Source organism: Adiantum capillus-veneris, chromosome 15 (assembly GCF_014529385.1).
Source record: "Adiantum capillus-veneris isolate H3 chromosome 15, ASM1452938v2, whole genome shotgun sequence".
Lineage (NCBI taxonomy): Eukaryota > Viridiplantae > Streptophyta > Polypodiopsida > Polypodiales > Pteridaceae > Adiantum > Adiantum capillus-veneris.
This window is the reverse complement of record NC_140945.1, coordinates 6921333-7065511: the sequence shown is the minus strand read 5'-3', so window position 1 is coordinate 7065511 and position 144179 is coordinate 6921333. Positions and strand designations below refer to the sequence as shown.

Below are 144179 nucleotides of genomic sequence, written 5' to 3'. Positions count from 1 at the left end.
TCCTTAAGACATAGTCTTTAAATTTCTACTCTTTAGTCACTAAGGTCCAAACAGTGAAGGGGGCAACTTGCTTAAGCTAGGGCTGTGCTTAAGCAGGGGGCCTGCCTGCTTACCAAGTTCAAAGTACTTGCTACTAATGAGGGGGCGAGCCCTACAAAGGAGGGAGGAGGATAGTATGTGAGCACCTCACCAATGACCCATAATCTCATGGGAGGAAAGGGGCCACATGTCAAGTGTAGAGACACACTGCTCAAGCAAGTAGGGGCTGTGCTTAAGCAAGGGGGGTGCTATCTTAGACTCACAAGGGGAAAGAAGGACACTTGTCAAGAGGCTACACATCTTGCCCCAAAGGGAGCAAAGCTCTCATTGGCTAGAGGGCTACATGGCCCAATGAGCTTCAAAGGAAGCCCTCTCTCTCTCTCTCTCTCTCTCTCTCTCTCTCTCTCTCTCTCTCTCTCTCATTTGAGCATCCCGCGAGCTCTCTCTCCTCATTCTTCCCTTCACACACTCTTGTGAAGCAAGGATTCCATCTCCTTCTCCAAGATTGAGAAGTTGAGTACCTACTACCACAAGCTCTTGGCTATGAATGCAAATCCACATAAGAGAATGCTTATGCTTGCTTATCAATCTCTCTAATCTCCATTAACACTATGCTAAGATATGCTACAAGAGTTATGAGTGATTATGTGCAAGGGGTTATGAGTGATTATGTACAAGAGTTATGAGTGATTATGTGCAAGGGGTTATTTCTTTCTTGTAGAGCTACCTCTACTTCTCTTTTCTTCCTCCCTCCCTGCCAGCTCTCCTCACCTTTCATGGTGTTTGAGGTCTTGGGATTGAGGCTGGGAATTTTCCAAGTTCATGCTAATCATTTTTATTGTTGTTATACTTGGTCAGTGAAACTTACCATCTTCATCTCATCAAGAAGGTTTCAAGGAACACAAATAGTTGTATTGTAAACAAGTCTTCCGTCATAATACAAATGCCGATCGGAGGGGTGACCAGCTCCAACTAATCCGGTCCTCTATTGGTGTCAATTTCTCTAAACTCTCACTCTCTTTTACAAGTATTGATCATGCAATGTTAATGAAGTAATGTGTTAGTGTTGCTCTCTCCATCCAAGCACTTTCTTTCTCATTATAAATCTATGCACAAAAGAATGCTCAAGGAAATGCTCAATATGTTATTCTCTTTCCGCTCCAACTCAAGTTAAAAGGCTAATTCCATTACATTGGTATCAGAGCATTTGGTTTCTCTTTTCTTGCTTAAGAAGAGAGGTCCTTAAGTAGCCTATAAATGGTTGATGTTGTTAATTATATTAGGGTAAGTGGAACCGGGATCTATTATTGGTTGTTGTTAATTATATTAGGGTAAGTGGAACCAGGATCTATTATTGGTTTTGTTGAGTCCACTATGTGGGGTATGGTGCACACCTCGGGAGATTTGGACTTAATAATGGAGTCTTTTTAGACTTGCCTATGGTTTTACCATTATTGAGCCATAAGAAGTCCAAAAGGAGCTAGCCCTTGGCAACTTTGCTATATTAGACCTGCTCCTCTACTCTCTATAATTAACCACTTTGAGCCGTGGTTGTAGATAATTAAGAGCCGATTTTCAAAGGCTAAGAGCACTGGCAACTAAGGTTTTGAATTGCCAAAGCATACACTAATTACATACATAAATTTTGTTAACATGGCTGACAATAATCAAAAGAGTAGAATGAACATTGATAGCTTTGATTTTGCACATGAAGGTGCTAATGATGATGCTCCCATGTTTGTGAATTATCTAGTCACTAGGTTGGAGCAAGCTATGGGCAACCCTTCTTTGCAAAACAAAGTTACTCAACAACTTCGTGCTTATGGAATTTCCCTTCCTCTCCAAGAGGAGAGAGAGCTTAGGAGGCCTCTTGAAGAGACCCCCAAAAGAAGACTCTCTCCCATACGAGAGGAGGAATCCAAAGAGCAAGAAAGCAATGAAAATTTAAGTTCCTCTAAAGATGTGACTCCGTGAAGACAGCAGTCTCGACCATCGCCTACTCCTCTCGGTAAGCACAATCAAGTGGCTGATGCATTTTCACGACAACCAAAAGTTAATGCAGTGTCTATTGCTACTCACAATGATCTATCTTCTATGATAGATGAGTATGCTACTGACCCTAATTTTAGAGACATAATATTAGCCCTTGCTTTGGGAACGAAAGAGGAACCATTCACCTTGCAGGATGGTTATCTTCTCCATGACAATAGGCTATGTGTTACACATTCCGTTCATGACAAAGTTATGTATGAAGCCCATGCTCCTCCATATGCGGGGCATAGAGGTAATCAACCTACTCTCCAAGGAGTAGAGACATACTTCTATTAACCTACCATGAAAGTGGACATACAAGAGTATGTTTCAAAATGTGTAGTATGCCAAAAGACCAAATATGATAGAGGGAAGCAACATGGATTACTCCAGCCATTGCCTATCCCAAATTCACCATGGGAGAGTATATCCATGGATTTCATTTTTGGATTACCCAAATCTATCCATGGGAATACGGGAATATGGACAATAGTCGATAGATTTAGCAAACAAGCACACTTTATTCCTGTCAAAAAGACTATTAAGGCACATCAAATGGCAACTCTCTTCATATCTCAGATTTTCAAGCACGATGGATTACCCACATCCATTGTGTCGGATAGAGATCCTAGAATGACCAGTAATTTCTGGAAAGGTCTCTTTGAAAATCTAGGAACAAGATTGAACTTCTCTTCGGCCTATCACCCACAAACGGATGGCCAAAGTGAGATAGCCAATCTTACAATACTTGACCTACTAAAGACTTATGTTACAGAAGTAGATCGATGCTCACAATGGGAAAAGTACTTACCACTTGCAGAGTATGCTTACAATAATATTGTACATACTTCTACGAGAAAGGCACCTTTTGAGATCATTGAGGGAAGACCAAAAAGTCCCTTGCTACTTAAAGTAGTACATGGGAAGATCTTCACCGTCGATGAGTATAGCCGTGACCTACAAGAATATTTTCAAAAGATTAAGGAGGCTATATCCATCTCTCAACAAAGTCAAAAAGCTGTTGCTAACAAGCACAGAAGGGCCTTAACATTCCAAGAAAATGATTGGGTCTTACTTAAGTTTACTAAGGCTTGATTAAGGCAAACGGCTGGCAAAAATCCTACGGGCCATCAAAAGTATTATGCTAAGCTAGCAAAAAGATACTATGGTCCTTTCAAAATCTTGAAGCCTATCAATGAGACGGCTTACCAACTCAAATTGCCCAACCATTGGCTCATACACAATGATTTTCATGTGAGCCTACTTAAGCCCTACAAAGGAGAGCCACCAAGTGAACCAATTATTGAAGATCCACCCGAAGTTGAAGGCCAAGAAGAGGTGCTACAATCCGAAGCTATCCTTCGGCATGAAGACAAGGTACTAAGACACGGTAAGATTAACCGAAGGTATCTTAGTCAATTCAAAAATTATTCTTTTGAAGATGCTAGATGGATGCAAGGAATACAGCTTAAGGATAGTATGAACCTTGTCAATGCTTACAATGTTACATTAGAGTAAGCAAATGTACAAATTTTCTTTAAATGACTCATGTTTCGTTTTATAAGACTAAAGCTCTTTTTATTGTGCACAAATTTAAATAGTATGCATGCTTAGAATCATGTTTGTGAGGGCGACGTCTCTCAAACACCAAGTAGAATTTGTCACTCTACTTTGGGAGAATGAAATGGACTAAAGAGCAGACATGCTTGCGGCAGCTATGTCTCCCAAGTACCAAATGGATTAGTCATCCATCTTGGAAAGATGTCATAGGGTAAAAAGGGATCCTCTACCCGCTAGGTAAAATTGACTAATGACTACAACTTTATCTCTTCTACCTCATAGTCGAGGACGACTATGATTTCAAGAGAGAGGTAATGTCATAAAATCTAATATCTGACCAACCCAAATGATTTTCTCATATTAAACTAACCACTTAATGTGGGAGAATAAATGAAAACAAGGGTTAAGACATAGATGTGCTTATAGACATAGATGTGCTTATAGATATATTTCAGCACGGGACCAATGGTAAAGGGACCCAAATGAGAAAAGGTCTATCAAAGAGCAAGGTTAACAAATGGAGCAAAAGACCTTAGGGTTGTCTTCATTAAAGCCTGCAAAAGTAAGTGTTAAAAGCCTTAATACATAGTCTTTAAATTTTTACTCTTTAGTCACTAAGGTCCAAGCGGGCAAGGGGATAGCTTGCTTAAGCTAGGGCTGTGCTTAAGTAGGGGGCCTGCCTGCTTACCAAGTTCAAAGTACTTGCTACTAATGAGGGGGTGAGCCCTACAAAGGTGGGAGGAGGATAGTATGTGAGCACCTCACCAATGACCCATAATCTCATGGGAGGAAAGGGACCACATGTCAAGTGTAGAGACACACTGATCAAGCAAGTAGGGCATGTGCTTAAGCAGGGGTTGTGCTTAAGCAAGGGGGGTGCTAGCTTAGCCTCACAAGGGGAAAGAAGGACACTTGTCGAGAGGCTACACATCTTGCCCCAAAGGGAGCCAAGCTCTCATTGGCTAGAGGGCTATATGGCCCAATGAGCTTCAAAGGAATCCTAGGAAAGGGGGTTGACGTAGCTCTCTCTCTGTCTCTCTATCTCTCTCTCTCTCTCTCTCTCTCTCTCTCTCTCTCTCTCTCTCTCTCTCTCTCTCTCTCTCTTTTGAGCATCCCACGAGCTCTCTCTCCCCATTCTTCCCTTCACACACTCTTGTGAAGCAAGGATTCCATCTCCTTCTCCAAGCTTGAGAAGTTGAGTGCCTACTACCACAAGCTCTTGGCTATGGATGCAAATCCACACAAGAGAATGCTTATGCTTGCTTATCAATCTCTCTAATCTCCATTAACACTATTCTAAGCTATGCTACAAGAGCTATGAGTGATTATGTGCAAGGGGTTATTGCTTTCTCGTAGAGCTACTTCTACTTCTCTCTTCTTCCTCACTCCCTGCCAGCTCTCCTCACCTTTCATGGTGTTTGAGGCCTTGGGATTGAGGCTGGGCATTTTCCAAGTTCATGCAATCATGTTTATTGTTGTTATACTTGGTGAGTGAATCTTACCATCTTTATCTCATCAAGAAGTTCTCAAGGAACACAAACAGTTGTATTGTAAACAAGTCTTCCGTCATGGAAGAGTCTATAATATAAATGCCTATTGGAGGGGGGACCAGCTCCAACTAATCCGGTCCTCTATTGGTGTCAATTTCTCTAACTTCTCACTCTCTTTTACAAGTATTGATCATGCCATGTTAATGAAGTAACGTGTTAGTGTTGCTCTCTCCATCCAAGCACTTTCTTTCTCATTATAAATCTATGCACAAAAGAATGCTCAAGGAAATGCTCAATATGTTATTCTCTTTCCGCTCCAACTCAAGTTAAAAGGCTAATTCCATTACATGGAGTTACCTCCAAAATGAGGGGATGATGACCATAGAATTTGAGCTTCTATTTGTTTAAATGAACAATGTTTTTGTCTTATAAGACTAGATCTCTCTTTTTATTGTGCACAAGTTTGAGCATAGAATCATGTTTGTGATGACCACGTCTCCCAAACACCCAGTAGCATTTGTCACTCTACTTTACAAAGTATGATGTGGACTAAAGAGCAGACATGCTTGCAAAAGCTAAGTCTCCCATGCACCAAATGGATTATTCATCCATTCTGGAATGATGTCGTAGGATAAAAAGAGACCTCTACCCGCTAGGAAACATCGACTAATGACTAAGGCTTTATCTTATCTACCTCATAGTGATGACGACTATGATTTCAAGAGAGAGGTAATGTCATAAAATCTAATATCTAACTAGCCCAAACAATTTTCTCATATCAAAATGATCATTTAATGTGGAAAAATAAACAGGAACTAAAGTTAGAATAAGACATTTGCTTTTAGATCTATCTCAACATAGGACCAAAGGGAGAGAAGGCAACGGGTCCAAAAGGGAGATGGTCTATCAAAGAGAAATGACCAAATAATGGAGCTTAGAAGACCTTAGGGTTAGCTTCATTAAATACCTCCAAAGGTTAGTGCTAAAAGTCCTTAGACCTAGAACCTCAAGCAAGTTGGGGCTGACCTTGAGGTGCTTGTCGTGCTTGCTGACTAAGGTGCTTGAGATGACAAAAGTCAAAGAGGATCCCTACACAAGGGGGGGTGAGCCCTAGAATTAGGAGCAAGAGAAAGAATACTCGCACACACTCTCAAGGCAAGCCAAGACTTAAGAAGAAACAAGGACACATGTCAAACACCTACACATGTTGCCCTCATGTTGTGCCTAAAGCCTATTGGATGGCCTCTAAAGGGTTCCAATGAGAATTTACCTAATTTATTTATTTATCCTAGCCTTATTCAAGCCCTCTCCCTCAAACAAGAAAGGAGGGCACTTGTCCAAATGCTACCCTTGTTGCTTGATATGACTAAAGCATGTGATTGGCTAGGCTTGGTGATGTCCAATCAATGACAAGCTTGAGCTAGAAGAGGGGGTAAACCAAAGCAAGAAAGGGGTATGCTTGAGGGTATACTCTCTCTCCCACACACACTCTCACACATTCATTCTCATTGTGTGTTGAGCAAGAACTCCATCTCCTTCTCAAAGCTTGAGAATTTGAGAGCCTACACAAACAACCCTTGGCTATGGAATGCAAATCCAACCAAGAGCCATCCTTTAAAGAAAAAGCTTTCCATCTTCTTTATCTCCATTACTATGCTACTATGCTATGCTAAGCTACAAGAGTAATAACAAGTAAGGAAACTATTTCTTTCTTGTATGCTACTTCTTCTTCCTCTTCCCTACCCTCACTCCCTGTTACCTCTCTCCACCTTCAAAGGTGTTTGAGGTCTTGGGATTGAGGCCGGGGATAAGTTAATGCTTTGGTAAGATAGTTAAGGGCATAATATTGGTGCATGAAGCTTACCATCTTCATTGCACCAACAGGATCTCAAGGAACACAAATCTTGTATTATATCAAGTCTCTCTTGATGGGAGAAGCTATAATACAAAAGCCTTTTTGAGGAAGGACAAACTCCAAGTAAATCCAGTCCTCAACTGTTGTCAATTTCTCTAATTCTCTCTCTTTCTTTTACAAGTGTTGTTCATGCCAAGCTAATTAGGTGTAATGTTCATTTTTCTACCTCTAATCAAGTACTCTTCTTATGCTCTTTAAGAATTCCCATAAAGGAAATGCACACTATAAAAGGCAGCTAAGTTATGGAGTTGTTTTTGGAACTAGCCTTATTTTCCAAAGGAGGAATTATAATTTTTCCAAAATAAATGCTCTTGAAGGTGCATAAATTATATGTGTTAAAGTTTTACTAGCATACTAAGTCAATATCTAATTTCAAAAGGAAGTTGCATTTTGAAGGATAAGTTTATCGTAACCAAAGAAGCTTCTTCGAGAAAGAAGATTCCCATTCCAAATAAGATAATTCCCCTTCCATCTTGCCAATTGGAAAATCCCAAATCTTTAAGCCTCTCCTAGCTATGTGATGAATCCTCTCCATGGGTGCAAAAGGTAAGCCTAGACCCTATCTTGAAAAGAATTTGTTGATCATTTGTATTACATTGCATGAGCATTTTGCACGACACTAGTATGTCCACTCTTAGAAATTTCACAAATTACTCTTAGACTATCATTCATCCAAGGATCCTATCTTGTATAAAGCATCATTTAATCTTGCACAATCAATTAAAGGAAGTTTTAGATTATTTGTCTTAAAAATCATAAGTTGATGCATTCTAAATGTTAATGTTTACTACTCATGGTACACACTTAAGCAAAGGTTATTGTGTAGAGCATTTGCATTGTTCATTTCAAGTTTGTCTATTTTCAAGTTTATTTTACAATTACAAAGAAGGGGGGAGTAAGCGGATAGCGTTGCGGAAGTGATGACCGTGTTGCTTGAACATAAAACTCCCATCGCTTCCATGGAGATGTCCCATGGAAAATTTTATAAAGAAAACAAATGGGACTTGCCCAAGACAAGGTTAACTTGAAACTTACATTGAGACCAAATATTAAACTCTCAAGAGAGAGACTCATTGTATTTCTTAACGTCTTGTTTGAGTAGACATTAAAAGGAAATAGGAACCGAGGGATTATAACTCAAAGAACTCACTCTAAATGTCAACTAGGATTAAAGCTTTACTGAGAAGATTTGACGTGGATAGTAGCCCTAGCATAACATAGAAGATTTAAGTGTGAACTTGGTCTTACATGTTTGGAAAAGGCCGGCGCATGTGTTTACCTGTGGGATGCAACGAGGGATGGTCCTTTTCGGCTAGGACTAATAATCGTTGGTCTATGATTTGAGCTTGGGTTCATTCAATGCCCTAGAAATGGGATTGGATGGGAGTGAGTCCCAACAATCAGGTGGTGAGACATACGAATGCGTATGAAAATCGGCCTAGTCTAGGTAGGCCTGATGTCAACAAGAAAAGAAGGAAGGCAAATGCAACCTAAATGGGCTATCCCGCAATTTTCCTCATTAGCTGGACCTTTGCTCTACTTCTTGGATTATTGATTTAAAAAGAAGATAGAGTAGATTATCAAGAGAATCTCTTTTGCAAAATATTATAATTCCTCCTCGTGAAAAATAAGGTTAGTTCCAAAAATAGCTCCATTACCTAGTTGTCTTTGATTTGTAGTATTTACCTTTATAAAAGTAGTGTAGGTAATAGAATAAAAGTAACTTAAAAATCAATAAAAAGGTTTATACGAGAGATTAAGGGATAATTTAAGTTATTAGTCACCATTCTTCATGTATACTACTAAATAATTACGACCTCCAATCACCTATGGTTAAAGAGAGTGCTTTCTACTCTCTCTATGCCATATTAGTCTGGTAGTCTAAAGTAACCCAAAATAATAAAACTTGAAATACTTAGATAATTATGACCTCCACTCACCTATGGTTAAAGAGAGTGTTTTCTACTCTCTCTATTCCATATTAGTTTGGTACTCTAAGGAACTTGAAATAACAGAACTTGAAATAACATGGTAGTTAGTTTTGTTAGCAACATGGTGAGTTATGATTAGTAATGAACCATAAAAAATTAAGAAGTTATTTCTTCTTCCCAAGCAAAAGGCTTGCTTATGAAAAAGAGTTTAAACATGAATTTAAGTAAGCATGAAAGTAAATCACTTCCAAGAAAGTGAAATAGCATAAAGAGAACAAGAAAAACATTACCTTGTGTATATGGTAGAGTCTTCTCCTCAGGCGCGTATTGAAGAAGTATGTTGATGTAGGCGACTCTTTTCCTCTTCACTTTGCTTAGAGACCACCAATTATACCACTTGGAATGAGATAATGGCAAGAGACAAAAAGAATTCAAGCTATGGAAAGCTTGAGAATTAGGAGAGACGAGAGGGGGAGGTCAATATAAAGAAGAAGTTCAAGTTCTGACAAACTTGATTAGGGTTTTGGCCATGGATTCTCTTGGAGGGGTGTTGTGTGTGTGTGTGTGTGTGTGTGTGTGTGTGTGTGTGTGTGTGTGTGTGTGTGTGTAAGAGCGTTGGCTCTGTGTGTGTGTGTGTGTGTGTGTGTGTGTGTGTGTGTGTGTGTGTGTGTGTGTAAGAGCTTTGGCTATGGCTTTTCCAAGCTTACTCTTAAGCTTACACTTCTAAAAATGAGAAGGGATGTGTAAAATGAGAAGAGAAGCCCTCTTTTTATGCACATTTTTTATAAGTGCTTTCACTTATCTTGATAGCTTATCTTCATTACCTTGATAATTTATTTTTCTTTGATAACTTATCTTACTTATCAAAATTTTCTCAACAAGCTACTTACTCACCTCATCCTTTCTTTATTTTTCCTTTTCTTTTTCTTTTTTATCTTTGTATTTTTCTTTTTCCTTGTCTTGTCTTTTCCCTTTTCCTTATCTTTTTCTTTATGTTAACTTTCTTAAATGAAAATCTAATTTTCCATGTATTGGTTATGCCCCTATTTCCATGGGGTAAACCGGGGAAATGGCTTGTGAGTATACCTTGGTGCTTGAATTGAACGTGTATTTTACTCGAACATTTTTTTCTCTATTATTTTATTTTTCTTTTTCATCTTTTTAAGTCGATGGCTTAAATGTCTTGAGTAAAGGCTAGGAGAAGGCCCTTACAAACTCCCCAACAAAAAGAAATAGTTGTTTCTAGCTCAAAACAAGAAAGGAAGATGGTAAATCTTCAACCTCAAGTTACACTTTTAACTTCTAAGTAACGCTAATTTGTTCTTTGCTAGCTAGCTCATCTATATAAGGAGCAATCTCTCCTTCTTTCTTACAGTATTCTTACCTCCATCTTTCTCTTTTCTTCCCATCTCCTTGTCAAGAACTTCTTAGGATTGTCTCTTTTAACCCTTTCTGCTGTCTCTTTGCTCATTACCTTACTTTATGGATCAGTGGCAAGAGATAGTTTTATCTGTGGCCATTCCTCATTTGTAACAAACAAGTGAATCTATCAGGAGAGATTTTGTGAAACGGTACAAGCACCTACTCTCCCCTCACTTGGAAACTTCAGTAGCTCAAACCAAATGGGGACGTTCGGAGACATAACAAGGGTGACACTTTAGGGTCAGGATCACTTTTGCAACAATGTCCGCTTGGCTATGGTAATTGAAGCAATGGGTTTGGTCCTCAATACTACTGCGTGATGAGGGCGATGTATTGTGGGTTCTTCAAGTGAGTCTTTTTGCTTGCACAATTTCTTCCGCATCAAAAGTATATCTTTAACCTAAAATTCTTGCTTCCTATTTGTTGTAGTGCCTCTCTGAAAAAGGCTCTTATGCTTTGACTTGGCCCGGATTAGAGCATCTGCAAGTGAGGCAGGTTGAAGGGACTCTAATTTGGGAGTCAAATCTTCTCCAAGCCCAAGGATGAACCGACTTAGCTTTTGTTCCTTTGTCATGAGAGGAGCATATCGTGAAATTCGTACAAATAGACGTGTTCCCCAACTCGCAAGAAGGAACTCATTAATCTTAGTGGTGGAGTAGTCTAGGGAAAGATAACGTTCCTTGAGATGATGCTTAACTCATCCCAACTCTGAGTCACCTCTACTACTTGGCAAGATTGGCAATTGAACTTCCACCATGTTTTTGCTAGTCCTTCTAACCTAGCTCTCCCCATTATTTCTTGAGCAACTATATTGTAGCTGGCAAGAGAAAAATAGCCATCCATTTGTATTATCCATTCTTCTAGTTGAGTATGCACATCATCACCTATGTGCAAAAACGGATGTGGTTGCACAAATTTGAGAAGGGCCTTGAGATCCCTGTCACGCCCAAAGTCCTCTTTAAGGACTGTAGCAAGCGATATCTGATTTGGTACAGGGACAACTTGAGATGTTGATGATCCTCATGTATCAGGAAGCACCAAATTTGAAGTGCTACCTACAGGCGAGTCCCAAGAAGCTCTATCTCTTGGGAGTTTACGTGGCATATTTTATGGTTGTGGCAAACAAAACTACTTCCTCTTAGCGATAGGTTCATAAATATCACAAATACACAAGGGTCTCTTAAAAAGCCAGACATTTCAAAAGATGGATTCTTTTTATCACGTCCAAATCTACATTTGGGGAAATAATTCAAGATCAATAGAAACACTTCTTTAACAATTTGTAAATGCTAAATTCTCCCATTTCATGCTTTTGAGAGGATTGCCTTAAAAACCCTAGGGCTAACAATCATGAAAAATACAATATTATAGACTTGTATAAAATTTATCAGGAGTCGTTTTTTTTCATTTCTTTTTGGGAATATAGCTTGACATCCTTTTTGGATTCTAAGCTTGGTGATTCCTTCTTGGGTTTATTTAAGCTTATGAAATACTTGAATAGATGTTTCTTGAGTCTCTTGACCGATTGGATAACTTTAACTACTCTTCTGCCTTATACTTGTATCTTGTCCCCTTTAATTGTAGGCAACTGGTTCCATTTCCTTGATTGCAATAACTTGATTTTTGCTCAACCACATCATCCTTAGAATTTCTTAACATATAATATAATGTTTCCATATTGCATACACAAAATTGAATGAGAACTAGAATGATCTTTTAAGCTGTAATGAAGGTCTATGCCTTCCTTATCTGTGAAAATAGTGGACCTACTAGCTCAATGATGCTCTCAACTCCTTATCCATGGCCCGAGCCTCAAGTTGTAGTCTCTTAGTGATGAAATTGGATCTAAACTTATCTTGAACAATCTTTTTTTTTCTTTTTGTGTATCTTTGTTCCTTAAAAATTTTAATTTTCAAAACGGTCTAATTAACTCTGAATTTTCTTACAAAAATTTGTTATCAAAGCTCATTGGTCTGAGTACTTCCAAGGGAGATTCTCTTGCTTTACCTGGCACTAAACATTGTTCATCATTTGCATTTTGAAAAGAAACAGTCCATTTTGCAGGAAAGATGAGGTGGATAAAATATTCTAGCATGGTTTTTGTTCCTTTTCTAGAGAAGTTACTTCCATTTCCTCTTTTTACAATTCCAAGAACTTCTCCTTCTTGAGAGTTCTTGGCCATTTTCAATTTTTGTTTGCTCTTACACAATGTTTTTGAGAACTTCTCATTCTTGAGAGTTCCATGCCATTTTTTGTCCATACCTCACTCACTTCCTACAAAAAAGCTCTACTAAATTCTTTACCTGGCTAAGGATAGAAATTACGCTCTGATACCACTTGTGAGGCCATACCAGGGACCGTTGGTTGTACCATCTCCAAATGGATATACCACAATTCTTGACATCCCTACTGCTTGAGACCGACACTAAGACAGGACTCCTCCCGCTCTTCGATGCCAACTCAAGGAGGTGATAATACTCATTTTTTTCTTACCAAAACACTTAAACCCGAAATATATTTCCTTACTGCTTTGAAATTTCCCGTCAAAGTCATCAGACTAAATGTGAACTCAACCTAACAAGGTCAACTAGTGGGTGTTCTCTTGTTCACCCTTGGTTCAAGGACACTGACGGTTTTTTCTCGGTTATGACCGAGTACAGCCATCAGAGTGTCTCCCGAAGATGAGTCTATTTAATAGCTACACAAAGCCCTCGTTCCTAAGTTTGATTCCCACTCTATAGATCAAGATCCCTTTCTCCATTTTCGACAACTTAATGGACAACATAAAATTGGATTCAACTTTCCTGCCAACAAATTAACCCTCCAGAATCCACCACCCACCAAACCATTTGGTAAATGCACCTTCCCAAGGTAGAACTATGATACTGGAAAACAATATCCCAATCATGCCAAACCAAGAATACATTCAAGCATTTGAAAGCAACATGCAAACGACTGCATACCCTTGCAAGTGTATGCACCTTTTTTCCTTATAGAATATTTTACTTTCTTTTTCCATTAGTATTATTTGTATTATTTAGTTATCTTTCAAGCAATCACATATACTTCTCCAGGCATATCCCTATCCTCATCCTCATCCCAAGACTTGGGTATCATGTCTCCTCTGTCACGTGTGAAAGCGGCGCCTTGACACAATTTTCAATTCTTATTTTCCTTTATCTTGTGTGGGAAAGGCTTACAAAAATAATCTACTCTAGATTATTTTTAAATCCAAAATCCAAGAAGAAGAGAAAAGGTCCGGTTGATGAGGACAATTGCGGAATAGCCCATTTAGGTTCCTAGCCTTTCCAAGGTTCCTTTTCACCAAACAATTAGAAGAGTTTTTTAATTAAACCACATCCTCCTCCCTTATCCTCATCCCTTCATGGATCCGTTTTTCTTTCTCCTTTTCTTGTTGGCATTAGGTCTACCCGGACTAGGCCAATTTCCAAACACATTCAAAGGTCCCTATCACCCGGTCGGGACTCACTCTCATTCAATCCCATTTCTAGGGCAATGAATGAACCCGAGGTCAAAACATAGACCAAAGGCTATCAGTCCTAGCCAAAAAGGACCATCCCCCGTTGCATCCCATAGGTAAACACCTGCACCGACCTTTTCCAAATATGTAAGACAAAGTTTACACTTAAATCTTCTATGTTATGCTAGGGCTATCCACATCAAATCTTCTTGATAAATTTTAAATCTTAGTTTAAATTTAGATTAAGTTCCTTCAATTATAATCTTTTAGTTCCTAGTTCATTTTAATCTTTAATCCAACAAGACCTTAAAAAATACAACAAGTCTCTTGGGAGTTTAAGGTTTTGTCTCGTCGTAAGTTTCAAGTTAACCCCGTCTTGGGCAATTCCCATTTTTTTTCTTTGCACCATTTTCCATTCCCATGGGACATCTCCATGGAAGCGATGGGAGTTTTATGTTCAAGCAACATGGTCATGACATCTGTGAAGCTATCCCCTCACTCCTTCCCATATCGCAATTGCAAAACAAATTTGAAAGAATAGGAACTTGAAAAGAACAATGCATATGCTCTTTATGATGATCCTTGTTCTAATCTGGACCATGAATTGCAAGCATAGAACTTTAGAGTACACCAACTTACAGTTGTAACTTCTTTTGAGTGATTATGCAAGAGTCAATGCTTGATTGTCTAAGAGTAGAACCTGTCAATGAATGGTAGTGCAAGAGTGAGAATGCAATCTTGCTACCATGGAGAGGATTAATCACATAGCTAGAAGAGGCTTAAAGATTTGGGATTTTTCCAATTGGCAAGAGGGAAGGTTAGGGAATGACCTTATTTGGAATGTTAATTTTCTTTCTCAAAGAAAACTTCTTTGGTTATAATAAACTTATCCTTCAAAACTCAACTTCCTTTTGAAAATTAGATATTAACTTAGTACGTCACTAAACTTTTACATATATAATTTATGAAAAATCAAGAGCATCTCTTTTGTAAAAAAATTATAATTCCTCCTCTTGAAAAATAAGGTTAGTTCAAAAAATAACTCCATCACCTAGTTGTCTCTGATTTGTAGTATTTACCTTTATAAGAGTAGTGTAGGTAATAGAATAAAAGTAACTTAAAAATCAATAAAAAGGTTTATGTGAGAGATTAAAGGATAATTTAAGATATTAGTCACCATTCTTCATGCATACTATCTAAATAATTATGACCTCCAATCACCTATGGTTTAAGAGAGTGCTTTCTACTCTATGCCATATTAGTCTAGTAGTCTAAGTAACCCAAGATAAAGGAACTTGAAATAGTTAGATAATTATGATCTCCAGTCACCTATGGTTAAAGAGAGTGCTTTCTACTCTCTCTATGCCATATTAGTTGGTAGTCTAAGAAACTTGAAATAATGGAACTTGAAATAACATCGTAGTTAGTTGTTAGCAACATGGTTATTTATTATTAGTAATGAACCATAATTAGAAAAAAACAACAAAATGAAGAAGTTATTTCTTCTTCCCAAAAAAAAGGCTTGCTTATGAAAAATGTGAGAGCTTAAACATGAAGTTAAGTAAGCATGAAAGTAAATCACTTCCAAGAAAGTGGAATAGCATAAAGACAACAAGAAAAACATTACCTTGTGTATATGGTAGAGTTTTCTCCTTGATTTGGGGCGAGTATTAAAGAAGTATGTTGATGTAGGCGACTCTTTCTCTCTTCACTTTTCTTGGAGACCACCAATTAGACCACTTGGAATGAGAGAATGGCAATATGCAAAAGAAATCAAGCTATAGAAAGCTTGAGAATTAGGAGAGAGGAGAGGGGGGAGGTGAATGTGAAGAAGAAGATCAAGTTTTGACAAACTTGATTAGGGTTTTGGCCATGGATTCTCTTGGAGGGGTGTGTATGTGTGTGAAAGAGCTTTGGCTATGGCTTTCCCTAGCTTACTCTTAAGCTTGCACTTCTAAAAATGAGAAGGGAAGTGTAAAATGAGAAGAGAAGCCCTCTTTTTATGCACATTTTTTATAAGTGCTTCCACTTATTTTGATAGCTTATATTCCTTATCTTGATAACTTATCTTTCTTTGACAACTTATCTTGCTAACTTATCTAACTTATCAAAACTTTCACAACAAGCTACTTACTCACCTCATCCTTATCCTTATCTTCTCTTTCTTTTTCCTTTTCTTTTTCTTTCTTATCTTTTTCTTTATGTTAAATTTTTAAAATGAAAGCTAATTTTTCATGCATTGGTTATGCCTCTATTCCCATGGCGTAAGCCGGAAGTGGCTCGTAAGTATACATTGGTGCTTGAATTGGAATTTTACTCGAACATTTTTTTTCTCTATTATTTTCTTTTTCTTTTTCATCTTTTTAAGCCGGTGGCTTAGATGTGTTGGCCTTGCGTAAGGGTTAGGAGAAGACCCTTACATAAATGGAGATAACAACTGTAGAAAAAAAAGGATAAAAGAAAGAGGACATGATAAAGAACTTTTTCTACCTCATTTTTCCTACCATAGAAAGAATTAGGAAATCTACAAATATGGGAGACCTAGTACAATATAACTAGAATAATTCCATGGGGGCCAACACTATGATTGGGATAATCTCCGTCTAGAAAGGGTGATAAAAAAATTAGGAGTAAATTTCAATTACTATTGTTGGACCCTTGTAGAAAAAAATTGGCATTGTATTTGGGCTCACAAGTCATTTTTATCCAATTCTATAATATTATATTTTGCATTACTATGAGCCCTAGTGATTTAAGGGAAATCCTCTCAAAAGAATGAAATGGGAGAATTGTTAACTTTTACATGTGGTAGGGATGTGATTGAACACACTTAGAACCGTTGGGGTGTTTTTTCCCTCACTAGGAGGTTTTTTCCCGCGTGCATTGTGTATACGCCCATCACTCTAGGGCTAACTTAACTTTCCATTCACACTAAGTAATACACTCTTTTTTGTGTGCCTTGAGCTTCCTTCGTCTTCTCCAAGCCATGTGTGTTTTCTTGAAATCCAAATTCCAACAATGGGTATCATAGAAGGTTGCATCCTCCCGGGCTTAGTCGCCAGCAGCTCCAACACACGCCTGCTCACTTTGTTCAATTTTGGTGAGCTTTGGAGAGCGTTTGTAGGTCAAAAAATATTTTGGGAAAGCTAGTAGAGCTTGTCTGCTCCAAATTTTGATTTGGGCTCAATCTGGCCTTTGTTTCCACTACAGGCAGAACTGTGCATGCTATTTCATAATTTTGTGCAAAAATTTTGTCAGTGCCGTTTTCTACATAATAGGTCCTTACAGTCTTCTACAGTTTGTGCTATATTGCACGTGTTGTTCCCGCTTTGTTTCTCCTCTTCTCAAAGAATTTTCACATCAAGTGCAGCATTTATTATGGCTGACAACAACACATATGTTTTCAAGATGTTTGTTGCTGAGGATAGATTGGATGGGGACAATCACCCTATGTGGGATTATATGATGCAACATGTCCTTGTGTCAAAAGGTGTCTAGAATGTTATGTAGGCCATTGACGTACGTCCTGGTTCTAAGGATGTAGGCGATGTTGAGGATATTGCAGGTTTTGGTGGTAGGGTTTCTATTGTCAAAGCTATTTTGCCTACGACTGAGCAAGGTTGGGATGTAAAAGATGCACATGCTCATGCATTGATTGTATTATCTGTGAAGTGCACTATTACTCAATTTGTTCAACAAAAATCTGCAAACCAGGCTTGGGATATTCTAGCTAGTCTTTGGGCAAGTCGCAATGAGGCAAAAATTGCATTGCTACGTAAAGAGTTGGAGTCAAAGATTATGCATGAGGAAGATGACATGGACACTTTCCTTTCTGGCATCAAGGATATCAATGAGCAGCTTATTTTTGTAGGTGAAGTCATTTCAAACAATTCCCTTGTGCAGACTATTCTTGATGCCTTGCCAAATTCTTACCAAACTTTTGCTAGTACTTGGAGACTCATAACCCAAGGAAATCCATAAGCTGTCAAGTTTGATGCATTATGCACATTGTTGTTGTAATAGTCACTTTCCAGAAAAAAAAGGACAAGACAGCGTGCAGTTGAACATGCCTTTATTGCTACTCAAAGAAAAAGTGGTAACAGCAATGTAGCCACTTCTCATGGTTCTTCTGCGAGTGGTAAATTGATTGTTCCTAATATGTATGCTTGCAGAAATTCTTCTAGAAATTTTGGTGATAAGGGGAAAAGAAGATGTGTTGCCATTATTATAAAGCTAATGATCAAGCAGTGTCCTAAGTTGAAGGCCAAAGAGGCTAAGAAGAAAGAGGTTGGGTCCACTACTAATGTTGGTTCCACTACTAATGTTGCTAATGATCATTTGATCAAGCAGTGTCAGGCTAAGAAGAAAGAGGTTGGGTCCACTACTAATGTTGGTTCCACTACAAATATAGCCATTTTTGAGTCTTCTGTGATGTTGATGTTGATGCAAAATGGGCTTTTAGTGCAGAGTGCACTTATGATCTTTCTATCCATGATGCATGTTTGTCAGTAGCTACAGATTCTTAAGTGTGGTACTTTGATAGTGGTGCTACAAAGCACATTACCTCTCATTGTGACTTGTTTACCTCTCTTGAGGATGTCCCTAATGGTAGTTTAGTCACTTGTGCCAACATTGCCTCTTATCCAGTCAAGGGAGCTGGAAAATTGTGCTTATTGTTGAAAATGGCAGCTCTTTTACACTTATTGATGCATTGTATGTACATGGGATCAACAAGAGTCTTTTGTATGTATCTGCACTTGCTAGGCTTGGTCTTCTAGTCAAATTTGTGGATGACAAATGTACAGTACATGATCTAAATTTTGGTGATGAAATTGTTGCATCTGGCATTATATGTCATGGGCTATATAAGATCACTCTATATGACAAGTGTGGGAAGAATTTTGCAAATGCAGTTGTGGATTCTAAGGCTATTCCAGATGCAAAACCTTGGCATGCACATTTTGGGCATCTGAATTTTTCCAGTTTGCTGCGTTTGCAAAAATTTGATATGGTCGCTTCTTTGCCACCTCTTGAAGCACCTATCAAACATGTTTGTGAAGGCTATATTTTGAATAACATGTAGCATTTGAAGTTTCCAAAGGATGGTACACAGTTAGGGTCACATGCAGGTTGCAGCTTGTGCATATTGATGCTTGTGTGGCCATGCAGACTCCATCCTTGGGCAATTACATTTACTTTGTGACTTTCATTTATGATTACTCCAGGCATGCATGGGTATATCCTCTTAAAGCGAAGTCGAAGTATTTATGTGCTTCAAACAATCTCTGGCTATGGCTGAAAATTTCTCGAAATGCACTATGGGCACCTCCATTCCGATCGAGGGGGGGAGTATATGTCTCATGAGTTTAATACATTTTTGGACAGTCTTGGGATAAAACACCAATATACAGTGCCTTATACACATCAGCAAAATAGCTTTGTTGAGAGGAAAAATAGGTCACTTACAAAAATGGCATGATGTATGGTCATTAGTCAAGCTTTGCCACATTCATTTTGTCTTGAGGCCATCATGTGTTCCACCTATGTACTAAATAGGTGTTCTACAAAAGCCTTGCAGTCTAGGACTCCATATGAAGCATGTCATGATAGAAAGCCTTCTATTGAGCACATGCATGCTTTTGGTTGTTTGGCATATGCTTTGGTGCCACAAATGTAACACACGAAATTGGATGATAAGGCTGTCAAATGTATTTTTGTTGGTTATAGTGCTGAAAGCGAAGGTTACAAGTTGTGTCATCCACAAACAAAAGCGTATCCTAGTCTCACGGGATATTGTGTTTGTGAAAGATTCTGTTCAGCCCTTGCTCTCACATGTACTAGAGACAATAATGTAAGCTCACAAAACATTTATGACACTTGGTTGCCTCTTTTCAGTGGTGGACATTCGAATGTAAACTACTCCAATGAGGCAAATGTACAACCTACGGAGGTTTCTGAAAATGTTACAGATCAATTTATTACTGATGTAGATGTACATAATGTACTTGATGAAGAAAGTGCTGAGACTGATCATGCTAGAGGTATGCCAAAATGGCTGGTGCACACTTTGCATGACAATAAATTGGATGCACCTTTGTCTACTCATACTCGTTTATGTTCTCACCATGCATTTTATGCATCAGATTGTCATGCTTTGCTTGTGTCTAGCTTACATGATGTTGATGAACCTTTGTCTTTTGATGAAGCACATAATTCAGAAAATTGGAAGGATACCATGCAATCAGAATATGATGCACTTATAGGAAATGACACATGGACTTTATGTGATTTGCCTCCTGGAAAAAAGTCCATTGATACGAAGTGGGTTACAAGTTGAAACACAAGCCGGATGGTGAGAGTGATCGCTATACGAGTTGTTGCAAAAGGTTATGCACAACAAAAAGCCATGATTATGAAAAGACTTTTGCTCCCACTTGTCGTATACTGTGCATTTTCTATGTGCATTGGTAGCTCATTTTGGTTGGGATGTACATCAATTAGACATTGTTACTGCTTTCTTGAATGGTGACATATTTGAGGAATTTTATGTAACGTAGCCTCGTGCTTTTGTCATTAAAGGGCAGGAAGATAAAGTGTGAAAATGTAAGAAAGCTTTGTATTGCTTAAAGCAATCTCCTTGTACTTGGTATGAGAAGGATGACACTCATTTGGTCAAACGAGACTTTTGTAACAGTCCAACAAAAAGCACATTGTATGTAAAGCGTGAGGGTGATGTACTTCTCATTGTGGTTCTCTATGTGGATGATTTGCTGAACATTGGACCAAATGAGACAAATTTTTGAATTTAAGGCTGATTTGAATGCTACTTTCAAGATGAAAGATTTGGGGATGTTGCATCATTACTTGGGTATATAGTTTAAGCAGTGTGATGGTGGTATTGCCTTGTGTTAGAAAAGTTCCATAGAGACATTGCTATGTGTGACGAGACACGGGAGCACAACAAACTGAATAACAAAAATTGCAAGTAAACAGAGTAGATAGAGGAAACCAAAGATCTATATTGATATAAATTCACGGGTACAAGAATAGCGTAGCTTGTGTCAAACCTCCCGACCACCCCCGAGCTATCTCACTCTCAATATTGTGCACAGTTCTCAATCTCAATCGCAATCACACTCTCACTCTCATTCACAATTACAATCTCAAGGCGCCATCCCAGTCAAATAGCCTTCTTCTGGGTATGGGGGTTGTCTTCTTCACAAAACGTGGCTATTTCGACGTAGCTCCATTCTTTAACAAAGCGGTCCAAAATAAGCTCGAAAAGAGGCTTCTTGCACACAAACACAGAAGAACCGCTAAAAAACATCTCACACATGCGAGTTAGCCAATGTAGATTTTTTTTTGGAGTCCACAATTCTCGGCCATTTTCAACAAGTCGTAGCTACCAAACGGTTCAGGATTTGCCCGGGGCCGTCTCATATGAATTTGTCCATCTTGTTCCACTCTTTGATCGTTGTGTGATGCAAAAAATCCATCTCCTGCTTAGTTTGGCCGAAAATTTCCCTGCAAGGATGACAATTTCTACAAAACAGTGCAAAACAGCATTTTCTCACTTTTTTCTTAATCTACGGGTTGAAACGAGCATCGAAATGAAGAAATTTGAAAAAACTTGAGGAAGAAATATTTTTCCTTTATTGAGGACTACAGTTCCTACATACAAAACTTTTCCAAATTTTGACCTTAGCACCCTCAAAACTGGCTCCCGAGATGTGACCCGGATCAAAATTTGAAACTTCATGGAAACGATCAGAATAAAGTCCTAGAATGTGGAAAAATGTTAAAATGAACAAACTTTGCTCCATACAAAATATATGTCAAAAAACTTTGCGAAATAAGTGCTATTACATTCTCCCCTTGTCAAAATTAACTATGTCCTTAGAGTTGGAGGAGGGGTATTCAACATGCAAAACATCTAAATCAACCCACGAGGCAATTTCTATGGGATACATATCCCACTTAACCAAAACTTCAACAAGAGTTCTACTCCTAAGCTGCCTAACTCTATGATCAAGGATTGTTTCTGGTCCTATTTTCAATGATCCATCATCTCGAAGATCATAACTCTCATGCAAAACATGACAAGGATTAGCCCCATACTTCTTCAACAAACTTATATGGTAAAATGGATGAACTTTCACATGCGCAGGCAATTCAAGTTTATAAGCAAGTGACCCAACCCTCTTAAACACCTTAAAAGGACCAGCAAACCTGGGAGACAATCACCTATCCTTACCAAGAATCAGATTAGTACGCTTGGGAAAAACCTTTACGAAAATCAAATCTCCTACATCAATGGACAGTGGCCTCCTATGCCTATCATAATACACTTTTTGCTTTTTCTCGGCTTCCTTAATGTGACGCCTAATCTCGGAAAGCTCTAGGTCCATCTTCTCAAGCGTTTGCCTTCAAACTTCTACTTTGTTTTGAGGGTCTGAAAAATTTATGGGAGCTGAGCAATTACAACCATACATAGCTTCAAAAGGTGCCATTTGAATAGACGCATGCCAAGAACTGTTATAAACCAAACTCAACCAAAGGCAAGTAATCCACCCAATTTGGTTTCCTCTCACTCACATACATCCTAAGCATGTCTTCTAACACCCGATTTACCCATTGAGTTTCCCCATCTATTTGAGGATGGAAAGCGGTACTCATTCTTAGTTTTGTTCCTATGGCCTGGAAATTAGCCTTCCAAAAGTTTGAGGTGAATTTAGAGTCACAATCAGACACAATGTTTTTGGGCATACCATGTCGGGTCAAAATTTGAAACTTCACAAAAACGATCAAAATAAAGTCCTAGACTGTGGAAAAATGCTAAAATGAACAAACTTTGCTCCAAACAAAATATATGTCAAAAAACTTTGCAAAATAAGTCATATTACACTATGTAAGTTTGGGCTTGAGGATTGCAAACCTATTGCCACTCCCATGGAAACAAGTTTGAAAATGAGTCTTCATGATGCCAGTGATCTTGCCAATGTCACTCTTTACCAAACTGATGTTGGCTGCCTCATTTATGTATGCAACACAAGGTCAAATATTCAGTTTGCAGTCTCATAGGTCAGCAAATTCATGCATAGCCCATGGTCTAAGCATTGGCAGGTTGTAAAGAGAATTTTATTTTCTACTTGCATGGCACTTTACATCTTGGCTTGTTTTATCCCAAGGGGGGATCATTGCTACCATACTTACATGCTTTTTCAGACTCAAATTGGGCTGGTTGTTTTGACACACGAGTGTCCACAAGTGGTTTTTGTTTCATGCTTGGCAGCTCATGCATATCATGGTTAAGCAAAAAGCAACATACTGTGGCCACTTCCAGTTGTGAGGCTGAGTACATGGCAGTCTTCACAGCTACTGTTGAGTGTGTATGGCTAAGATGCCTTATGGCTGATTTGTGTGTTGGATAGGACACTGCCAACTCTATCTACACTGACAGTCAGAGTGCATTGGTAGTTGTGAGGAACCCATTTTTTCATGCTCTCACAAAGCACATTGAGGTGCATTATAACTATGTTAGGGAGATTCTCTCAGCAGGAGAGATCAGCTTGGCTTATGTGCCAACACAAGACAACCTTGCAGATATTTTCACAAAGGCATTGTCTCCTAAGAAGTTAAAAGTTTTTCACAAATCTTTGAGCTTACTCCCCTTTGTGGACCGATCATGTCCTGAAGGCATGGCACTTCCCTATACTCCATGTGCTAGCTCGCATTCATCACATCACTCCCAGAGGGGGGTTTGTTACCATATACATGTGGTAGTGGATATGTGTGTGAACACACTTAGGACCGCCGGGGTATTTTTTTCCTCACTAGGTGGTTTTTCCCCCTGTGCATTGTATATACACCCATCACTCTATGGCTAACTTATCTTTCCATTGCATACTAAGTAATACACTCTCTATTGTGTGCCTTGAGCTTCCTTCGTCTTCTCCAAGTTGTGTGTGTTTTCCTGCAACCCAAATTCCAACAAGAACTTAAAATTTAAAAAATGTTAAAGAAGTGCTTTCCTTGACCATTAATTATCTCCCAAATGTAAATTTTGGATGAGATAAAGAGAATCTATCTTTTGAAATGGATCTTTTAAATAAATTTAAATCTACCCTTGAGTATTTGTCAATCTATCACTAAGAGGGAGTAGTTTTGTTTGCCACAACCATAAATTATGCCACGTAAACTCTCAAGAGATAGAGTTTCTTGGGACTTGCCTATAGATAGCACTTTGGATTCGGTGCTTCGTGATACATGAGGGCCACCAGCACTATCTTTGACCATAGGCGAACAAAGATCATATTTACCTAAATAGTATGTATGATTGAATGGTGACTAATATCCTTAAACATCCCTTAATCTCCCGCATAAACATTTTTGTTGATTTTTAAGTTATTTTATACTCTTACCTAAATTACTCTGATAAAAGTAATTCCATAAATCAAAGGCAATTAAGCAATGGAATTGTTTTTGGAACTAATCTTATTTTCCAAAAGAGGAATTATAATTTCTCCAAAAGAAATTCTCTTGATCTTGCATAAATTACATGCGTAAAAGTTTTACTGGCATACTAAGTTAATATCTAATTTTCAAAAGGAAGTTGAGTTTTGAAGGGTAAGTTTATCATAACCAAAGAAGTTTTCTTTGAGAAAGAAGATTTCCATTCCAAATAAGGTCATTCCCTCCCTTCCCTCTTGCCAATTGGAAAATCCCAAATCTTTAACACTAGAATGGTAGCAGGACACTTTTATGTCCTTGGACACTTTTGTGTCCTGTTAAGTGACCATTTTGCTTGAATTATTTGAAGAGTACGAAAATGAATTTCTAGGTGCTATATATCCACAAAGTTGCCTTATGAGCTGAAAAAAACTTAGCATTTTTTTAAAAGTATCAATCTCACCATTAACCTTACTCTTGCACAACATTTTTGAACCTAAACTGTGTGAAAAAACGGGTCCTGTTTTTGGCTTTTTTTCAATTTTTGGCAACTATACCACTCTAAACTTCATGTTTGTGAGGTTTAGATGGCTAGAGGTTAGGCCGAATAGTTATCAACATGTTTTGATGCTTGTAGGGAGATCTAAGTGTTAAAATTAAAAGTTATGACCAATTTACAAGAATTGCATAATCCTATTTTTGGCCAAAATTAGCACTTTTATGATTTTTTTGGTGGCTTTCTTGATATCCAAATTCAATTTTGATTGTGTAAGTGTAATGTATTACATAAAGCTAATCTTCCTTGAGTTTTGGGGGACCTAATATGCTATATAGGATAGTATATGATGATGGTTGAGTTTTTTTATTGTTGAAGAATACGATACATTTTAGAGTAGCAAGTATAACTTTCTCAATATTGCTAGTTTCTTAGGCCAATTGTGTGTATTTTGTAGGTAGTAACCATATCTAATCATAGACTACAAACTTGGCTAGATATTGAGTAGTTTCTATGGGTTTCTAGAGGTCATAATGCTAAACCCATTTTTTTCATGGTTGCTGTATTTAGCACTTTATCATTGCCCCCAAAGTTCCAATTATAAGAGATTCATTATCCTTTTGACATGCTCCATGGCTCCTTTTGAATCCAAAGGCCCAAAGGGAACTAAGAAAACATGTATATAGTATCTGTATTGAGCGTGACTATAGAAACTTTGATGATAGGTACGCAGAATGGCAAAAATGCAACTTTTTTGTACCTATTTTTTTGCCCAAAAAAAAATTGGTGAGGTAAAAGCAACCATATGTTTTGGTCACCAACCCACTGAGGTTAACAGGGCATTTTATCTGATGTCCTACAAAAATCCCCACTCTTATTTATATGCAATCAACCGTAAGAAATTGTTGTTTTGGGCAAAATGCACTGGTCCATCAACTTTGGAGGCTTGTAGTGACCAAGGGATGAGAAAAATTACAAGTTTCTGATTTTTTCCATATGTAGTAGTTATTGAACTATAAGCTCATGAAAGGATTTTTCAAAATGAGTGGATCTACTATGGTTTTGGAATTTTTTCCCAAAACCTTGAAAGGACACTTTTATGTCCTGTTAGGTTACCATTCTAGTGTTAAGCCTCTCCTAGCTATGTGATGTATCCTCTCCATGGAAGCAAGAGATAAGCCTAAACCCTATCTTGAGAAGAATTTGTTGATCATTCATACTCCATTGCATGAGCATTTTGCACGACACTTGTATGTCTACTCTTAAAATTTTCACAAATTACTCTTAGACTACCATTCATCGAAGGATTCTACTCTTGCATAAATCATCATTTAATCTTGTACAATCAATTAAAAGAAGTTTTAGATTATTTGTTTTAAAAATCACAAGTTGATGCATTCTAAATGTTAGTGTTTACTACTCATGGTACACATTAAGCAAAGATCATTGTGTAGAGCATATGCATTGTTCATTTCAAGTTCGTCTATCTTCAAGTTTGTTTTGCAATTGCAAAGAAGGGGGAAGTAAGGCAATAGCTTTGTGGAAGTGATGACCGTATTGCTTGAACATAAAACTCCCATCGCTTCCATGCAGATGTCCCATGGATGAAAAAATCTATAAAGAAAACAAATGGGAATTGCCCAAGACGGGGTTAACTTGAAACTTACGTCAAGACAAAATCTTAAACTCCCAAGAGACTCCTTGTATTTCTTAAGGTCTTGTTTGAGTAGACGTTAAACTCAAGAAACTCACTCTAAATTTCAACCAGGATTAAAACTTTACCAAGAAGATTTGACGTGGAGAGCCCTAGCATAACATAGAAGATTAAGTGTGAACTTTGTCTTACATGTTTGGAAAGACCGGCACGGGTCTTTACCTATGGGATGCAATGAGGGATAGTTCTTTTTTGCTAGGCCTGATAACCGTTGGTCTTTGTTTTGAGCTCGGGTTCATTCAATGCCCTAGAAATGGAATTGGATGGGAGTGGGTCCCGGTCTGGTGGTGAGGCTCGTAGATGAGTCTGAAAATTGGCCTAGTCCAGGTAGGCCTAATGCCAACAAGAAAAGGAGGAAGGCAAATGGATCCATGAAGGGATCAAAAAAGAGAAAAGGATGTGATTTAATTAAGGAACTCTTCTAATTGTTTGGTAAAAAGGAACCTTGGAAAGGCTAGGAACCTAAATGGGCTATCCCGCAATTGTCCTCATCAGTCGTACCTTTGCTCTACTTCATGGATTATTGATTTAGAGTAGATTATCTTTAAAGCCTTTCCCACACAAGATAAAGAAAAATAAGAATTGAAAACTATGTAAAGGTGCCGCCTTCACACGTGGCGGAGTAGACAGGATACCCGAGTTCTGGGACGATGATAGGGAGATGCCTTGAGAAGTATATGTGATTGCTTGAAAGATAACTAGATAATTTTACTAACACTAAAGGAAAAAGGAAGTAACATATTCTAAATAGGAAAAAGGTGGGAACGACCTGATAAATGCACACTTACAAGGGTATGCAACAGTTTACATGCTGCTTTCAAATGCTTGAATGTATTCTTGGTTTGACTTGTTTTGGAATACTATTTTATAGTATCATAGTACTACCTTGGGAAGGTGCATTTACCAAACGGTTTGGTGGGGGGGTGGGTTCCGGAGGGTTAGTCTGTTGGCCAAAAAATTGAACCCAATTTTATGTTGTCCATTAAATTAAATCAAGAACGGGAAAGGGATTTCAATCTTCGGAGTGGGGATCAAACTTGGAAATGAGGGATTTGTGTAGTTAGTAAATACACAACTTAGGGGAATGCACTGGCGGCTGTGCTTGGTCATAACCGAGAAAAAAGCATAAGTGACCTTGAACCAAGGGTGAATTAGAGAACTCCCACCAATTGACCTTGGAAGGTTAAGTTGAAATTTAGCATGATGTCTTTGATTGGAAACTTGAATCATTAAGGAAAGTTGTTTTTGGATTAAGGGTTCCCTATGAGAAAAAGTGAATGTTATCACCCTCTTGAGTTGGCATCAAAGAGCAGGAGGAATCCTGTCTTGGTGTCGGTCTCAAGTGGGAGGGATGTCAGGAATTGTGGTGTACCTATTTGGAGGTGGTGCAGCCGGCAGTCCCTAGCATGGCCCTCACAAAATAATTCAATAAAATGATCATTAATTCTCCACCCAACCATTTTGGCCTCCCCTTGGCCTACCTCCCAAAGGACTTGGCCCTTGTGACTTCCCCCCCCCTTTAAAGACCATCCCCTGAGCTGGGCCTTGAGCCTTCATGCCCCTTGTTTGGCATGCCTATATTCTTGACCACTCAACCGACCCTCTACCAACTTGATCGGTGCTAAAATCCATTGTCTAAATTATTATCTTAGTGCTCAACACGATCATTGTCCTAAATGAGCAATGCTGGCAGACAAAGTCTTGTCATTCCGAAGTGGCGTCAGTAAGTGCAAGACCTTTACATGCAACCAAAAATTCTTCGAGGTTACAATTTCTCTATTGTTTCTCTCTCCTATCTAATATCTTGTCCGGACTAGGTTCATACTCTACTGATTCTTGTTAAATTCTATTGTTCTTTAGATTAAAAGAAGAATTGAAGATTTTGTCGGTATCGACACTAAAACTTGTGAGGTGTTATCAATGTTTTTTTAAGATGCAAGCTCAAAACTTAGCCAAGATTTTACAATTTAGATGATTAAAAATACACTAGACCTTGGTTTTTGGCAATCTATGGTTCTCCCTGATAGGCAAGAGCGCTTCTCTCAAGGTCAAAGTGAGAGACCAATGAAAATGAGTGCATGTGTTGAGGACACCAATTACTTTCCCATAACATGAACCTATATAAGGGGGGGATGGCTTCACAAACTTGACAAACTCATGGATATTTTGCATGCTATTAGATGGAAAACGAGGCTGCATGTCATAGCATATGCTTCATTGGCCCATGCTTAGAACTGCTTCTATTGCATTCTGAGAGAGGGGGATCCCCTTCATTTCAACATGGCAATTATGAGGCATGCAAGGGGTTGCAAACAATGATGAGCTATACCATTCTCAAGGCGAGCAGCATATGGACTTATTATAATTGACCAATGTCAGAACCCTTGCAACTACAAACATTTTGAATGACTCAAAAAGTGTTCTTCAGATCAAGAATATGTAATAAAAGAAAATAAGGAAAAGCGATAGAGGCATAAGAGAGAAAAACAAAACATGTAGCCAATGATGAAAGGAATCACAAAGTACTTTGAAATAGCTTTGTGTGGTTTCTTTTAATTCTTCAATGTTGGAGGCATACTAGGTCTAGAGCCAAGGCACAATTGGTGAGCTAGAGACTGATAGAGACTAAAATTATGCTTGATACGTATATCCTAACCCAAGTGATTGAGCAGGGTGACAACGCTTATGGTTGCAAGAGCATCATATCTAATAAAGTGCAAAGATTCACATTTCTTTAAGTGAGAAATTTTCTAAGTATGGGCAAAGATCATGGAGGTTCATGTAAGATGAAAGTGGTAGTTTTCAATTTAAGTGCAAGTGGCACTACATATGGCTATAATATTTCTCTCTCAACATTTTGCATTTTGTCAAACATGTCTATTTGGCAGGTAGCTCCTCATCTCTAATTAGAGAAGACTGATGAGTGTCATGACCCTATAAAAGAGATGGTAACTTAAATCTATGGGGTTATATACACTCTCATGTGAAGATTTGTTAAATAGTTGGAGCCAAGTAGGCTAAGTGATTGTTGGAAGATTCCAACACTTGTAGCCGTTGCTTATTACGCATATTATTCATATTCATTTTGTATAGTGCTATGTATAGACATACAAGCTTGTAAGAGTTTTAGATTGTATTATATGTTCATTTTTATGAGCGCTCCTAGGTATAAGGATAAAAGTTAGGTCATTTGAAAGGGAGTCTTTAGAGTAGAGATTGTGGAGGTTAGCTTGGCCACTCATTTGTACTAACCTTGGAGCTCTAATGCAAAGCTATGTTTCTTCCTCTTCTCTCTTTTTTCTAATGTGTTTTGGTGCGATGATTAGCGTGGTAGCATTCTCTAATTTGTGACTAATCACTCTCTTGAATCTCTAATTGCTCATGTGTGCCTTGATTAGATTGTGCTTGCTTGATATTAGGTTAGGGTTTAGTGTAGGATCTTGCAAGTTTAAGCATTGCTTTATTCTAATTAGCACTTTGTGAGTAGATCTTGTGTGTGCAAGGAAAGCAATTAGTGGATTGCAAGAGACTATCACCATTGTCTATTAAATTGTGAGATTGAATAGGTGGAAGATTAACTAGGTTAAGTGTGTGTGTGTGTGTGTGTGTGTGTGTGTGTAGAGTTTTTGTCACTTGCTAACTTCTTCATTAGTCTCTTGACCCACTCTTGAGAACCCTCTTCTCACATCATTCTTGATTCCATGGCTCCAAGACCTAGCTAGGTTGCTACCATCCTAGATTGAGAATTATGTTGGTTTGGTTGTACTAAGACGATCCCCCAACATTGGCACTATTACCACAAATGAGTAGCTAAGCTAGAAGAATCATCACTATGTAGAAGAGTCATTAGTCATTCATTTAAGTAGATTAGAAGTAGATTTAGGTCTTGCTGAGGAAGAATGAGTGATAAGTGTTGAGAATGTGTCAATTTTGTGCTTGATTCTATGCGTTTCCTCTCTTTTTTCACTAATTGTATAACTTTTTATTTTACTAACTTGTTAAATTTTTGTGAGCTACACATGTTGGTTTGCCTAATTAGAGGCTTGATTATCACTCTTTTGATGTGTTGCTAATTACTCGCTCTAATGACTTGAGAATTTTGTGCTTTACATGATTAATTCTCTAAGTGAATGTGCGCTCAAAATTTGTATGTGTTTAATTTCCATGAATTTGATGTTACACATGAGGTTTGGGTTTTATGCTCGTAGGTCTTTGAAGCGATTTATGCATGCATGCACACGCACGTGCGTGCGCACACACACACACACGTGTGTAATTTTAAATTAAAGTGGAAAATTGATACGATGCTTATCAATCCATGAGTGCATAGTTCACTCAATTTTTGAATTTAAATTGCAAATTTGGATCAATCATTTCGTACGCAAATAAGGTATAAGATTAGGTGTATGCCTATTTGTAGGCAATTGTGCACATTCTGGTGCAAAATGTATGGAAATTTTGGTGTCCATTTGAGTATTGTAAACCACTTGGTTACTCAATGATATTATTGTGGTGAATATGGTTTATGGGTTTGAGTGTAAAAATTACATCAAAATGTTGCCAAATTTATGTACACGACACGCGCACGTGCACTCTTTTCATTAGACTATTTCTTGTGAGTACTCCATCTAGCTGCACTAAAATATTTGCTACATTGTACATTATTAATGGTTTGTACACTTGTGCACTGAGTCGATACCTTGAAATTGTGTAAAGACCTCCTTGAGGTAAACTACATCTAAACCATAGTACTCTTTACCCTAAAGCATATATATGCAACTTATATGCATGAATTTTCTCAAATTTTTAGTAGTTAATTTAGAACCCCACACACTCTTTCTTGTATGGGGTTTTTGCCATTGGAAATTTTTTGCCCCTCTTCAATTTACCATGACTTGGTGGGATGTTACCCCATTATATTTGTTGTGGGTTTCTTAGGAGGATGGGTGCTTTAACTAGTTGTTGTCTCTCTCTCTCTCTCTCTCTCTCTCTCTCTCTCTCTCTCTCTCTCTCTCTCTCTCTCTCTCTCTCTCTCTCTCTCTCTCTCTCGTTACCCTTTTATTCCTTACTTGCAATATCGGGCCTGCACCTATTGGACGACTCTGCACTACACAAAGAAAATACTTCTTCTCTCTAGGCCAATTCCACACAATTCTCAGTGTACCATGACTTTAATCCCCTTTAATTTGTCAACAGGATTCTATTCTATTAACTATACTTGCCTTGGTTTGATGCATCCATTCCTGCCTTCATTAAGTTGTCCCCTTGTGTATGGGAGTCTCATCACTCTTGCCTCCAAACACATAAAGGTAAGTCTTGATTGGGCTTGAGGCTTGCTTGTACACTATTTTGTCTATGGGACTACTATATTGGATTTATTTTCTCCCCACATATTGATTGCTTTGACAGGTGCTAGCCATGCTGAGGTTTTGCTTGGTGTAGATACCAACACAAATCGATGGCTATGATTAGTGATGGCCCTACTAAGGCTAGTGAGAAAATGGATGCTAGCATACAATGCCTTTTGTCATTACTTCAAATGAGAGATTTTTATATGCCCCGGTTAGCCTTGTGGTTCTTTGTTTGCTTGTCCTACTTGTAAGAATGAGAGAGAGAAAGAGAGCAAAATCAAGGTGTTATTTTGAACTTGGGTTTTCTCTTAAATTTTTGTAAAGAATGAAAGGGAGGAGACATTGTCTTCCCTTTGGAAATTATAATCCAAGTAAAGGAGAATGAGACTGTGAGCAAGAAGGACGTGTGGAAAGGCCATTTTGTTACTTAAGGGCTTTTTTGATTATTCATATTTTTGGGCTTCACTCATATGGAGATGGTGGAAAGGGACTCTTCCTCATAGTTCTTTGCTTTAAAATTTGACATACCTAATTGATTTTACTCTTGTTTACTGTAGTCTTCAAAAAAAGATAAACTGCAAAGCAAATCTAAATTGGATTCTTGCATTCTACTTGGAATTTTACAATTTGACCTCCTTTACTAGCTATGGCATAATAGATATTCTAGGTGCTATAATGCTTGACTGGCCTTGGTAAATAAATACTTAAGTTTAGAATTGTGCTCTTAAAATGACAATGGATACTTAAATTCAGGTTGTGATAATGGATACTTTAGACTTTGATTTCAGCTCTTAAAGGATTTTGGCTCTTGATTGTGGCTCTTAAAGAGAAGGGAAATGCTTGATAAGGTTTGGCGTGTACTTTGCTCAATGATTTGGAGTCCTATTCATTGTATAGCTTGATTGGTTTTTTGCTGTCTTATTGAGCACTTTATAAAAACCCTTTTCCATATCTGACTTGACCTTGCATAGATTATTATAAAGTCTTATCTCCTAGGTTATGTGGCTCTTCATTTCTTGGCTATTCCGGCCATTGGTAGTTCTCTAGTTTGGGATGTGGTGGAAGTTTTAACTTGGCACTTTCCTATGCTAAACATGACTTAAATGTATGACATTGGAAGCCTACTCATTTAGTTTTCACATACATTTGTTGTTGACTCTTATTGCTTTATACTAGTTGTTGCCAACCAATCATGATTTGAGATCTCTCTGACATTGCTTCAAGGTTTCTAATCCTGACATGGTTGTAATACTTGACTAGATATGAAATTCCACTTATTCTAGTTTGGAACTATTCTTATAACACGTTGTGTTGTGCTCAAGTACTATCCACGCAAAATATGGGATACTAAGAGCATTCTTTAGGTGTCTCTAAACATTTCTTTTAATATCGAAGCACACTTTGGGTTTGCTTTCTTGTTTAGGCTTTCATAGACGAGATTCTTCAAAGCTTGTCTACAAGAGTCTTCTAGATATGCTACATCTTGGTGAGGTATTTTGATAATAATACTTCACACGGTATTGACGTGCCAAATGCTTATCTAGTCCATCATATCTTTGTAGATGTATAAATAAAACATGTCCATGTTTGCCACATATATTGATTCATGTTTTACTTGAGTTGCACTTTGAGTTTGAAGTTGTGAAATTAAAAAAAAGTAGGAGGGTGGTGACAAAATGCCTTCCAGCTTGAAAAAGGTTAATTTTAATTGAATATTTTGGTCGATGATGGTAGATATAGCGCTATCCTCTCAACTGGTGCTCAATATATCACAACTTTATTCCAATCCAACTATGCTTGTCTTGCTAACCTTATCCTTTGTAAACAAATTCCAAGATCTAATACATTTAATTGTGCTCTTCCATTTGCATGTTACAACTTAGGGTGATAATAATCGTGGTAAATAAAGATAACACACCAAATTGTATCCACCTTCCTATGATACGTAAAGCAATACCATAAGTTTGAAAGTCTTGTGTTGTATTCCTTTGAAAGCATTGATTTAGGGTGATATGAAAGGATAATAAATGACAAGAACATTCACTTGGATCCTTCATCCTATGGTATGGATGACATCATCCCTCTAACTTATCCCTTATTTTTTCATTAAATTACTAATAAGTCCATGTGTTGTGCCAATAGATCTATTGGATTATCCTATTGAAAACCACTTTGTCCCTATCAAATCTCACTCCCCCTCCATACACTACCCAAGTTTTGGTTTCTTACATCAAAAACAAAAGTTTCCATAAAAGGTTATGCAAAGAAATCAATGATGGTGTCAAAATCAATGATTTGATCCTTTAGATGTGTGGATTCATGATTGGATTTTAGTTTTCTTTACAATTAATAATGATTCTTCTAATTTTGATAACGTCCTAAATCATTTGCCTTCTCTCCCCTTCCACTCCCCTCTAATCCTCTTACTAAACTTGAAGCACTCTTTGAGGAAGAAATCACAACCTTTAAGACTTTCACCTCAAGTTTCTTCAAAAAAGAGAATATTTCTTCCCTAGCTCTCATTCAAGTAGCGTCTTGAAATCTTTCCTCTAATCTTCCTTTCAAGAACAAGAATCTCATCCAATTCTTCCACTTTGGGTTGTTTCTCATCAAGCATATTATGAGGCACATCATCAACAAAGGGTCTTACAAGGCTGACATAGAAAACATTGAAAATCATTTGCAAGTGGTGTATGAGATTAGAACTATATGGATAAGAGTGTTCAATTAACCACATGTGAACTGGGGACCACTTGCAAGTGGTTGAGAATCACTTGCTAGTGGTTGAGAATATCTTGCAAGTGGTTGAGAACCATTCACAAGTGGTTGAAAAAGAATTTACAAGTGGTGTACGAGATTATACTTATTTGTTTAAGAGTGTTCTGGAAAACCACATGTAAACTGGGGACCACTTGCAAGTGGTTGAGAACCAATTGCAAGTGGTCAAGAAAGCTCTTGCAAGTGGTCTTTGAGATTAGAATTATGTATATAAGAGTGTTCTGGCAACCACTTCTAGAAGGTTTCAAGGACCAGTTAAAAATTGTATGAAACACTTACAAGTAGTTCAAAGCAATTGCAAGTGGATGTCAATTTGTTTCTGAACCACTGGTTAGTGGACCAACCATCTGAAAGTGTTTTACATAGGTTGTGACTGGCTATAAGTACTTAGATGGATCACAAAGCTTCAACTATAGGGTCAAAAATATAAGATTTTGTGAGGGGAAGATGCAACAAAGGGGTACCCAACTATACCTCAAGAGTATAATGTGTTATATTATGGCATGGTATCAGAAGGCATGCTATTGTAGATTTTCTTATACACAGTATTTGTCAAGGTGTACACATTAGGGTCATTTTTCTTAGGATATAAGGGGAACTTAAGGCATCTAACCAGGTGTGAGTACATAGAAGCAAGAGGTCTATCATCTAATAGCACGTATAGCATCCCTTGACTTTATCGTAAAAGTGCCCCTCAACATAGTAAGAGTTTTCTTGAGGGCCGATTGTGCTATGCATCCTTCTGAGTTGTGGTGGATAGCCTCTTCTCCACACAACACCTTAGTATATAAAAATCAGAGTCTCTGTCCTCGGTATTGATTGCAAAGTTATCTCTAGCGTGCAAGGCATCACTCAAATCATCATATATGTTAGCCTCTCCTGATAGGATCTTCAAATATCCCCATGCTTCTACGTGCACTTTATTTGCACATCTTCTCCATTGACCATGCACACGAGCATGATAGAAGCAGGAAAAGTTTCTACACCTCAGTGCAGTAGTATCTGTAGCAGAGAAACCACTCACACAATGCAAGGAACGTGATCCACTCACTGGCATCCAATCCCATTGTATATCTCTCGGCACATCACTAACCTTGATTTCCCAGAAGACCCTATCAACTTTATTCTTGGATGACCAATAGGCTTTCCTATTGTTCATTATGGTTAGGTAATTTACCATAGTTGTTGCAATTGCTCATGGGTCAATGCCCTATTTATGACTGGTCCAACGCCGTCATGTTCACCTTTTCTGTGACTTGACCCAAAATAGTTGTGCATCATCTCGAGCCCAGTAAGCTAAGAAAACCTGGCAACAAAGTAGAAAGGCCCTCGTGCTTTGAGTTGTGATGCTGCACCATGACCATACCCAGTGTTGCTTCAAACAAAAACCGTGGTCCTTCCACCACTGGTCATGCAGTTGAAAGTAGTGTTGCACAAACAATGTGTCCTGCACATTGTCATCAAATATATAGAAATGGAGAATTTTTTGGATGTCTCCCATTCTTGAGCGCACATAGCAGATGTGGACCAAAATGTGCACATGACTAGAATACCAATGCATGCATTGGATCTCATTTGAATTTTAAACTATAAGTTTTTAGCAAAGTCCAGTACAGAGACAACAACATCACTTGGAAAAAAATTTAGACACTCTCTAAATTGATCGGCTTGCCATATGTAGATGTAGTTATGTTTGATGAACTTGGTCAGCTTCTCTTTCATACAAGAAACGAATATAGAGCACCTAATCTGCTGAAAGACAAGATCTTTCCGTTTGTGACATCGACCATCTTTGTCCAGTTGTGTGCGTCTCCACACCAACAAAAACCTTTGCAACCACCATGAAGTTGTTGTTGTTATGTTCCTCAAGAGGAAAACCTCTGAGTTGTTTAGCACCACACTAATTGCATTCTCCCATCAAGAAGTTGTGTAAATGAAACATGGAATTTTTTGGTTTGGGACACAATAAGGACTCCCATAGTGTTGTGAGGTTCTCAAATGTGGAATTTGCAGCCACACATATACTACCACTAACGGTAGGGTCACAAACCTCACATCTACATCGACAAGAACCTCCATGTACTCCATACCTTCCTTGCCACATTTGATTGAAAGCCTTTCTGATGTACACAACCTGCACGTGATACTTGTAGCACCATGTATTACGATCCCTCAGTTTTCAAACAAAGAAAGGCTTCATACTCTCAAAGCATATAAGAGAGATGTGCATGGTAGGATGCATGTCCTGAAACCGTATGTACAATTCTACATGCGCAAGAATGGAGGCAATGATGAGATACTATGAGCTGCCACTGTTGTATTTTTAAGATAGCAATAGCAATGTACAAAAACTTAAAATGGTTCAAAATGCTAAGTAAGTGGTTAAACCTGCCAAAAGTGGTTAACCTGATTGGAACTAATATCTACACGTTGTTACAACCAAATTTTAGGTTTGTTAAAGCACCAAAGAGGAACTTATGAATTAGCACTTGGAAAAATTCCATTCAACTCAAAGTAATGAAAATGGTGGAAAATATTCATTTAAAGGTAACTGAAGTGGTAGTTAGAAGGAGCTAAAAGCACTTGGTAAATTTCGAACCACTTGAAGAGGGTTGAAAGCGGTCATCAAACTACTTGAAAGTGTTGAGAACCTATATAAGCACTTGTGAAAGTTCCAACCACCTGAAGATAGCTGAAAGCGATCATCAAACTACTTGAAAATGGTGAGAACCTATATAAGCACTTTGTAAAAATTTCAAGTTCCACTTGAAGGTGGTTGAAAACGCTCACCAAATTACTTGAAAGTGGTAGTTAGAAGGAGCTAAAAGCACTTGTCTAATTTCCAACCACCTGAAAGAGCGTCCTCATTTTACTTTAAAGTGATTCCAACACCACCAAAATGCTTTGAGGTGGTATTTGAGGTTGCAAAAACCACTATCAAGTGGTTGTGATAGTCTGACAGTGGTCAATATCACCTAAGAGTGATTCAAACCAATTGTAGGCTTTTGAAGGCACTTCAAAGTGTTTGGTAGCACCTTCAAAAGATTTTCAAAATCCAACCCCAGAAAGTGAGTAAGAGCGGTCAAAATATTACTTGAAAGTGGTTTTTAAGTGTAGTTTACAGTCTTCTAGCAGCTTATACAAACAATAGCCCCCTAAAGTGGTTGAAAGCACTTATCCGTTTGCTTCAAAGTGGCTTTAAGGTGGTGGTTGACCACACTTTACCTAGTGCCTATCCTTACTTTGCAGGGAAACAAAGTTTTATTGCTTGGTGCACAATTTTTGAGGTTGGTCTAACAAATACAATGGATGCTGAAAAATAAGCCTTTCTACTGGCATATGTCTTTCTTGTTTGGAGAGAATCGGGTCTCTGTTGTCTAGAAACCAAACACAAGATCCTTAATGTCCTTTGTGATGCATGTAGAACGATGAACCTGCCGTTGACATACTATAAGCGGAAAAGGACTGTTGTCATCCTCAAAATGTAGCCGTGCATTTGCAAAAATGATGTTTCTTCTATGTATACCCAGTGACTTTGCAAGTGCTCTATTGGTGAAGAGCCTTGCATCTACTTCATTCTTGGGTCAATCCATATTATGCTATATGGATGACATTTTTGTAATTTCAGAGTCCCTAAGGGGATTACAGAGTCATTTGAGCTTACAAAGTCACCAAGGGGCTTACAGAGTCATTTGAGCTCCTTGGATGAGTTTTGTACACACAAAGGACCGACAATGAACCTAGAGAAGACCACTTGAGGTCACGATCTTCCACACCTCTAGATCAACTCGTGGAGTAGCCACATCTACAAAAGCCAGAGGACCTGTTGAGGTGGTCACCTCCTACATCTATCTAGGAGTTTTGCTAGAAGACAAGGACCCCTCTCCACGACATAGGCTGCCATTGACAGACTTAGCTGAGGATATGCATCTTTGGCCATGCTAGAGTAGAGATGTCATCAGGAACACCTTCAGGAACCCTGCAAGAAGGGGTAGATATTTGATACATTAGTCACCCCAATCTTGATGTATGCAACAATAGTGTGGGCAATCGAGTTGATAGATAGCCAATGGGCATGGATCAAGAGACCACGGGTCTATACGATCTCAGGCTTGTTTCAAGGCAAGCATGCAAGGCCACATGACATCATCAAGGTAGAGCTTGCTACCCCCCCATGGTAGTGGAGGCATTCTTCCCGACTGTTTGCTTTATCCAGAGAGTTAGAGAGCTCCTTGCTGACAGACTCATGCAATGAGTATTTGAGTCAGTTATAAAGATAGCAGAGTCTGGCTATGATAAAGCATGGTACACATAGGTTGTGGGTGGCGATTGGTTAGCTCAAAGTAGCATTACACAAACTAGAGTTCGAGGTGGGGCGAGCTCATGACATCCGTAGGGAGCAAAGAGTATGTTGAGTATATAGAGAGGAGGTGGAGAATGAGGAGAATTTTGTTTGTAGATGAAAGTCTTATGATGATATTAGAGGCATATATGAGTCGCTATTCAAGGGGCAGCCTACCCTCCACAAGATCATGTACTCTAGAAATTAGAGACAATTGGGGTGCTACCTGCTAGAGATACGTAGGCACGGAGATACACCTTTGTAGCAACCTACAAAGATACTAGGTGGGAGGGAGACAACACAGCTTGTAGAATTTTTCATGAGGTCCACACCCCCTCCACTCCCAAATCCATCGAGGGGAGTGACTCTCTAGCAGGCTCAGATGAGCGGCCAGACGATGCCCAAGTGTTATTGGATGTCAAACCCATGACTCCACCGTAGATAGATTGAGGAGATTTAGACCCAAGTGTTGATCTATTGAGCAAAGATGAGCCCAGATGATGGCTGATTGAGTTGCATTCATTCGATTAACCCCCTTGCTCCCGATCCTCTCGTGTACCACATTTTACACCCCCTCTATTAGCACAAGATGGAGCTAGCTAGCTAGATGCATCTGTAAGGTTGTACTAACCTGATCATATAGACATGCATGTATCCCTAGTACTAGAGCTCCATCCCCCCTTGCACCCTCAATAGATCATACACTAGGGGTTTGTTCTTTTATTATGTACCAATTCGGATTGCTTTGTCTTTTTTGATAGATGGAGGACATACACACATGTATACTTGATTTGTCTCATAGACCGACTTCGGCCTCATATAGCCGTTAAAAAATCTTTCTTCTCTCCCCTCTCTCTCTCTCTCTCTCTCTCTCTCTCTCTCTCTCTCTCTCTCTCTCTCTCTCTCTCTCTCTCTCCCACTCCCCCCTCGCAAATGCGGTATACACATATATTCACCCTTCACTTGGTCATTTTAGGGATAGCACTAGTCACTAGTAGGTACCTTTGGATGCAGTCTAGCACATGGATTAAACTCTATGCTAAGTCAGGCATTGAGAACTTTCCCCTTATGTTATTGCTTCCACACTCTAATGTACATTGAAAGAGTTATATTGATGAAAAAGTGTAAATCGTATAGTTCTCGCATAAAACCTCGGGGAGGGAAATCTCTCAACAATTCCTTTAAGAAAGGGAATCTCTTAAAAATTCTTTTGAGAAAGGATGCATCTTTTCTAATCTTGGAAGCCTCTGTGAAGTGACCATATGAAAAAGTTGCATTAAATTGTTGAACAAAGGTGAGTTCAACCAAGGTGAGTGTTTTCTTCTCATCTTGTTTGCCATCAAAGATGGAAAACTTTGCACTTTGGCCTTCTTCCTTGTAGTCTTTTAGGTGGCTCACTAGACTCAATCCATCAAACGAAATTGTATGACAAAGATTATTTTGTGTGTGTCCGTAATAAGCATTTTCAAATCCAAGTCACTCATTTCACATATGCCTCGCAAAATGATTGCATGCTTCGTCTTGAGGATTTCCATGAAGAGAATCATAGAAACCTCACCTTTTTTGAGACGAACACAAATCATCAGCAATGCTTCAAGGAAAACAGAGTGTCTCCCCATAAATTTGTTTAACCCCATGTTGAGTGAGACCTTTTTCCTTTCTTGTTTTGCTACATCCAATTTTCCTTGAGGACCCCTTGCCGAAAAATGGGGATTGTTTGCCTTCCACTGCTTTACCACCACATCAAAATCCTTTGCTGGAATGAAGTTTGAAAGCTTTAGATCCTTAGTAGCAATAATAAATTGTTGCATGGGTTATGTTTTAGCTACTTCTTTACCATCCACCTCAGAGAAAACATCCTCTACAAGATCTCTCTCTTTGGTGTCATTCCTGAGCTCTACTTCATTGTTGTTCTCCTCTTTAGTTTTGTGAGAGGTAGACTCTAAAACCATCGTCCTTTGCTATTGTGAGAAGGATTGGATTGTTTATAGAAGAACAATCCATGGAGCTCTGATACCACCAATACCTTTTTATAAGCTAAGAACAAATGTCGAATCACAATAGCAGACACTTCAACTTGAAAAGAGGGAAAGAGAGAAAACAAACACAAGAGACAGAGGGAGGTGGAGTTCCTTCGCTAGAAACAATGGACCTCAAGACAAGGACTCTTGAAGGTTATTTCTTTTATATTGCAATAGATGGCCAATACAAGTTTTTGTCACAAGTGCTCAAGCCTTTGTTGTGGGATGGGTGTCTAACCTCACTCTTATCTTATTGCAGACATAGCGAGAACCACGGATATAAATGTCAATCCATAGGACGGAGCTGACTTGACTAGTGCATAGAGGCTAAAAGAGGTTGTCAATCTCTTGGAAAACAATAGACAACTCGCATCTAACTCAAGCTACACTCAAATGACAGAAATCACCAAAAGCTAGTCCCTAATCGGCAAAGAAATCATAACCATTACAGCATCAAATGACATCCAAACATTATGAAACTTATAGGACATGTTTATAAGACCTAAGCACACATGCTTACAATCTCAAATGTCACTTTAGGTGAAGTGAAAAAACCACGATTATTAATAGCAATGAGTTTTTGACCTAGTCGTTCTCGACCCAGAATGCATCTAAACGCTTAGCAATGATGCCCCAATACCCCGCCTATACTTATTTTATGATTTTTAAGCTTAAATTCCTACTTATGACGAAATTAGGCCGCTGCTCAATAATACCAAAAGCTACAGATTACCCTGAAATGCTTACGTCAATGCTAGAGCTCTTACCTGCGGTTGCAATGCAACAGACGGCATTGCAATGTGACAACCAAGAAGGGAGTAGGAAGCGCAAGAAAAGGAGAAGTGAGCGCCATAAGCTCACGCTATGTTTCATTATCCAAAAGCTTATAAAATACTTACAAAAATTGGCTTTTATACCTTAGCCAAGGTTTCTGTGGTCAAAACTAATAATCTGGGAGCTCTAAATAAAGATAGGTTGATACAATGTGGAAGTTTGTAGCTCCAGCTCATCAATTATGTTGTTTATTTGGTAAGTAGGAGTTACAACATTCCCAATTCATCAAAATAATAAGTGTTTTTGCAATACAAGCTTCAAAAAATGTTATCCGAGTTAGCTTGCTGCTACCATTCCCCCCTCCTCGTCTGTGTTGTCTCTTGACACAGCTTCATGGATTGAACTAGTCTTCGGGTTGACGGCTGGCGAGGCGGTCTTTAGGTGCATGTAAGGTTTTTCATATCTGATTCTTCTTTCTTTGTCTGGGACTTGCAAAAATTGCATGGTGACTCTGTTTTTAAGTTCAATGGCCGAATAGCCAACAAACCTTGATGTAAGGTTGATTGTCATTGGCCCAAATATCTTCGTTGTCCATGTGAAGAAACCTGCATAGAATGCCTCTTCAAATGCCAACATATTGCTAGATGACAGAAACATGCATCTGTCTTGTAGAAGCAATAGAGGACTTCTTCTGAAGGCTATCCACTTAAATCATAACATAGACCTTTGTTGCCTTCGAGGAAAGACATCCATGGTGCCCCTACTTGCTCAGGCTCATGAAAAGTTTGAATGCCAGTGAGCAGCATTCTACAAAGCTTACAAAGCATTGCACATGAGAGGTCAAGGAGGCTCTTGAAGAAGGTAATGGTGCCCGTTAGGGTTTTCATCATGTATTCTTCTATTGTTGGTCCCTACTTTGGAGCTGGTAGTTGTGGGTAATTCAGCCATGTTGGCATCTTCTTCTTCAGTGCATCGTGTGCCTGCCATGTCTTTACCCTTGGTACATGACAGAATGTAGGGTCCTTCTGTAGGACTTCAGGTGCTCTTGTGAACAGAATTAGATATCTGGAGTTTTTGTTCAACCTGTTCTTTCTCCACTTGGGGTGGATATCCTCTAAGCCTTCCTTGTATAGTCTTTCCTTAACCTGCAGTAGCTCCACCTTTATCAATGGGTAGGGCAGTAATTGCTGATGGCATTGAGTATTGATTTGATTGGGAGTGAGCTGAGTTACATTTACTGAGTGGAGAACTCTCCACTCCCAATCAATTGCTGCTTTCCATTCAGCATCGATATCTTGGAAAATCTTCTCTTTTAGTGCATCTTCCTCAACTTTCAAAAAGACCATTGGCACTTGCTCGGTTTTCGTCATTAGTACTTGAAAATCCAATTCTCCTGCAAGCCCTTCAAATGGCGTGTTTCCATATCAACAAAAGAGACTCAGGGTATTTTGATGGCAGAGGTTCCTGCTTCATCCGGAGTTTTTGTTTGTCCCTCTCTTACTAGTTGTTTGACTCTCTTTAATTCTTCTATTTCTTTGAGTAATTGCTCTTCTATTTGGATCCGCATCAATGCAAGGTCTTGTCTTTGCATTTGTTCCAGCTTCAGCTCAAGCTCAAGGTCCTTATTCCTCTTTCCTATAGTCTTGTAGACTTCATCTGTTCCCTTGATTAAGGCTACAACTAGGTTTTCTCTTATATGTCTTAGAAATGTTGCTTGATCATTGATCCATTGCTCGGAGTACTACAAAGAGGCATTAGCTACATCGAGCCGCACTTGGATCTTTTGTACTGACAGAGTAGTGGTTAAAGGTTCGTTGGTTACTTCTGTCAGTTGTTGATCTTTGCTTTTGCATGCATTGGATAACTTTGTCAGGAGCTCTCCTAGCTCTTCCATCTCTTTTTGTTGTTTCTCATTTTCAATCTGGTGTATGGCTGCTTCATTTTTCAGCTCTGTAATTTGACATTGAAGATCTGCAATGATGTTTATTCTATCATCTAGCTCTCCTTGTAGAGCATCAATGACTAGTTCTAGCTCTTTAGCCTTAGCACTGCGGCTAAGTGCTGTTGTTCTCATCTTATCTGTCATTAGCTGCATGTGCTTGGCATATTCATTCACTTGCATGATAACTTCATCATTTGTTTCCCAATCTTCAGGCTCAACCTGGGGTTGTTTAGAGGTTTAGGCCATTTCAGTTTGTGGCTCTTTTGTTGGTGTTGTAGCTTCTGCTTGTGGCCGTGGAGGTTGTTCTACTTCTCCTCCTTGAGGCTGTGCGGATGCCTCAGTTGCTTCTTCTTCTTGAGGCTTCGTGGATGCCTTGGTTGATTTTGGTTGTGTTGTTTAGAAGGTCCAGCTTCATTCTTTTTTGTTCCCTTTGGCTGTTCAAAACTTGCTTCTGCCCGTTGTTCAGGCTCTTTTTCCCTTGCTTCCTTGTCTTCCTTAGATTTATCCATCGGTGAGTGGCTTGCACTTGGCATGGGTTGGTCTTCTTGTTCCTTAGTTGGTGAAGAGGGCCGTGGAGACATCTTCTCGTGATCATGATGTGACTCACTTTGTTGAGCAGCTTTCGCTTGTCGTTGTTGCTCAGTCGCTTCTTTCGTTGCTTTTCTTTGAGCTTCCTTCAGCTTTAAAGTTTTTGCTTCGGCATACATCCACTCAAGGAAATCTTTGGGATCCTCTAGTACTTTCCTTGCAGGGGTTTCGGTTCTTGGTCCCTTTATATCGCCTGGACTCAATCTTTCGGGGTCCTCACCTGTAGCTTGGCGGCTCCTTTCGTATGTTTACTTTTCTCTTTCAAATCTGGTCTTCTTTTGATGCGGTTCCTGTTGATGAGCTGCTACTACTTTCTTTTTCATTTCTTCAATCCTTGCCCTTATTTCTTCATTGTTAGAGCTTTCACTCATATGGACTTCATGGGAACTTTCTGCAGATTCCTCATCTGACTTGTACACTCTCTTTGTTGATCAAGTGGTCCTTGGAGAAGTTGGAGCTGACACAATCCAGGTGTTTTAATCTGGGGTTGGCAAAAAATTGACAGCCATTCCAATAGCATGATATTCTATTCTTGTTAACACTTCTGGAGCACCCAGATAGGTGATCTTTCCCTCTTTCTTTGTGCTCTTCAGTGTTGTAAGCACATACTACGTATGATCTATTTCTTGCCTGGTTGTTGACTTCAATACTTGAGTGAAAGTAGTCGCAACCGCATGGTTTGGAGTTGTGTACCGTGCCCAGATAGGTGATCTTTCCCTCTTTCTTTGTGCTCTTCAGTGTTGTAAGCACATACTACGTATGATCTATTTCTTGCCTGGTTGTTGACTTCAATACTTGATTGAAAGTAGTTGCAACCGCATGGTTTGCAGTTGTGGAGCTGACACAATCCAGGTGTTCTGATATGGGTTTGGCAAAAAATTGTCGGCCATTCCAATAGCATGATATTCTATTCTTGTTAACACTTCTGGAGCGCCTAGATAGGTGATCTTTCCCTCTTTCTTCGTGCTCTTCAGCGTTGTAAGCATATACTGTGTATGATCTATTTCTTGCGTGGTTGTTGACTTCAATACTTGAGTGAAAGTAGTCGCAACCGCATGGTTTGGAGTTGTGTACCATCAACATTTCCTCTTTGAGAGGAAAAGGAAATGTTGATGGTATAGGCGAGCTTGTTCCTCCACTTGCCTTTGGATGAGATCAAAAAACATGGCAGCAATTGAAGGGGATCGGGGAGCACCACAGACTGAGAGTGAGAGAGAGAAGGAGACACGACACGATGTGGGTGGGGAGACTCAAAGAGTGAGCAGCCCCCTATACACTTATGCTATGTATAAGGTATACAAGTCAGTGGGCGCCCAGACTCTGGGCGGCCGGGCAAGGCATAGACGCCTATACCCCAACAACCTCCCACTTAAAGGCGACTGTGCCTTTAAGCAAGGGAACCTAGTCTAAAGACTACAAAAGGTGAGAGAAAACCGCTCTCAACCGATGCCCACTGGCTGGCTGTGATCGTGTGCATCCGGCTGTCCTGCTCCCGTGTAAGTCCATACACCACTAGACGTACCGCACACGTACTGCAAGTATGTATGCAATACCTGCATATCTCCCTCGTGCACTATGCCATCATCAGTCAACAAACGACTGACAACCCCAACTACAAATGCTCCCACTGCAGCTGCGATATCCGGTCTCAAGATCAACATCTCATACATGAGACCACTGAATGCCGATGCAATGCTAGCGGGCCCTGCTAGCTCTACAGAGCATGCATCAACATATATATCCCTGGCAATAGGCATCTCTGACTGACAAGGCGTGTCAACCACATGCATCTCCTGACTGTCCACAAAAGATGCATCAACCTGTCGTGCAACCTCAGAGCAAACCAACTACTCTAGGTGTCTGCTGGAAGACATATCCTGCACAACTATATCCCCATGCTCACTGTCGAGCATAGAAAGGAATGACTGCATAATCGCTGACATCTCAGTCTCCTCTACAATCATCCACTGCAAACATGACCACTCAATCTGTTGTGACTCACTAGAGCTCTCATGCTCTAACTCCATATGCATAGACTCTTGCACAACGTCCTCCTGTCGTGACTCACTAGAGCAAGACCGCTCTACCTGTCTATCCTGCATTGAAGTATCTCGCACAACTGACTCTCTGCTTTGCTCAGTCACTAGCAAAGCATGCATGTCTAACTTTGTCACCTCTCTCTGTGACTGCTCAAGTCGTGCCCCAACTGTGTGCACAACGAGCTCACTACTCTGCACTCCATGCAAAGCATCCTGCAACCCACAAGCAAAAGAGACTCGCCTGCTCTCTCGCTCTCTACCTGGCTGCGTGATCATAGAGACAACACCGTCTCGCGCGTGATCCACATGCAATGGGTAACCTGTACCACTCCTGGCACCTCTCGCAATCACTAGCGAACCCAAATGCATCACAAAATATCGCTCTCGTAGCGAAATCTGACATCCACAATCTCTAAGCTGACCAATCGAGATCAAACTCACTGTCAAATCTGGTACATAGCGCACATGTCGTAACAAGTAAGATGCACCACTCGGTAATGATAGTCTCACATCTCCTGCACCTGCTATCGCATGCACCAATCCATCGGTCAAACGTACACTGCCAAGCATCCCGCTAGAATAGCTACAAAACCATGCACGATGCGGCGTGACATGAAACATAGCATCTGCGTCTAGCAACCACTGCGAAGGGAGTGCACTATCCACATGAATAGCATCTCGTGCATAGCTCGAGGTAAAAGTGACATCCCCGTCACTAGTATACTCCGACACTACATGTGCCTCAACTGTCAAAGCAACTGAGTCCATGGCATCACTACATACATCTCTGAGACTGCCATGTCGCATACGACGAAAACAACGCCGTCTAACGTGTCCAAAATGACCACAATACCAACATGTCACCTGTCGGAGTTCTCGTGAATGTACATGTCTCACACGAGTCCGTGATGACTCAGATCTATCATACATATCATGTAATGCGCCAAAGTGCTCTCGAAGTAGTCTCATACATAACAAGAGCATATACAGATTCTGCAAGGTGCAAAGAGAGCGTAGATAGTGCCATCTCCTCTAGCTCTTGCCACTGATCATCAGACATGTTTGAAGGTCTACCTGCATCACCACTCAATGGTCAATGCAACCCTCGCTGTGTCAATGCGTCAAGCATACACTCTCTCCATGCCGCAAAGTCTGACCCATCAAACATGCGCATCTGTGAGAGGTCACAATCTGATTGATCACCTGTCTCTGCCATGAGAACAATGTAGCAAACTAGAAAGCAAAACCACCTCACCAACAACACCTGAAAATTGTCTACCAATATGGCCAGAAACACAATGTAAAACCTGTGAGACACACTCCAAAATAGAGCTCCCACAATGTCAATACAAGTCAGCCCTAAACTGGCTCGAATCGCATCAACAAAAGTCTGCAAATATGGCTCAAAACCTGATGCAAAGTTGCACCAATAACCGTGCAAAACCTTGCACAAAATCACACGTCAATATGACTCAATCGCGCATAAATATCTGACAAAATTTTGGCAGAGTCTCCTTTGTAACTGGAGCAAAATCTCAACAGTAAACCTCAAAGAGACAATAATATATGCCACAATGGCCAATCCGGGAATAAACTCGACCGGAATCACCTCACAAAGTCATACATATGAGCATACCCGCTCTTGCCGGAGTACCACTCAAATAATCTTAGCCATAAACAAATACAAAAATCCATATATGGCATACATAAACCGCCAAGACCATGGCAACATAGCTCACTCTCGCATGAGTGGCTCTCTGGACAAATGCATATCCAAAAACCTATGTACACCTATGAATTTGCTGGTTGCTGCAGAAAATATTCCGTGTGTGTGAGATATACCAAAAACAGTGTTTTTGGGACCCGAAAGTGCACAAATAAACCTGTTGTTGTACCTGCTGTAATTCAAAGCATAATTTCAGCAAATAGACATCACCATCGCGTCCGGAGCGTGCCAAAACCCTGACCTAGACTCTTGGATCATGTAGATCTGGGACGGAGCTATGCAAAAAACTACGTTTTAGAGCCTGAAAATGGCAAAAACGAGCTGCACAGAGTCTTGAACCTGCTCCTGCTCCACTCTGTGTGATGCAATGTCCTCTCAATGCAAGCTCCAACGCAAGAGCTCTGCCACAACAACATCCAAGCACTCGAATGTCAAGCTCTCCTCCGCCGAGCACTTCTCTAACGAGCTCCACTGAGCTCAAAAGCTCCTCTCACCAAGGAAGCCGCAACCGCCTCCTCGACCAAGCTTGACCATACCAAGCTCCTAAGCTCCAAAGACAATGCTCCTCAAGCTAAAATCGCTCTCCGTGAAACTCCGCGATCGAGCTCCACCGTCGAGAGAGAGCGAGCTATCGCCTCGAAGCTCTCAAAGCCGTCGTGCTCTCCGCGGTCACCATAGCTCTGATACCAATTGAAGGGGATCGGGGAGCACCATAGACGGAGAGTGAGAGAGAGAGAAGGAGACATGACACGATGTGGGTGGGGAGACTCAAAGAGTGAGCAGCCCCCTATACACTTATGCTATGTATAAGGTATACAAGTCAGTGGGCGCCCAGACTCTGGGCGGCCGGGCAAGGCACAGACGCCTATACCCCAACAACAATAGTATCTTTGGTAAAAGTACCTGCTATTTTTCTATCTCTTGCCTGCATAGATATACCCTCTGTTGGCAGCTTCAGTGCCTCAGCCACTATTTCTTTAGTGATCACCACTTCAAAATTTTGCCCTTGTTGATCAGTGATTTGGGCTGACCTATCTTCCTTGATTGAGGATAGTAATTCATATGCCTTCTAGAAATCCAAGCCACATGGTTCTTGGTCATAGAAATCTCTTAGGCCTAGCCTTCTGTTGGCTTCCTTGGTGTCTGGCTTTGCCGCTACACCATATACCTCCTTCGGTAGCATTTGCAATTCGACCTGGTGTCCTTCTTTGCTCTGGAATTTGCAAGTGAAAACCGTTGTGTTGCTTTCTTTGAGCTGTTATTTAGACAAATAAGTTGCCTTTGCTGTTTTTACTGAGCTTGTATCCAATTGGTATGGTGGAAACTCTTGCAGCTTTTCTTTCTGGGACACCCTTTTCTTTGCCTTCTTGATCGCTTGCATTGCTCTTGTTAAGTGAATATAGTGTCAAAGTTAGAGAATCTTGCAAATTTCGCTCTAAAATGCCCTGATTCTAAATTGCTAGCAAATAATGTCCATTTTGCTTCAAATCAATTTCGGAGCATGCATAGATGCATAAAACATGTAGAGATCAAAATCATACAATTCAAGCAAAAATTACAACCAAAATTAATAATCGTGATTATTTACCAACTGAGGATTTTTTTTCAACTTTTTGCATTTTTGACATCAGAGGCTTAAAACATATGGCATTTAGGTACTCTGAGTGAAGTGTGGGCTCATTTGAGTACACTGTGTGGAAATGGTGCCAGATTTAGGATTTTTGACTCTAAAACAATAGATATAAAGATATTTTAAGTTTTTGAAATTGAAACTTGCTCAAACTTGATTAGTGGGCTTGGGACATCATATTTTTTGGTCCCATAAGATCAAAATTGTAAATTGCATCCATTTTGGCAAAAAAGTTAATAATCGTGATTATTAACTTTTTCATCAAATTATACATTTTTTGTTGCGACTTGGTTCTAGGCATGATGTAGAGTCTGTGTGTGAGATTTGGGATGATTTGGATCAAAAATTGTGACAGTTAACGCAAAAATTGGATTGAAAAGACCTTGGTGCGTTTTTTCTACAAATTCAAAGTTTTTCTTTATCATTTTGGCTCATACTTGACATGTGACATGTAATAGATGTGTACAAGTGATAGGTGAAGTGAAGAGATTTATTTCAAGTCAAAGAAGCACAAAAGTAAATAATCATGATTATTTACAGTAGTCACTTTTTTTTGCAAGAATTGACAATTTGATGACCTAAACATATTTAATACATCTAAAACAAGTTCTAAAATGAATTTGGTAAAGTTTGGTCGTGTCGGCATCATTTTGTGCTCTTGTCGACTCCGAAATGATCGATTTTTGTGACTAGATGGCCTATGGAGTTGGTTAGTTACTTTTGAAGCTATGGACTTGTCCGCTACATAGTCCTGATGCTACCCATCCAGTTTTGGCCCAATCGGGGTCAGTTTGACTTCATATGTCAAATTTGACGCTTTGTAGCCTTCGAGCTGTTTTCCGATGTTTGAGAGCTTGCCTTGACTGTCTCCATGAAACCATCTACGTACATTGTGTATAGACCCAGTCTATAAGCTGCCTGTGGAGTCAGAATCCAATTATGGCATATGACAAAAACCTAGATTATTTACTTGGGACCCCCTTAACCCCAGCCAAATGGTCATCTGGTGATATGAAAGTGTTCTATTATATAGAGGCATGCTACAATTCAAGTCTCATCCAATTCGATTGAGCTGACAGGCCACTATGGTCAATTTTGTGTTGTAGGACTTCGTACACAGCTAGGTTTCTAGGGTTTTTTCATAAGCCTAGACTTGCTACCTGGCCATATAGAATTGTATTTGATAAGCTTAGAACTTACCCTCATGTCTCGTGTGAGACGGTGTTGTAAATGGACGACTGTAGAATCCGAAAATCGCGCACGAAGAAGGCAAAAAGCTCTCTCCTCCAAGAGTGACTAGTGGAAATGAGGTGATTTTGGGCTACCTTGGATATTTATACTCAGCCTCCCCAAACTATTTTTCCCCAATTTCCCCTATTGGATTCAAAAATTTCTTCAATCAGATTCCGTTAGCTCATTCTACAAGAATTTGTAAAAGTAGGCCTTGGCGGCCTAATTTAGGCTTCCCGCTTTCATCTGTCGATTCGATTGAAATTTTTTGTGCCCGTCCACCTTGTCCTTTTGATCATCACGTATCTTCAATTTCTCCACCTAAGTTCATTTTCTATTTATTATTAATTTTTGACATGTTTATTAAAAATCAAAGAAAATAAACAAATGTGTTAAAAAAGCAAGATGAAAAATCAATAATTAAGAAAATCCATCAAAAAAATATGTTTTATTGTTTTTTGGTGGATTTCTCCCTTTTTAAGTCCCAATATCAAGAAAAATGATGAAAATAATAAAAAAAGACCATTTTTGATGATTTTATGATAGTATATACTGTATTTACACTCATCGGGGAGATGTTATCAATTAGATTTCCCTTGTTGATGATTTTTTAAGGACATTATTAGGTAATTTTATAAAAAATCACATGTTAACATCCAACTTTTTCCTCCCTCTTCAAACATTGCCCTTAATTACTTAGTTTCCTTTCATCCCTCCTAGATGGCGTACTCCAAGACGACTGTGTGCATGGATTGAACAATCGTCTCTATGCATAGTCTTGGTTGGCTCTATCATGCTTCAAAGATCAATGGAATTCATTGTGCAAGAGTTGGGTCTTGAGTAATTAACTCAAGGGTTTCTGAGGTCGAGGTTTTCTGTTTTTGTTGTTTCCTAAAGAGCAAATCTTGTAGCTTGTGTGCTCTTTGTCTTATTGTACCATCAGGATGCTTTGGCACACTGATTTCCTGAGCTGTCAGTATCAATGATGACGGTTGTTGAGCTTTAACTCGCAATTGGTATCTTGGTTTTTCTTTGTTGAATTATTGTGGTTGAGTGTTTTGAGATTTAACTCTCCACTTCGTCATTGGTTTTACAGTTTGCAGAGAAGATAAGTGCTCCTTTTTTCTCCAAATTCATCTTGTTTTAGGTTCCCTACTTGAAGATGCTCTTCTATGTGTTTTGAACTTTGGAATCTTCTTTGGTATAGTAGATGATGTTTTGGGCACCCAAATTTGAAACGGCTTGTCCTTGAGTTGTGCGTTTGGTACCCAGATATGCATGACTCCTTGTATGCTACTTGTAGCATTTGCTTGTTCATGGGATGTAGAAGATTGATTGCTTCATGGTTTGTTTTTCTGGTAATCTCTTTTCCATTCTTCTTTGCTTGGTGCAATTGGAACAATGAGTTGTCCAAGTGTATGTGATAGCTTGAGTTGATTGGTATCCCAATCTGGTACTGCCTTGTACGTCCGCATCCATGAGATTCCAAGTATCATTGTTTCATTAATGAGTTCATTTGGTAAGCATACAAACTGATGAGGGCATGAACATCCATGTACTATCACATTTAAGTTGACTACTCCCAATGTCGGTGTTGGGTTCTTGTTGCATCCTTTAATAGTCGATATTCCTAATGTCAAAGACCGATTCGTTGCTTTTTTGTACATGGAATAACTAATTGCATTTACTTGAGCTCATGTATCAACCAATGCATTGGTGATATGATTGTTCAATTGTACTTAGATGCGAAGGTACATTCCATCTAGCCATTCATCATCTGTTGACACCGCATCCTTCTGCAATTCCCATAGTCGTTCATCTAGTTCTAAAGTGTTGATGGGAATAGGTATTTGTTGATTTTTGAGAGCAGCTTTCCTTTTGAGTACTCGAAGCCGAGATTCCTCTTGAGCTTCATTAATGACCTGCTGTTGTTTCATCTTTCTGTGTTTTGATGCATGCATCTTTTCTAGAAATTCATTGGTTAATGGCAAATTGTACTTCTTTAAATGGCATCCACTAATCCAATTAGCCATTGGTACACCATCTAGGGTGGACAACTTAACTGCTCCACTTGGAGATATGTCTTCAATGATAAACGATCCGTTTTCCTTTTTCTTAAACTTGGGAATGTGTTCCTTAATGGAATAGACTAAAACTAAGTCCCCTTTTTTGAAGATTTTTATAACTAGATGGGAATCAAAAAACTATTTTTGTTTTCGCTTTTGTGCATAGATGTGAGCTACAGCTGTTAGCCTTTGCTCATCAAGCTTTTCTAAATCTTTAAGCCTCTCTGACAATTCATGTTTAGTCTACTCAAGATCCTTAGCTACCCTTAGTGTCGGCAATAGAAATTCTATTGGCAGTATGGCATCAAGACCATAAACAAGGTTAAAGGGTGTAGCATTTAAAGTTGTCTTGAACGAAACTCTATAATCCCATAGAGCGGCACGGAGATTCATTTCCCAGTCAGTTCGTCTTGAACTAACCACCTTAGTCAATATCGAGCTAAGAATTTTATTCGTGTGCTCAGCTTGTCCATTTGCTTATGGGTGATAGGGATGACCATAAATTCATTAAGCAGATACTCAATTACATCATTGAGGAACTGAGTTTCCCTATCACTAACAATTTCTGTTGGCACTCCATATCTTGTGAACACATTCTCATACAAGGATGCGGTTGTGGTTCTGGCATCATTCTTTTGGGTTGCTTTAGCCTATTCCCACTTGGTCAAATAGTCCGTAGCTACAATAATATATTGAGCTTGGGTTCTATAAGCATGTGGTTGTATTGGCCCAACAAAGTCTATACCCCATTTTGCAAAAGCTCTAGCCCCCATCATTGGTCTTAAAGGCATGCTATCTACACGGGTTGGCGTTTTTGCTCATTGACATGCATCACACCTTCGAGCATATTCTTTGGCATCTGCAAAAAGTGTTGGCCACCATATGCCTGCCACATTAATAATGCTCTCATGGTGCTTTCACTAGAAAAGTGACCTCCAGCTAATCCAGCATGTGCTTTTTCTATAATGGGAATATATGCATCTTCATTTGCACAAAGGCACAGATGTTAATCCTTTCCTCTTCAATACAATTGGTTTCCAATAAGAGCATAGTCTTTTGCTTCAGTTTCAATTGCTCTTTGTTGGCGTTTACTAATATCCTCAGGAAATGTTTGGCTTGATAAGTAAGCACCTAGATAGTTACTCCACTTAGGAACGAGTGATATTTGGAACAATGTCACATGAAGAATGGGTGCTTGTTTCTGGCATTGAGGACATTTTTTACAAATGAGTGAACATCACTTCCCATGGTTGGCCAAAATACTCCAAGTCTCAAGATCCGCTGCATAGTTTGGTCTTCCGCAAAGTGAAGTCCCACTATGGTAATATGTGCTTGACTTAGGTGTTGGGTTTTCTCCTCAAGATTAATATACAAAAGCAATATTCCATCTAGATTTCTTTTGTATAGCCTTCCAGCTAGTAATTGATACATAGCCGATTGCCCAATTAATTTGGTTGTAATAGGAAGTGGTATTTGTGAATCCACTTGAGCTATGGTCATCAATGATACCACATTTTTTGACCATCGGGGTATCATTTCCACGGAGAACAGATATGCATCTGGTAGATCATCGTCTACTCCCTTTGGTGGTTTGCATGAACTAATCCTTGATAAGTGATCCACTCTTTGGTGAGTGGTGCCCTTTTTCACAACTATAGTGAAATCAAATTCCAAAAGGATAATGAACCATCTCACTGTTCTTCCTGTGTTGCATGGCTTGTTGACCAAGTACAATAAGGCTTGGTGGTCCACAAAGAACACAAATTTTTGTTAGCTAATAGTTAATGTCTATAATTTTTAACGGCATATATTATTCTTAATCCTTCCCTTTTGGTGGTTGTATAGTTTTTCTCTGCCATATTCAATTGTCTACTAGCATAAGAAACAGGAAAATCAAATTTTTCGTCTCTTGGTTGGGCTAGTATACACCCAATGGCAAAATTGAAAGCATCTACATGTATGTGGAATATTTTATTTCAATAGGGTGCTTTCAATATTGGGACTGAAGTGAGAGCTTGCTTAAGCTTCATGAAGGATTCTTCACACTCATCAGTCCATTCAAAGAGTGTAATCAAGCTGTACATGGGTTTTGCAATTATAGTGTATATGTAAATGAATCGTCTGTAATATCCACAATGCCCATGAAATCTTGAATCCCTTTGACTGTTTTTGGTTTAGGCAATTCAACAATAACATGAATTTTATCCATATCAGTAGCTATGCCATTTTTAAACACTATATGTCCAATAATTTTTCCTTGTCTGCCCACAAATGTGCACTGCTCAGGATTTAAGAAAATCCTATAAAGTCTACATTTTTCGAATACTTTTTTAAGATGTTCAAAATGATCAGCCCGGATTGATGAATGTACACATAGATCATCCATATATACTTCCAAGAAATTCCAAAGGTATTCCTTAAAAGATGGCTCATCAATCTTTGAAAGGTGGCAAGAGCATTAGTTAACCCAAAAGAAATAACCCGATAGGCAAAAAAACCCCATTCAGTTGCAAAGGCAGTTTTATGCTGATTTTTGGGGTCAACCAAAAGTTGATTGTATCCCAAAAACCCATCTAAAAAGCTGTAAGGTTATTTTTATGCAACTCGTTCTAAAACATGCTTAATGATTGGGAGAGGAAAGTTGTCTCTAATGGGAGTGCATTCACTTTCTTGAGATTGACACACACCCTTAATTTTCCATTTTTCTTGGGTACTACCACAATTGGAGACACCCAATCTATGTGTTCAATTTCATAAATGAATTCAGCTTTCTTTAGCTTTTCTATCTCTTATTTGATCTTTCTGAAAAATGTTTCATTATAAGTATATGGCCTTTGTCCCGAGATATTCACTATGTATTTCCGTATGGTATCACATGAGTGTACAAGAGGGGGGTTTTTAGAGGTCAAACATAAGCGTATACAATAGGGGTAGCCCCCCATTATTTCATGCTCGTACCGTATGCATAAGGGAGGGGGGGACCTACCCACGGGGGTGGGGGGGGGGAGGAGTATATTAAGTGCTTATGCCATAAGACACATACCCTAAGAAGCCAATTAAAGAAACTTTCACATGAGGGTGTTGTTCTTGGTATTTCAAAGAGTTAATTTACTCCACTAGCAAACTAAGATAGCTATACCAATGAGAAGATATGGTACCTCCATGTCCTCTCTCTTAGCTAACAGTTGCTGCGACTTCCTTGTCCCAAATGTTCGATCCCTGGCGAGTTCTGAGAGAGAAAGAAAGTCTTCTTCCATATCTCTACCACTACCCGTGACGCCATCTTCCTCACGCTGACAACATCCCTTCCTCCTGAAGCTTCCCTCATGTGCCTCGCCCTTTAGTTATTGAGGATCTATACGGAGTCGAGGTGTGTGTAGCAAGGAAGGTCTCACACCCCTTAATAGATCAGTGGGCTTGCCTAGCATGTCGTTGGCTTTTTGCAGTGCTTACATTTTTTGATGCCGCCCTTTGCAAACGAGAAGCAGAACGGTAGAGCTTAAACCGGGCCTTGGTAGAAAGCGCAGGACATGTGAGGCCGATTTGTTTTTTTTTAGGTGGGGCGGGGGATGATTTTTAAAGGAATTAATATTTTTTGTAGGAACTATATAAGTGTTCATCTCGAGTAGTATGTCTTGAGATCAAAACTCGTCGGCTGAGCTCTCTTATTCCCTCTCATATTTTGGGCGGCAAACTTTTGGTAAGAGGGAAGAGCGCGTATAAGGCGGAGACAAAGTGCCCAGGTAAGTCGAGAACATTGGCAAGAGATGGGCATGGGATTGCGCAGGCAGATGGGCAATAGCTGGAGGGCGATGAGAGTATTCCTCAACCCGCCTTGCGTGTGAAGCTCGCCTGTAGGGATCTGCAGTTTGGATCCACTCTTGCACCTAGGTTGTCGCACGCACGTCTACATTTCAACACAATGCTCGAAAAAAACCTAGGTTTAGTGTAATCCCACCTACAAATTTTAAAATTTACCTCTAAATTCTAAATAAACCTACAAAATTTTAAAAAATTATTGTAATTTGGTGTTTGGAAAAAGTTTTTTTTGAGCATTGCAACACACCCGTCTCCCGCCTCCCTCCCCTCCACCTACACAGGCACACGACAGACGACCCTTTTTCCCTAACGCAGCACGCGAGCTTTACCATTTGTGAGGGCTCTTGGAAACGCAGACGGCCTCAATCCTAAGGTAAGTCAAGCATCCCGTGCTCCTTTACCTTCTCATAGTTACGCTTCTGTGGCAGCCTTTTCACCGATCATGCGTTATTTCTTAGATTTTCTGAGCTTCAAGCGCTTCAAATGATATAGTTTTTTAGGGTTTCGTGAAAAGGTAGGGTTGGTGTTTTGCAATTTCTGCGCCAAATCTTCTGCCTGCAGTAGATCTTGCATGACAGCATTGACGGCCATTGATCTGGTCTCAACTCGCTAAGAGGACTCTCATGTATGGCATCAAGAGAGAAAACATTCTTCTGTTGCATCATCAGACCTTCATTGTGCTCTTTGTGAAAGAATTTCCCTTATGCACTCAAGATTTTGTGCGTGTGGTTCTGCACATATGAAGAGGTGAGGCAAAGTGTGTGGTTTTGTTTACTATTAGGGAAAAGCCTGCAATATCATTTAAACCCTCACCATTCGGCCTGTGTGGATTTTAGTTGAAGGGTGCCAAGACATGATTCAACATGTCTGGTGTTCTGCTAGTGAAAACTCTTTTTATTTTAACAATGATTGTGTTAGAGGCATGCGTTGACATCTGTCTATGGCATTTACAGATATCTTCTTCAAAGCAAAAGTCCAATGAGAGGAAAGCTGCAAGGGATCAAAAGTCTTCAGCTCGGGAAGTTGCCAGCAGGGGTACCAGTGCCAATGCTTACAATCCAATTTCCGGCACTTTCCATGCTCTTGAGTCCATTGCGGCAGATACTGGAGCAGGTTATTTGAATGGGAGGTTCAAATCTATTGATGATGAGGAAGATAATGCAAGCTCCAACGGAGGGGCTGGAGAGCTTGAATGCATGTCTAATAATGGCAGCTATTTTGGTGAGTCGGAGGATCAGACACACATGGATGGGAAAGAAAAGCAGGCAAGTGGAAAATCAGGAAGTCTTTTTCATCAGTTGTTGGTGGTCTCTCTCTCTCTCTCTCTCTCAAATTTGTCTTCATCTTTGAAGACCTCTACCTTGCTCAAAAGTGTGCTTTACATAGATTGAAGAAAGGCACCAACCAGCCTTTCATGTGCCAAAAGGGTGACAGCCGACCTGCCCTACATGTGACAGACCCCCTACTTGCACACATCCTTAATAGAGCGGCTCAGCGGGAAATCGGTCAGTTTTCAGATCATGGATAACCTCTACAGCAGGAGAGCTCCAGGTCGCCATAGCTGGGGAGCAGCAGGTGCATGATTGTTTGCAAAAGGAGCATGTAGCAGCTACTCATATTAGCAGAGAGGATGAAGAGCGAGAAAAGGATTTGTCTTCTAAAAGTTTGTCCAGGCCTCAGGAGGAGGTGTTAGGTACAAAAATGAATGTTTGGTCCTGCCAAGATTTGATGCAAATCTGTGTGTGTTTTAGAGGTGAACTTGGTATCGTAAAGCTTCTTATTTACAGCTCTCTTGCTCTCCTCTCAGCCTCGCCAAGATGCGTGAGATCTTGCACGTGCAGGGGGGCCAATGTGGCAACCAAATCGGTGCCAAGTTCTGGGAGGTGGTATGCACAGAGCACGGCATTGATCCCACGGGGTCATACAGCGGCAACGCTGACGTGCAGCTCGAGAGAGTGAATGTGTACTACAACAAGGCAAGCTACGGGTGCTGTGTGCCTCACCCGTGCTCATGGATCTAGAGCCAGGTACTATGGACAGTGTTCGAGCAGGCCCCTATTGGCAGATCTTCCGCCCTGATAACTTCGTCTTTGGCCAGTCTGGAGCTGACAACAACTGGGCCAAGGGTCACTGACGTTAAGTCTCAACTAGTCATGGGAGCTACTACTTGGCCAGCTTTAACAGAGGCCCGTAACATGAAGAAATTATCGGAGACTAAAAAGTTTAAGGCATCTTCTACTTGGTTGGCTTTAACAGAGGTGCGTAATATGAAGAAATCATCAGAGACTAAGGCATCTTCTGCAAAGACACCCCATCCCGCAGGGGTGGCTTCAATCCAGGTACACCGAAGGCGCGAAGCTCATTGATTTTGGCCTTGACGTTGTTCGCAAAGAGGCTGAAAACTGCGACTGCCTTCAAGGTGAGTGCCTTTAAGATCTCATTCTATTGTTTTTTATCCTGTGAAATGATGTTCCGTCATGCATGATGCCTTCTTTGCCATTTCTTGGATGTTACAGTTCCATTTATGTTTGGTATAGTTTCATTTATGTCTGGTATAATGATTTTGTTGTCAGTTTTGTTTATATTTGACAATGTAGCTAGCCTGTGCAATTGTCTTGTTTGAAAACAATGTTCAGATCTGTCCTCAGTGAAGGTTGTCAGATTTCTTCAAGTGAAATTTTCACCGTTGTTGTTTTAACTTCTCTAGCTTCCTAGTATCCCCCCTCACTTGGTAGACATTGGCTTTAGATCTACGCTCACCACTACCAGCCAGTGCTGGATTCCAAATTTGTTTCAAGTTATCAAGGCTTTGCCACAAACTCTTTCTTCAAATTAATATTGATATGTAAACTGTATATTGTTTCTATGCTTGAGATGTTTGTCTATACACTATGATGCTTTAGTGGCAGAAGCTTCAATGTCTTCAGCATTGTGTCATTAATCCTACCGAACTGGTTGATGGTGTCTTGTATACCTGTAACGGCGGTTTTTTCTTTCTGCTATAGTTACATCTCATAAAAAAGCTAGCTTTTCTCTGTTGATCAGTTAAATTTGTGACTGCTTGCTTTGAGGCCTTTGTTTTGTAGTTGTTTTGTAGTTTTGAGCTCTACCTCCCGTAGCAAGTTCGCGATCTCAATGGTTTCCTTGGGCCTCATCTTATTAAGCTTCCTCTTTTCAGGCTTCTTCGGCAAGGATGATGACGATGCGAGGAGGAGTTTGTGCTGAGACTCACGATGGGAGGCTAGCACCTTGCAAGCGAAGCGATTGCCAGATGTAGGGTGAGTTCTTAGTTCACTTTAGTCGTGACTCATTTTCGCCTGCTCAATGCTCTTAGGCTTTAGCTATAACATCCGAGTCTTGACCTGCTGATTAGTGACGCTTAGTCCTGACGTCCCGACCTTCTTTTAGTCGTGACTCATTTTCACCTGCTCAATGCTCTTAGGCTTTAGCTATTGCATTCGAGTCCTGACCTGCTGATCAGTGACCCTTAGTCTTGACGTACCGACCTGTTGGAGTTGGCGTTCGAGTCCCGACTTCTTCCACTGCAGCCGCCAACGTTGACTCCCTGAGCCTCTCATTGCCTGTCCGATGCACTAAATCGGCTTTTAGATCATAGCTTGAACAGTGTAACTGCGAAACGTTTCAAGGCTGAAACATTTCACCATGAAACGCGGTGTTTCACCACAAAACGTTTCATTCCAAAATTAGAGCACAATGAAACGTGAGACCGGAAAGTACCTTTTTGTAAGGTGCAGCGAAATGAATGTTGTATTTTCTCAAGATTAGTGATCTTTCTTACTCAAGGTTCCTTTTAGTTTTTAGGGAAAGAGAGAGCTTTCCGTCTTATGGAGAGGCTATGATCACGAACAAAGTGAGTGGATATTGTGCATGCAAGTGAATGAGACTGAGAGAAGGAGAGAGAAGAGATACTTTGATTGCACAAGGTATACAATGCATATGCAAAGAACTGATGCAATGGGACTATGCCGATGACGACGACGGTGATGACGAAGGCTGAAATCTGTGGTCTTCTAATTGCTGATTTTCGTGGACTGATTCGGGGCTGAAATGGATTGCTTTACTATTGTCTTAAGGGCTGAAAATAATGGCTTTGTCAGGTTCCTGCTGAAGGTGAAAACGTTGATGTGCTTGCACCATAAAGCTGCGTTTTTAGGTTGTTTATACCTGCTGAAAACGTTGAGATCTGTAGCTTTCTCAATGCTGAAAAATGCTGCTATTGTGCTTGCTAAAAAACTCTGCCAAGGCTAAGGGTTCCAGGCTGTAAAACGCCAGCAAAAGATGTGTTTTAATGGCCTGAAAAGCTAAGGCAAAACGTTGTGATCTACTGATGGTTAGCTCTCCAGAAAATGCTAGGCTATGGGTTGCTTGAAGGGGAAAACGCCAGGCCAATGTGCTGGGATGGCGATGGGCTGGATCTGGGAAAAACACCAACGGAAGGTGGGAGGTATGGCGAGGCTAAGTGCTGAGGGAGGGGTACTGCTGAGAAGTTGCCTGTTGAGCGAGAAGCTCTTGCTGCCTCTTCTACCAGAAAGTGCTAACTTGGGTTTGCTTATATATTAACTCAGCAAAATTGCCCTACCTACTTTTGTTGGAAAGTCACTTAAAAATAATAAGTGAAAATAACCAAAAATAGGAAAATAGGCTAAATGCACTGGAAAATTCCCCTAACTGATGCTAATGGATTCTGATGGGAATTCCGATGATCATGTTGTGTGCAACCGGAGGATATGCATCTATGCTAAGTGACTGGGCATGCACGGTCTACGAATAGACTCACAAAAGTGTCAGATCACTGCTAATCTAAACTGACTGGACTGACTGAACCCTACTGTGGTATAGCTTATCCACGGACACATAGGGTTGGGATGTGTCACGTGACACTTTTGTAACTAAAACTATGGTAACTTGTTGTTAGTGAAATGGCTTGTGTTTCACTTCCTGAGCGAAACGTTTCAAGGCCCGCAACATTTCACCTGTCTCGACCTGTTGAAACGCGTTTCATGGTGACGCTAAGCTTGAAGCATCTATCGGTAGTTACACTAAATCTTGTCACATTGTGTCAAAAGTGCTAGATCACTTCTAATCTAGACTGATTGGACTGACTGAACCCTGATCATGCTGTAGCTTGTCCACGGACACATAGGGTTGGATGTGTCACGTGACATCCCCTCCTTTTCACAGTGAGGTACTGGTACCGAATTGTATGGCATCGAGAGAGATCGCCAATAGCATCCGGAATTATGGAAGGGACTCTTCGCCGGTTCACTCTGATGTGTGGGTCATGCGGTACTTGAACTTCATAAAGGTCTGCAAAACTTGCTTCTATGGGGGCGTGGAAAGCGACACAAAGTCTTCTGTGGCTCCTTCGATGCTTCAACTTCGTCGAGTGTCATGCTTCTTTCTTCTTAAAGAATCTCCATGGCTGAAAATTCCTGAAACCATTTCCAACACAATACCAGGAACATACGTATAGTGAGTGGAAAAAATCTTGTCTTCTCTAAAGACTGTGCATGCAATGTAAATGAACCAATAGACGGAATGCCAAATCGTTCACCACATACACGCAAACAATGAGATCGAATCTTTCTCTTCTGATCTAAAGCAATCAACTGTGGCAATTCACAACAGAAATGCCCATGCTTGGTGCTCATACTTTCATGTGCTCTGTCTACAATTGTGTCATGCCAAGGAAGAGACATGGAATGTGACTTCCTTGAATGGATACTTTTCAGCTTTTCATGAAAAATCCGCATACATTCGTGATGATCCATGAGTGAAACGTGCTCAAGATACAATATGTCATGCCTAGAAAAAGGGATCACATAAAGATGTTGATTAAAATACAGGAAACGATCACGAATGAAACACTCGAACAATGCGTGCGTATCAATCATGCAAACACACAATACTTCCTGTGAGGGTTCTTTGGACCTAGGCTCGAGAGCCAAGATCGCTTCTTCCTGAATGATCGAATCGTCTTATGGGGGTTCTTTGGACCTCGACTCGAAAGCCAAGATCGGTTCTTCGTGATTTATCGAATCTACAACGAGCATCCACTAACACATCATCCTTGTGAACAATCACATCATCTTCATGCAACTCATCATGCTTGTGAGAAATCACATCTTGATCATGCAAATCATCATGCTTGTGAGAAATCACATCTTGATCATGCAAATCATCATGCTTATCGTTATCATCCAAATCATCATCATGCTTCACACAATCATGCAAATCCTGTGTATCATGCTTTGGAGAAGAAGAGACTGAGAGAGTCTCCTTTCCCTAAATCTCTTTCATCGGTGCTTGCTCAAGAACCTCAAGAACCCAAGAACCTCATCGGTGCCTACTCATAGTTGATGAAGAGAAAGTGCAGATGAGATAGTTGATGAAGAGAAAGTTCAGAGCCAGTTCTGTTCTTTTGTAGAGATAGATGGCAAGAAAATGTGTGATGTGTTCATGTGTTTGATGAGATAGTTGATGAAGAGAAAGTTCAAAGCCAGTTCTGTTCTTTTGTAGTGATAGATGGCAAGAAAATGTGTGAGAGTACTCTTGTGAGTCAGCTAAATGGAAATCCAACTCTATCCAGCTAAGTGTTTGTTTTGTACATGATCGCCTATCGATGTGGACATGGCCTTTGGTAATCGTGTGATTAGACTATGTGATTGGAGGTTTTCTATGTACTATGATATGCAGGTCATACGACCACTTTGAAGTTAGATTACTTTGACTCTATTGAAAATGTGTTTGATTTTACTCTGTAAGATAATCCTTAAATCCCATGTGGGAGCCCAAGATGAGGTGGACATTTTTTTTTGAAAAAAAAAATTATGTGATGAAAATCCCATGTGGGAGCCCAAGAAAAGGGTATATTGTTTTTTTTTTTGAGAAAGAGGTCTCCTTACAAAGGAGACTCTGGCGAAATTGTTAAGATTTATATTTTATGTACAAACTTAAAATTAAATACAGATGGTGCTTTTTTAAAAGTTACATTTTGCTTAAGCATAGATGTGCATTCATATCACATATAATTGTTTTTGTTCAAAAAGATTAATTTTTTAATGGGTTGTTTTATAATGTGTTTTGATTTGATGAGTGAAGTTTTTCATGGTTGTTTAAGAGTGCATTATTTGTTATTTAGAGAACAATCCATTTTATATGTGTGTCTTAAATCTCATGTGGGAAGCCTACTAAGTAGGTGGCTAGTATCATATGTTTTGAGATTGAGATTTGTATTAGTTTACAATGTAAATGTTATTTGTTTTTTGACAAATTACATTGAAACAATTGGTTTATTTTAATTTAGTATTCATTATATTTGTTGTTTTTTAAGGTTTGTTCTCTTAACATCTATTGTAAATGAAAACATACTACAATGTACACTTTTGTTTATTTGCAATTCAACATGTATTTTTGTAAAAGCATGTGCTTCTAAAATTGTTATCTTACTAGTATACATAAAATAATGTGTCATTACATTCTGTACGAAATCCGTATGAGGGGGGATGACTAATTGCGAGAACGTCCATATCTTGTCTGTATGTAGGGGGGGGTAGGTTAGCAAGTAAGATACCGCACATAGGGGGGTTTCTCTAGTTTTGATGCACGCAGGTGACATCTCCCCATTACTAATAGTGAATCCCCCGGGGCCTTTGTCTCCTTGGTTTTGCATCATCTCTCATAGGTATAGTATGCTAACAAATTTTTGGATCAACACCAACTCCGTTGAGCAGTATGAGGCACTTCTTAGTACTATCTAAGCACCTCATAAGCACTATGAAGTTGTATCTAAGAACTTTCCATGCACCTTATTTAGCATGATAACCACTCATGTGTAGCTCAAGTAGTTTCTCAGTAATTTCAGAGCAATACAAGCACTTCTTTGCACTTTGATCAACAAGCTCACCTGCAAGGAGTCCAACTCTTCTTTAAGCTGGGCCAAATCACTATTGGCACCTACTCTAGATAGCATTTTGGTGATGGATTTGACCTCTGTCTCCTTGCAGTCAACCTCTCTACAATCGAAACTCGGTGAGTTCTTGAGCACCTCCAACTCCTTGTTTAGTTGCTCCAACTCAGTGTAGAAGCCACTGTAAGCAAAGAATAACCGTTCATTTATGAGCCACAGGTCTCTCTTCTCATGCAGCTACACTTTCACCCCAACCAACTCCTTTTGCAAGTAATCCTCCATGGCATTGATTCTCTCTACCATGTCCAATACCTGTTGAATATACATCGGCTTCTCTACTGCCTCGCATGCCTGCAACTTGTTTGTTGACATTGTCAATATTGATGATAAGGTGCCATTATAGATAGATGGTTCTCTATTGATGAATCCATAATCAACAGGGAACTTGTTGATCTTCCTCTCCACCCCCCCTTTCTGCATCTTGCAATTGTCAAGGACGGCTCCATCGAACCTTGCCCATGCAATCCGATGTGTCATCAGATCAGTCAATGTTGCTTGACACCTCATATACAAATCCCCATGAAAATTTTGCCAGCATTTCACCATTGGATGGGGGATATACCTTCTAGAACAAAATCCTGCACTCATCGACAAACTCATCCCTCACATGGTGAAGAAATAGCTTTGTGTTTTTCTTGTGCAAGCACTTGAAAACACTCAGTCACTCCTCCTCAGGGATATCTTCTTCTTTGAGCTCTTTAGGGAGCCTCCTGTCTAGGCTAAAGGCCGTGCTCCTCATGTAGTTCCTGGAATGAGTAGCAGAGTTTGGATAGGTACGGGTACTCAAACGTTGCAAGCACCAAAAAACAAAGCTTGTTAAAAGACCAGTTTTGCAGCCCTTGCAACAATGGAAAACACAATGCAAAGTAGACAAATTCATACCTTCTGATAAATTTTTTGACACCTTTGAGTTGGATGCAGAATACTCAACAAGGCTTCCAGACACCCCCTTTAGACTGCATAAGGGTTTGCTTCACTTTGCTAGCTCATTAGGTGGAGGGGTCTGATCTTCAAATGCAAGTTCTTGCATCGTGATCTTCAAGGTCATGTGGCTTGGTAAACCACGGGCAGGTGACTTTATAGTGCGGCTTGTGCATAGACGAAGAGAAGGGCTAATGCCTATAGAGTAGTTCAAGTATGTACAGGGTGGGAATGCAAAAGTAGGACATGCAAAACATGACATGCAGTTTGAATGACATACATGGAGAGCAGCTCAAATAGAGATTAGGGTTTACCTTTCAAGTGCAGCAGATCTCCTCAAGGAAGAAAGCAGTCCTAGCAGGAAGGAAGTCTAAAGCAGAGTTGCTCCTCAAGTGCACCCACATGGGAAGTTTTAAGTGGGAATGAGAATGCAAAAAATGGGACATGCAAAAAGGACAGCACGTCTAATCATTATGTGCAATAAGTGGCCCACCCCTCCCATACAATTTAGTATTCAAACTAGTGGACCATTAACCTTTTAAAATCACCCTTTTCTTTTTAATAAATCACATTTCTCCTTCCAAAGTAGACTCTAGAGGTACCCCCTAAAAGTGGAATAGTCATACCACCAATACGTGCTTTCACCCCTCAATCTCTCAGTATGAACTAAGATCAACCTCAAGTAATTCCCCATACAGTTTGACCATTGTATGGCCAAACATGATAGTCTTGTAGTTCCCTAGGTCCAAGGTGTCTCCAGATTTGTGGATTGGCACAATGGTGTGCCGAGTTCACTCCACTGGAAAGTCTTCCCCTATAACCCAGTTGAATACATATGCAATCAACGGGGCTATAGTGGTGCCTGTGTAAATGAGGTGCTCACTCTGTAATCCTACAAGATCTGAAGATCGACGGTGTTGTAGGCAATGGATGGCCTTCTTGACCATCTTGGTTGTGAAGAAAGAAGAGCTCGTGGGTCGAGACTCGGGTAGATATGGAATTGGAGGTTGGTTTGGCACCTCGTAGAGTCTCTCTCTGCATAATCATGCCATACATGTGGGTCCTCAATAGTAGTCAGTCGTGGGTCTAGAAGGGTTCACCATGCTATGGCATTGCCCATGCTCATGAATAACGATATAGCTCTAGCTCATCCACCTCCTTGAAATCTCGTCCCTTTTGGCATGTGTGTCTTCGTCTAGCATCTGGCATCTCAATCAGTGATCTCTCAAATGGCCTAATATGCATGTAGTCGATGATAAAGGTCTCTGCAATCATCATATCGACAATTATGTGACATAGTCCCTAGGAGTGGGAGTGTGGCCTGTGTGAGTGGTGTGCGAGAAAGAGCTAATGGCTGATATCTGAAGGACAAATGTGATGTAAGAGGTGAGCATGGGTAGTGGCGTAGAGGGGTGGAGTAAAAGGAGTCCCTTCTTGACCTTTGTCGAGTATAAGGGGACTAGCTCATGTGTGAAATGGATCGTGGCATGAGGGGTTTGTATCGTGGATGTGGAGGGTGTGGAGTCTCCAGTGAGAGAGAGTGCAAGATAGGTGTGGTCAGCTCCAATAGGTATGGGCGGGATGGCAAAAGAGTTAAGCAGGTGGATGGCCTCTTTGGATTCCATAATGTAGTCCATGGTATCCCCCCCCTAGTTGTGGCTTCATGTGGTATGCATGTCACCCCCCTAGAGTGGGCCACTATAGCAGAGAGAATTTCACTTCCCACGAGTATCCAAAAACACCTCCAACTTATCTGCCCAGAGGCCACTTCACCTCCCTTCATGAACCCAAGTTCTAAAAATATTGTATATACCAGTAGGTGGTAGGATATCAACACCAACTATACCAATTTAGGCGCCACACCTCTTCGATGCCACACCGAATGTTTAGGCCAAGCCAAGGCAAGATCCCCGATGCATTAGTAGTGTAGATATTCAACCCCCAATGCACTGACGGTGTAGATGAGCATAACCAAAAATAAATATTTAAGCAACACCCTTGATCTACCAAAGCCTCAGCTCATCGACCCTTTCTTCTAAGACTAAACGATGGAGTGATCTTAATCTTGTATCAACATTTTCATGAGAAACATAACACATGAATCCAACCATATCACGTTAGTTGTGTATGTACAAACAATCATTTCTAAGGCAATTAGGTTGTACAAGGTCTCTACCCTTACACATCTAGCATAATCCATCAAAACCATTTCATAATCCAATCCAAAACCATAAATCATAAGGCAATCAAGCTGTACAGGGTCTCTAGGCTTACACGTCTAACATAATCCATCAAAACCATTTCATAATGAAATTTAAAACCATAAACCATGTTCCAAATCCTCATCACATGGGTGAGCACTCCACCCTACTGTGCGTGATGCACATCCATCCTATAGAACCAATTTAGCTCATAACATGGCTACATAAATTTTGACAACATTTTAATAGCACCACCATAATCCTTAAAAAAAAGTTCACCGATCATACCGGCTTTCAAAACCAAAAATCCAATCATAACCATAAGGGATCTTCACCCTTTAACCATGAACCATATTCATCACTGAAACCAACTCCCACACTTGGAGCTTGGACTGCACTTGCTACAATCAACTTAGCAAACACACAAGGCTCTTAACGATAAAAAATTTTTGTACAAAAGAATACAACCAGCTATTAAACATGACCTTAAATCACCATTAAGGGTATTTAACCATACACAAATGACTTGCCACAATCGCACATCACTCCCCTTGCACATAGAGCTAGTTTTTACCTAAAAGGGTGGAAAGTAGTACACGCATTCACATGAGACATCAATATCTATCTTTTGAGGTTTCATCATTGTATAGCATCACCATATAACCTTATTGATGATACAAAACATCCCTATCACTTGGACAAATCATATGTACTAACTTCACATGTTGATGCAAAATAACTTTTCCCTATTTTTGGATGCACACACAACATACAAGAGTGTTTGCCTCATACCAATGCATCAAGCTTGCCCCTATAATATAAAATATCACCTTACCACATCACTCACCCATATGAGACTCATGCTAACAATCATGCCACAGAAAGAAAGCAATTTTCAACCCATGCGTTTGTGGACATCAAACAAGTGGAATCAACTCACCAAAGCAAACCATAAAACATGTATGAACTTCACATCAAACCCATAACTTTATATGGTACCCCTTCTTGGTAACACCCGTACAGTTATAGTTAATCTCGTACAAAAAGCGATTGATAATGCACTCATAGAGTGATAACAATGATTTATATACATAAATAAACATGTTTAATCAAGGTATTGACTTGGATAAGTGGGTTTTCCAATCCAAAAAGTATATGCAATGGCTCTCCAAGGAGCCCATATTCAAAATATTGACCAAGTGTAGTGGACAAGCAATTATATTTTGACCATAACTCTTCATCCAATCGGAATTTTTACATGACAACGAGCAAAGAAAATGCTTTGACAATGTGGTTAATCTTTGAATCAAAGGCTTTGTTCTAATTCATAATAATTTGAGAGATACGACCAAAACAGTGTCTCTAACGTCTACAAGACGTGAAAGCAAAGAGTGCTTTTTATGAATCTAAGTAATCATAAACACATTGTATGCATAAGCAAGAATCAACCTCATACACTTTTAACGTACTAGACACAATAAGATAAGCAAGAACTCAACCTCATACACTTTTGACAAGCCCATACATGTCTATGTACATAGAAAAACGTCTATAGAGCTGCCTAACGTCAACAAGAAGTTATTACCGGTGATCAAAAGGTTTTTTACTTTGGTGCAAGAAAGTGATGATGAGAGCTTCATAGAGGATTGTGCCACAAAGTTGATGTAGAGTGTGTGTTCACCATTAAAAGTAAAGAGAATATGGTAAGAGAGTAGAGAGAGGTGATTCTTCTTCTTTCCCAACCAGAACAAGAGAGATTCTTATGGAGATGGTGATGGAGAGCTTACACCACCTCCACATAATATGTTCGTAGAGTTTCATTGTATTCTATGCTTTTGTTAGCACCTGAATCTGAGCACTAATTGCTTAAATTCAACTTTGCAGACCCAGAGTGTGCCCCAAGCCCCCTCTTCGACCAAGAATAGATCCATGCTTTTTGGAAAAGCTCCCTCCTTTTCTAAAAACATCCCATGCTCTTAGAAGTCACCTCTTGGTCATAACATTCAAGTTTTCATGCGGTAACTCACTCAATAAGAGGGGATCTAAAACCTCGATAGTCTCAAGTGAAAGCCCGTTGGTAGCATTTTAAAATGCTACCTCTGTCATCACCCAATGGGTAGCTTCGACAACACCTTTCCCTTCGCTATGTGCGTTTCAAAACGCTAATGCCGATAGCACATAGCACCCCCTCATCTTTGAGCGTTTTAAAATGCTACCCCCTGGCAGTGCTCCTTGACAACGGTGACTAGAAACCCTCCTTCTTTGGCAATGACAAGCAATCATCACAATGCAACCCAGTGTTTTGCAACGCTATGAGCCAGCAATGTTGGACGAGATTTGTCTGTTTGAGAGGGTTAGAATCTCTTACCTTGGAGATAAATAGAGTGCAAGCCAAAGTTTTTTTAAGCCGGTCAAAAGCACCTTTTTGTAGAGCACATTTGGAAAATTCAAAGAGTGGAGCCCACTTCGTGTGGAGCACTCTATGCAGAGGGTGTGGAGCGGCTTGGAGGGAGAAGTGTTGACTAGAGCTCAAGAGAGGGATAGCAAATTTTGCAAAGCCACTTTGGAGTAGCAAGCGAGTAGACAGGCTTGGAAATTGGTACTTAAAGATTATTTTGTGACTTGGTTAGTGTGGCCATCTCTTGGAGTGCGAGAAGGATTCCCAAATTTCCACATCTTGCAACTTCAACATGGCCCCCCCTTGCTTGAGCGCCAGCGACAAATTGAATGGTGATAACTACGCCTATTGGAAAATGATTATGTGACTCTAGTTCTCATGGAAAGGCTTATGGGATATTATCGATGGCTTGGAGCCCCGTCCTACAAGGGATTCTAACAACAAGTACACCCGCCTTGAAGATGAAGAATATCCCAAATTGTGTGTCGATTGGGATGCTGCTAATGCAAAGGAAATGTCGGCCATTGTGGAATCTCTTACCAAGGACACTTCTCCAACCATTCAGACTTTGTAGAGTGCCAACAATATGTGGTTCAAGCTCGTAAGAATGTTTGATTGGGATTCAACAATGCGAGCAGTCACCCTTCTTGGACAATTATTTTCCATCCAGTTTCCACAAGGAAGTTCCATGCAATCATTTTTTATGAAGGCTAAAGTTATTCATGATCAAGTATCGGCTATGAAAAGTGCTTTGACCAGTACTCAGTTAGATGCTTTGGTTCTCACAAAATTACATGAAACGATGTCTAGGACACTTCACCTACAATTACAAAGTAAAAGTTGGAATTTGATTACCTCACTTCTATTCTTATTGATGATGAGGAAGCCATGTTGATAACTCAAGGCAAAATTCAGATTTTTAAGAAAGGTGAGGAAGCACTTGCTGCTTCGGATTCCAAAAAGAAGACAAAGATTTATTGTTACAATTGTGGAAGTGTGGTCATTTGGCTAAAGATTGCAGATCCAAAGGCAAGGAGAGAGATTCTACAAAGGACAAAGGTAAAGCAAGCGTCAAGAGAAAAGCAGTGATAGTGACTCGGGGAAGGACAACAAAGTGGTTGCTGATGTAGTGGAGTCAACACTGGCAAGGACTCTTGCCTTCAAGTCACATAGAGACTAGTGCTGCAACCAGCTTCAGGAAGAGAGAGGCTTGTGAGTGGCAGAGAGGGGCAAACAGTGCTTCATATAATCATTTTGGACCCTTGTGTTGGTGTTCAAGTTATCGGTGTTTGACCCCGTGGGTCGGAGTTCAAGGCACATGCATCTGATAGGAACCAATCAGCCATATCTAAAACACTATGGATGAGTGCACCAATTCATTGTTGTTGGTCGGATCATCGGGACATGATGTGTTTCATAGTTCATTATCTTGGATTATTTCCAACGTGATGTGTTCACAACTCGATAATGGGGATTCTTATACGTAGTGTGTTCTACATTTCAAATTTTCTAAAAGGCAGCCGATGCTCAAGATGCATCGCATTCTTCTAAGGTACAAAGTTGAGGGTAGCAAATCTGAGGTGTATCCAGCAAGAGTTGGTTGTTGTTGGGGTGTCCATGGTAGCTTCTTCATCAATTTGGCTTCACTATTTATGTCCACTATGAGCTACACAGAGGGTATTAAGAGTTTTGGCATCTCAAGTGAACTACCCAATGTGAATCCGTTATTTATTTTTGCTATCTAGGTATTTATTTACTTATTTGTCAAAGTTTGGGTAGGGCAATTTATAGAGGTTGGTATATATGCAACCCCTTACCTCCATTGTATTACACATACAGTTATTCATTGCCAAGGTTGATTGGTTAAGGAGACACACACTCTCTCTCTCTCTCTCTCTCTCCACCACCCCCTTTGGTCTCTATGCTTTCGCACCATTGACTTTGATAGGGCCTGCATTCCTAGGGTTTCCCTAATCCTACACTTGTGCTATTAAATATGTGTTGTAGGTCACTTTCAGTGATTTTACACATTTATTAGCATTTTTAGCCATTTTTTGGATCATGAGTTTCTATGGCTGAGTCGGAAAACTTATAGTTTCCCTATATATGCAGACCCCCCCCCCCCCTCTTGTACTTTATGGCATGTTGTAACCAATGCGAAGAGCTTCCAATGTTTGAGCTCTCTCTCCTCTCCCTAGTGTTTTCATGTGCCATCGATCTCTCTCCCTCTAGCGCTTCCCTTCCCCTCCGTGCTCAACCCCTACTTGCAGTTTTTTCCCATGCCCGTTTGGTAAGCGGTACGCAATAGGAGTTTGATTTCAAGGAGATCTATCGCAATAGATCAAAATCCATGGGCTGCCTAGTCTTGAGAGGAGGTTTGCTCATGGTTGCAGACAAGATCATCATGCGATTCACAATTTTCCGCTGCACATTTGACAACATGATCAATTTCCAATTAGCATAGTTGTCTCTATTATTTTTGTCGTTGGCATTTGAACACCGGAGAGCCCCCTTGAGTTTGAGGTCACACTAGAAGAACTTTTGAGATTAAGGAAGATTTGAAGTGGCAATCCGATTGGAAGGAAACTTCTTTGAGCTCTCCATGCTCCTGCTCCATGTGATCGCACTCATTGATTCCAAAGCTGCCACCAAGCTCAAACTCCCCTTCTTCTCTACATGTGTCTCTCATGATTACTACCCAACCTACTCTCATACTATGTCAAAGTAGGTGATGCAGAAGTGTAGAGATAGAGAGAGAATGCACGAGAGAGAGAGAGAGAGAGAGAGAGAGAGAGAGAGAGAGAGAGAGAGAGAGAGAGAGAGAGAGAGAGAGAGAGAGAGATTCTCCAAACCAACACCCTCGGTAGTGAATTAGATGATTATTACAATGGGGGCAAGGGGTCCTTATACAGGTCTCAATCAAATTCCTAACCCAACTCTCATGTCAAAAAAGTGTAAAAATACCTAAAATGTCAAAAAAAATAAAATATATAGAATCACATTGGGCATTCACTTCAAATACAAAAACAATTCGAGGTTTATTGTGATGCTTCTAGTAGCAATCTGGGGTCTTAATGTGGAGGGCCATGTCATAGCTTACAAGAGTCGCATGTTTCCTAGACCGGAGAGAGTTGCACGCATTTATAAGAAGGATCTATTAGCAACGAGTGATTCATGCTCCGATTAATTGGCAGAATTACTTGCTTGGAGAAAATTTTATGATGTTGATGGGCCATTAGAGTTTGAAGTATTTCTTGACACACAAATAGCTTTCAGATAAGTAGATGAGATGGGCAAACATATTGTCGCAATTCCATTGCTATATGGTTTACATCGAGGGAAGAAGAACATGGTGGCAGATACTTCTTTTGCAAGCCACATATCCGCCATCACGGCAATGCACCATCAAATTTTGAGATGCTCGAGGAATATGCTACAAAGACATATTTTGTAGAAATATTTGACAAGGTACAGAGTGGGGAGAGTTTTTGCAGGATATTCTCTCAAGGAAGGTTATTTGATGCAAATATCCATGTTGTGCATGACACGTGGACTAAGGCAAAAGGTGTTGACGGAGTGCCAGAATCCTCCTTTTGTTGGGCACATCTGGGTGTGGTGTGTACTACACAAGAGGGGAACCACTCCACTCCTCTGTCAAAAATTACCTAGAAGGAATGAATTCACTAATCTCTCTCTCTGAGATATTAGGAGTACTGATGACAAGCTGACAATAATCTATGGAATGCCTTCATGGAAAGATGTACATTGAAACGGGAATTCCTAAAAAGAACTTGTTACATGTGCTTTCTTATGTGTGTATGTTTGAGTATGTATCGAAAAGATGAAATGATTGCAACATTTTATCTGTTTCACATGACGAGTGATGTGAATAGAGAGATTTAGTATATCAAAAGATATTTGTGAAAAGATCAACGCAGTCTCGATGTGATTGCTAAACAAGTTACAATAATCATGATTCATATCTAAGATCTCAACAGGAATAATGATGTGAAAGTGATGTGATTGTTCAGTGACGGGTGTCTTTGTGCAAGTGCTAGATGTGTGCAATCTGGTGCATGTGTGCATAGAGTCAGTGTCTCATGAGCTAGTTTTTGTCCTTTGTTTTGTAGGCATAATCGAGGGCGATCACTCTTCTTTCAAGGGAGGGGTATGTCACAAATTGTGATAACGCAAATACTTTGGATGCCTAAAGCCACTGGACATTAACAACCGGACCTAAAATGACCAACCATACCTACAAACTAGAAACCTAACACGTGGCATGCTTTTCGAATTTTCCGGCACAATTTGCGGGCTACCACATGGCACCACAGTGCATCAATTTTTGGGGCAAGTTTGCATGGGCTTTTCGAAGGGCTAGTTTTACCATATGAAAAGCGCGTTGTTGGGGTGCCCCATTAAGGGGCTCTTATAACCTATACAACAATGCCTTGGGGGTGGCTCTGGTAGATCATCTTGGAAGCAATTGTAGAGCACACCTCATGACTGTTGTACTTTGTGATCATCAATCAAGAAAGAAATACCAAAAGGGGTGCCAAGCTTTGGGGTCAGTGCATCTCGAGCGGAACCCCACCACTTAGTATCAACCTTTCTCTCTATCTCTCTATTCAATTCAGTTTTTTGATTCGTGTGTTGCTAATGATTTCTCGCTTGGGTGTCTGAGCTTGTTTCACGGCTAGACATCTTTCTCTATACAACAAAATCTACCAATGTTCTCGGTTTGCAATATCATTATACAACAGGGTTCATGGAGTTTATGTTGATCCAGCATGAATTTTAGTCCAACAAACACATTAGGAACATGAGTGGTCTTGTCACGGGAAACCAAATTATAGTGCTCCAGCTTCCAATGGTGGATCAAGTGTGGGACTAGCTCTAGTCTTGGGCAAATTCGAGTCTAGTGGACCTGACTACTACACACAACCCTCTTTGGCTAATAGGTAACAAGTCCGTCACCTACCTGGACTATCCTCCACCAATAGTCTATTCACCTTACCGCATCTATTTTGCTTTGGTCTATATGATAGATGAGCTGTCAATTTCATTATTGTTCTATCTTGGTCTAGAGTCTTTAGGCTTGAATCTGTACATACTCAGGCAATCACCTACCTTGACAATACTCCACCACAATAGTCTATTCAGCTTATCCCATCTAGTATAAATTTTGCTCTTGCAAATATTATGGATGAGCATTTTCATAATCAGTCTATCTTGGTCTTGAGTCTTGAGTCTGTACATAATACAACACTCTCCATGCACTGTTGAGCCTCTACATCCCCATTGTATCTTGTAATCCTTTGTTTAGATTTGAGAATGCGGCCAACCAATTCTTCTAGTTGATACATGAATCAATGACTTCAATAGAGCTTTGAGTACCATTGTGTGCAGTTATGTCTCTTCATTGTTATCTTCCAATAGTTATTGTCATTTGCTTGTGTAGTTCAATGAGAGTGAGACTTCGTGCGCACTCCACTGAGAGTCACCCACACACATCACTCACAATACGACACACTCTTCCTTCTACAAATCTTTGTGTCATGTTTATCATCCGCTACATTGGATTCACTGAGATAATATCCTTTGCGGCGGCAAATCGTGTCTTTAGTAGCAACAATGTATATCCCCACTCTGCAAAGGCAGAGATCTCCAACGATCATGCTGTTGCGATGGAAAGCCAATGGATCATTGACAATGGTGGTACTATGCACATGACATCTTCTCGTAATTTGATGTTTGATTTGAGGCTGTACAATAGTAAAGCTACTTTTGGAGACAACTCAATGGCTCCTATACACAAAGATGGGCCTATGGAGCTTATCCCGAAAGGCAACGGCAAAATGTGTCTCTCCCAAGTATTATATGTTCCTTGACTGTGGTAACATTTTGTGGGAGGGTGCATGAGGTTTGCAGTCTTTGCATGATGGACCTTATCTAGCTAAAAGTCCAAGGCACTAGCAGAAGCAATTGGACCCACTTCGATCTCTTTCTTTGAATTTTGGAGTCACACCCAATAGATGTTACTCTAAAGCAAGTTCCATTGGACTATGTCCCTTGGTGTGCTAAATGAGAGTGATGCGACTCTCTGGCAAGTTCCCTCAAAGAACTTGTGACATAGGAGTGCAAGAAGAGAGTGGTTCATTTGCACAAAGCAGCTATTTTTGAGAGGCTGATCACGATGATTATGGAGGTGTTGTGAGTGCCCATTTTAGAGGAGAGGTGTGCTTGCACTTGGGCCGCTATTGTCAGTCGTTCCCATCCATCTTCCATTGCCCCTTCTAATGGTAAGCTCATTAACAATCATAGTTCAAGATAAACAAAATTTCATATTGGTGGTGGAAAAGAATAAGACAACCCTTCCAGATTCTCTTTTCCTCTATGTGTGTGTGCCCATGTGTGTTGATTTGCATCCATATTCGTGTGCACTCGTGCAAGTGCATAGCAAAACGAGGCACCCTTTTCAAAAATATTGTTTCAAATCACTAACTAGAGTGCTTCATTAGTCCGAGGGTAAGAGAAAACAAGAACCTCTAGAAGACAAAAACTTGGGGGGCGGGGAGAGAGAGAGAGAGAGAGAGAGAGAGAGAGAGAGAGAGAGAGAGATGTCTATATTTTGTTATCGTCTTGGATGGACAAATATGACCTGTAGGATCAAAGGTACATGTGATATTTTATTATCGTTTTGGGTGGTCAAATATGATGTATGGGACCAAAAGATACATGTGATGAACTATATGGACAAGTGACTCTCAATGCTCAAGGATTATGTGATGAGACACAGTGAAGAGCCCACGCTAGGCTGGAGCGGAATGTATGTAGGTAGAGGTCATGGCTGAAAATGTGAAAAGCAGTTTCAAAATTCGAAGGTGAATTCTTTCCAATCTAATTCATCACAAATATGAATGTGTTCATGATGCTCAATAAAAAGTCTACCAAGTACTACCAACCATCAAGTTTGCAATTTTTGAAGTTTACTATGAACTGTTCTCTTTTTTTTTCCCAGTAAAAGCATCAAAATTTGTATTAAGAGGAAGAGATCAAAAGCCATTTGAACAAGTCAAAAAGCTGAGAGTATCGGTGTCTCAAACAGCAAATGCCCTAGGTGTCAATGGCAGGAAGATGACATTCCTCATCTATTCAAAGCTTCGGGTTTTATTCACTCTTTGGGCTTTGTTCCCTCTTGGAGTCAGTTAGTCTTAGGGAATTCCATAAATCAACTTTTGGAGGGAGAGATGCAACAGATTGTTTGATCAAGCTTACCAAAGTCCATGTATGAGTGTTCTTTTTTTTGGTTTGAACTTGTAGACAAGTTGAAGCTCTAGAAGTGTCTACTCTACAATATCAACAATCAGCATGATAGAGTCAAACGAATGATAATTGACACTAGAGTTGTAGATGCCAAGATGGTCAGACAAATTGCCAATGCTGAGAGACTTATTTCTCAAATTGACGATGTTATTCAAGCCTTGCCTTGAGGTGTTTCCGATCCAATTTGAGAACATCTATTTTTGTATGCCTCTCTTAGGACATCAACTATGTAGCTTGGGAGTGTACCGTCCTTTCGGTTATTGTAATATTTTGAACTATGCCCTTGAGCATGTAGTTTTGTGTGCCAAAGAACTTTATGACAAGCCTAGGACTTGAGACATGTTACAAAGAGGAAACCAAGATACCAAGCTACCACTTGGGTGATAAAGAAAGAGAGAGACCAAATTAGCTTCTTAAATCACCTTAACAGCCTTATCAGCAACTTCACAGTCCACAACTGTGGCCTTCATGTCACCTATATGACCCACCATGTCCCCATTTGGAAGATTCACCCGCACCTACAAGCACAAATAGCCTGATGCCACATCAATCAAGAAGAAAATTCTTGACCATAAACCTGTAAATGTTATTGAAGTCTACTTGATCATACTTGCCACTTAAAATTGCATCCCTGGCTCTCTCACCAATTTGGAGGGCTTTCATACCAAGCTTTTCATTAAAAGTGATACCTTGGTCACTTTGTATCTCCACATAGGTCTCCAGCTTGCTATCAAATAAGCCTGACCAATTCCCATCCCAGAAGAATGTAACATGTCTGACTTCACTGTCTCATTGTCTCAAGCGCCCAAAATGATTAATTTCTAAATATATTGCATAGCCCTCCTTAGCATGACGATTAACAACAGAAAACTGACTCGTCGGGCCTCTTCCAACTGTACCTGCATGCAAAGGTTCGGAGTCCTTTCTTTGCGAAGTATTCACTTGATGTCCGCTCAATTTTGAGAGGGCTCACCAAGTACTTTCTAGGGAGCTTCAACTCACCATCATATTGAAGCATACTTGCATAGTGAATTTTGGGCACACGCGCCCTATCAAAGTTAACAAAGTTTGCATACTCGAGAGCTTTTGCCAACATGATCATTATGTCTGCTCTAAAGTTGAAGGTTACAATTGCATCACCATCAACAATTGGAGCAACTAAATTTTGGGAACACGCACCCTATCAAAGTTATCAAAGTTTGTATACTCCAAAGCTTTTGCCAACATGATCATCCTGTCTGCTCTAAAGTTGAAGGTTACAACTACATCACCATCAACAATTGGAACAACAGATTTTCCATTTTTGTCCACAATCACAAATGGAGGACAGTATTGGTCATTGAATTTTGGATTATCTACCTTCAATTGCATAAGAGCTTCTATACCACTCTTGAACTTGTGAGGAGCTTCTCCCAGAACTTGTGCATCCCAGCCTCTTTTTACCACATTCAAGTCATTCTATTTCACAAAGTCCCAACAAAACTAACTCTTCAAGACTGCATTGCAGAACCAAATCAAAGTGAAACAATCAACAACGATAATTCCTATTGATCCTGTCTTGGCTCTTAAGGTGTTTGCATGGATGCATTAAGACCCATATTGAAATATTAGCAAGCTTTTTCAAGCCAAAAGGCAACTGTTGGTATTTGGTAATCACAAGGTACCTCATAGCGATCCATAGTTACATGCATACGCCCCCCTCCATATGCAAGTGAGGCATCCACTCCTTGTTTCCATAACTCTTCTTAATCTTTTTCGAGCAAAATATTGGAAACTATATATGCCATTTCAATACTTCTCAAGTGAAATTTTTTATGAAAGGATGTGTGTGTGTGTGTGAGAGAGAAAGAGAGAGAGGCTACTGATTGCCGTGGTTCAGAGGTGTGCCTCGAAAGAACGAGATATCAATCATAGTGCTTTAGAGGGGTACCTTGCAGAAAACCATGAGGAGGGTTAGAGGTTTGTCAAGCTCAATGTTCGTAATCATACAAGATGTCAGTGTTATTAATTGTTTGTTGTTCCATTTTCATGTTTCAAAAAAAAAAAAAACATGCAAGTTTCCTTGCACGAGGGAGTTTGCAGAGTCCTCCCCAATTTTTATAATACGAGGGAACGTGCCATTCCCACGGCAGCGTGCAATTATCAGTGTGTTCATAAACTGCGTTCGTAGTGTCAAAAATGTCAAAAATCATAGAATGATAATGATTACTCACTGCGCGATTGAATGTCTATCGTCGATGCACCTTGCATCAATGATGCTGGGCATCTCCTGCTCTTAACCCGTTGCAAGAGACAACAATGTAGGATGAAGGATATAGGCTTGTGACTAACTGGGTGGAGGAACTTTAGGAAGAAGCGGGAATTTTTATATTTCAGCTTGTGTCAATTCAGAGCCTATCAAAATTTACTCGTCGCTTCATACACCCAAATCTGGTGGAAGCAAGAAGGATGGTGCTCAACTGTGAAAGGCACATTAATAGTGGGCGATCAATATCAACTGATGTAAAGAGTTCAAACCAGATTATTTCTACCATATGCACTATTGTACTCTTGTTCTGATTAGTTCCAAACTGAAGTTTATGATGTTGACAACATCATAGAACAAATCAATCTCGTCCTTCATGTGCATAACCTGCTAACACCATAGTCCATGTTGTCAAGTAGTGTTTTGTACTCATCAAGCTTGCCACATTGCCAAGCACAATTTTTTTTTGCGACAGCACCACAATAGCCCCTAATTGCATAGGTGATTGCATTTGAAGGAAGGCCTTCCCTTCGCATCTGCTAAAAACATCTCAATGCTTCGTTGCCACAGCCATGTTGTGCATGTCTCATGAAAACATCCTAGCCATGAAAAAGCGCCTTTCTTTTGCATCTGGTGAAAAATCTGATTACTTCATTATTGCGATAGCCATGTTGGGTATATCCTGTAGTGCACCACATTTGGCATACATATCAACCAAGGCAGTGTCAAGCACGACATCCTTTTCCAAGAGCCTCTGACTAACAATATAATTGTGATTTTTCTTGTTAGTATCACCGTTGAAAAGCATACATGCATGACTCTTTTTTCAACAGTCCAATATCATCAATAATTCTTTTGCCCATATCAGCATCTTGCGAAACACCACATGCCTTCAAGATACAGGTGTAGGTAATTGCATACATGTCGACCAAGGCAGTCCAACCATAACATTTTTTTTCAACAACCCTTGACTAACGATATCATCATGAGTTCTTCTCTCCGTCCTAGCGTCTTCCAAAGTGCAACATGCCTTCAAGATGCAAGCATAGGTGATTGCACATCTAAAGAGAGATGCTCAATTCGCGTTCTATGTTAAGCATATCCCGCAATCAGTGCGTTCCAAGAGACGACATTCCGGATAGAAAGCTCCTCAAGCACTTTTTGGTGCTTTCCCAAGAACAACACATTACGCATACGCGATCGTTGCTCCTACGTAGTGCCACATGCTTTCAAGATGCAAGCATAGGTGATTACATCAGGAGAAATGTCCTTGCTTTGAATCTTGAAAATAGCCAGCCAGCCAGAGCTCCCTGGTCTTGTCACTGTTGGGCAATGAGATGCACTTGAGGACACGACATTCCGGACATCAAGGTAGTGTTACATGCCTTTAAGACGAAAGCATAGGTGATTGCAGTTGGAGAGGTGCCCTCCCTTTGCATCTACTGGAAACAGCCGAGGGCTCCATGGCGTCCCATGGATTGAGGAAGACCTCAAGAGAAGTGTTCAGAGTGGCGTCAGGTGTGGGTGTTGGAGTGTGCATCTGGCCACCCTTCTCCCCATCAACGTGAATGTTATTTGTGACACATAAGCTTTTCCTTGTGGACATCTTTGCTCAAGTTCTGGCCAACTTCTTACTATGCTGACAATGCAAAACCTTTTTGAAATCAATTGATAGATTTTGTGGAACCAATGCGCGTGCGGGGAATATAATTTCAAGATCTCGTTCATTGCGTAAAGGGCCACTGTGCCTAGACCAGAATGGCCAACCCCCATCTCATTAACCTTAACTTAATATTCATTTTATCTATATACACACAATCAAAGAATAAGGGTCTGGTGTGTTGCTGCACAGCTCCATCCACTACTTGTACTCTCATCTCTCACTCCTCTCCGTGCATGTGCAAGCATTGCATTCTCGCCACTTGATTTGTCTGCGTTGTGGATGCTTGGTATCCCCAACAACAAATTTATTGAGCATTTCCACTTGCATTAACCTAGCAGCCAGATCCTTGCTTATTCCAAGCTGCATTTTTTATTCTCATGCATTCAATATGTTCTACCTCCTCTTGCATCCCAGTAGCTGCATAAATATTAATCATTAAGACATATGCTGCCCCATAATGTCGGTCTAGTTGGACTACAAGCTCAAAAGTAAATTTTCCGAGCTTGACATTTCCACATTGTCGGCAAGAACCTAGAAGGGAGACCCAAATTGGACGATGATCAAATGACGACATCATCGTAATTACTCTCATTGCTTTGTTAAAGAGCCTTGTACGTCCAAAAAGATCAACCATGCAAGTATAGTGTTCTTTGTTTGGTGCAATGTCATGTCTTTCCCTCATGTTATCAAAATGCATATGACCCTCATCGACTAAATCTGAGTGGCTACATGCATAGAGCACATTGACATAAGTGATTGCATTGGGGGAAATGCCATCTTGCTGCATGCATTGAAAAACAGTCCAGAGCTTCGTTGACCCGCCCTTGTTGGGCATATCCTCCTATAAGTGCAGTCCAAGAAACTACATTTGGGGAGAAACCCTCCCTCCGCAATCGCTGAAAACACCCCTTAGCTTCCTGGCCCTGCCCCTGTCGGGCATATCCTGTAATCAGTGCATTCCAAGAGACTTCATTCCGGACAAAAAGCTGGTCAAGAACTTGTTGTGCTTTCAAAAGTACACCACACTTGGCATACATGTCAACAAAAGCATTGCCAAGCACGACATGTGTTTGTAACAGCCCCTGCCTAACAATCTCATCATGACTCTGCTTGCCCATGATAACATTTTGCATAATGCCACATGCCTTCAAAACACAAGCATAGGTGACCACACCCGGAGAGAAGCACTCACTTTGCATCCGATGAAAACAGCCAAGCACTTCTTGGCCTTGATCTTGTTGGGCATATCCTGCAATCAATGCATTCCAAGAGACTGCATCCCGGACATAATGCTCGTCAAGAACTTGTGCTTTGGAAAGTACACTACACTTGGCATACATGTCAACCAAAGCATTACCAAGCACGACAGTTTTTATCAACAGCCCTTGACTAACAAGCTCATCATGAATTTGTTTTCTTGTGTCGACGTCTTTCAAAGTGCCACATGCCTTCAAAATGCAAGCATAGGTGACTGCATCTGGAGAGAAGCCCTCGCTTTGCATCCGCTGGAAACATCCCAATGCTTCTTGGACCTGCCCCTATTGGGCATAACCTACAATCAATGCATTCCAAGAGACCGCATCTCGATCAAGAAGCTCGTCAAGAACTTGTTGAGCTTTCAAAAGTACACCACACTTGGCATACATGTCAACCAATTGCCAAGCATGACAGTTCTATTCAACAGCCCTTGATTGACAATCTCATCGTGAATTTGTTTGCCCATATCAATGTCTTGCATAATGCCACATGCCTTCAAAATGCAAGCATAGGTGACTGCATCTGGAGAGAAACCCTCGCTTCGCATACAATGGAAACAATTCAAAGCTTCCTGGCCCTGGCCTTGTTGGGCATATATCCTGCAATTAATGCAGTCCAAGAGATGACATCTCGGTTGGGAAGCTCGTCCAGAACTTGTTATGCTTTCCAAAGTACACCACAATTAGCATACATGTATACCAATGCATTGCCAAGCACGACATTCTTCTCCAACAACCTCTGACTAACAATCTCGTCATGAATTTGTTTGCCCAGATCAACGTCTTGAATAATACCACATGCCTTCAAGGCACAAGCATAGGTGACCGCATCCGGAGAGAGGCCCTCGCTTCGCAAGCTGCTTCTGGAAACCTGCGAACTGCTTGTGGCTGCAACTTGCGAACTGCCTGTGGATGCTTTTGGGAACCTGCGAACTGCTTGTGGAGAAGATCGAATTGCTGTGGCTGCAACTTGCGAACTGCTTACTTCTGGGAACTTGCGAACTGCTTGTGGAGAAGATCGAATTGCTCATGTGAGCAACACAGAATGCTTTTTTTATTTTATTCACTTGGTAGCTTTTGACGGCGTAGTTTTCTTTAGAGCTATTCAGCGCTGGGGTTTTTAAAGAAAAGAGGAGCCACATGGGCTAACGACAGGCCAGCGATTTGGAATTGCACACTACACTAATGAAGTAATAAGGCAAATTGTGAATATAAGCAATCATACCTGAGAGCATCAAAGACTAGAATCACGACCTTCTTGACAGCTGGTGGAGTCCAGCAATGGGGTCTAGTAGCAATATGCATTGGCTTGGTGGGTGTTTGTCTTGTGCAGTTGTCCTCAGCAGAGACTGCATGGAAGGAGCTTGAGTTGAATAGAGGGATCTCGTTGCATGTAAGGAGGAATTCCCGCATAAAAATGAAGATGCCTATGTCGTGCAAACCTGAAATTATGAATATATAGAAATAGACACACCATGCGTTGTTCAAGCTTCAGCTCCATTGTTCCGTCTTCACAGGACTGCTTGCTTACTCTGAGTTAAGCAGCGGGAAGGTGGTCAAACTTGACACTCGCAAACCTTACACTTCTTCCAACAAGTGATAAAATCACGAGGCCTCTCCTTGAGAGCAAGGGTGGAAGGTAAAAAGACCATTTCAATTTAAAACAGTGAGAAAATGACTAAGCTTGCCATTAGAGCCGAGTCATACCCAATCTAATAGGGGGACAAGAGAAAAATTTTTGATGTCTTGTGCATCTGTAGCGAACTGCAACTTGGGCCACAAAGGAGCATAAAATAAGTGAAGCTTCTCATTAGGCAAACCTCCAAAAGAATAGCTTAATCTCTTCAAAAATGAAAGGGATATCGTAATGCTAATAGAGCTTCTGCAATTCTACAAGGAAAATTGGATTTTCCGAACTTGGATTCCTTCCTCCCCTCACTCCCCCCACTACCTTTAAGTATGACTCAATTCCTTAGACTAGAGAAAGTCCATATTAGCATACATTAACTAGACCACCTTTCATTTTCAAAGGTATCATGTGTGAAAAAATGAAGGGTGTCATGTGTGTAGGCCCTCTTTCCTTGCCAAATGCAACATGAGCAACATTAGGACACAAGCTAGGGCTACAATTTCCCTTGGTCTCTTCTAATTTTAGCCCCATCTACCATCTTGAGGCCCGAGTCTCATTGTAGTATTGTTTACTTCCTATTATGTGAAAAGTGATGCAAATAAAGTGGCTTATTCTATCCTTAGCGATATTTGATCAAGACTTTCAAGAGATTACACCTCTCGAAATTAAGAGGAACCTATGGGCAAGAAGTAAAGCCTCTCAATGCAACACAACTTTAACCTTAACACGCTTTTCCAAAGAACTATAAACTACAACCTATCACTCTACAAAAATCTAAAAACTGGGCACAAAAGAGATCTTCTCTTTGGTAAGATACATGTTTTCATTAATCTAATGCTTAAAATCAACATGTTTTCATTAATCCAATGCTTAAAATCAACATGCCAAATAAAAAATTTCAAGGTCTTGTCATTTTTCATCACAACCATGAGCTTGTGACACCCATACTTTTGTGTGCATCAAATACCAAACATGCATAGCACAAGAGCAAATTGTGAAATATCATGTCAATTTTTAAAACAAGCATGCATAAGAGCTTTTATATAGCCATCAACAAAGGCTTGGCTTTAGCATTTCTTCAAGTCTCCAACACAAAGACACTAGAGCTACATCTTTCTTTGGTGTCTTGCACATGGTATGGGCCATGTGTGAAAAAAAGATTCAAATTTACCATTTGCTATGTCAATTGTACAAGAATGGAGTATGTGTCGTCCAAGTTAGTCAAAGACAGTGAATAGATACAAGGATTTGAATCATCAAGCATTGCTCAGATTGCCTACACCTTGCATGTGCGAGAATAGTGTAAAATCATTTTGTTTCCCACTGCCTTGATATGCAAAGTGGTGGTTGGTAGAACTAGTATTCATGACTTGTACCAAATGCATCTTCAACAAATATAATATCACAAGCAAGTAAAAGAAAGCCAGCTTGAGCAAGATTCCAACCAGTCACCAAGCCAAGTCTGACACAAAAGGAAAGGACTATTACAGCAAAAACACAACCCTCATCATCACACCGAAAGGACCTCCAATCTTAATTGTGATCCCCTTCCAAGGCAGTGTGTTAGGGTAAGCCCAAGCTATTGGCACCACATGGGAAAGATTCCTAGTCTACTAGGATTAATGAGAAGATAACATGGTCCAATAGGAAAATGATGCAACCTCTCCAACCAATGGACGTGAAGCACCAAGCCTATTTGAGAGGCTATTTTCAAATCAATCCTTGCACTTTGAGCTGTCATCATTGTGTCTATACTCTACCTTTATAATGTTTTTGTATTTGGAATGCTTGTGCATGTAGTTAATGTACTACTTTTGCACTCCCTCTATTTCATCTTTGATTGCCTTATATGTTTACTAAAACGCTTGTCTAACTTGTGCATACAACTATCCTTATGGTATAGTTAGCATGCCTCAAAATTGCATATTGTTCCCAAGGAATGGCCTGCAATAAATATGCATGTTAGTGTGCACCAAAAAAATGACTTTTTGTTTATTCTTAATCGATTAAAATTCAATAGCTCAACTACATGATGTGAACCATATCTTAGGAAACCCAACAAAACTTTGATGTAGTTTAATGGGAAATTTGGCAAATCCTTAAAATTGACTTGAAAATTATGATACTTTTCATTGTGCCTTTGTCACCTTGGTTGACAACAATGTTTTTTGCAAACATTCTTTTGTCATATATAAGTGCATGCTATGTGATGCTCAATAGTGATGCTTGGTTCACTTGCTTACAAGGAGAAACAACCTCCAAAAGTTGTAGCCTTATGGTTCACTTTGTGAGTAGTTGTATTGAATTATGATACCTTTTCTTTCAATGTTGAGGATTAAGTTGCATGCCTATAAAGTTTTCTTTGAAGCATATGAAATGCTCTTTAATTTTCCTTGGGGATGATGTAGCAATATTGATGTAAGACAAATGTTTTATCTATCAATAATTGTTAGCTCTCTTTATTTTTGTTAATGTATGCTAATTGTCATTTTCAAGCAGAGTGCAGTCACTTGCTACTTTGTTGAGGACTAAGTTGTATGCTTATTGTCAGAGAATCTAATACTTACTTTAGATTCAATGGAATCTTAACTTATGAAAGGAGTTTTCCTTAAGAAAATTCTTTAGAGGAGACTAGAGGTTGTGCCGGTTGATTTCATTGCACATTTACACATTAGAACATTAAAACCATGTATATAATTCAAAGAGAATACCAAAGTTAAGATTGACAACTTGATAATGACCTGATTTTCTTGGAGTCGATCCCCCTCTAGAAGGTCTTTGCATTATAATTCATTCTCTCTCAAAAAGAGCTTCAATTACAACACTACTTGTGCTCTTGCGGAGCTTTCTTTGAACCAAGATGTGTTCTTCAAGATTCCATGGTGTAACCCTCCTTCCCAAGCCGTAAACACCCCAATGGGGAGAAAGAACAGTGAAGTAAGAGATAGATGAGGGTGAAAAAAGTATTTTTGTAGCAAGAGATATTATACTTCATATATGCTTAGTCCATGAGCAAGATATAAGCTTGATAGAGTAGTAGAAGATGATGAAGAAGAAGGAGATATTTCACTTGCTTGGATTTGCATTCATCGTCAAGCTCTTAAGCATAGAGTCTATCTCTAGAGCTCCCATGAGAGAGAGAGAGAGAGAGAGAGAGAGAGAGAGAGAGAGAGTTTTCTTGGGCACTTGAGAGTGTGTGATTGAAGAAGAAGAGAGTAAAAAATCTAATGAGTCTCTCCCTTTGAATCCATGCAAACTTACCACTAGTCTTCAAATGGAATGCCTACAACTTGACCAATGAGAAGTGAACACTCCAAAGTGCAACTCATGCATGCTCACACAATTGTTCATGCTTGCTAAACTTGAAAAACTTGCCCTCCTCTTTCTTGGACTTTACGTGGCAAGTGTACACACCTCACTTACTCACACGAGCTTGCTAACTTCACATAAAGCAAATATGTGCTACTTTGGATATGTGGTCTAGCCAAGCTTAGAGTCAACTTTCTAACTAAGGAAGGGCTGATGTAACCTTGGACATTAGCTTTTTTTTTAATTTATTAAAAACCATAAAATTACCCTTTAATTTAACTAGCTCAAGTGTAAGACCTTTGCACAAACCTTTGGAAGCTTTATGAAGCTGACTTGGGTTAGAGCCTATCTGCTAATTTAGGACTTGCTCAATTAAAACGGACTTTGGTAAAAACAAAACTCACCCTTGGGATTTAAAGCTTCATCTCTTGTTCAAAACCTTACCACATCGCTTTGGAGGTGCCACCGAGCTGCTCTCAAAGCCTGCTAAATTTAGACTGTTTGTGGCAAGTTAGAATTTTATCATAAGGCTTTCAAAACATCATAGTTGTTATTATATGCATACTCTACTAAGGGCAAATACTTTTCCCATTGATTTTTTTAATCTACTTTTGTAACATAGGCTTTAAGTAGATCCATAACAGTTAAAGTAAGCTAGGTTGCCTCGGGGGGTGCACTATGTAATCATGTTAATGTATAACGCGAGTTCAAAAGGAGGGGTTTTAAAATGCAAAAATTGTAAGCAATTTAACAAAGATACTTTAAAATAAGGGGTTTTTATATTCAATTTTGGGAAAATCTCCTAAAATCAGGGGTCATTTTATGCATTTAGACATGCTAAAAGAGGGGGGTTTTTAATACTCCATGAATGCACGTTATATAGGGGGCACTGAATGGTGAACTCCCCAAGTAGGTTGCTTCCCTCTATCATACTTTTTCTTTTAATATACAAAGCATTTGGCAACATAGTTGGGTATGTCTAGACACCTTCATGTTGGCCAATAAAATTACATTGTTACTCCCTTGAGAGTAGCTTGAATCCCTCTATGTCTTGCATAAGGTTGAACGTGAGATTTGTATGTAACCTTTTCACGTAAGCTATGTGTAACACATAATCTATTGCCATAGAGAAGATAATCATCTTGCAAATTGTATGGTTCTCTTTCTTTCCTAGTGCAATATCTGACATTACATCTGTGAAGTCTAGATCCGTAGCATACTCTTTTATTATAGAGAATAGATCATTATAAGTAGATATTGATACAACAATCACCCTCGGTCTTCGTGAAAGAGCATCGACCAGTTGGTTGTGCTTACCAGTTATGCGATAAATATGAAAGTTAAATTGTGTTTTTCCACCTCATTTGTTTATTACTTGATTTAGTTTGCGTCAGTATGCGCAATATAAATGGAGTGCCTAGGAGATAATGCTTCCATGCATCCAAGGCATGTACAATAGCTAGCATCTCTTTTTCATATATTCCTAGATTCTTTTCTTGGTCATCCAATCTCCTACTTTCATATGCTATGGCATGCTTCTTGAAGTAAAATAGCTCCAAGGCATTGTTCATAAGCATCACAGTAGACTTCAAAAGGCTTTGAAAGTTCTGGTAATATTAACATTGGTTGAGAGGTAAGCTTCACTTTGAGATCTTCAAAAGATTCATTCTCTTTTGCAATCCATAGAAATTTAACAATCTTTTTAGTCAAATCATACAATGCCCCTACTATGAATGAGAATTGTTCTATGAAGCATCTATAGTATGCACATATTCCTATAAATTCATGTAGATTCATTGGTACATGCCATCCTTTTATTACCTCCAACTTTTTAGAGTCCATTTGGATACCTACTTGGGGAGAGAATATGACCTAAATATTGAATCTCCTTTAAAAAAAACTCACTTTTATTTTGAATAATATAAACCTTATTATCTCTCAAAACTTGAAATATTACCTAAAAATACTGCTTGTGTTTCTCAATAGACTTGGATTAGATGATAATGTCGTTAAAGAAAACTCCTATGAAGCTTTGATGAGGTCTAAAAATTCTCTCCATCACTCCATTAAAAGTAGCTAGCACATTGGTAAGTCCAAAAGGGGGTACCAAGAATTCATATAGGCCAAAAGCTGTATGAAAGGCCGTCTTATGAAAATCTTAAAGCACAATCCTTATCAGCTGATGCTAACCACTTTTGAGATCCATTTTACTAAAGTAGGTAGAACCCTATAGCTTATCAAATAGATCTTTTGTCTTGGAAACACGAAATCTATTCTTTATGGTTATCCAATTAAGCTCCTAGTAGTCCTCACATTCTTTAAGTACCATCCTTCTTTTCTACTAATAGAACTGGTGAAAAAAATGGAGATGAATTAAGCATGACCATCCCTTTTTCCACAAGCTTGTTCACTTGGCTCATAATCTTCACTAGGAACACGTGTATCTTTCTTAAACTCCTTGACAAAAATCATGTAACAAGAAAGAGAACTCTTCATTACTTTTTCTAAAGTTTGAGTCTGCATTAGTGGTGTAGTGTTCCCCGTACTATTTGATTCAAGTGTAACATCCTTGTCTCTATAGGAAAAGAGGACTTTTTCTCTCAATATACTTCATAGAGATAGCCATGTGATCAAACCATGGTGCCCCTAGGATAACATCTCATGCTTAAGTGAAGAGATGAAGAAATCTCCTTTGTCATAATAGCTTTGCACATGGAGCCTTAGCTTCCCAATTGATGGAGTGACTAAGGCCTCTTGCCCTTTGAAAACTCCATATGCTTTACCACATCCCTCATCTCAAAGTCTTGAATTCTTACCTTAGTAGCTAGCTCAATAGAAATAAAGTTGTGGGTGGAGCAAAAAGTATGAAAGCATCATACTTTCTTAATTTTTCCCAAGCATAAGAGAGTGATGCTCCTTTGCAATGGCCTTCTTCTTTTAGAGCTTCCACCATGGTAGCTCTAGAAAAGTCATTATGTTCACTTCTCTTTGGATATGCCTAGGAAACATGTCCTTGCTCACACTTGAAACACTTGTTATCTTTATGATAATGTTGAACCTCTTCAGGTGAAAATTTGCTTTTACCTTTGTATCCTTTTTTTCTTTGCCTTTCCTTTATTGTTATTGTTGTTGTTGTTAGCTTTGGAAAATTTTGCATCGCATTGTTCTTCCCCTTTGGCTCAACTAGCTCCTTAGCTTCCATTGGCTTTGATCCCTTCTTACTCCTTTGCTAGAAATGAATCCACAAGGTGACCATAGTGTGATGTATGACCACCAAGAGAGTTTTAGGTCTTTGCGAGTTGACATACTCACTGATCTGCTCAAATAGGATGATACAAAATTGTTGCTTTTGTTCTTTGAAGTCTATCTTCTTGTAGACAATGGATTTGAGATGTAACTCCAAAAAACTTATCCACATACTTTTGAATAGACTCATATGGGGCCATCTTTTTTTTCCTCCAAAACTCACAATTGTGAGTGGATAGTATTAAGAACATTAGAAATATACACCAAGCTTGAGCTCGGACCGAGCCTTGAGGGTCAAAGGATTACAAGTTCTCTGCTTGATAGAGAAACCACAACTACTCCTAGGCTTTACTTATTACAAGATGTCATGAATAGACTCATATGGGGCCATCTTCAAGCTTTGCCATTCTGTGAGGATTTTATCTTTAGCAACACTTGCAAGGAATTTCTTCATAATAGTAATCCTCAAAGCATGTCTTTGGAGCTTGACCTCGAGCATGTAGGCTTGTTCACCATTGATGGGCTGACTTTTGAAAATGAATGGAAACATTTTGGAGCTTTGAAGATTCCAAGAAATCTTCATCTTCAGAAGCCGCGTTGAATCATTGGATAAAAGCCAACACTTTATCAGTCGCTTCGAAAGTTCCATCATAGGTAAGGAAAGTGATATTCGTTCCTTTCTCTTTAAACTTTTTCAACTTACATGACCTCTTCCATGCCACATACCTTCTCCATTAACCCCTTCTATCTTCTCTCTTGGGTGACGAATCACTGCTCTCTGGGTTAGAAGATGATGACAACAAAGAGGAAGAGGAAGAAGAAGGCAAGGATGGTGATTGCTTTCTCTGCTTCCTCGTGCTTGGATTTCATTCTCCCTTCTTGAGATTTGCATGAGAGGGAGTGCTTGATGACTTTCTCTTCTTTTTTATGACTTCCACCATGCCTGCCTTTTCTTGGGGTAGCATCACTTTCAGAGGTAAGAGTGGTGTCACTTTCATACCTCTCCCTGAAAGTTCAGGATGCACTTCTTCTTCTCGAACAATTTTCCTTGGAGGTCCTTCCGGTATCTCCTCTTCATTGCCCAAAGAGATTCCTCTTTTGGAGATCTCCTTAGGAGGCCTTGTAGGAGATCTTTGTTCTTAGGTACTTGGGGAAACTTGAAGGGCATGAATTTGACTTTGAACCTCTGCTTGCAAAGTAGGGTTTTCCATTGCTTCCTATAGCTTTCCAACAAGATAGTTGACAACTTTGCAACCATCATCAAATGTTATACCATAGCTTTCCAACAAGATAGTTGACAACTTTGCAACCATCATCAAATGTTATACCATAGCTTTCCAACAAGATAGTTGACAACTTTGCAACCATCATCAAATGTTATACCATAAGCTAAAGGAAACAATGGAAAACCCTACTTTGCAAGCGGAGGTTCAAAGTCAAATTCATGCCCTTCAAGTTTCCCCAGAGGTATCTGGGGAAACTTGAAGGGCATGAATTTGACTTTGAACCTCCGCTTGCAAAGTAGGGTTTTCCATTGCTTCCTATAGCTTTCCAACAAGATAGTTGACAACTTTGCAACCATCATCAAATGTTATACCATAAGCTAAATCTAAGTTTTCAATATTAATTAAATTCTCTTGATTATGTTGTGCCATGGTTGAATTTCCTTGCTAGCTCTTTCCTTGGCACTTTCAAACTTTGTCTACTACTCCTTTTAACCCTCAAGAATAAGCACTCAAGTAACTACACTCGTGGTTTAGAATATTGTTAATTGCAAAGAGTAGTGGAGTGGGTTTAATAATGCTAAGTTGACATCAATTTCTATCGAGCTTGCTAATAGCTCAATAATGGTTAATCCATAGGCAAGTCTGGAGAAAATCCATTTTTAAGACCATACTTCCCGATGGTGTCCCTCGTATCTTGTAAACAGGCATGCTAACCGAGATAATAAATCCCAGTCTCACTTACCCTATTGCAATTAACAATTCCAACCTTTTCATAGATTGCTCAAAGGCCTCTCTTCTTAGGCAAGAAAAGGAAAACCTTAGCTATGATACCAACATCAGAGAATTTGATACTTACTTTGAATTCAATAGAATTCGAACTTATGAAAAGAGAGAGTTTTCCTTAAGAGAATTCTTTAGAGGAGACTAGAGGTTGTGCCGACTGATTTCATTGCACATTTACAAATAGAAAATTAAAACTATGCACATAATTCAAAGAGAATACCACAATTAAGATTGAGAACTTGATGAGGATCGAATTTTCTTAGAACCGGTCCCCCCTTCGAAAGGTCTTTGTATTATAATTCTCTCTCAAAGAGAGCTTTGATTACAACACAATCTGTGCTCTTGCGAAGCTTTCCTCGAGCCAAGAAGATGGTATTCTTCAAGACTCCATGGTGTAACCCTCCTTCCCAAGCCCTAAACACCCCAACGGGGAGAAAGAACTGCAGAGTAAGAGGTAGATGAGGGTGATAGGTATTTTTCAAGCAAGAGAAATTGTACTTCGTATATGCTTACTCCATGAGCAAGCTCTTAGAATAGCTTAGCATAATAGAGTAGTAGAAGATAATGAAGAAGTAGGAATATTTCACTTGCTTGCAAGCATAGCCAAGCTCTTGCACATAGAGTTTAAGCCTTGCACCCAACAACTAGCATCATAACTTCAAGGAAACGTATCGAAAGGTTGTCGTTTGGCACAACATAGCAAGCGAAGGTAAAGAGGCGTTGCTAGTTGGCGTTTTGAAACGCATTCGAAAGCTTGGAGGTAGTTCAGCAAGGCGGGCAAACAAATTCATCGGCAAGCACGGCAAGGAGTCCCCTCTGCATAGCGTTTTGAAACGTTGTCTGCCAAGCTTGAAGCCGGTGAGGGTGAAGTCAGCGCTACAGGGACAGCCTATTGAAACGCTTGTGCAGAGATTAAGCTGCTGCAAATTTGCCTCGACCTAGAGGGTCTTCCCACCAAAGTTTCAATACTCTTAGCCTCGAGGGTTTCATTATCAACAAATTGAACTAAATTTGTTGGATTGCTGCTGTCAAAATTTCAATTGTTGCCAACTCTGCGAAGGACAAATCAAGTTTAAAAGCTTATCAATGACAATAGTTGTAGCGAGAAACATTTGAATTTGACATCATTTCTCGACTTGATTTTCCATTTCTGACTTAAAAAATAGTTGTCATGGCAAAAATTATATCAAGCATGGCATTGAAAGTGGATAAGTTCAACGGCTCTAGCTTTCACACTTGGTAAATAAAGGTAAAAGGCTATCTTATGTGGAAAAATCTATGGAGTGTCATGAAACCCCTTTCAATCGACGAAGCAGGCACATCGATTGCAGTTACCAGAGCATTATCTGCAGAGCAATAATGCAAGGACGAGCAAGCATTAGGTATTATTCTAACTTCTCTAGAAGACAACTTTATTCACAATTTGGATGACATTCAATCCTCGAGTGCTATGTGGATGGAATTAGAGAAATTTGAGCCTAAAAATGGAGTTATATTCTCTTACCATGCATGCCGATGAAAATATTGCAGCTTTAGCTAACATATTGAAGAGCATCCAAACTCAGTTAATTTATGTTGAGGCCCCCGTGCCAGATGAAGACCTTATAGCCGTTTCCTTTAATAGCTTACCTACATAATTTTGGTTGTAACTATCTTAAAGAAGAAGGATCCGCTTCCTTCTTTGGATGGTATTGTTAATTAATTGTAGGAAGAAGAGAAACGAGTATCACGTGCCAGTTCTACCATAATTTTCACTGCATATGTAGCCACTGGTTGCATTTTGACTGTGGCTTTAACCAGACCAATTATCAACACTAGACCTTGTGCGATCTAAGACCACAACAATCATCAAACCAAGGACTGCTTCAACAAATATCCTTGTAGTCATTGTGGAAAGACCAATCATCCTTAAAATATGTGTTTTAAGAAGAGCAAACAACAACTCAATATAGTTGATGGTGATGTAGAAGCATTGATGCTTCTCGTAGAAAGTGATGTCCTGTAGTTCCAGTTTATGTTGGTCATTGTCAATAAATTGTACAAGTTATACAACACTGCCACACATCAGTAGTAAGACCTCCCATTTATGTTTGGTTTTGAGTTCTCGTTGTCTCACTCTGATTGTTGTCCAACGGAAGTGCACGCACACACCTACGTTGTTGTCAGCAGGGGGGGGGGGGGCTTCTACTTATAGTTTCAGTTGATTGAACTCTGCCATGGTCTATACCAAGTCCATTGTTGGTGGTTTGGGCTTGAGGGGGGATTGTTGTGTTCAAGCCCTTGTCGGCGTGTCTGAGCCATGTAGGATCAAGCTCTATAGTTAACTGATGCATATCACAAGTTTATGAGGAGTTTTCGTGGCAAAGCAGTTTTTATATGTAGTCTTTTAATCAATCAATAGCGTGGTTTTTTTGTCAAAGGCTTTCTCTCTCTTTTCTCATCTCGTTTTTCTACTCCTCTGCACGCTCATCACGCCATGGCAACACCACGCCATCACCCACCCTAAGCCTCACACTCAACAGCTAGCTCCTTTAAAGCTTCACCTCTTGTGCAAAACTTTAGCACACTGCTCCCAAAACCTGTTAAATTTACACTTGCTAAATTTAGACTATTTGTGGTAAGTTAGAAATTTACCCTAAGGCTTCTCACACTTCATACTTGGAGTCTAAGGGGTTATTTTAATGACTTGAACTTAGCATAGCTACTTTCTACTTTTATGCTCCTAAAATTGCTTTAGGTCATCTCCTTTATCTTGTACCTTTGATCAAGGCTTCTCAGGATATATCATCCTTCCTTGACCTGTACCCATGATTGAGATAACTAAGCAACAATTACCCTTGCTCTTTTATGGACTTCTCTAGTTTTGGTCCCGAGCCTTTGATCGATTTGGTCCATAAGCACTTAAATCAACTCCACTTGTTTTCTTTTATTTTCTTTGGACTTAAATAACCAAATCGAGAGGGAAAATACTTTCAAAAGGTTAGAAATTAAATTTCATGATGCGTATAAAGTTTTCTTTCAGTGCAAAGGACTAACTTGTATGCTTATAAAGTTTTCTTTGAAACTTATGAAAATGCTCTCAAACCTTCCTCCAGGATGTAGCAATTTTGATGTAAGACAAATGTTTTATCTATAAATAGTTGCTAGCGAAGAGCGCGTGCGAGAGCGTGTGTGTGTATGCAGCAATGGAGAAGAGAGGAAACACAGGTTTGGGTGGACTCCAAACACAACAGTGCTAGGGTTATGAGTCCTTATTCTTTTATGTAGAATGATTGGTCAGTGTTAGTTCCCGGTAGTCTCCAGCCTCCCAACACTTAGACGCGGCACATTGGGCTTTACCACCCCAACAACCTCCCACTTAAAGGACAATGTGCCTTTAAGCTGAGGTGACAATGTATATATATATATATATATATATATATACAAAATATGTAGACAATGACCATGATCATCTACCCAATGCCCATGAGTGCCCGACAATGTGCAAACCGCTTTGAAGGTAAGCCCTTTGTTAGAAGATCAGCACGGTTTTCAGTGGTGTGAATCTTGGCAAGCTGCAATCGCTTGTCCTCAAGCACCTCACGAATGAAGTGATACTTCACATCCACATGCTTTGTCTTTGCATGAAAAATTGGATTCTTTGCCAATTATATAGCACTTTGGCTATCACAATGTAACACAAGCATCTCAACATTGATTCCCAAGTCTCCCACCAGCCAACCAAGCCCTATAGCTTCCCTGCAAGCTTCTGAAGCTGCAACATATTTAGCCTCTATAATAGACAAGGTAACACAATCTTGCAAGTGAGATCGCCATGAAACTGCACCTCCAGTGAATTCAAAACCATAGCCTGAAGTGGACCTTCTCTTGTCCAAGTCTCCTGCATAATCTACATCCGTGTAACCAATTACACATGCTTCCTTTCTTCCAAAGCAAATGCACATGTCTTTTGTACCGTTCAAATATCGCATAATCCCTTTCACTGCCTCCCAATGTTTCTTGCCTGGATTTGACATATATTTGCTAACAACTCCCACTGCAAAAGCAATATCAGGACGTGTAGCAATCATAGCATACATCAAACTCCCAACTGCAGATGAATAAGGTACTTGTGTCATTTCAACCTTTTCCTCTTCAGACTTAGGGCAATTATTTTTAGAAAGTTTCACATATGGAGGCAATGGAGTACTCAATGCCTTCCCCTTCTCCATATTGAAACGCTTGAGCACTTTAGCAATGTACTCAGATTGAGACAAATAGACCAATTTCTTGTATCTGTCTCGCTTAATGCGCATGCCAAGGATATGGATCGCTTCACCCATGTCTTTCATTTCAAAATTTGCATGTAACTCTGACTTCAAGGCTGAAATCTCATCCCTGCATTTCTCGGCAATTAACATATCATCCACATAAAGGACCAAATCAGCAAACTACCATCGTTAGCTCACTTAGTGTAGAGGCAATGGTCCATATTGCTACGTTTGTAGCCTTGAGAGAGCATGAACGTGTAGAATTTGCGATACCACTCCCTTGATGACTGTTTTAAACCATAAAGAGTCTTTTTTAACTGACACACCAAGTCTCGATTGCCCTTCTCAACAAAACCTTCTGGCTGTTGCATATAAACTTCTTCTTGAAGATCACCATGCAAGAATGTCGTTTTGACATCCATCTGGTCAAGTTCCATGCCGTCTTTATCAACCAACGCAAGTACACACCGTAGAGTAGTCATCTTGACAACCGGAGAAAAGATCTCATCAAAATCAATACCCTACTGTTGCTGCTTAAATCCTTTAGCAACAAGTCGTGCCTTGTACTTGGGTTTATTATCATGAGGTGTAATTTTTTGCTTGTACACCCATTTGCATGGTAATGCCTTTTTACCTTTGATCAATCGAACCAACTTCCAAGTTCGATTCTTATGCAATGAGTCCATTTTTTATTGCATAGCTTTCTCCCACTCGGCCTTGTCATCCATTGACATGGCTTCCTTATAGTAGCAGGAAGGCTCTCCGCAATTTGTCAGCATAATGTAGTCCAATGAGGGAGTAAATCTATTAGGAGGCCTTGAAACTCTTGTAGACCTTCTAATAACTGCTTGAGTCGATTGTCCCTCAACAACATCTTGTACTGCAAGAGGATTCTGTACTTGTTGTCTGAAATTAGGCACTTCAGTCCTATTGTGGACAATTCCATCTTCTTGGAAGATAACTCTCCTGACCTCCATTGTATGCACAAGCTTCTTATGCATCTTTTCTTTATTGCAGTATACGTCATTACTGCGAACTATCTTTTTAGCTTCAGGATCCCATAACCAAAATCCCATCTCGCCAGGATTGCCATAGCCAAAAAATATGCATTTCTTTGACTTAGAAGCCAACTTGCTTCGAAACTCCTTTGGAACATGGCAATACGCTTCACAGCCAAAGACTCTAAGATGCTTGTAAGAAGGTGGCTTCCTAGACCAAAGCTCTTCAGGTACCTTCTCATCTAAAGCCTTGTTAGGAGATCTATTAATAAGATGGATAGCAATTGCTAACATTTCCGCCCAAAATCCATTAGGCAACTCTGCATTAGATAACATGCTACATAACTTCTCTTGTATGGTACGATTCATCCTCTCAGCAACACCATTTTGTGGAGGGTTATATGGAGCAGTCAACTCTCTTTTGATGCCTTTGGAATCACAAACATTCTGAAAGGTGTTAGTGACATACTCACTACCATTGTCTGCCCTCAAGCACTTTACTTTCTTGCCAGACTGATTCTCCACTAATGCCACAAAATTCTGAAATTTTGAAAGAACTTCATCCTTCTTCCTGAGAGGATATACCCACACTTTCCTTGAGAAGTCATCAATGAATGTAACAAAGTACAATGAACCTCCCATGGATACGTTAGGCATAGGTCCACAGACATCACTATGCACTAACTCTAATGGCTCACTTTTTCGAGTGCTTCCCCTTTTGTGTGGTGACTGTGTTTGTTTACCATAAAGACAATGCTCACAAACTGAAAAGTCTAAGAAATTGAAGCCAGGCACATAACCAAAACGAGATAAGATTTTCATTCCCTTTTGGGACATATGTCCTAGCCGGCGATGCCACAAAGAAACACTTGGCTGCTCGGTTACACAAATTATAGGGTTTTTAACATTGCATACATGTAGCATGTACAAAGTCCCATATTTTGAACCATGTGCTACCACTAAAGAACCTTTGGTGGTCTTCCATGAACTATCATCAAATGTGGAGTAATATCCTACATCATCCAATTGTCATGTACTAATCAAGCTTTCGGTAAGCTTCGACACATGTCTCACATTCTTGAGCATGAATGAAGAACCATTCTGAAATTTCAGCCGCACATCGTCGACACCAACTATGTTGCAAGCAAAATCATTGCCAAGACGAACACGACCTTTATGGGCTGCATCATATGTACCGAACCACTCTCTGTGAGGAGTCACATGAAACGATGCACCTGAGTCAATAACCCAATCCTGTAAAGCATAGTCATCAGTGGCAACCAAAAATGCTGAATCCATGGTAGATGTGAGATAAATATCTCCATCAGAATCTTCAACAAAAACATTGTTGATCTCTTCAATCTTTATGCTGCTTTCCTTAGTCTTGCTTTCTTCCGACTTCTTGTCTTTACCTTTCTCTTATTTCCACTTTCGAGAGTCTTTCTTCATATGACCCTTTTTGTGACAATGATAGCACTCAATGCCTTTTCGGCCACGTGATTTGCTACGAGATTTTCCTCTCTGATTCTGCTTGCCCTTTTCTTGTGATCAACCACGAACAACGAGAGCATTGCTAGTACCACGAGAAGTATCGAGATTCTTCCTGCTAACCTCTTTAGTAAGCAAACTACCCTCAACATCAGCACATGTTAAACCATCAGGAGGTGTTGAGTTACTTCTGGCTGTGCGAAAAGTTTCTGGCAGCGTAACTAGCAAGAACATTGCTTTGACCGAATTGTCAAAATTGACTCCCTGCGCAGAAAGCTGAATGAAAATTGTGTTGTACTCATTGAGATGGTTGCACATGTGTGTGTCCTCATCCATCCTCAAATCAACTAACTTTTTCAACCAATAAACCTGTGATGCTGCTTTGCTTCTCATACAGGTCACATAACTTCTTCTACATCTCATAACTAGTCTTTTCCATGTCCACATTGAAGTACACATTCTTTGACAAAGTCAGCATGATGGTGGACTTGGCAAGCTCATCCAACTCCTGCCAATCATACTCATCCATATCCTCAGGCTTTATCCCTTTCATCTTTATCGGCCGGATCTGCTTCTTCTGTACTAAGACATTGTAAAATTGTTCCTTCCAAAATGGGAAGTTAGTGCCATCTAACTAATCAATGTTGAACAAAGAGTTCTCCGATGATGAAGCCATCACTCGACAAGGAACAAAAGTGATAGATCCGCTCCACTAAAGAAGATGATAGAAAACCTGAAATTTCGGCAGAGTCTCCCCTGCAAAATTGACTTATGAACCCAAAACAAATGTGTACAATGACTGAAATGTTGATCAAAGTGGCTAAACCAGCAAGATAAAATCTCAAAGAACTGAATACTATCAAAGGCATATGTATAAAGATGACAGCAATGTCAACAATGACGGGTCAGCAGATGCACACCAATACTGCACTAACCGCATGAACATAAATCCTATGTCGATGCCGAAACTATGGGGATGCCGGGGGCTCACTCCAAAACCTGTATCACCGAAAGGATCTCCACATTTGAGAATCCCCCAGCTCAATAAAACCTTACCACGACCCTCAACAATAGGCTTTGCATATTTCATCACAATACATAAACCACATAAGATCTTACATCAACCACAGAAATCCTTTTCTGTAACCGCTGTGGCGGTTTGTCTAATATAACAGAACCTCAAGACCTTACATCAAATATGCATGTGACAGACATTGCAGAAAGAGTCTGCAACGAAAACCAGTACGCAAAAGAATCGACGAGGGTAGACCACCCTACTGTCTGAACTGAGTATCTCTCAAACTTCCTTCTGCAAAGTTGTACACCACGCGAAAATGGTTAAGGATCGCTGGAATGGACTTGAAATAAGCTGTTTTTACAGATTAAAACGGATCTGTAAAAATCTGCAGCTTTTACTCCACGACATACAGGGAGTTTAAGTGACATCTCAATATTGGTGAAGATTTTGAGAAAACTTTATTCTGCAAAGTTGAAGAGGACGAAAAACCGGTCAGGATTGCTAGAAATCGACTTAAATGAAGAGGTTTCGGTACAAAATAGATCTGCAAAAACGTGCCGCAGTTTTTGCTGCTTCTCCGCTTGCCTCCCCGCTGAGCTCCAATGGTGCTCCCTGCTCCCTATCCCTGAGCTCTAATACCACTTGAAGAGCACGTGCGAGAGCGTGTGTGTGTGTGCAACAATGGAGAAGAGAGGAGACAGAGGTTTGGGTGGACTCCAAACACAATAGTGTTAGGGTTATGAGTCCTTATTCTTTTATGTAGAATGAATGGTCAATGTTAGTTCCTGGTAGTCTCCGGCCGTCCAACACTTAGGCGCGGCACATTGGGCTTTACCACCCCAACAACTAGCTCTCTTGATTTTTGTTAATGCAGGCTAATTGTTATTTTCAAGTATCGTGTAATCATTTGCTACTTTGCTTAAGCCTTGTGCTTGTTCTGGTTGGCATAGAGCCCACACACTCGTTGCTTCCCTAATTTTGGTGGTGATGCTAGCTACCAAACCTTCCAGTGTTTGTATCAAACATATTTGTCCATAATGCACTCAAAGACTACTACTTTCAAGTGGCAGGCCTCATAATTTTAGCACTTGTATCTTCTTGCTCTCAATGTGCACCAAGAAAAGCTAGGCCTAATTGTCACTTGATTGACACACTTTCGGTGACATTGCCTAGGACTTAGAAACAACACAACGGAAGAATGGGCCTGCCATCGAAACTTTACCACCCCGTGTTCATAAGGCGTGGCAGCAATAACTAGTAGTGTAGCTATGGTAACATTAGACAGTGAAAAGGGTGAGCTCAATTACGTAGATTGACAAACGCTATGGACTATGTGGGTGTGAGTGCAAATTGCCTTCAATTGTACGCGTAAAGATGTGTAGGCCGCTATACCAGGAGTTCATGATTTTACTTTTTTGGGGGAGCGGGGGGGGGGGGGGGGGGGTGGGTGGGCTAGCCTTGGGGCTAATTGATACCCTCCTTTTTAGGTGGAATTTAGTGGTGTGCAATCTTCAAACGATCGATCCTTTTGAGACTTAAATAAAAAGTGCTCCCGATTGCACCCTCAGCGAGTGTGTGCCTCACCATTATTGTTCGCTTGTTGGTTTGATCCCAGATCGAATGGTGCACCTCCGATTCCAGCCTCGGCTCTTGATTGTTCTTGATTTGGGATCGAACGGTGTACATCCGATTCGGCTCTCGACCTTGTTTGGGACCTTTGACGACGTGACAACAACCAATCAAAGCTGCCATGCAGCTAAGCCCTGGACGCTTAGGATGGCCCGACAGGTGATTAAGGCCCTTGTCACACTGGGGCACCCAAAACATGGCCAAGCGGAGGTGGCACGTCCCTATTTGTCCCGCCAAAAAGTGATTTCGAGACTAGAAGCTTTGTCAGATGGCCGGCTTCACAAGCCCGTCCAACTTTCCAAAGCGGTGGCCATCTCTCAAATAGTAGTCCGCGAACGCACGTTACAGGTCTTGATCTCTGACCATCAGCGCGAGAAGCGGAGAGTCCACCACTCGGCCTACAAACGTTGGTTGAAAGGCAAGGCTACCTGCAGGAGACGAACTAGGCGCCCACCCAAAAAATTCTCGTTGGGCAGGCGGCCCAGTGTGACAGGGGCCTGAGTCTACCAGCCTCGACGCTCGCTCCCTGGTGTGAAATTGCGAACGCAGCCTGCCTCGATGAGGACGCCATTTACTCCTCTCTCTCTCTCTCACACTCTCTCTCTCTCGCCTCCTCCTGAGTCGTTGCTATGGCTTTGTCTTGGCCTCCAAACTGCTGGCGTTCCTTTACGCTCTTTTACCTGCTCCTAATCTCCTCCTTTGGTGGTCGAGGCTCTGTTGCCACAGGTGAACCCCCCAACTCGTGTTGCAAGAGAATGAAATTGGATCCCGAATGAGCTTTTGAAATTTGTACTCTTTGCGCCGATCAAACACCATGTGCACACGAAGAGGAAGCGTACTTTTAACAAGGCGCAAAAGAAAAGTACTGTGCACGTGAGTTTTGGCTCATGGATTGCAACCAACCCAACCTCAATCTGCATTATAAGAGTGACAGTTTCCTATGCAATGATGACGACACGTTTCATTCCTTTTTTCTCTTTGTACAGGACTTGCGAGGCACAAAAATGCAGCAAAGGATGAGAGGAAGCTTGCTACATCTCAAAAGCTGGCTGCTGTGAATCTAGGTGGATGGCTTGTCATTGAGCAATGGATAAGGCCTTCTCTTTGGGAGGGGATTCCGGATGCTGATCTCCTTGTAAACATCATTTTGTGTCTCTTTGTTACTAGTGCTTATGTTTATGTTTAGGGATGTGCGCTTAAACTAGACCTTACCCATTGGCTAATTGGTGCTGGTGCTGTTCAATGAGAGTTTAAACACAAGCCAGTGGGCACAGAAGGCGAATGCCTATGTCTAATTACAACTTTTCACACCACAGCTTTGTCTGTTTTTTTGGAGTAGCAAACACTAACTTCATTTACAAAGGTATGTGATAACCGGGAGCATGCTAATATACATCGACAGCTATTTACAAACAATGCACATACACATATATAAGTGATAATTAACTTGTATTTGCATTTACAGGTGCTAATTGGTAGCATCGATTGGATTTCAAGCTTAAAGCTGTCATAGTCATGACCATGTGTGAATATGAACACGCACACATGCGTGCATGCACGCACGATCTGGTTTACAGGTTCATTTTTTCGATGCTTCCCTTGTCGCTTTATCGTTCTTTGTTACTTATTCGAAGTTTTTTCTTTCCCCCTTCTCTCACTTGGACCTTATACTGGCTTCTGCATGCGCTGTTGGGCATGTGTATACACAATACAATTCCGCATTTTGATTTTGCTTTAGTTAATTTCTTCTCATCACCTTAAGCTGATCGAGTTTCTTTCAGAAATCATGGGTGGTCTATGATGGGATGTAACATGAAATTGTGTGAATATTCTTGGCTAGGATGGATCTCAAGTTCAGCTCAAATCTGTGACGCTGAACAAATACATGAGCGCAGAAGGTGGAGGTGGGCAGCAAGTAGTAGTTAACAGGCAAACAGCATCTGGGTGGGAAACATTTAAGGTTTGGTAGTTTTTTTGCATTTGTGAGGGAGGGTGTGTAGTATGTATTCACATGTAGATTTTGCATGTGGACTTCCTAATGTTGTGTGCTTTGTAAGGTCTGGCGATATTCAGACGGCATCTACAATTTTCGTGTATTCAATAATCAGTTCATAACTGCGGTGAACGGAGGCGGGGGTGATGTGAAAGCCACTGGAGGAACTGCAAAAGAGTGGGAGAGGTTTACAATAACAAGAAATTCAAACAACAATAGAGTGCACATCAAAGCTAACAATGGAATGTATCTTCAGGTTGCATGCCATAATTACTGCAATTTATGCTTTCGTTGCCATTGATTGATACCTTGCGTGCAATTCTTCAAATTCAAAAATACTTTAGAGTCTTACGTTGGCATATTGCTTGCGTGCACACTGTTTATTATTTTGGGTGGCAAGAGAGTATTATAAGCTTGTCTTACATGTAGCTAGTAGCCATCCTACAATACAGGGGTTTGCAGCGGCTGTTGATTCTAGTGGGTGGGAGTATTATGTGTATTTGGAGGTTGCAAGAGTTGAAACGTTACATATCTGGGGTGTGCACTATTTGTGTAGCTAGCCATGCGGAACACTTGTTCGTGTGTATAGGTTCAAACAATAACTCAGAATACCTGTTTTGGTTTCTAAACATAAAGACACATACTTGAACATGTGTGCTTGGGTTTTCAACTTTATAAATGCTAATCTGCATTCTTGCAATGTGCAGGCTAAGGCTAATAAAGATTCAAACAACCTCACTGCAGATTATGTGTCACCCTCAGAGCCTGATTGGGGCAACAATTCGGCCACATTTGAAATGACTATAACCATTGCTTCCCCTTTGCATGGAGAGTACCAGCTTGCCAATGGTTGGGGGCCCAAGAAGGCTGCTAGGGTTTTCAAGGTGAACGTTCTTCCATTTAACACTCACTCATATATATCTTGTATCTATTTCTTTGAGTTTTTCTTTGTAGGGTGGGCCCAAATTTTATCGTAAGGATAAGGGAAGGGTTGTGCTTCAGCTTGCTGGAACACTCTTCTGCACTCTTCTAGCTATGGCGATAGACCCAAGCTATAGTTCTCTCACCATCCTATCCCTAACTACTAACGGCTAATTACTAGCCCCTAGTTTGCTTTTCAAGCTCACAAAGCGTGGTCATGTTCCCATGCAAGATCATCAATATAGCACTCGCGCTTCATCGCCTACTCTGCGCGCATGGCTCCACAATGGCACACATGATCCCGTACCTTCCCACGTTGCATCAACTCTCCTTGCTTCATCAACTCCCCCTGTTTTGACGTTGGATGGAACTACTTGTAAGGTGTGAGCTTTGTCCTACTTTCACTAGAGTATGAGTCAATGAGAGAAATGGTGGAATTATCCCACATGTAATGGTGCAACGCTGTAGAGCTACTTAAAGCTTCTTTCATGAATAACAAATCCATTCCAAGTTTGCATTACATCTCTCTTGTTTATGGTGAGCTTGTGATGGGTTAGCAACACTCAAGATCGTGTTTATGAGTTCAAGTTAATTTATCTTGGAACCTAATTTGCTTGAGTGATAATCTAGCCTACGCATACTCGCTTGTGTGCACGATGTTTGTCTTTCATCCACCCTAGCTAGCACGATTTCATTCCCATCAAGTGGTATCAGAGCCATGGTGTGCTAGCTAGGTTTATTAGTATGCATTTGTGTGAGTAGCATTCTTCAATTAGCATTTCCTAATCTTTATTTGCATTAGCTTAATAATCACAATCTCTAATCACCACTTGGGCAAGACCATGCTCCACTACCCTTTGGTGATTAGGTGAGGGGGAACTCGCATTTAGCATTGATCTTGTGTGCAATTTTTTCAATTAGTGTACATCCTTTTGTGTTCATTTTTAACTTTCTTTACCACATAATTACTCTTATTGCAAACATCATTGCCTTGTGCAATTTGTGTGTGTGCGAAGCACTCCTTGACGCCATTTTATAGAACCCTTGAATGCAAAATTTCAATGAGATTTGATGCTCCGCTCATCTTTCCCTTTGCTTAGTATAAACCTCCTCTGCTTCAGCTTTCATTAGAGCCATCAAGCTTAATTTGGGCGTCATTAGCCATAAGGTCGTAGCCGAGCACAGCATGGTGCATCAGCTCTTCAACAGACAATGTTCCTCTGGCGGCGATCATAGTCCCAAGCCATAGCAATCACACCAAACCTCCAAGGTCATCAACTCGTGAAAAGACATCTACTGAGAGATGTCGAGAAATTTCAAAATATAATCTGCTAGGTTTTCGTGGCAAGCATTTCAAGATACCCAACTCTGCGAGAAGTTGCACTCCGAAGGAAGATGTCAGAAACCATATAACTTCGGACAAAATTTTTCTTAAAAGCTTGTCAAGTACGTGGAGTGTGGTACTTGGTAGCCATAGACATCAACATCTGCATGACTGCTTTTGAGAAAAACAGTGACTCGAAACAAATCTTGGATCCTTCTCTTGCAAGTGATCTTTATGGCTTATGCCCTGTAAGACATGAGCAGTGAGGACGGGAGCGCGTCCGATGCACGATGAAGTAAGTGTGGGAGTGCTTAATAAGTCTGGGGTCGGAGCACGAAGCTCAAATTTCCAATAAGCTTTGGAAGTGCGATCTTGCTTTGTCTCATCTTTGGAAGGACTGGTATGCTTTTAGAAAAGCACATGCCTGATGTTCTGATACCACTGTCACAAGACGGGCACCACGTGCCAATAGAAAAGAACAAACTGAACAGACTTTTAGCACTTCAATAACAACTGAACTGAAAGAGAGACGACACACGACACGGAGTGGTGGAATTCCACCCCAGGGAGTATTGTCCCCAAACCTTGGCATCCCTTTTGGTATTTTTTTATATTACATCAACACAGTACAAGCCGGTACTCCAGACTTTGCACCTTTTCTAGGAAGCATGCCAGAGAATGAGCCCTAACCTCATATTTAAAGGCCCTAGGCTTCAAAAGTAGTTTACAATGAAAAGCCTTCAATCTCAAAAGCATCTGGTTCTAAAACAATGCCAAAAAGCTGCCAGCGTAATTTACGAAAAAATTCGTACAACTGCCACATCATCAGCCAGTGCAAAACGCGGAAATCCGTACAGCCTGCCACGTCATCATGTCAACGCAATTTTCGGGTTTTGATCGTACAATTGCGACGTCATCAGTATGGGTGCAAGTACTTCTTTTTCTGCGTGTGTGGGTCTTGCTTTATTTTAATCCTTTATGTCTCTTGGGGGCCCATTGGACGGGGTCCCCATAAGTTGATGGGACTTCTTCTTCTGTTACTTGTTCTTCTTAGGGTTTAGGCCCCTCAGCCGACATCAATTGGCTCTATTTGTAAGGGCTTCGACACATCAACAGTTTGTGACACGATTACAATTCTTTCAAGAGGGGGGTATGTCACAAACTGGTGATGTGGCAGGCCCTCGGACACATACACGTTGATTGCTGATGTGGCAATACGGACAGATTGTACGGACGTCCGCTTTATGCATTGACAGACTGACGTGGTAGTTGTACGGAAACCTGGATTTTTTGCTGGCATGCTAATGTGGCAGGCTGTACGGACATGCTCGTAATTTGTGCTAACAGCTGTACGGAAATTCCGTGAATTGCACTGACTGCTTTTTGGGCAGTTTTTGGAGCCAATAGCTTTTTGGAACTTTTGTTTTTAAGTTTAAAAGCTTTTGGGACAGCTTGCTTTTGAGTTTAACTGCTTTTGGGGCTCTGCTTTTGGGCATCCCTTGTAAGAATAAAAGAGCCTAAAGGGCCTCATTCTTCAGAGCATTTGGACGCAAAGTCTGAGAGCAGAGGACCTTGTGGGAGTTGTACTTTGCTCAAAGATTAATATAAAAGAAATATTGAAAGGGGTGCCAATCTTTGGGGCCAATCTCTCTGGGCACGGAACTACACCGAGCCGTGTCAATCAAATTGAACTATGATTTTAAAGTTGTAAAGCATTTTAAGTGATTCTCTCTCGTGTCGCTACAAATTCTAGACTTGGGGTGTCCAAGTTTGTTACAACACAACCCTGAATGAACTGTGTGGTTGTTTTTATAGCTAGATACTTTTGAGCAGTGTTTAAGAAAGATTGTTTGAAAATTTGTTTGAAATGGATGGTATATGTTTTGAACTTGTCTTGGTGCCGATTTGAACTGTTCGACTCTGGTTTGAATACTGGTTTCAATGCTTGGTGATTTACTCCCGGGTGTAGTAGTGAGAAACGATGTTTGAAAATGCTTGCACATACTCATGGCCCGGACCCTTGGGGTTATTTGCGGGGGGAGTATTGAATGCTTGAAAAATATTGTTGTTGTTACTCTCGGCTTGGACCTGGATGGTTATGCGGGAGGAGTATTAAGAAGTCTGAGCACGACGCAGGTTGCGGTCTGGGGGGCGTTTTGGTTGTAAAAGGCCTCTATATCTCTCTGATCGGACCTTTTAGGTGATGCGGGCGGAGTGATGAGGGAGTCGTTGAATATCTCCTTGCCTGGACCTTGTTAGGTTATGCGGGAGGAGTGTTCATCGGCGACTTTATGTTTCTATGTCTTATAACATGCATATGTGAGCATTTGTCTTGCATTGGGATGTGCCAACCATTGAATATTCCTAATTGGATGAGATTGCCTGGGTATGTAATTTTAGTGCATCAAGACACCCGTGGAAGATCAGTGCGGTTTGGGTGTGGTGGCTAATTTTACTACACCGGAATATCAAGAGTTCCGTTCTGGACGAAAGGAGAAGCCAACTTCTTAACAAAAGAGCCGAAAGGAGAAGCTAACTCCTTAATCAAAAAGAAAAAAAAGAGAGCAAATTGATTGTCCCTCGAAATGATCCTCGGAAATTTTTGAGCTAATTTGAGTTGTTTTGCAGATATGTTGTAATCGTGGACGATTACTTTCTTTCAAGAAGGGGGGATGTCACAAATTGCTGACGTGCCACTGAAAGAACGGAGCTGACTTACAGATCCGGGCCGATGGGCCTAAACCCTAGAAGCAGCAAAAGAAGTCGAAGTTCTCACCAACTTATAGATCCTCACCGAGTGGGGCTATTTTTAAAGAAGTTCCCGTCAACTTATGGGACCCCCTTCGATGGGGCCCAAGTGACCTAAAGAGAAAAAGTAAAACAAGCCAACGCGCACACACTCAATTGCGTGGGGAACTGATGACGTGGCAAAGCTGTACGGAATCTCGGACTTCACGTTGGCATGTTGATGTGGCAGCTGTATGGATTTCCGCAATTTTCGTTGACAGCGTTGACGTGGCAGTTGTATGGATTTTCGTGTTTTACGTTGATGATGTGGCAACTATACAGATTTTCGCAAAATGCACTGGCAGCTTTTGGCACTTTTGGACCAGATGCTTTTGAGTTTATTGCTTTTCATGTAACTTCTTTTGAGGCCAAGGGCCTTTGAATATGTGTAGAGGGCTCAGCCTCTGGCACGCTTCAGTAGAAGGTGCAGAGCGCGAGTATCGACATTGTACTGAGTTCAAGTAATATAAAGAAATACCGAAAGGGGCACCAAGGTTTGGGGCCAATATGCTTTGGGGTGGAATTCCGCCACTCCGTGTCGTGTGTTCTCTCTCTTTCAATTCGGTTGTTATTGAACTGCTAAAAGTCTGTTCAGTTTGTTCTTTTCTATTGGCACGTGTGTCCGTCTTGTGACACCCCCTTCTCACAGGCTTCATCTACATCGAACACATCAAAGGGAATTCAAGAGCACACCTAAGCATCAAAAAGCCTTTATCAAGCAAGCATTCAAAGGAAGTTCAAACAAGTTCATGTGTGTGTACGTGTGGTGTGTGTTGTGTTGGGGAGCATATGTTAGTACCTAGTTCTACACCCACTATTAGGCACTGACGACGTTAGTGGGGATGTCGTGGTATTTAGTCAATACTATGCATGATGGAGCTGATGGTTATATTGTCTTGTGGGTGACTACCATGGGTCTATACCTTGCACTTTCCTTCGAGGGTGAATATGGGCTTATCCTGGATTCATTCAGGTATATTTTTTAGTCGTATAGTGGACATGCAGACTTCACATTGTGAAGTTTTCGTCCGAGTTACGACCAGTTGATTTTGTGCTGATTCTTCCTATCTTTTGTGGTGCGTATGCCCTATCAACTACCTCATTTTTGTGCTAATTTTTTCGATTTAATGCTTCTTTTAGTGCTAGGCTTCATTATGGGTAAGTCTGCCCTTGATCTCCGGAGTCATGACAGAAACTAAGTAAGCTGAACTTTGTGTTGATGTATGCTCATGTGTGTGTACGTGTGGTGTGTGGTGTTGGGGAGCATATGTTAGTACCTAGTTCTAACCCACTATTGGGCACTGACGACGTTAGTGGGGATGTCGTGGTATTTAGTCAATACTATGCATGATGGAGCTGATGGTTATATTGTCTTGTGGGTGACTACCATGGGTCTATACCTTGCACTTTCCTTCAAGGGCGAATCTGGGCTTATCCTGGATTCATCTAGGTATATTTTTTAGTCGTATAACGGACATGTAGACTTCACATCGTGAAGTTTTCGTCCGAGTTACAACCAGTTGATTTTGTGCTGATTCTTTCTATCTTTTGATGGTGCGTATGCCCTATCAACTACCTCATTTTTGTGCTAATTTTTTCGATTTAATGCTTCTTGTAGTGCTAGGCTTCATTATGGCTGGGTCTGCCCTTGATCTCCGTAGTCATGACAAAAACTCAGTACGCTGAACTTTGTGTTGATGTATGCTCATGTGTGTGTACGTGTGGTGTGTGTTGTGTTGGGGAGCATATGTTAGTACCTAGTTCTACACCCACTATTGGGCACTGACGACATTAGTGGGGATGTCGTGGTATTTAGTTAATACTATGCATGATGGAGTTGATGGTTATATTGTCTTGTGGGTGACTACCATGGGTCTATACCTTGCACTTTCTTTCAAGGGTGAGTCTGGGCTTATCCTGGATTCATCTAGGTATATTTTTTAGTTGTATAGCGGACATGCAGACTTCACATTGTGAAGTTTTCGTCCGAGTTACGACCAATTGATTTTGTGTTGATTCTTTCTATCTTTTGTGGTGCGTATGCCCTAGCAACTACCTCATTTGTGTACTAATTTTTTTGATTTAATGCTTGTTTTAGTGCTAGGATTCATTATGGCTGAGTTTGCCCTTGATCTCCAGAGTCACGACAAAAACTCAGTACGCCAAACTCTGTGTTGATGTATGCTCATGTGTGTGTATGTGTGGTGTGTGTTCTGTTGGGGAGCATATGTTAGTACCTAGTTCTATTAGTACCTAGTTCTACACCCACTATTGGGCACTGACGATGTTAGTGGGGATGTCGTGGTATTTTGTCAATACTATGCATGATGGAGCTGATGGTTATATTGTCTTGTGGGCGACTACCATGGGTCTATACCTTGCACTTTCCTTCAAGGGTGAGTCTGGGCTTATCCTGGATTCATCTAGGTATATATAAAAAGCTCAAAACTTTTGTTGTGAAGAGGGGTTTCACCCAAAAAGGTGAAGAGGTACTTCACACTAGCAAAGGGATAGTCTTTTGGAAAAATTTCAAAGTCAAAAGTATTTGCATCCAAGCACAACTTTATGTTATGTATGCCATGTCTATTAAGGCATTTATGATGAGCTGAAGCTCGAGGGGAGGAGCAAAGGATTAACACGAAGTTTCCATGTGATATGCACTTAGTTTACATGATTTCGCACAAATTTTATTTTTGCGTCTTGTACAAGTTCTTGCATCCATATTTGTATGCACTCAAAGAAAAATAAAAAGAGCTTTTATTTTGTACAGAGTTTTAGACACTGGCCTTAAAGAGTCTCCAAGTGCAAAGACCGCTCCAAGGCACCATGGGGAAATTCAAAAATTCACTTCGAGAGGAGGAGGGAAAATTAGTAGTAGGAGAAATCCGAGGCCCAAAGTCTATTTGGCAAAAGAAGACAAAGATGAAGATGAGAGAGCGACAATAGCCTTCTAGTCTACGACGACATTCTGTAGCTTTTATTTTACCTTTCCTCTTCAATTGTATTTATTGCTTGGACTAGCTTGGTCTCAATTTTATACATGTGTTTTGAGGGGAGGTGTTGAGTGTCTCTTGGATTAGAGATGGTTTGTCTCCTGGATTGGGGATGGTCTCTTGGATTGGAGATGTTTTTTGGCTCTTGGATTGAAGTGTGCCAGAGATGTCAGTTTCTTCATAGTCCAAACCTCCAAGGGGAGGATTGTAAGGTGTGAGCTTTGTGTCACGGGGACGTGGCAACTGTTAACTATGTCACGAGGACGTGGCAACTGCTAACTTTAGTTGCTGGTTTCTTTCCAAGGGGTTTTGTTTTTATTTTTGAGATCCTCTTCTTGAAGTAGCAAACGGTCGGACATTGCATGGCCAATGTGAACGGTAGTTTCACCCGCAGATGGGTAGTGATCGGCACTGGAATTTGTATGGTAAGAGGATATCTAGGCTTAGAGCAAGATCATATAGGTCCCCCCGTCGCACTTAGCAAGTTGGTGGATACTAGGAAGTGAACTCAATAAAGGCCTAAAGTCAAGGTGTGACTACCAACTGAAAGTATCCGATAGTTGGGCCACATTGCATTTTTGGATGCGGTCCCAATGAGGATAGATGGTCAGAAGACCAGTGGGAGCCCAACGGAAGCATCTCCTAAAATTTAGGGAACTGCTATTTTGGGCCGTGAAATGCGTTCGTGTCATTACCTCCGGTATGACTAGGGGAACATTTTACAACTCTGCCGCGACGTCAACTTGGCAACCGGTCAGGATATTTTTAAGCGGCGAACTCGAGGCAAATGCTTGTAAATGCGCCAAGTGTCGATTTTTCATGACTTTCCTCTTGCAGAAAAATCAGCGCTGAATTTTTAGCTGGGGCAGGCCTTCATTTGCAATCTGTCACAGGTTAAGAGCTATGGAGTGCTTCTTTTCCCTCTTATGTACAATGCGGTGCCAGGAGTGATGCCCTGCACGCTACGCACTGCTCTCTCTCTCTCTCTCTCTCTCTCTCTCTCTCTCTCCTACGAGCAGTATGTTATGCCCCACTAGTGGGCTTTTCATTTGACCAATGTACAGTTATGTGGGTTCATGCGCGATTGTCGAGGCAAGAGCCTCTTGCACAGGTACTGGATTAGCTAGCAGCTAATATGTCACGAGGACGTGGCAGTTATTAACCATGTCACAGAGATGTGGCAACTGCTAACCTTGGTTGTTGGTTTCTTTCCAATGGGGTTTATTTTATTTGTTTAAGACCCTCTTCTTGAAGTAGCAAACGGTCGGACATTGTATGGCCAATGTGAACGGTAGATTCACCCGCAGACGGGAAGTGGTCGGCACTGGAATTCGTATGGTAAGAGGATGTCTAGGCTCAGAGCAAGATCATATAGGTCCCCCCGTCGCACTTAGCAAGTTGGTGGATACTAGGAAGTGAACTCAATTAAGGCGTAAAGTCAAGGTGGGACTACCAACAAAAAGTATCCGACAGTTGGGCCACATTGCATTTTTGGATGCGGTCCCAATGAGGATAGATGGTCAGAAGACCAATGGGAGCCCAACGGAAGCATCTCCTAAAATTTAGGGAATTGCTATTTTGGGCCACGAAATGTGTTCGCGTCATTACCTTCGGTATGACTAGGGGAACACTTTACAACTCTGCCGCGAAGTCAACTGACGCACCAGTTGAGATATTTTTAGCAGGGAAAGCCCAAACTCGGAAACTGGGCGACGTGTCAGCTTGTGAGCGATTCTGCCACTCTGGGAGGCAAAAACGAGCTGCATATCATAAAAGGGGGCGCCATTTTCAGCCACAGGCGGATTGCAACAGGTACAGAAGCTATGGAATGCTTACCTTGCCCTCTATGCACAGTATGGTGACGGGAGTGATGCCCCGCACGCTACATACTGCTCTCTTTCTCCCCTACGTGCAGTTATGTGATGCCCCACAAGAGGGCTACTCATTTGACTGATGTACAGTTGTGTGGGTTCATGCTTTTGTGCTGAGGCAAGAGCCTTCTTGAGCAGGAACAGGGGTAGCTAACTGCTGCTCCAAAGCAGGCACTAGTGAGGGTCATAACCTCACCGTACAGGTGCAAAATCAGCGCTGTGTATGCGCTGTAATTTGACTGTTTTTCAGCCATACGGACGCCAGGATCATTGGGAATCGTGCCCCACTGGCAAAGGACAGTTAGGGGACTGTTTGGGGCTGAAAACAGGGCAAAAACCAGTAAATACAGTGTGCTGAATTTACTGTTTTTGGACAGGAATCAGAGGGTATACGACAGTGCAAGCGAGTTCCAGCAGGGGAATTGGTTTCGCGCAAGTTTTGGGGCTGTTATGCTGCCGAAATTTGGCCAAATCAAATGGTATCTAGGTGGATACACGTGAAGGATTCCCAGGACCTTACCTTGTAATTTACCCTCCTAAAGAATAAAGAAATACCGAAAGGGGCGCCAATTTTGGGGCCTACAGGTTGTCGGCGTCTGCTCGGAGCATTCTAGCTTCCGAGCCGTGTGTGTGATGAAGTGTTAATTCTCGTTACAGGTCTCCTTTGCAAAGTGCTCTGTGTGTGTGTTTAAGTAAAGAATTTCGGGTGAAAGCCAACGCCTACCGCCCTACGGGCCGGTTTCATAATCCCCTGCAGGTACAGGCGAATTCGGAGAGGTTTCACGCCAGAAATCTCGTCCGATTCAAAGGGCAAGTAGCCCTACAGGTGCGGGAGCTCGAGGTCTTGCTATAGATGCGACCGGCACGCGAAACGGAGCCCAAAACAGTGAACTACAGCCTGCTGTGTATTTTGCAGGTTTAGGGTTTCGGCCCTAAACGGACCCTAATCCCCCAGGAGGTTCGGGGACGCGAGGGGACCGCTGTACAGGTGAACTGGTGCATTTTCGGGGCAGAAAATAGAGAATCCATCGTGTTGCAGATTCTCGCCAGGTTTTGCGAAGTGTCCGTATGCGTCGGGAAAGTGACCTATTGCGTGGGGATATTGACTGTGAAGTGTCCTAGTACAGTTATGTTGCCGAGTCAGAACAGGTGTTTCTTAGCCTAGATTGTGTGGGGCAGCTTGTAGGAGATCACAGGTTTTATTCCCTCTGTTAAAGAATAAAGAAATACCGAAAGGGGCGCCAATTTTGGGGCCTACAGGTTGTCGGTGTCTGCTCAGAGCATTCTAGCTTCCGAGCCGTGTGTGTACTTAGGTGTTAATCCTTGTTACAGGTTACCTTTGCAAAGTGCTTTGTGTATGTGTCTAAAGTAAAGAATTTCGGGTGAAAGCCAACGTCTACCGCCCTACGGGCCGGTTTCAGCTTTGTCCTAGAGTCACTAGAGTATGAGTCATTGAGAGAAGAGGTGGAATTATCCCACATGTAATGATGCAAAACTGTAGAGCTACTTAAAGCTCCTTTCATGAATAAACAAATGCATTCCAAGTTTGCATTACATCTCTCTTGTTTATGGTGAGCTTGTGATGGGTTAGCAACTACCCATCTGGCAGTGGAAAGATTTAAAACACTGTTGAAGCTAAAAAGGGCCGACTATAGAACACTTTATGAAACTCACAATCTGATGAAGAAGGCAATACTTGAAAAGTATATCTATCACTCCCTAGTAGACATTGTGGATGCAGATGGCGATCTCACTCTGAATCTGGCTAATCTGCAAAAGGTTATTGAGTCGATCCAGTCTTATCTACAAAACAAAACAAAAGAATACATCACTGCATTGGTCAATGAAGCCATGACGGAGTTCCTCAACAGCCAGAAGGCGCAAGATGAAGACTACGACAAGGATGAGGAGGAACCTGGTGATGAAGGGATGGATCTCACCAACCACGGTGACGATGATAAGGATGATGATGATGACGATAATCCGCCGTCTCCTCCACCACCAGGATCTGCCACAGGAGGATCAGAGGCCACTAAGCACCAGGACTGTAAGGCCAATACATGGAATTCACAAATGTATTCCATCCTAACTGGATGGCTGCTGCACACCCCTCTGTAATGGTATTAGGGTCTGTTTGATGAGTTTCATATAGTGCCATAGGGAAAGAGTAAGGCAATAGGGCTTTGTCTGCGTTTTTCATTATATGGTTGTTTTTGGAGGCACTTTAAACTGTCTAGTAGTTTGATTAATTTCGTTAATATTTGATCTGCTTCTTGAGTTTGTTCAGTGTTGCCAGATGTCTGATCCTCTCCTTCAGTTTGTTGTGCACTGGTTTGGGCTGGAGTCACACTTCTTGTCACCAGCGTGTGACTACTATCTATCCTTTTTGTTGATTTCTTTCTTATTATCTATTTACTTTCACTTTTTGGAAACACCCCTCGGGAAATCTAACTGCCCTGCATTGCATAGCTAGTGTGGAACTGTCCAGAGGGAGTCCAGGCCTGAGGACAAGAGAGCACTAAGGTTGGACAAGGACTATGGTTAGCCAAGTGGGGTCATTGACTAGCCAAAGTGGAATCCTTTGCTACAGAGGCTACATTTTAGTTCTGGATGTGGCCGCAGTGTACAAAGAGGGTAGGATGACCTAGAAAGATATAATGGCAGCATCTCCTAAATTTTAGGGAACTGCTATTTTGGGACCTGAAAATGTGTTGATGTCATTACCTCCGGAATGACAAAGGGAACATTTTCTTACTCTGCCGTGAAGTCAACTGGGCAGCCGGTTGGGAGATTTTTAGGCGGCAACCCCGAAACGGGAAAATGTTTATAAATGTGCCAAGTGGCACCTTCTGGTGCACTTGCCTCATGCAACAAGAAGTGGCGCTGAATTTAGGAGGGGTAGAGCCTCATTTTCAGTTTTTGTCACAAGTTAAGAGCTATGGAGTGCTTGCTTTCCCTCTTATGCACAGTGCGGTGCCAGGAGTGATGCCCTGCACGCTACGCACTGCCCTCTCTCTCCCCTTTGGCAGTATGTTATGCCCCTCTAGTGGGCTCTTCATTTGACCAATGTACAATTGTGTGGGTTCATGCGCGATTGCCGAGGCAAGAGCCTCTTGCACAGGTACTGGATTAGCTAGCGGCTAATCCCCCTCGCAGGTACAGGTGAATTCGGAGAGGTTTCACGCCAGAAATCTCGTCCGATTCAAAGGGCAAGTAGCCCTACAGGTGCGGGAGCTCGAGGACTTGCTACGGATGCGACCGGCACGCGAAACGGAGCCCGAAACAGTGAACTACAGCCTGCTGTGTATTTTTGCAGGTTTAGGGTTTTGGCCCTAAATGGACCCTAATACCCCCAAGAGGTTCGGGGACGCAAGGGGACCAATGTACAGGTGATTTGGCGCATTTTCAGGGCTGAAAACAGAGAATTCAGCGTGCTGCAGATTCTCGCCAGGTTTTGCAAAGTGCCCGTATGCGTCGGGAAAGTCATTTAATGCGTGGGAATACTGACCGTGAAGGGTTCTAGTACAGTTATGTTGCCGAAATCGGGCTGGAACAGTGGAAATTCAGCCGAGTTTGTGCGGGGCAGCTTGTAGGGAACCACAACGTTTATTCCCTCTTTTGAACAATAAAGAAATACCGAAAGGGGCACCTAAGTTAGGGGCCAATCTGGTGTCTGTCTACTCATACAGGTGCAATCTAGCAGCCTGTATCCCTCTCCCCTTTGTTGTGTCTTGAAAGTACAAGTAAAATAGACAACTAATAATGGGTGAAAGCTAAATCAAGGTTTGAAGTAAAGTCTACCGCCCTTTTTGGATTGAACAGGCCGGTTACATGGTTCCATCGACGGGATTAAATCACTTTTTCCCATAGTAGTGAGCCTTGGTCAGTTTTGGGCTTGAAGACACAGGGGATCATAGACCAGACACAGGGAATTGCAATTATGGCTGACAGACCAGATGATGTGACTGAAGAGGTTTCCTCTTCACAGGGTCAACAGACACATGAAGTGGGTGAGTCCTCAAGACCACCACAGACAGATGACGATATATTCAGGACCCAGTTGGCTATTGCTGTGGCTATGTTCACACAAGTAATGCAGAACCTGAGGTTTCTAGCCTTTCTGCAACCTCCTGTTCCGTCTCAGCAAGTTGGGTCACTGGATCATATTCAAAAGCCTGTTAAGGCTCGAGCACATGTGATTCACACCGCACAGTCAATGGAAACACGTGTACACTTGACGGAGAACATGTAGTCTCCACAACCTATGCCTAAGGTGCAAGAACAGGTGGCTGAGATGCCAGTATTTCAAGCTGCACCAGTTCAGCCCGCCACCTTTCAACAGCCTATAGCTGGTTCTAATGGGTAGGGAAGCAACCTACAGGCTATGCAACAGGTCTTCCCACCACCTTCAGTACACCCTGGCTATTTTGGAGGTGGATCGGTATTCCAGAGCATGGCTGGTCATGCACCTGGAAATCAGTTTTATATGCCAGGAACAGTGTTTGGGGGTGCTCAAACGATGATGCCTAACCCCATGTACAGTGTCATGGGTATGCAACCAGGGTTTCAGAGCACTCAGGGCCAATTTGGGATGCCACAGGCAAATTTTGGTATGGCTGGAATTACAAATCAGCAGCCAAATATGGCATTTTCAGGTCAAGTTAATAGCGGCCAAGGAACACAGATGAACCCTAATAGTGTTCCCATGTTTCAGTCACTTCCATATGACAATTTAACGCCGCTGGAGAGGCCAACTCCATACAAAGAAGGGGGCAAAGGTGTGACATTCACGACCTTTACAGGGTTTGATGACAGGAAGAAGGCTCTTTCATTCCTCCAGTAGTTTGACAAGGCCTATGCAGGGGGAAACTTTACAGAGGCTTCAAAGGTCCGCAAGGCAGCCACTTTCTTGACAGGGAATGCGGGACAATGGTGGACAACTTTATTGCTTCAAGGGCAAGCTCCGTCCACATGGATTTACTTTAAGCAGATTTTTGCAGCAACATGGTTATCTGATGATTTCGAAGCAGATGTCATGACAAAATGGCACCAGCTTAATGCTGCTACTTGCAAGAATCTGGATGATTACAATCGGAAGTTTTGGAAAGCTCTACTTCCAGTAACTTCCTATAGGTTTGTGTCATTGACAGAACAGATTGAAAAATACTGTTGTGGCCTACCCAAAGGATTGAGAAAATACTGCTCGAAGACAAAAGTCACTACTTTGACGCAGCTCATCGAGGTAGCAAACACTGGGAATGGTATGCTCAAGGGAGAAGATTGTGAATTTAACACTGGCGTCAAGGCAGGATCAGGCAAGAAAAATTCAGCCAAGAAGCACGTTCCCAATGAGGCTCCTAAAGGGACTCGGGAGTCGGCCAACGCAGGGAAAGATAAAGCTACGGTTGAATCAGAAAAAGGACCAGCAAAGAAATGGAAAAGACGTTTTCCTCGCAAGTCAGAAGAGCAAAAGAAGGTCATTGGAAAGTTAGTGACTCAAAGCAATGGCAGAGTGCGAAGCTACCACTATGTCATTGGGACAGGGTTCACACGCAGGCAATACATGAGTCGACGAGGTGTTGAATACACCAGGGTTGACAATGAGCATGTATGTGTCGTATATGTGTCGACAGGTGTTGAATACGTCAGTGTTGACAGTAAGCATGTACGACATAGATGCAAACGAGGACGTTTGAGATTTCAAGAGGGGGGTATGTCACCAGCGTGTGACTACTATCTATCCTTTTTGTTGATTTCTTTCTTATTATCTATTTACTTTCACTTTTTGGAAACACCCCTCGGGAAATCTAACTGCCCTGCATTGCATAGCTAGTGTGGAACTGTCCAGAGGGAGTCCAGGCCTGAGGACAAGAGAGCACTAAGGTTGGACAAGGACTATGGTTAGCCAAGTGGGGTCATTGACTAGCCAAAGTGGAATCCTTTGCTACAGAGGCTACATTTCAGTTCTGGATGTGGCCGCAGTGTACAAAGAGGGTCGGATGACCTAGAAAGATACAATGGCAGCATCTCCTAAATTTTAGGGAACTGCTATTTTGGGACCTGAAAATGTGTTGACGTCATTACCTCCGGAATGACAAAGGGAACATTTTCTTACTCTGCCGTGAAGTCAACTGGGCAGCCGGTTGGGAGATTTTTAGGCGGCAACCCCGAAACGGGAAAATGTTTATAAATGTGCCAAGTGGCACCTTCTGGTGCACTTGCCTCATGCAACAAGAAGTGGCTCTGAATTTAGGAGGGGGAGAGCCTCATTTTCAGTTTTTGTCACAAGTTAAGAGCTATGGAGTGCTTGCTTTCCCTCTTATGCACAGTGCGGTGCCAGGAGTGATGCCCTGCACGCTACGCACTGCCCTCTCTCTCCCCTTTGGCAGTATGTTATGCCCCTCTAGTGGGCTCTTCATTTGACCAATGTACAGTTGTGTGGGTTCATGCGCGATTGCCGAGGCAAGAGCCTCTTGCACAGGTACTGGATTAGCTAGCGGCTAATCCCCCCCGCAGGTACAGGTGAATTCGGAGAGGTTTCACGCCAGAAATCTCGTCCGATTCAAAGGGCAAGTAGCCCTACAGGTGCGGGAGCTCGAGGACTTGCTACGGATGCGACCGGCACGCGAAACGGAGCCCGAAACAGTGAACTACAGCCTGCTGTGTATTTTTGCAGGTTTAGGGTTTTGGCCCTAAATGGACCCTAATACCCCCAAGAGGTTCGGGGACGCAAGGGGACCGATGTACAGGTGATCTGGCGCATTTTCAGGGCTGAAAACAGAGAATTCAGCGTGCTGCAGATTCTCGCCAGGTTTTGCAAAGTGCTCGTATGCGTCGGGAAAGTCATTTAATGCGTGGGAATACTGACCGTGAAGGGTTCTAGTACAGTTATGTTGCCGAAATCGGGCTGGAACAGTGGAAATTCAGCCGAGTTTGTGCGGGGCAGCTTGTAGGGAACCACAATGTTTATTCCCTCTTTTGAACAATAAAGAAATACCGAAAGGGGCGCCTAAGTTAGGGGCCAATCTGGTGTCTGTCTACTCATACAGGTGCAGTCTAGCAGCCTGTATCCCTCTCCCCTTTGTTGTGTCTTGAAAGTACAGGTAAAATAGACGACTAATAATGGGTGAAAGCTAAATCAAGGTTTGAAGTAAAGTCTACCGCCCTTTTTGGATTGAACAGGCCGGTTACACTTCTTGGCTTGGCTTCACCCAAAGCACTATTGTCCTTGGCTTCCACAGGTATGCTGGTCGTTTCAGTTAGTTGGTTTAGGCTCATTGGTTTCACGAGGCTTTTGTACCCGTGCTTGAAACTTTCCCAGCAACGCTGTGGTCTTCTTCTTTTTGGCAGATGGACTTGCCTTAGTCTGCGGTGCTGATCTCTTTCCACCCACTGATGCCATTTCCTTGCCTTTTCCCCCAGTAATTCGTTCAGTGTCAGTGTCTTCTGAGGTTGATGAGAGACTTATTCTCTTCTTTTTTGTGCTGTCCTCAGCTACCTTTATCCAAACCTTCTGAACATTGGGATGCAGTGGGGTGCAGCTGGCCCAATAAACAAACTACCACACATACCAGGCCTTAAATCAGCTCTGAGATTTAACCTTGGCTTTCTGTTGGATGACACTGGTGTACAAAAATTGACTGATATTGATATTGACTTTGGGGTTGAGGATTTTTACCAGCAACATTGCGAACAACTTTTTAGAAATATAAGTTGGGTTGTTCTTTAAATTGATTGATTCAACGATGAATCTATATACTGGTGTGCACTCTAGTGCTGCCACTGGAATGCCCTGTCCACCTGGCTTTTGCTTCTTTGTGGCTGCTCGTCCTCCTTCAAAGATTGACTTACCTGATCAGCAGTAGCTGGTGTAGCCTTGTTGGCGCATGGCAACTTGAAAACATGGGCTAACTCCCTTGTGTTGACTTCTAGTAGTGTTCCATTTACTTTAGCTATTCCCTAGTCAAGGTTGAAGGTGTCAATTACCTGCTTGATGATCTCCGGATCACAAGGGATCTTTGTGGCTTCTACCACTACTTCCAAGGTCCATAGCTTGATGAGCTTTTGTTCTATCTCTTGGAAGACGTACTTCCCAATTTTGTGGTGTGCTACTAATGCGAAATGGGTTTTGTTTTGTGTTGTCATCTCGTCCATAATGTCTTTCATTTTCTCTGATGGCCATAGTGGAATCGTGTGAATGGTCCTGTGTGGAAAGAGAGTCTCACTTGTTAATGTAGGAGAATTGAAGTAGGAACACCGAGGGGTTTTTGGTAGAGTAGTAGCCACTAAGGATGGAGCAGGTGTGAGCGGAGACGAGGTTTGCTGTTGCGAAGGTGATGTTGTAGAAGACGGTAGAGGAAAGTGAAACTGGCCCGTAGGGCGGTAGACCTAGGCTTTCACCCGAAACTTTACTTTAGACTTTAGGGGATAGAGAAACTTTGCAAATAAAAACCTGTGATGGGAATTGACACTTCAAACACACACGGCTTGGAAGCTAGAGCGCTACCAAGCAGACGCCGACACCTGTTGGCCCCAAAGACTGGCGCCCCTTTTGGTATATCTTGTAACAAACTGCTGACGTGTCGAAACCCTAATTTTGTTGAAACCCTAACCCTAAAATCAAAAACCCTAATTCTGCCCAAAACCCTAATGTTGCTGAAACCCTAATCCTAAAATCAGAAACCCTAATTCTGCCCAACCCTAATTCTGCTGAAACCCTAACCCTAAAATCAGAAACCCTAATTTTGCCCGAAACATTGATTCTGTTGAAACCCTAACCCTAAAATCAGAATCCCTAATTCTGCTCAAAACCCTAACCCTGATTTGCCTAGAATTTTATTTGAGGTATCTTCGCTAATAGAGTGTGAGGGTTCGAGGGCGAAGAAACCCTAATTTTACTGAAACCCTAACCCTAATTTGTTGACGTGGTGGGCTGACACGTGGCCTGCTGTACAGACACCAACGCGATTTACGAAAAGCTGGCAGCTTTTGGCATTGCTTTTTGGACTAGGAGCTTTTGAGTTTTGAAGTCTTTTCACTGTAATTGCTTTTTAGGCAAAGGGCCTTTAAATATGAGGTTAGGGCTCATTCTGTGGCATTCTTTGGAGTACCGGCTTGTATTGTGTTGATGCAATATAAAGAAATACCGAAAGGGGCATCAAGGTTTGGGGCCAATACTCTCTGGGGTGGAATTCCGCCACTCCGTGTCGCGTGTCGTCTCTCTATTTCAGTTCAGTTGTTATTTGAAGTGCTTAAAGTTGTTTAGTCTGTTCTTTTCTATTGGCACGTGGTACCCGTCTTGTGACAGTGGTATCAAAGCATCAGGCGTGTGCTTTTCTGAAAGCATACCGGTCCTACAAAAGAGCAGACAGATTTTATTTGAGTTATCTTCGCCCTCCAACCCGGATCTATTAGCCACTCCCACCCTTACTTCATCGCGCATCGGGCGCGCTCCCGTCTTCACCGCTCATGTCTTATAGGGCATAAGCCAATTAAGCTCACTTGCAAGAGAAGGATCCAAATTTGTTTCAAGTCACTGTTTTTCTCAGAAGCAGTGCCATGCAGATGTTGATGTCTACAACTACCAAGCAGCATACTCCAAGTACTTGGCAAGCTTTCAAGCAAAAAATTTGTCCGAAGTTATACGGTTTTTGATATCTTCCTTCAGAGTGAAACTTCTGGCAGAGTGGGGTATCATGAAATGCTTGCCATGGAAACCCTAGCAGATTATAACTTGAAATTTCTCGACATCTCTCAGTAGATGTCTCTTCACGAGCAGATGACCTTGGAGGTCCAGTGCGATTGCTATCTTGGGACTACCATCGCCATCAAAGAAACATTGTTTGTCCAAGAGCTGATGGACCATGTTGTGCTCGGCTACGACCTTATGAAATGAACCTAACCCTAATTTTTGGTGCAGGTTCCAGGATGGAAAGTCAGTCGACTTTTCGAGCTTGACTGATGTCGAGATTGCTTTTTAAGTTTGAAATCTGGATGAGAACTTGTTTGGTGACCCTGTTTGGAATTTGTTTGAAATGGATGGTATCTGTTTTGAACCTGTCTTGGTGCCGATTTGAATTGTTTGACTTTGGTTTTAATTGTAAGGTGCAGCGGAATGAATGTTGTATTTTCTCAAGATTAGTGATCTTTATTGCTCAAGGTTCCTTTTAGTTCTTAGGGAAGGAGAGAGCTAGGGAAGGAGAGAGCCCTAGAGCCTTCCGTCTATGGAGAGTGCTGTGATCACAAACAAAGTGAGTGGATATTGTGGGTGCAAGTAATGAGACTGAGAGAGAAGAGATACGACACCAGAGAGGTTGTAAAACCCTCCTCCGAAGGCTCCACTCTTGTCGGCGAGAGTGGTCTACTTTGATCGCACAAAAGTGTACAATGCGTATGCAATGGACTGATGTAATGGGACTATGCCGATGACGACGACTCGATGGCTGAATCTGTGATCTTCTAGATGCTGAATTTCTTGGACTGTTTCAAGGCTGAAAATGGACTGTTTACTGCTGCTGTGTTGAGGCTGAAAATAATTGGTCCTTGTCTGGGGTCATGCTGCAGATGAAAACGCTGATGTTGTTGACACCATAGGCTGCGTTTTTAGGCTACTGCTGTGTGCTGAAATTGCTGGATCAGCAGGTCTCTTCAAGGTTGGAAAACGCTGGTATGGGCAGCAAGAAAACGCTGATCTGCTGGGGATCCTAGCGTTAGTGAAGGGCTGCAAAAACGCTGAGTTTGCTGGGACAAAACGCTAAGGGCTGAGGTGGTTTGGTCGCGGGAAAACGCCAAGGACGGGGCTGATTTGTTGGGGAACTAATGCCAAAAGGGAGGACTTCAATGGCGAGGCTGATGCTGTGAAAAACGTTGAAGAAGCGAGATCTGCTGGCGATGGTGCTGCAAGGGGGGTACTGCTGAGAAGTTGCCTGTTGAGCGGGAAGCTCCTGTTGTCTCTTCTGCCAGAAAGTGCTAACTTGGGTTTGCTTATATATTAACTTAGCAAAATTGCCCTACCTACTTTTGTTGGAAAGTCACTTAAAAATAATAAGTGAAAATAACCAATAAATAGGAAAATAGGCTAAATGCACTGGAAAATTCCCCTAACTGATGCTAATGGATTATGATGGGAATTCCGATGATCATGTTGTGTGCAACTGGAGGATATGCATCTATGCTAAGTGACTGGGCATGTACGGTCTACGAATAGACTCACAAAAGTGCCAGATCACTGCTAAACTAGGCTTGACTGAACTGACTGAACCCTGTTGTGGTGTAGCTTGTTCACGGACACATAGGGTTGGGATGTGTCACGTGACATTAATACTGGTTTCAATGATTGGTGATTTTACTACGGGTGGAGTAGGGAGAAAAGATGTTTGAGAATGCTTGTTCATACTCATGGCCCAGACCCTTGTGGTTATTTGTAGGGGGAGTATTGAATGATTGAAAAGTGCTGTTTTTACTCATGGCCCGGACCCTTGTGGTTATTTATGGGGGGAGTATTGTTGTTGTTACTCATGGCCCGGACCTGGATGGTTATGCGGGAGGAGTATTAAGAAGTCTGAGCAGTGGTTACTCTCAGCACCTCTAAACGACGTAGGCTGCGGTCTGGGAGACGTTTGGTTGTAAAAGGGCTCTATATCTCTCGGCCCGGACCTTTTTAGGCTATGTGTGAGGAGTGATGAGGGAGTCGTTGAATATCTCTCGGCCCGGACCTTGTTAGGTTATACGAGAGGAGTGTTCATCGGCGGCTTTATGTTTCTATGTCTTGTAACATGCATATGTAGCATTTGTCTTGCATTGTGATGTGCCAACCATTGAATATTCCTAATTGGATGAGATTGCATGAGTATGTAATTTTAGTGCATCAAGACACCCGTGGAAGATCAGTACGGTCTGGGTGTGATGGCTAATCTTACTAGCCGGAATATCAAGAGTTCCGATCCGGACAAAAGGAGAAGCTAACTCCTTGATCAAAATAGCCAAAAGGAGAAGCTAACTCCTTGATCAAAACAACAGAAAGGAGAAGCTAACTCCTTATAAAAAGAGCAAACTGATTGTCCCTCGGAATGTTCCTCGGAAATTTTTGAGCTAACTTGAGTTGTTCTGCAGATATGCTGTAATCGTGGACGATTACTCTTTCAAGAAGGGGAGATGTAATAAACTGTTGACGTGTCAAAACCCTAATTTTGTTGAAACCCTACCCTAAAATCAAAAACCCTAATTCTGTCCGAAATCCTAATTTTGTTGAAACCCTAACCCTAAAATAAAAAGCCCTATTTTTTTTTTCCAAAACCCTAATTTTGTTGAAACCCTAACCCTAAAATCAGTATCCTAATTTTGCCCGAAATCGTAATTTTGCTAAAACCCTAACCCTAAAATCAAAAACCCTAATCCTAACCCTAACGTTGATTTGCTGACGTGGCTGGCTGACACGTGGCCTATTGTACGGACACCAACACGATTTACGAAAAGCTGATAGCTTTTGGCATTGCTTTTTGGACCAGGAGCTTTAAAGTTTTGAAGGCTTTTCATTGTAATTGCTTTTAAGGCCAAGGGCCTTTAAATATGAGGTTAGGGCTCATTCTCTAGCATGCTTCTTGACGAAGGTGTAGAGTCTGGAGTACTGGCTTGTACTGTGTTGATGCAATATAAAGAAATGCCGAAAGGGGCGCCAAGATTTAGGCCAATACTCTCTGGGGGTGGAATTCCGCCACTCCGTGTTGCGTGTCGTCTCTCTCTGTTTCAGTTCAGTTGTTATTTGAAGTCCTTAAAGTTGTTCAGTCTGTTCTTTTCTATTGGCACGTGGTGCCCGTCTTGTGACATATCTTTATTGTATTCAAAGAGGGAATAAAACCTGTGATTTCCTACAAGCTGCCCCACGTAATCCGGGCTTTAAATGACCTGTTCTGGCCCGATTTAGGCAGCATAATTGTACTAAGACGCGTCACTAGATGAATCGGAGATGAATCAGATCCCTCTGACTTACAAAAGGGGGGAAAGGACGAAATTCTCCTTAATAGCAAAAAGTTTTGAAACTATGTGCTAAACCCGAATGACTTGATGATATTGGTGCATGGGTAGTTCAGACTTAGTCCAGACTTCAGATTAGGCAAGACTGGAATGGAAAGCGAGACTGTAACTAAAATACAGACCAAACTGGAAATAAGACTGCATTGGAACTAGAGACTAGAACGGGAATGTATTGAGAGTAAACCAGTACAACAAAGTGAATCAAGTCTGCTCAGAGCTTAATTAGGATTACAAGATACAAGAGTGTACAGAGCTCGAAGATAGAAGCACTAGCTCCCAAGAAAGATACAAGAGATCAATAGTCAATAATCCCCCCTTAAATTGAGTAATGGACCCTATTTAAAGTCTTCAGACTGGACCTCTGACTTGTTGTACAAAGTTCCAGTTACCGCAGTAATTGCCTTTGGGAATTACCAGACTAGGCGCCCTTGACTGGCAGCCGTTCCCGCCATCTACAAAAGTAGATTCATTTATGAGTGATCTAATTGAAAAGCCTTGGTCTTGCGAATGTCTTCTCTTGGTAATAACTAGGAGAGCTTTAAATAATTAGTTCTTGATGCCATTTGTGGTTTGCCTGCCCAAGCACGATGAACACATGATGGGAATTATCCTATGAGCAAGGTGTATGTTTCCAATGACGGTCACTCAGAGCTTTAACATAGCCACCAGTCCACTCAGGCAGCCTGCCTGCATGCCTTCCGTTTTTTCAAAAAAGTTGGTCAATGAACACTGGAAAGATGGGCTGCTTAAGTGTGGACAAAGCCTTCCAGTCTAAAGGCAATCTCATCACTCTGTTCTGTTGTTTTCATATGAATTGTCTAAAAATGGGAATAGGAAAGAACATTAGTTGTAGGAACGGAACTTGGATCCCGTGTTTTGCACACACACTAACGGTTCTTTGTTTACCTCTCTCTGCTTAGTCAACCCATATATAATGTGTTTAGGTATGCTTGTTTAATTAGTATTGAACGAAAGTTGTGGTCACCTTTAAAATTTACCCTTTTGGTTAATTATGTGTTTCGTTTGGGTTTTACCTTGATTTTATCCTCAGTTAATGTTACAAATTCACACGAAAGCTTGGTATGGTCGCCAAACAGGTTTCTGTTAGCCCTCTTTATTGGGGTGGGGGAGGAGAAAAGTGGGGAAGGAGTTGATGGGTTTGGGAGAAGGGGCATGGGGAGGGGATATTTAAAAGTATATTGGGCCAATGAAGCCAGTTGAATTCTCTGCTTACTACTTCAGCTTTGCATTGTGGAGTTTGCAGAATCACAGAGACTCTTTCATCACTGCTGCTGATTTTGAGTATTTGAGCAAGCTTGGCATAAATGGTGTCCGAATCCCAGTTGGATATTGGATTGCGAGTGACCCAAACCCTCCTAAACCTTTTGTGCCTGGATCTCTGCAGGCCTTGGATAATGCCTTTGTTTGGGCAGAGTAAGAAAGGTTCCCATTTCATGTTTCATCAAAATTTACTTGACATGACGTTTTGTTAAGGCTAGATGACATTGTTGAGCAGGGATCATAAAATGAAGATTATAATAGATCTACATGCTGTTCCTGGATCTCAAAATGGGCAAGAGCACAGTGCAAGCATTGATGGCGTGTCTCAATGGGCTACTGGGAGTGATGATAACGGCCAAAGCTATATTGATCTGACCCTTCAAGTCATAGAGTTTCTAGCGTCAAGGTAGACAGACCCATAGTTGTGCATTTTATGCGACAAACCTACAATATCCTTGTGACGTGTTTTCCATTTGTTTTAATGTTCATAAGATAAGATGGTCCAGGCCTTAACCTATAATAATATTAGACGCTTCTTACTGAAAATAATGATTTGACAGTAGTAAAATAAAATGAATGCCACAGATTGCTATGATTGCATGGCGCCTGTTGGCCTGGAGCTTACTTAGAATGTTTGTTGCACGATGTCAAGTGCAGATATAGTGAGCGTCAGAGTCTCTTTGGGATTGAATTGCTAAATGAGCCAATGGTGAATGACGTGCCTATTGACACCCTCAAGAGCTATTACAAGAAAGGGTACGACGTCGTGCGGAAGTACAATGCCAACACATACGTGATAATGTGTCAGTTAGTGGGAGGTGATCCCGCTGACATCCTGGAAATGGGCATCCACACCGACTTCTCTAATGCCATTCTAGATTTACACTACTACAATGTCTTTGGAGATACCTTTGCCAACTTGACTGCACAACAAAACATTGACTACATCAACAACAACAGACATGAGGAGATCGAAAGGTTGAACAAGGACAAGGACAGCCACGGTTTTCTCACATTTGTGGGTATGACGACGTCGCTGCTGCTGACTGCACCAGTGTTGAATGCCTCTGCTCTGCTGATTTATGGCTGTCGCTTTGCTTTGCAGGTGAATGGACCAATGAATGGGCTCTACAGGGCGCCACTCAAAGAGACTATCAAAAGTTTGGTGAAGCGCAGCTTCAAATCTATGGGCAGACAACGGCAGGGTGGGCGTATTGGAACTATATCATCGACGAGCCAACATTTAATCACTGGGATTTCAAGCAGAGTTACGAAAGAAACTATTTACTAAGGCCCTCCACTGGATGGATTTCTTAAACAAGAAAGATTGGGCATTGGGGAAAAATTCTAAAATTAAATGCACCTTACTGCAAATACTCACGTTTATGCTTTCTAGCGATAAGGTCTCAGGGTCTGGTTTGGTTGGCTATGAAATGAAGTTCAGCAAAATCGACATATGAAACTAGTCATGCTCATAGTTCCAACATCTCCGTATAAGCATGTTTAGATGTTACCTATTTTTTTGAGATTGATAGAGGACTTCATTAATACACCTCTTTCATTGATTTGAACTTCTCGAGTTTGTAACGAAATTCAAAGTCATGTTTCTTGGGATCTATTGATAGCATCAATTTAGCAGCATAACACAAATTTGACGAGAGCACTAACTTAAAATGAAAAAATTATATAGTGCATGGACAACTCAAGTTCTATAGAGAAGTATGGTGGACAATGGTAGTCTCTTGAAAAATTAGTAGTGCGTGGTTGGTCTCATTTTATTGTTCTTACTTTTACATAAAAGCATGTATAGATCTTAGCTACTTTATGAGATTGATAGAGTTGTCATCAGAATGTAATTTTGATGTCTTTTTGGCTTTACCATGGCTTTTCTCTCTTCAATAATGGTTACTTTAGAGAGAAAAAGCATAAGAAAGTACATGTTGAAGGACAAGAAGGCATTCAAAGCTATAAAGTGATGAAAGATGAATACTATACAAGTGCATGGAAAATGTTTTTATGACTTCACAAGAATCTTCTGAAGCACAAGATGACAAAATATGGCTTACAATGGGTGGGAACGGGGGGCAAAGTGGGTAGAAGGGTATGTGATGGGACTTGCAACATACATTTGCCTCTTTAGAAATTCAATCTTATTGTTCATACTCCCCTTTTGAACTCTCCATCTCCTCTTAGAATTAGATTTCGGTGAAAAAGGAAGAAAAGTAGTCTTTATTGTTGGGGTATAAAGCCCAATGTGGTCGCTCAGGTAAGTGGGCGGGCCACCAGGTATGTACACATATTCTTTTCTTAAAACCTAATAAGAATTCACTCACATTATAGTAGAGCGAGTTCACCATATCGTTCTGCTCTTCTTCTCGCACTCTCTCGTGTCGCACTTTCGCTCGTACTCCTTCAACTGGTATCAGAGCTCAGATCGAGGCTCGGGGTAGCATTTGCAGGTAGCCAGAGTCACCTGCTCAGATTGGAGTGAGATTCGAGAGGCGAAGACACGGCCCCAAATCTTGTGGGCGAGCCCGAAGGGTTCGGTGTTCTCAGAATTTCATTCCGAGGTCATCTTGGCCATCGTTCGGCCTCGACAAAGCTCTGCGCAGGTCATTTTCGACTACGTGGTCTTGGCGGGTGCAGATCCAACTCTGTAAATTTGGGGTTTTTGCCTATGATTGCAAGTGCCAAGGATATCTGCACTTTCAGAGTACTGATTTGTGGTTGTCTACACAACGAGGGACGCCTCATAGTTCTTGGAGGTGTCACATACGACACGGGCGCACCTACACAGACTGTAGGCGGCATCCATTAGTTCATCAGGTAGCTTGTGTTTGCTAGCTTGTGTTTGCTGCTTGATATTCCAGATTTCATCCTGACATTGCAGGTACTTCCACATGGGATGTATTGTCAGAGATGATGTATGTCTGTTGAGGGTTTGTTGGCTGTCACGCAGCAAACAGCCGTTGCAACGGTTACAGCATACAGTGGGAAATTTGTGGATGTATGACTTTGTGGGAAGTCTATGTACTGTTAGATTTATTGCAGCCTTTGTTGAGGGTCAAGTGAGGTTTTATTGAGCTAGGGGATTCTCGAATGTTGAGATTCTTTCGGTGATACAGGTCTTGGAGCGATCCCTCGAGCACCCTTAGATAGGCAGCTAGGATGTATTGACTGTGAGTTAGACAGTTGGGATTGCATCTTTGCTTTACTGCTGTTGAGGCATTGTTGCAGTCTATGCTTACAGGACAGTGAGAGTCAGTATAGGTGCAGGACAAGTTTATTCGCAGTTTACAGTGTTAGAGAGACAGTGTTTTTTGAGTCGTTTTTGGTATGTTTTTTGAGTACACTAGAGCCATTTACAAAGGAGACTCTGCCGAAATTTCTGCAGAATCTGAAGCTTTCTTGGTTCATTTGATCGGTTGATATTGGTTCAGAGGTCAGTTTACAAGGGAAACTCTAGTGAATTTTTCCTAGGAAAGTAAACTACTGTGAAGCCTAGCTATGGTTGGATCACAGGACACTGCTCTTTACAATATCAAGAAGCTGGATGGAACCAATTTCCCATTGTGGAAGAAGCAGATTTGGCACGTGTTGGTACAAAAGAAGTAGATAAAACCTATAAAGCTCAAGGGGATAAAACCAGAAGATATTGACGAAGATGAATGGAGCGAAATGGATGAATTGACACTTTCTATCATTATGCTGACTTTGGCAGAAAGCGTTTACTTCAAGTGGACGAGATGTCGGCTAATGAAGCATGGACAAAGTTGAGTGATCTTTATGAGAAGCAGAGTGCAGCTTCACATATATACTGGCTTAAGAAGCTTGTTGACTTCAAGATGAAAGAAGGGACACCTATGTCCAATCATCTGAATGAATTCAACACCATCTACAGTCAGTTGTCAGCTCAAGGTGTCAAGTTTGATGAACTTGTTAGAGTTAGGTTCCTGTTGATCACATTGTCGAAAAGTTGGGACACTTTTCGTACAGCTTTGAGTAATTCTGCACCTCCAGATGGTTTGACCATAGCAGGTGTAGAAGGCAGTCTGCTTACTGAAGAAACCAACAAAAAGATAATGGACAAAGGCAAAGGAACAGCCTTAGTTGTCAGGGGAAGGACCAAAGAAAAGGACAAAGGTGGAAAGAGGAATCAGTCTCGTAGCAAGTCCCGAAGTGCTAAAGGCAAGAGTGACATGAATGCTACCATTGTGGCAAGATGGGTCACATGAAAAGAGATTGCAGAGAATGGAAATCAGAAAAAGGCAAAGAGAAAGCTGAAGATCATGGTGAGAAGAACAAGTCCTCAGTGAAGATTCAAGAAATAAATGTGACAAACACTGTTGCAGAGGATGACAGTCTAGTGTCAGGAGACATCTACTTCTTGAAGAATACAATGGACTCAGCTCTTCTTACACCATCTGATGGAAATGCACTGAGTGACTGGATTATAGACTCAGGGGCATCACTTCATGTGTCTCCAAACAAGGAGTGGTTTACCTCTTATGTGACCACTAAAGATCATGTCCGGCTAGGCAATGGGTAGACATGTGAGATCTTAGGTGTTGGAGATGTTCAATTGAAGTTTCAGAATGGCTCTTCTTTCGCGCAGAAAAATGTGAAACATGTTCCCGCAATTACAAAGAGCTTGATCAGCACAGGTTTACTTGATGATGTTGGCTACGTCACCACTTTTGGACAGAACATGTGGAAGATATCCAAGGGTTCTATGACAGTAGCACATGGAGTAAAGTCTGGAGGACTTTACATGATTTATGTATCAAATGTCTCTAAAAATGTAATCAATGTAACCGAGCAGCCGAACGTTTCTTTGTGGCATAGCCGGTTAGGACATATGTCCAAGAAGGGAATGGAAATCTTGTCTCGTTCTGGTTATTTGCCTGGCTTTTCATTTAATGATTTTGAATTGTGTGAACATTGTCTGTATGGTAAGCAAACATAGCAGCCACATAAGCATAGAAGCAATACAAGAGATACACAGTTGGCACTTGTTCATAGTGATTTGTGTGGACCTATGCCTAACCTATCTCTAGGGGGAGCTTCTTACTTTATGACATTTATAGATGATTACTCGAGGAAAGTATGGGTTTACTTTCTCAAGCACAAGGATGAAGCGTTTACTGTTTTCAAAACGTTTGTGACACTTGTGGAGAATCAGAGTGGCAAGAAGCTTAAATGCTTACGCACTGACAATGGTGGAGAGTATGTTTCAAAGGCCTTTCAGTACTTTTGTGAGTCAAAAGGTATAAAACGTGAACTTACTGCTCCTTACAATCCTCCTCAAAATGGTGTTGCTGAGAGGATGAATAGGACCATACAAGAGAAGGCCAGAAGTATGTTGTCTAATGCACAACTGCCAAATGGGTTTTGGGCGAAAGCTGTATCAACAACTGTTCATCTTATAAATAGATCTCCTAGCAAGGTTTTGGAGAAGTATTCAGTTGGCAGAGATGGTATGGTCAGGCAAAATGCCCTCATACAAGCATCTCAGAGTCTTTGGTTGTGAGGCATATACTGATGTTCCAAAGGAATTTAGGAACAAACTTGAGCCAAAGAGTAGAAAGTGCATCTTTCTAGGCTATGGTAATTCTGGTGAGATGGGATATAGACTTTGGGATCCCGAATCTAGAAAGGTTATCCGCAACAATGATGTTCACTTTAATGACGCCAAATATAATACTAAACCAGAGAGGGTTGAGGAGATTAGAAGAGTTGTCTTCCAAGAAGATGGACCTGCACGTGCAAGACAAAATGTCAGGGCTCAAGAGGAGCAAGGACAGGATAGAGTGGAACCACAGGTTGTGGCTGAGCCTCAGCCACCTATTTTGCGTACATAGGGACGTATCTCATGACCTCTTGATCGGTTTGTTCCATCTATGAACTATGTCATGTTGACTGATTGCAATGAGCCTTCATGTTACAAGGAAGTAGTGCAAATGAAGGACTCCGGGAATCGGCAATTGGCCATGCAGTCAGAGATGACAGCTCTGCATAAAAACCAGACATGGAAGCTAGTTAAATTACCACAGGGCAAAAAGGCTCTACCTTGTAAATGGGTTTACAGGTATAAGATCACCACTCATGATAGTCAATCAAAGTACAAAGCAAGGCTTGTTGCCAAGGGCTTTAAGCAAGAACAAGGAATTGACTTTGATGAAGTCTTCTCCCTGGTGGTCAAGATGACTACATTGAGATGCTTTCTTGCATTGGTTGCCATATTAGATTTGGTGTTGCACCAAATGGATGTCAAGACAGCGTTCTTGCATGGTGATTTAGATTTGGAAATTTACATGCAGCAGCCAGAAGGGTTTGTTGAGAAAGGCAAGGAAGATTTGGTATGCCAGTTGTTAAAGAGTCTTTATGGCTTAAAACAATCACCGAGGGCATGGTACCATAAGTTCCACAAGTTTATGCTTTCTCAAGGCTACAAACGTAGTGAGTTCGATCATTGTCTATATACAAAGAAGGCTAAGGATGGCAGTTGGCCGATCCTTATTTTGTATGTGGATGACATGTTGATTGCTGGCAAGCACTTGGAAGAAATTTCAGCTTTGAAGTCAAAGATGGCAAAATCGTTTGACATGAAAGACATGGGTGAGGCAAGTCATATTCTTGGTATGCGCATTGAGAGAGACAGATCAAAGAAGTTGATTTGGTTATCTCAAATAGAGTATATTGACAAGGTTTTGCAACGTTTCAATATGGAGAAGGGAAAGGCATTGAGTGTTCCACTGCCACCATATGTGAAACTTAGCAAACAAGATTGTCCTATGTCTGAGGAAGACCAGGCTGAAATGGATAAGATTCCATATGCGTCTTCAGTGGGTAGTTTGATGTATGCAATGATTGCTACTCGCCCAGACATTGCATTTGCAGTGGGAGTAGTAAGTCGATACATGTCAAACCCAGGCAAGAAACATTGGGAGACAGTGAAAGGAATATTGAGATACCTAAAAGCTACAAAGAGTATGCGTATATGCTATGGGAGTCAGGAGCTAAGTGTAAAGGGTTTTACAGACTTAAATTATGCAGGTGACTTAGACAACCGAAGGTCTACGTTAGGGTATGTGTTTACATTGGCTGGTGGAGTAGTATCATGGTGTTCTAGATTACAAGATTGTGTTACTCAGTCTACTACAGAGGTTGAATATGTTGCAACATCAGAGGCATGCAAAGAATCAATTTGGCTTAATCGACTAGTAACAGATTTGGGAATCAAGGAAGAGATGCCTGTGTTATATTGTGATAGTCAGAGTGCTATACAATTAGCTCGCAATCCAGTTTATCACTCAAAGACAAAGCATGTGATGTGAAATATCATTTTATCAGGGAAATGATCGAGGATAAGCAAATTCAGCTTGTCAAAGTTCACACCACAGAAATCCTGCTGATCTACTTACAAAAGGACTTCCCTCAGAGAGCTTTGCGCATTTTCGCAAGCAGTTAGGTGTAGGGTAGTACATCACTTCTCTATATCTCTTGTATATTAGCTTCTCTCACACTTAAAGTGCCACATTGGACTTTAAGTGGGAGGTTGTTGGGATATAAAGCCCAATGTGGTCGCCCAGGTAAGTGGGCGGGCCGTCAGGTATGTACCCATATTCTTTTGTTAAAACCTAATAAGAACTCACTATGATTTACACATTACAGTAGAGCGAGTTCACCATATCGTCGTGCTCTTCTTCTCGCACTCTCTCTCGCGTCGCACTTCCGCTCATACTCCTTCATTTATTAAATTGGTCATAACTTGTGCGTACGAGGTTGGATTGTAAAACTTGTTTTATTATAGTTTAGCTCTTTTTAAACTTTAGAACTTAGTAGGAGTTGAAAGCGAATTTTGAGATTGCAAAGGTCATCGAACGGGATTATCAAAGATTTTGAAATTTCAAAAATGTCTATTAATATTTTACATACGACTATGGTATGGGACTTCATCTTGTCAAGCTCATAACTAAAACTCTATGGATTTTACTTACTTGTTGCAGTAAATTTGTATTTTCCACTCACTAAACCATCGTAGAAGAGGATAATGACACACGATGATCAAGGAAGTCTTGAAGTTGCTTGGGTTGTGAAAACTTTCAAGTCCATGGCTCTATGCATATTCAAGCTTCTCTTTGTTATAGAAATGAGCTCCAAGTTCATGAGCAATAAAAATCGAAAGGGGATGTGCACACGGGGGGAGAAGAAGGGGGGGGGGGGGGGGGGGGGTAATGAAATCCAACCCTCAATATTCAGTTGTTTCATCCGCATAGTTTTTTGTTTAATTCAGTTACAACTATGCTAGTTTGAATATGTATATGGAAATGATACTTGGTTATGCATCCAAAAAGGCAATCTAATGTACAATGAAATTATATCTTAAGAAAGTTAAAGTCAATTAAAGTTACATTGACATTAGAGTATAAGATTTTTTTTGCTTACACAATGCAGAGAGAGAACGATCTGAATATATACTCTTTGAGAGTAGTATCCCTTCTAGGCTATTTGATTGAGGGAAAGAAAAACAAAAAATAAGGGTGTTTAAAGATAACTATGGAGCATAATTCACTTAATGAGAGATTAATTGGTATGAAATCATTTAAAAAAAAGATGATTCTTTGACACAAAGAACTCATGTAATAAGGTATTTAGTGCAAAAGTTGCATGAAGCACAACATAATCATCTCTTAACATTTCAAGGTGCAACGGTCAATGTTTGTACATGACATGGCTCTTATCGTAAGGACGACTCCTCGAGAACAATGTTCTCCACAAGGGAATGAGTATGTTGAGAGGCTTGTTGAATGAAAGAAAACCACCTTTTCAAAAATGACATTTTAATTGCTCTCTTATCTACACCACAAAGAGACGAAGGTCTCTTTTAAGCAACGATTCTTCTTTTTAATTGTGAGAGAAGTGATAGAGGTTGTTTCCATAAAAAAGGGAGATCTCCTTATAATGCAACGAAATGTCCTTTACAATGGCAGAAAAGAACATATCATATACGCAAGAGAATACACAAACTTCAAAAGTTCAAGGAAGGGGGTAAGAGCATCACCTTCCTTTCTTTTAATGACACTTATGGCCATATGGATAAGATGCTCAATTTTATCCAACAGTTTGATGCCGCCTTTAGAGGTGAATGATTCATTAGGCAATCCAAGCTACAACATGTAGCTATGTACCTCCAAAAGTCCGCTCGTCAATAGTATGCTATATGCGAACTTAAGGGACCGAACCAATTTAAGACTTATAATGAATGTAGAATTGCTATTATATGGAAACTTTTGATAGACAAATCCAAAGAGGAAGTGCTTACGGTTTGGCATGGTCTTTAGCTCACAAAAGGGGGGTCGATTTAAAAGTATATGAACAAGTTTTTGGATTGTCATCTCAAAGCTGCTACATTAGCACCCTATGGCCCAATAGATCTCTTTAGGCATCATTTGTAGATTTATTACCTAGTCATGTGCACTTCTAAACCGGCCGTGGAAGATGGCAAGATGATGTTTCTCTAACAGGTCCCCCACGATTTTTTTCTTGGCTTCCCTGATAGACTCTTCTTTCAATTATTACTTTGGGAGCTCTAGAAGATTTTTCTTCCGAGTCTTCTTCAGGTGGATCCCAAATTTGGCTTGGTGATTACTTGGAGTCTTTGCAGCACACTCCATAACTTATTTTAGAAATTGAAAAATATTTTCTTTATCAAAAGCAATTTTTTGTGTCTACCTTGCGGTTTTTTGACTTGCAACTGGTCTTTGGTGATTTGGTCAACTTTTGTTTTGGCTGCGATGTTCTTTACAAAAGTTGTCACAAATGTTGTCAGCTACTCACTGCTAAAATCTCAGCTCCAAATGATCAAGGGGTGTTAGGAATTGGATCGAGCGAGCTATGGTGGATGAAAGAGAAACATAGCTTCAATGTGTGAGTGTGTGTGTAAGCAAGGTTATCACTCAAGTGAATTAGGTTCCAAGATAGAATTAGCTTGGACTCATAAACACAATCTTGAGTATTGACTTAGCTTAGCACAAGCTCACCATAGACAATCACGTAGTGCAAAATAGAGTTGTTGTTTATTCATTCATGAAATGAGCTTTAAGTAGCTCTACAGTCCTGCTCCACAGTATGTGGGATAAATCCACTCTCCTCTCCTTGACTCACACCTTAGGACAAAGCTCACACTTTACAATCCTCCCCTTGAGGTTTGGACTAAGACAAGATACTGAAGATGCATGATCCACACATGCTAACAAAATCCACATAGGATGGTGATATCCACACAGGAAAATAAAGTCCACAAAGGATGGTGATATCCACACAGGATTGTAAAATCCACAAAGGATGGTGATGTCCACACAGAATGATAAGATCCACACAGGAAAAAGTCCTCCCCTACAAGTAGAGAGTCTGCATCTTCAAAATGGGTCTTCATAAAAGACAACGTTGCTCTCGTCTTCGTCCTTTTTGTCTTCTACTATGTGAGCTGATCCTCTGTCAGGTCTCTTGCCTTCGTTGCTTCTGCTGTTGCTTCTACTGCGCGGCTGCTTTCTCCACTGCTACTGCCTCCATTTGAGTAGCTCCGAGAAGGAGGGTGTCCCTTCCTACCACATTTGTTGCAAGGTTTGTTTGTGTAACAGTCTTTCGCTACGTGTCCCATTCTTCCACATTCATAACACTTTCTTCCATTTGTCGATGTTGATGGCGAATGCCTTCCCCTTGAAGATGTTGCGATAAAAACTCCTCCTGATGAGGTGAGTGAACGTTCCTCTTTGCTTTCTTTCTTCTACTTGGACTGAGTTGATGACATCTTGGAATGGTGGTGCTGGTTCTTTCTCTTCAAGAATTGTGACTAAGTGGTCATAAGAAGGTGGAAGTGCACTTAATAGTGTAGCCACTTTGTCATCTTCTGGTACTTCAACTTGGATGTAAGTGAGCTGCATGACAATCCTCTTAAGCCTATTCACTAGGCTAGCTATGTCCTCCCCTTCAATCATAGTAACTTTGTAAAGATGTCTTTTAAGACTAACTTTGCTTCTTTTGGCCCTAGCTCCAAAATTACTTTCTAGGACATTCCATGCATCATGTGCATGCTTACATTCATCTATGAAATGCACGTAGTTGTCATGCAAGGAGGTGATGATGATTCCCAATGCTTGTTCGTCTTTGTCCAAATTCTGTGCACTTGCTATGAGTGTAGATGCCCTAGTGTGCACTCCATCGGGTTCGGCTCGTTGCTCTAAGGCGGTGCTGATGACAGACCACAAACATTTTTTCATAAGGTAGCCTCTTAACTTCGTTTGCCAAGTGTGAAATCCCTCCCCATTGAATTTTTCTATTCCCTTGTCCCCCATTTGTGCCAATAGAGGGGTCTTAGCTTAGGAGACTCTCCTAGCTAGTGTCCGCCTCTTTACACGAGCACAATTGATGATAGAAAAATTTATTTGCAAAATTTTGTGCTTGGTTATTTTAGGGGAAGAGAAAGAGAAAGAATGAGAGAGTGAGTAAAAATTCCTTTAGTAAAGCTCTACTCCTTTTGTGAAGCTCCTCTTCACCGTCTGGTGAAGCCCCTCTTCACAATGAAGTAGTGCTCCTTTGGATGCTTGGTGATGCTTTGAAGATTTTCTTTGACTGGCCTTGACAGCTTTTGGAAAGGATGTATTCGAGGCTCATCAGCTGCGAGGAAGAGCCCTTAGCTTTTCTTAAATTTTTGTTGCTCGCTAGCTGCGGTAGCATGCCTTAGGCTTAAGGATCCTGCTTGCAGGAATGGCCCCTTGAGCTAGGTTCAATGGCAGTGAGAACTGCCCCTTAGGATGCTTTGGGAAGACTGGATGATGCCGCGGGAATTGGTGCTAATGCAAGTGGGAAATGCGGGCTTGAAGCCCTTGAGGCAGCGCGGGAAGGGGGGCCCAACAAGGGCGGACCCAAAATCTTTTGAAAAAAGGGTTGAGCGCGTGGAGTCAAGCCCGTGACCGGACGCTGTGGGGGCAGGTGCTTGCGGCCGGTTGGGCAGGCGCAAGCGCGGGCAGGTGGTCGGTCTCCTGTCACCGGACGGCGCAGTCAAACGAAGCCGCACCTACCGGTTGGGCCAGTGGCGGACCCACCTCATGTATGTGATTCAGTTTGTTGCTTGTTTGGAGTCCGCCTAGTGGGCGCCTTTGTTATTGGCTTTTTGTGGTATGGCCCCTCAAAGGTGAACACCCTATAATAGGGTTGCTTCTCGCGGGTCCAACAGAAGGTGTGAGCATTTAATGCATCAACTTTACACACACACACACACACACACACACACACACACACACACACACACACACACACACACACACACCTAAACACACTTCCCTGCTGCAAAACACAGAGAAATAGTAGCATAAACTTTCAACATTAATTAAGCAATTATTTTCACATGGGATGTCCAATTGGAGCATGGGAGGATGCATTGCGAAGCTCATGACATTGGCTATGTATGCTCATAAGTGACAAAGCAAGGTAGTGCCGTACTTGGGAGTAATGGAACACAAAAAATGGTAAGAAAAATATTGAGAGAAACACCTAATAATTAAGCATAATACTAATTAACCTCAGGATTAGCCAGGAGAGTAGTGGCCCAAGGGAATCAAACCCAAGAACGTGCTCACACTGACTAATTGATGCTAATTAGTCACAAGGTATGCAATGGGAAGAGAAGAAGAGAAATACCAAGGATCCTAATGATGATTAGGAGATGCCAATCAAACTAACACACAAAAGTGCAACAACAATTCTAGCTAGCACACCGTAGCTTTGATACTAAATGTTAGGAATTGGATTGAGCTAGCTATGGTGGATGAAAGAGAAACATAGCTTCGAGTGTGTGTGTAAGCAAGGTTATCACTTAAGTGAATTAGGTTCCAAGATAGAATTAGCTTGGACTCATAAACACAATCTTGAGTATTGACTTAGCTTAGCATAAGCTCGCCATAGACAAGCATGTAGTGCAAAATAGAGTTGTTGTTTATTCATTCATGAAATGAGCTTTAAGTAGCTCTACAGCCTTGCTCCACAGTATGTGGGATAAATCCACTCTCCTCTCCTTGACTCACACCTTAGGACAAAGCTCACACTTTACAAGGGGGTCATGGATCGCAATCCATGTCTAACCACTTCGGAACATGAAATTTGTCTTCAAAAGAATTGACTTCGTAGAGCAAAACTAATAATGATGTGTAGTGCTTTGTGAGGATATGCGAACATATGTTGATAAGAAAAATCTTTAGATGATCTCAAAAATCATCCCTTACTCCATGGTTGCTACCAAGATATTCTTTCCCAACAAAATGCTTTATAAAGATAAGGCATATGTGAAAGAAGGTTGAGTGCATTTCTCAAGATTGTAAGGGTAATAAAAGGAAGAAAGAGAAGGGCGTACATAAGGGACAAAATAAGCACTCACCCGAAGATGGTTCACAAAACTTTATCTCACTCCCTTGCTTCGAGAAATATAAAAAGAAGAATTGGTGTTTATGGAGACCAACGACACACCTATCGTGCATGTTCCACAAGGAATGGCAAGAAGGACTCTCCTCATGTTTCCCATGTCTAGTGTTCTTATTCTCTTTACCGTGGAATCTAATACCAACTCATATTCTAATGATGAAATGAATCAAATGACTTTCCTTCAATCATATAGTAATTGCTTTCTAACTCTACCCAAATGAATTGCCTCCCTCAAGAGAGAGCATGGCTCTTGGTTGGATTTGCATTCCATACAATAGCCAAGAGTGTTGGTGTAGGATCTCAACTTCTCAACAATCTTGGAGAAGGAGATGGAGCTCTTGCACTTTGCCAAGCAAGATTGAGCTTGTGAGTTTGTGTGTGAGAGAGAGTATACCCCCAAAGCACACCCCTAGCTTCACTTGGTCGACCCCTCCTTGTCGCTCATGAGAGAATTTGATTGGGCCCCTACAAGCTTAGCCAATCAAATGCTTTAGTTAAATCAAGCAACCATGCTAGCCTTGGGACAAGTGTCCCCCTTTCCCCTTTGAGAGAGAGAGAGAGAGGACTTGATAAATGCATACAAAATTAGTTAAATTAGCTAAATTATCATTGGACCCCTTGAGAGGCCAACCAATAGGCTTTAGGCACACCATGAGGGCAACATGGAGAGAAACTTGACAAGTGTCCTTGTTTCTTCTTCAGACTAAGATTTCCTTGTGTGAGGATGTGTGTGTTCTCTCTCATGCTCCTACAATGAGAGCTCGCCCCCCCCCCCCCCCCCCTTTGAGTAGGGATCATGTTCGACTTTTGGAATTCCTCAAGCTCCTCAGGATCCTTAGCACCTTAAGCACCTTAAGAACCTTCGTCAACAAGCACTTCAAGCACCTCAAGCACTTCTTGAGCTCTTGGGACCTTCTCCACACAGGATAGGATTTGCGATGTCCTCTCCTCTTGTCTTCTCTAGGAGAATATCCGCTACTTTTGTTGGAGGAGGAGGAGGAAGGTGATGAGCATGAACTCTTTCTTGAGTTTTTCTTCCTTTGTTTTCTCTCTTCCCTTTCGGAGTGACAAGGAGAAGGACTATGGGTTGACCGTTTCCTCTTGGGAGGAGTTGGCGACCGTCTAGACCGCCATTTTTGTAGAGCCACATCTTTAGAGGAACTTAGGGATTTGCTTCTTTCTCGTTCTTTGGATTCCTCCTCTCTTATGGGAGAGAGTCTTCTTTTGGGAGACTCATCCTAAGAGGCCTCCTAAGCTCTCTCTCCTCTTGGAGAGGAAGGGAGATCCCATAAGCACGAAGTTGTTGAGTAACTTCGGGTTGCAAAGCAGGGTTGCCCATAGCTTGCTGCAACCTAGTAACAAGGTAATTAACAAACATGGTTGCATCATCATTAGCACCTTCATGTGCAAAATTAAAGTTATCAATGTTCATTTTATTCTCTTGGTTATTGTCAGCCATGCTAATTAAACTTATGTATAGATTACTTTGTGCTTTGGTACCCTCAAAAACCTTAGTCACTACTCTTCTTTACCTTTGAAAAGTAGTCCTCAAACAACCACACCCATGGTTTAGAGTCTGTTGATTTGCAAAGACTAGTGGAGAGGGTCTAACATTGCTCGGTTGATTATAGATACTGTTGAGCTTGCTCGTAGCTCAATAATGGTTAAGCCAAAGGCAAGCCCTGAGAGACTCCATTATTAAGACTATAGTTCCAACGGTGTACCTCGAACTAAGTCCTTCTCAACCAAGATAATAGATCTTGGTCCCACTTCCCCTATTGCAATGAACATGTCCGACCTTTCATGACAAGTTAAGGATCTCTCTTCTTAAGCAAGAAAAGTGAAACAAATAGCTTTGATACCAATGTAATGGAAATGGCCTATGAACTTTGAGAATAGTGGAATTAAGAGAATCAGAGTGAGCATTTTCATGAGACTAATTTGAGAACATAGAGGGTGAACTTATTTAGCGGTAGCAACATAACCATTATACTTAATTAACTTGGAATGAACAATTCTTTTGCAAGAGAGATAATTAGAGAGCATGACAACAATTGAGGATTAGATTTATGTGGAGCGGTTCCCCC

General features: G+C 41.0%; 2 protein-coding genes and 1 pseudogene across 5 annotated transcripts; 2 read left to right on the top strand and 1 right to left on the bottom strand.

The window, feature by feature from the left end:
• The first annotated feature begins 56782 nt into the window (after window positions 1-56782).
• Window positions 56783-58645, top strand: LOC147440220 (uncharacterized). The gene is made up of 3 exons (XM_086483833.1): window positions 56783-56856; window positions 57150-57207; window positions 57788-58645. The coding sequence occupies exons 1-3, from the start codon at window positions 56783-56785 to the stop codon at window positions 58223-58225; spliced, it is 570 nt and encodes a 189-aa protein (XP_086339959.1). The 3' UTR covers window positions 58226-58645.
• Window positions 58646-59112: 467 nt separating this feature from the next.
• LOC147440218 (putative glucan 1,3-beta-glucosidase A) lies at window positions 59113-130229 on the top strand. 4 transcript variants are annotated; one of them, XM_086530002.1, is made up of 10 exons: window positions 103144-103284; window positions 103398-103546; window positions 103877-103988; window positions 104252-104371; window positions 104469-104660; window positions 105112-105288; window positions 128597-128766; window positions 128849-129019; window positions 129271-129635; window positions 129719-130229. In XM_086530002.1, the coding sequence occupies exons 3-10, from the start codon at window positions 103965-103967 to the stop codon at window positions 129928-129930; spliced, it is 1431 nt and encodes a 476-aa protein (XP_086386128.1). In that variant the 5' UTR covers window positions 103144-103284; window positions 103398-103546; window positions 103877-103964; the 3' UTR covers window positions 129931-130229. The 4 variants fall into 4 exon arrangements, with proteins under 4 accessions (XP_086386129.1, XP_086386126.1, XP_086386128.1 ...); XM_086530001.1 differs by having other exon boundaries at window positions 103398-103774; XM_086530003.1 differs by lacking the exons at window positions 103144-103284; window positions 103877-103988 and adding an exon at window positions 59113-59253.
• Window positions 74479-79361, bottom strand: LOC147440219 (2,3-bisphosphoglycerate-independent phosphoglycerate mutase-like; annotated as a pseudogene).
• Window positions 130230-144179: the final 13950 nt, after the last annotated feature.

What these genes read in the sequence shown, in the direction of transcription:
- LOC147440218 (XM_086530000.1), top strand. Translation starts at nt 103,041, where the DNA reads ATGGCTTTGTCTTGGCCTCCAAACTGCTGGCGTTCCTTTACGCTCTTT. An exon ending in AATGCCTTTGTTTGGGCAGA is followed by an intron (nt 128,767 to 128,848) that starts GTAAGAAAGGTT and finishes ATTGTTGAGCAG; the next exon opens with GGATCATAAAATGAAGATTA. An exon ending in CGGTTTTCTCACATTTGTGG is followed by an intron (nt 129,636 to 129,718) that starts GTATGACGACGT and finishes TTTGCTTTGCAG; the next exon opens with GTGAATGGACCAATGAATGG.
- LOC147440220 (XM_086483833.1), top strand. Translation starts at nt 56,783, where the DNA reads ATGGGCATGGGATTGCGCAGGCAGATGGGCAATAGCTGGAGGGCGATG. An exon ending in TTCCTCAACCCGCCTTGCGT is followed by an intron (nt 56,857 to 57,149) that starts GTGAAGCTCGCC and finishes TCCCTAACGCAG; the next exon opens with CACGCGAGCTTTACCATTTG. An exon ending in CAGACGGCCTCAATCCTAAG is followed by an intron (nt 57,208 to 57,787) that starts GTAAGTCAAGCA and finishes TGGCATTTACAG; the next exon opens with ATATCTTCTTCAAAGCAAAA.